Below are 144,179 nucleotides of genomic sequence, written 5' to 3' on the forward strand. Positions count from 1 at the left end.
TTTATTAGTGTGTATTATTTGTTCAAAGTCATACGTTAGACACTGACATTCTGAGTGGCAGTGAGCGAAGGTTCTCAGTGGGGGCTGCAAATCAAGGTTTTCTCACACTGGGCATAGTTGTTGTAATGATTGTACCTCATGGAAAGCTGTGTGGCTTTTGTTAGGCTCCTGTGATAGCTACATTTGCCTTCATGAAGGTCATACAGTTCAGTGCTAGTCACATATCCAATGACTTTCTTGCAGATTTACACCCATTGTTGCAGAAAATGGCGGTGAGTATTCCATTTTTTATTTTAATCAAAGTCCCCTCTACTGGAGCTGCCAATTTGAATGTTATACTTGATTTTATCTCTTTGCCTTTTAGGAAGAAATAATAGAGGGAAGCTATCTGAATGGTAATGTTCCCAGTCTGTCCCATGTGTACCTTCTGAGACCTTCAAAGAGAATGTGGATGTGGTGTCTGTAGAATGATTCCGCTTAAAGCTGTCTCTTCATTTTGTCCCCACTGTAGCATTACTGGATCTCATACAGTTTGAAAGGTAATCTGCCTCCGAGGGGTTGGAAGGGATGGATTTTGTCCTAATAACTCTCATATGGAGCTTCTTACTTGAGAAAAGTAGTATATGCTAATTGCAAAGAGCATCAACCAATGTGTAGTGTTTTACCCACTTGTTCCCCAAACACTATTCCTCCATTGCTGTAGCTTATGACCAAGATGCCTGGAGTGCTTCTAAGGAGACAACATTATTCCCAGTGCTTGCTGAAGAGAAACACATCTGTGTTTACTCTTCAAGCTGGGGTATGTTGCTATCCTTTTGGACAGAATAGTGAAAATGAGGCTTGGGGAAGGTGAGTGGAGGCCACACAGTTGGGGAGTGGCAGAGCTGTGACCCTGGCACCTGGCTCCAGGGCCTGCTGTCATTACTACTCTGCTCTGTGATGCTCTGGCCTGTGTGAGAGACTGGAGAGATGGGGTGATGTGGCTGTGTTGTAGGAAGAATGTTGTTAACATTAAATCTTAATATGCATCCCATAAAGAAGAGGAAATGTGGTCCTTGTGCCCTGCAGGGACAGCCATCACATTAAGATGAAAGGCGCCGGTAGACATCCCTCTCCTTATGAGAACTCCTGTGGGTGGTTTTAGATATATTCTTTCAGGCTGCAATTTTATTTATTTACTTATACGTCCATCCATCCATTATCTATAACAAAAAAGAGAATGTAAAAAAGCTGTTTGTAGTGGCTGGGAAGATGGCACACTCAGTAAAGTACTTGTCTCAAATACACAAGAATCTGAGTTTGATCCCCAGATCATGCTTAAATGTTTTGGGTATGGTGGCACATGCTTAGAATCCCAGTGCAGGGGCACTACAGACCGGACATTCTTAGGATCCCACTCTCCATCCAGTTCACTGAATCAGTCAGTGAACTCCTGGCCAATGAGACCTTGTCCCAGTGATACTTGAGGTTGTCTTCAGATATCTACATGCATGAATACACACACACACACACACACACACACACACACACACACACACACCTGTGCACACATTCATGAACATACCTCCTCCCACTGTGCCAAGGTGAAGGCACCTCTTGCTTCTTAATATAAAGTGCCTAGCATCCCTGGCCCATTTCCACCTTCCTCTCTGAGCCTTAGGGAACGTAACTGGTACAGGAATGTTTGCAGGGGCCCTGATTATTGACTTTCTCCCATGTGTCTTTGCTTGAAGCTCCCACGTGTGGACTGCAGACCTGTCCCACAGAGTCCTTGCCTATCTGAACTCACGGAATGTGGCCTTTACCATCCCCAGCCTGCAGGTGTGTATGTGAGGCCCGTTCCTGCATTATACTTTTGGTCACATGTTAGTGCAAACACAGAGTATATGCTCACACAGACACATATACACACATATGAATAAAATAAATCTTTTAAAAAAAGAGTTTAATTTACTTCATAGTTTTAGAGGCTAACAATCCATCAGTACAGTGCTGGTTCCTGCAAAGACATAGTTGGTTGTATAAACTTGGTAGATGGCATTACAACCGTGGGTACACCTATGAGAGGGAAAGACCGCGTGGGGAGACAGGAATCTGGTGCAGGATTCATGGTCAAGTTCACTTTAATCCTCTCCTAAGAACTAACCAGTGCCTCATGGGAACTATCTCCATTCCTTCCAAGGGCATCATTCCTATCACCTCTTAGAGCTATCATCAGCTCTTAATGTCACATTCCTGGGAACTGGACTTCTGATGTATGAGCCTTGGGAGATAAACCATATTCAACATGTACACAATTGCGGATGACAGTAGTGGGCATTAGGCTAGAGCATCAGTAGGGCACAGTGCAGGTGTTGACTGGGGTATGTTGGCATGGCTGGTAGCTCAGGATGGTACCTTGAGAACCAATGTGAAACTAAGGATGTGTTATTTCAGTGCATACACACTGTTACTCTCTTTAGCAAAGAAGTCACATCATAGGCTTCATAGGCTGACGAATAAAGGAACAGCACAGTTCTTTGTTATTTCCAGTTTTAACTTACGTTTTAATAAAAACAGAAATATCAACAGACTTTCAGAGCAGAACTGCACCCAGAGGGGTGCTTGCTCACTGTTTGCTCCTCCATCTGGAAGGGCCGTTGGGCCCATGTTGCATGTGTCTTCATCACTGCAGGCAATGTATAATTAGCAGTAATGAGTGACCCCTTTCTCTCTGACAGTAAGGTTTCCCATACTGGTAGGTATATTACTGCTACATGCACATCTTCACTCAGCATCTCTACACCCTTGGCAGGTTGGCATAGGTGTAGACACTGAGAATGAGGTGGAGACCCACATGGCTCCCACTATTTTGAGGGAGAGACAGACACCAAGTAAATAAAAACTAAACACGAGTAGAGAGGAATGGTAGATGCTGCTGAGTACTTCTGTGCTAGACACCATCGAGGACACTGTAGACATTTAATTCTCACAGCACCCTGCATGGTGAGCATTATGGTGGCCTCTGTTTTCCAGATGTGGATTCTGAGGCCCAAAAATAGGATTGCCAACTCAGCAAGTACAGATGTAGGACGACGTCCATGGATTAGAGGTGTAGCTCAGTGGACAGAGTGCTTGCATAATATGCATAAAGCCCCAGGCTAGATTCCCCAGCAATGTAGGAGACAGGCATGGTTAACATATACGCACAACCCCAGCACTAGGGAGCTAGAGGCAGAAGAATCACGAGTTCCAAATCATCCTTGGCTGCACAGTGAGTTTGAAACCAGCCTGAGCTACATGAGACCCCTCTCAAACGACAGAGCACAACACACAAATATATAGTATATAATTTTTGTTATGAGTAGTTTTTCCTGCTGGTCTGGTCCCGCCACTGCAGCAGCCCCAAATAACACACAGAGATGCTGTATTTGATATAAAACTGTAGGCCAGTTACTAGTTTCTTATCGGCTATTAATCTAAGTATTTCCACATGGTCTCATCTTACTGGAGAGAGGGCCCAGACTTCTGTTCTCTCGAGTCTCTACATGTTGACTCCTCCCTACTTCTTCTTCTCTCCTCCTAGTCTCCTAGTCCCACCTATCTTGCTTTCCTATTGGCCAACAGTGCTTTATTCATTAACCAATATGAGAAACATATTTACAGAATGACATCTCCTATCATCTAATTAAATTGAAATTTAGGTAAGTGTGAACATGGGGATTTGCATATGTGTTGTCTTTTATGCCCAGTGTTTGCCCACAAGCATTATACCACACTGCCTCTTTAAGAAACTGAGGCTGGGCTTACAACAGCAACCTCAGCATCTGGGAAGCTGAAACAAGAGGAGTGAGGATTTAGGGCCAGCCTGGACTACATAGTGAGATTTCCCATTCCCCAAACTGAACAACAGTAGTAGCAAGTCCAAAACTCCTAAATAAAAGAAAACAAGTTTGTAAATAGCAGAGGAAAGGTTTCCTGGTGGCCTGAGAAGGCACTACCGACACGTTTATGTTCATTCTGCCTAGGGTTGTTTCTTGCTCAGTGCTAGGGTTTGAATGGTAAGAAACCAGGGACACTCAGGTTCTCCTCAGGGGCCCACTGCCTCCAACAAGGACCAAGCAGGTCACTGGACGGGGAAGTCAGGCTGGTTACCTGAAGGGGGAAGCATGTCCAGCATTTCCCATTCTTTGCATTTCCTAAGTGGAGTTGCAAATCTGGATTTTGTATGGAATCCCTCGCTGGACTTTACAGTATTTGCAACTACAAAATCCCCAGCTGGTGGGCTCTGCAGGGAGCCAAGGAGAACCTGCTGGGCGGCTGCCCAGAGTGCTGACCCACTATCCAGTCTTCTGTTCTCACCGTCTGAATCTCCCACACCCAGGCTGTCATGGAAACCCACCTGGAGCAGTATTTGTACCAGCCCCAGAAGCTGCTGGAAGACCTGAGGGACACTGATGCCCAGCAGTTCCAAACTGCCATGAAATGCTTATTAGAGGACAAGTGGGACCCCCTGGTGAGGCATGCTTTGCATCTTATGAGGAGGTGTGGGGTCATTTGGTATTTGCTGGGCCTACTCAGGCCTTGGTCATTCTTCTTTCTCTCTTCACTGCTTGAGACTCTCCGGCCTGGCTTTTCTTCCTTAGTTTCTCTGCTCTTATGGGCACTAAGTGTACTGAGGGTCTTCTAATAGTTTGAATTGGTACGTGTCTGAGGGTGATTGCTCTGTGCAGTGGGTGTAGAAAGGAATGCCCCTGTCCTTAAGGTTACAGTGCAGGATGAAGACAAATAACAGCTAACAGTGACTATAAAACTAGGTGAGGAACACGTGTAGCACAAAGAGTAAGATCCCCAAGCCCCAGAATGCCCTGGAACTCCAGAGCTGAGGGCTAGTGTCCATTTATTGGAGAGAGCTGGGTGTGGATCACTGTTCTAAAATGGAGTCAAACCCTTGCCTAGCCTCAGCTTCCTCATGTGCACTCAGGATGATGGAAAGACTTTTTTTTTTTTTTTTTTTTTTTTTTTTTAGGTTAGCTTATTTTATTGTGTATGAGAGTTTTGTCTGTCTGTGCACCATGTGTATGTCTGGTACCTATGGAGATCAGATGAGGGCACTAGAGGTTCTGGTAGATGTAAGCTGTCCTTCTTGGGTTCTGGGAATTGAACCCAGGTCCTCTGCAAGAGCAGCACACACTCTTCACTTCTGAGCCATCTCTCAGCTCTAACATGTTAAGATTCTTATTAGTTTTAATTCACAAGGTTTTAAAAGATGATTTATACATTTTAATGGTTATATACTTTCTATTTAATTATTTTGGTAGTGTTAGCAATTGAACATAGGGTCTCATGAGTGCTGGGCAAGCTACACCCCTAACTCCCAATCTGTTCTTACTTTAGTATTAGTTATTAAAACATAACAGTCACTAGTTTTGTATAGATAGATTTCATTTTGAAATGAACTTCAGTTTTTAAAAAGGATTCAACTAAAAATCTATTAAAATTATGTTTTTTAAATTATGCTTTTAAATGTTTATTGAGGCTTTTCTATATATGAGTTATTTTCTAAGGGAATGACCAGCAAGGGACCAGAGAGTAAATATGTAATGTTGCCAGGCAGTGGTGGCACACACCTTTAATCCCAGCACTCAGGAGACAGAGGTAGGTGGGTCTCCATGAGTTCAAGTTCTGCCTGGTCTACAGAGTGAGTTTCAGGACAGCCAGAGCTATACAGAGAGATCCTATCTCAAAAGCAAACAAACAAGCAAAATGTAATGTTTATAGGCCACACACCTCCAGTCACAATTACACAATTAATTAACTCTGCTTTTAGATATGGGTATATGCCAATACAACTTTATTCACACACACCCACACCCACACACATACACACACACACACACCAGCGATGGGTTAGTTTTTGCCTGTGGGACAGAGACTGCTGGCTTATGCCTGCATTCTTAAAACTCAGGAGATGGAGGCAGGAATCGATTTTGACATTGTTCTGGGCTACCTAGAAAGTTTCAGTCTACACTGGATTACAGAGTGAAGCTCTGTCTACACTTAACACACATGCATGCATGCACACACATGCATGCATGCACACACATGAGAAAGGGCTGAAGGGTTAGCATAGTGGTGGAGAGCTGGCCTAGGAAGAACAACACCCTGAATTCCATGCATAGCACCTGCAACCAAAGTAAGAAATAACTTTGCATTTTAGTATTCAGATGAGGGAATGGAATCTTGGAGAGTTAACCTCTAGTGACACATCTTAGAAAGATTGAATCTGAGGTTGGAAAGTGGGTTCCTGGCCAAGGAAGCCATGGGCCCATTTCAGAGTGATGTTTAAAAAAAAAAAATCTATGTAATAAATACGGAACATTACAAAGAATGTCAATTATCTTGAAGAACATTCACGAAAGGGCCCAGTACAAACACAGAGGTAAATTGTGTGTTTCTTTAATACATCAAGGAATAGAATTCAGCAGCAGGTCTAGTGACTTCAGGAACTCTCAACAAGTGTTGACTGGAAAGATCTCAAGATGTAGTGCATTGTGAAAATGCAAATGATTCCTGTTGTGACAAAGATCCTGCTCCTACTGTGGAGTCTGGTACCTATGGTCACCCCAGAGGAAGCACCACAGTCAGTTCTATGCCAATGAAAGTGAAGATGAAACATTCATGCTGCTAGACACCCAGAGAATGGGAAGCCTCCTTGCCTTGTGCAGAAAGTGCAGGTGAAAGTCTTGCCTTTGATCCAGTGGTGATGGAAAGGTCTAGAAGTTTCAACATCTCAGCATGGTATGAAATGTTATCTTGAATTTCTTCAGTATGTGAGTCTTTTGCAGTGCTTCTGAGTCAAGAGGCAGCTCTCATGTCTCATGTGATTGTGATGGTTTGAATATGGAATGTGCCCTGTAAACTCATGGTCCCTAGCTGATGGGAATATTCTGAGAGATGTGGTAGAAACTTTAGGAGATGGAACCTAATTGTAGGAAGGAGGTCATGGGAGGCAGGTTTAGAAGATTATGAATCTTATCAACCATGTGGTGGGGTTGCTCAACCCCATCTACAAGATCCCACCCCTGTCATGCTCTGCTTAAGCACATGGGACCAAGCGACCACACATCAATTCCAAATAAACATGTCCTCCTTCAAGCTGTCTTCTCATGTACTTTGGTCACAGAGCTGCAGTTACTCTTATTTCTCTCCTTCCTTCAGGACCTGAAGGACACTGTCATCAACTTGGGAGACATTTGGGAAGAGGCCCTTCAGAGCCCTGGTGTGAACCGCAGCCTGTTTCTCATCACACTGGAGCGTTGTTTCCAGGTGCTGAACCCGTTGCAGTGTGTGGAAGTTCTGAGTAGGGTGCTCAGAGGCTCCCCGGGCAGCTTTCTGCAGCCAGATGTCACAGAGAGGCTACCCCAGGACCTGCGTGAGGATGCCTTTAAGAACCTGTGAGTCTTCTCCTCTGAACTCTTGATTCTGTGTGCTGCTCGGGCTGCTGTGGTGATTCAAGGAGATTAATACCCAGCAAGGGAGACGATGGTGGGCTCAAGTAGGCATACCCAGCAAGGGAGGTGATGGTGGGCTCAGGTAGGCATACATCTTCGGAAGCTGAGTTGAGAGATGCTTTCATTAAAACTGCCTTCTCTCTCAATTATAGTAGTTGGAAACTATTTTCCTAGTTTTTGTCATATCTGTCTACCACCTGCCCTATGATTTGTCACATTTATCTACTACCTGCCCTGTTAGTTCCATGATTTTCTTTATAAGCCTGCATCCTTTTTGCTTAAAAGGGATTTGTTTTAGGACCTGGGGAATGGTTCAGTAGTAGAGCATTTGCTGTGTAATCGTGAACACCAGAGTCTGCATAACCAGAGCCCATGTAAATTGCAGGTGGATGTGGCAGCCTGCCTGTAATTCCAACCCAGGAAGGCAAAGATAGGGAATTTCCAAGAGCAAGCCAGCTAGGGAGACTAGCCATATTGATGAGCTCTGGGCTCAATCGAGAGACTCTGCTTCAGCAAATAACGTACAAAAGAAGGCAATGAAGATCCCAACATCAACCTCAACCTCCATAGGCACAGGCACACATGCAAACAGACATGTGCACCACATATGGATATATGAAAAAGAAAAAGTTAAAGTAAATTTAGCTTCATTTCCATAAATGGGAAACTAATGTTTTTGTTTTAAGTAAAAAAAAAAAAAAAGTCTTAAAACACACTGAAAAATAGTGCCACAATGTCTTGACCATCTTAGTCAGCTGTAGGCTGGGCACCTTGGACAACAGACACTTATCTCTGGGAGCTGAGATGTTCAAGGTCAAGGCATAGCAGATTTGGTATCTTTGTACTTTGCAGTTCATAGCAGTATCTTCTTGCCGTGTTCTCTGCTGGTGGAAGGGTCATGGAGTCCTCTGGAGTCTCTTGGACAAGGGCACTCATCCTGTTCATGAGGGCTCTGCCTCCTGACCTGAGGCAACCACAGGGGATTTGCCCCAGGTCTTCTCTCCCCATCTCATTATATCCTGCCCTCCCATTCCTGTTCTTTATGGACAAGGAACTTGAAGGACAGAGAGACTAAATGACTCACTCTCAGACAGGAGCATTCCACAGGGAACGGTAAACAGCATTCTTGCAGTGGGAAAGTTTTCCCTTAAATGATACCACTTTGTATGCATATGTGTATGTGTATGTATGTATGTGTGTGTCTGTCTCTGTGTGTGTCTTTACATTGTTCTGCTTTTTTAACTTATCCTCACTCTTAAGAAATGAAACAATGTGCTGGAGAAAGGGCCTGGTGCTTAAGAGCACTTGGTGCTCTTGCAGAGGACTTGGCTTTGGTTCCCAGCATCTGCATGCATTCAGCATCTCATAGTTACCTATAACCCCATGTTAGGGGATCAGAGGCCCTCTTCTGGCTTCTGCTGCTACAGCACGCATATACTGTGTATATGCAGATAAGCAGACACATGCACACACGCGCATGTGCACGCGTACACACATGCTAAAATAAAAAAAATAAAACAGGAGCAAGCCAGAGGAAGCAAGCTAGTAGGCAACACCCCTGCATGGCCTCTGCATCAGCTTCTGCTTCCAGGCCCCAGCCCTGTGTGAGCTTCTGTGCTGACTGCCTTCAGTGATGGACAGTGGTGTGGAAGCATACTGCGGTGCACAGTGTGCTCAGCTCATGGCCGTGGCTTCTTCAGTCCCTGCTGCTACAGGAGTGGATGGGCTGCCTCTCCAGGGCACTGACACTCACAGCTGTCACCAGCTGTGAGTAGCCATACAGCCGCAGCATAGATGGCAGAAGAGCTGCAGCCCACTCTGCAGCCAAAATGCAGTATGAACATGGAGCCATCCAGATCCAGTGAGATCAGGCATTGTAGGAGCGCCACATCACTACTGCTCACTGTCTCTGCCCTGTGCCCTGCTCTCCTGCTTCCACAGGGCACCTGAGAGCTCCTCCTCCTGGGGGATGGGCCTTGGACACCCCCTGCTGAGAGGCACCTCAAGATTGAGTCCCACTGCTGGTTTCCAGAAAAGAAGCATAGTGCAGAGTGTGTTGAGTACGTCCAGAAAAGCAAGAACTACAATATTTTGTTTAAACAGCTTTTTAAAATTTGCTATGATGCTTATAACAAAAGAGAAAACAGAAACACATACCACACACACACACACACACACACACACACACACACACACACGTGCACGCACATACACTTAAACACACACACATACTCACCAGAAACACAGCTGTGGAGTAGTACAAGTCTTGGCTGTGTGCTCCTTTGGGGTCCTGATGTAGGTGTTGGAGACAGCTGATGATGCTGGGGCACTGTGGAACACTGTTGGGGGGAGTGCTTACAGTGCTAATTATGCATTTCTAGTGAAATAAGATGTATTTATGGCCACAAAAGTATAACAAAAAGCTAAGGGTAAGAAAAGAAAGAACTAGAAGATACAAAGACAACATTGTGTGGGGATTAAGGGAAATATTGTATGTTCAAACACAGAGTGACTGTAGAAGAGGCTGGTGGGAATACTTATTAGAAAAGGTGGATACCTTGTTGACATAGTGAGTTTTACTCAGTGTTGTTTATGTGGTGAGTTTTACTTAGTGGTGTTGATGTGGTGAGCTGTACTCATGGTGTGGGTATGAGTTGTACTCATGGTGTTGGTGTGGTGAGTTGTGCTCATGGTGTTGGTATAGAGAGGTGAACTCATGGTGTTGATGTGGAGAGTTGTACTCAGTGGTGTTAATGAGGTGACTTGTACTCATGGTGAAATTGTTAGTTTATTCATGGTATGGGTGTGGGTTACACTCAGTGGTGTTGACATGGAGAGTTGTACTCATGCTGTGGGTATGAGTTGTGCTCATGGTGTGGGTGTCGGTGAGTTGTACTCATGGTCTTAGTGTGGAGAATTGTACTCACAATGTGAGTGTCGTAAGTTGTACTCATGATGTTGATGTGGAGAGTTGTACTCATGATGTTGATGTGGAGAGCTTAACTCATGGTGTTGATGTGAGGTGTTTTACTCATGGTGTGGGTGTGGTGACTTACTCACGGTTTGAGAGGAGAAGAAGGCTCCTAGGATACATAGGCTTAGAAGGTTTTCAGGATGAGCAGGAAGGGTGGGCAGTGCCAGAGGCTATGAAATGGAAAGCCCTATTTGTACCAGTCAGGACCTCTGGATTGGACTGAAGATGATGGTGACTGGAGCCATGGGGGTACAGCAGTGGCAAATCAGACTGCAGTGACTTAGAAAGTGACAAGACTATTTCACACCAGCAATAGATCATTTATCAAAACCCCAGAAAATAACGAGTATTGAAGGCAATTAGAGAAATCAGAGATGAACTGTGATGATGGTGAGAACACACAGAGAGGCAGCTGCTGTGGAGACAATCGGTAGTTCCTTAAGAGGCAAACAAGAGGATGGTGTGTGTGTGTGTGTGTGTGTGTGTGTGTGTGTGTGTGTGTGTGTGTAGCTCACCAGGAGAGCATGTATATCACATGTGTGAGGCCTCAGTTTCAATTGCAAGCACCAACAAAGAGAGAAGCAAATCAAAAAGTGAAAACAATTTAAATATCTCCCGGTTGATGACTGGGCAGCCAAAATGAAGACTACCTAGATAATGGAATATTATTTACTCATAAAAAGGAACAAAGGTCTGATGCCTGCTCCAACATGTGTCTGCTGTGAAAACATCATGTAGGTGTAAGAAGCAAGACACAGAAGTGATGAATGGCATGGCTTTATTTATATACAGTATCCAGAATGGACAAATTCATGGAGAGGAAGTAGATTAGCGGTTTCCAGGAGCTGGGGAGCTAGGAGTTGAGGGGTGATATGGTGATATACTAATTATGATTTACTAAAGATTTCCTGAAGGATCAGAATGCAAAGCCAGCCACACTAATTAGCTATAGAAGCTGGGTAGTGGTGGCACACACCTTTAATACCAGCACCCAGGAGACAGAGACAGATGGATATCTGTGGGTTCAAGGCCACCCAAGGCTACATTAGAGTGAATCAGTCTAAAAGAGAAAAAGACCTCATGCCTTTAATCCCAGCACTAGAGAGAATATAAGGAGCTCAGTGCAGGCTCAGAAAGCAGTCTAGTTTACATAATACAAGATTTTCTAGTTCCATCCAGTTTCTTGAAAAAATATCATGATTGCATTTCCTTGAGACACAACCTCAAGTTTGCTGTATATCCAAAGCTGAACTTGAATGGATTCTGCTTTTGGGAGTGCAGGTGAATTATATACTTTAAACAAGTGGATTATAGAGTGTTTAAGTTTGTTGCAGAATATTTGTTTAACTATGCAAAGATGTGTTGCATTTGTTCAGTTGTGTAAAAATGTGTTGTATTTGTTTATGTTGCAGAATATTTTTTTTAACTATGTAAAGATGTGTTGCATTTGTTTAATTATGTAAAAATGTGCTGCTGTTTTACCTTGCCTGCCTAAGGCACCTGAATGGTCTAATAAAAAGCTGAACAGCCAATTGCAAGGTAGGATGTATAGGTGGAACTTCCAGGTAGGGAGAGTAAGTAGGAGGAGAAATTTATGTTCAAGGAAGAAAGAAAAGGAGATAATAGGGAAATGCCAGGGGCCAGCCTGACAGACACAGAGGAAACAAGAAAATAGCACATACAGAATGGAAGAAAGGTAAAAAGCCCTGAGGCTAAACACAGATGAATAGAAACAGGTTAAATCAAATTAAAAGAGCTAGTGGAACATGCCTAAGCTAAGGTCAAACATTCATAATTAATAACAAGACTCCAAATATTTATTTTTGGGAGCTGGTTGGTGGCCCAAAGGAAATTCCAACTACATAAGTTAGGTCTCAACAAAAGCCATTACACATACCAGAGGAATTAAGAGCTAAGGCAGCATGTGTGTGTGTGTGTGTGTGTGTGTGTGTGTGTGTGTGTGTGTGTGTGTGTGCGCGCACACACACACAGGCTGCTCATTGCAAGATGTTTATCTGTGAAGGGGAAGAGGCAAAATGAGGAAAACTGTCAACACAACAAAGATGTGTGGAGGATCCAGTGTGGCAGCCCTGGGCACAGAGCTCTCATGGCTGCTTCAGGGTGGGCACCACCTGTGTGTTAATGGACACTTGTGTCCCTATGTCTTAGATCTGCAGTGTTCAAAGACCTCTATGACCAAACCTCAGCTCACACACAGAGAGCTCTCTACTCCTGGATGACCGGCATCCTAAGGACACCCTTCAACATCACAGGTGAGAGCTGCTTGCCAGGGGGTGAGGGCGGGGTGGAGTGATTTCTAGGGGAACACTACCACCCAGGCAGGTGCTTCACCTTCCAAATTAGGGTTGATTCCATTGCTTTTTTATTAAAATTTTTGAAATTTATTTTTATTTTATGTGCATTGTGTTTGCCTGCATGCATATCTGTGTGAGGGTGTCAGATCTTGGAACGATAGATAGCTGTGAGCTGCCATGTAGGTGCTGGGAACTGAACCTGGATCCTCTGGAAGGGCAGTCTGTGCTCTTAACCACCAAGCCATTTCTTCAGTCCCCTGCTTTTGTGATTGTTTTTCCATCTCTCCTGCCACACTTCCAGAACCCATGGTATGTAGCTGGTAGAGTAGAAACACATTCCAATTCCACTAATTCAGACACTGAAGTTTCTGGAATAAGAATGTGTCTGTCTTACAAGTGACCCTGAGTCCTTATTCTGTGGAGTCATCTTACATTTGGTGACAGCCTTTAGAGTGGAATCACAACTTTAAAACCTGTGTAAAATTAGCCAGGTGTGGTGGCACACTTAATCCCAGTACTCAGGAGGAAGAGGTAGGTGGATCTCTGCGAGTTCAAGGTCAGTCTAGTCTAAGTAGTGAGTTCCAGGACATCCAGGGCTGCACAGAGAAACCCTGTCTTGAAACAGAAAAAGAAAGTGTGCATTAAAGTGACAGAAGATGGTTTCTGTTAGAAAATTTTCTGTGGGTTCCTTGGGGTGCATTTTTTGAGGGATGTGCACTAAAGCCTTACTTATGTCCTAGAGTTGCCAAGTATAGATAGGAGCTAATGTAGAATTTCAAGTTTTTCTTTTTCCTTTGTGTGTGTATGTTTGGGCGCAGAGATCAGAGGTCAGCTTCAGCTGTCATACCTCAGATGGTCACCATCACTTGAGACAGGCTCTCTCATTGAGACCTGGGGCTTGCTGGCTAGATGGGCTAGTTGGCCAGCAACCCCCAGCAATCTGTCTGCCTCCATTTGTACATGCTAGAATTTTAAGCCTGTGCTACATCAGGCTTTTTGTTTGTTTGTTTTGTTTTAAAACAAGGTCTCACCGTGTAGCCTCGACTGGCCTGGAACTCACTATGCAGATCAGGCTAGCCTCAAAGTCATAGAGATCTGTATTTCTCTACCTCCGCAGTGCTGGGATTAAAGGCATGTGCTACCATTCCTGGTCAGATTTTAGTTTTTTTTTTTTTTTTTTTTTTTTTTTTGGGGTTCTGGCTATTAAGCTCAGGTCGGGACTTCTTGTTTGCTTGACAAATACTTTACTAATGTGCAATCAGTTGTGTCTGCATTGAACATGATCAGACTTTACACTTGCCATCGCTCCCCGAACAATACTATAGCATATCATGCTCATTGTGTTCAGTATTACAAATGATCTAGAGCTGATTTAAAGTGTAGGTGGGGATGTGTGTTGATTACATGAAAATGCTGGCACATGTGTACAAGGGACTAGAACGGTTAAGGATTTGGGGATCTACAGCGGACCATGTTTGATGCCACTGAAGAGTGAGAGAAGAGGGGAAGAGAGAAAGAAGTACTTAGAGACTGCTAGCAGTGATGAAGAAAATAAAGTGGATAAATGGCATAGGAGGGACAAACAGGGTTGGTAAAGGCCTTTCTACAGTGCTTTAAAAGATCAGAAAATAGGATGGGGGAGACAGCTCAGGGGGTAAAGTACCCCGATAAACACCAGGTAAGCATGGCAGTCTGTTTGTAATCACAGCCCACAAGAGGTGCAGACTGGGAATCTTGGAGGAAGCTGGTGAGCTAGAGTAGCCAAATTTTCAAGTGAGAGACCCACACTGAACATCTAAGGTGGAGAATGATCAAGGGAGACACCTATGTTCAGCCTTTGGCCTTCTCAAGCACATGCATGTATCCACACTCACATAAACACACATACACACAGGTATATCACACACACACGCTCATACCTAAAACTAACAAATATTTTGCCATTTGAGCATGTGGCAGACATCACACCTTGAAAGCAGACACAGATAGTGGATGAACGAGGAGGCCTGAATCCCAGTGAAACTCTGTATGGACATTGGGAAATGAACTAACATAATGTTCATGTGTTACCAAACATTAGTGTTGTTTAATTTTCCTTTCAATCATATAAAAACTGTTCTTTATTTTCAGACTATATAAAAACAGATGGTAGTCTGAGTTGTCTCATGGTTGGCTAGGTTGGCCAATCTCTGAACTAAGAAATCAGGGAAGACCTTTTCAATGGATGCCATCTGGATTAAATCCAAGATGAGGAGATTGTGTCATGTGAGGCTCAGGGAGGGAAGACATCCAATGGTGGGGGACAGTAGACACATGCAAAGGTTTTGGAGTGAGAATGAACTCATTGTGTTGGAAGATAAGAAGAAGCCAACAGGCTGGGACACTGAATATGCCAACTTGTCTTTTTCTGGAATTAATCTCTGAGACTCCTGTGGGAGTAACTTTAAACACGCAATGTCTTAAATACATGAATGAATTCCCTCTAGTCATGGCCTCCAGGAACCTGAGCCTCACACTACACAACATTGAGGAGGTCATTCAAGTCTTTATTGCCAGTTTAGTTGAGAACTTATTTTCTGTCTAGAATCCCTGTGTGTGGCAAGTTTCATTATTGAATTACAATGAATTTAGATTCATTCTATTTGGGCCCTATATTCTTTTAATTCATGAACTTCCCAGAAGTAACGGGCTGAAGTCTGACTATTAAAATTGTCCATGCTTGGATATCATGGCTCTGCAGAAATGCAGCTCATGCTTTGTATTTGGTTGAGAAAAGGCCAATTCAGCTTGGATCTTGGTGAATATTGTTTCTCTGGCCACATGTTCTCCCAGATACTAACGATGACATCTATAGACTTCAATTTAAAAAAAAAATTTATATATGTGTTGTGTGTGTGTGCACATGTGTGTCTGTATGTGATGTGGACGCATGTAAAGTGAGTGCATGTGTGTGTAATGTGGGTGTATGTGCATGTGTATGTGTGATGTGGGTGCATGTATGTGTGTGTGTGTAATGTGGGTGCTTGTGCATGTGTGTGTGATGTGGGTGCATGTGTGTGTGATGTGGATGCATGTGTGTGTGTATATGTGTGATGGTTAGAAGTAGTAGACTTCAGGTGTCTTCCTCTATCGCTTTCCACTTTATTATTTTGAGAAGGGGTCACTCACTGAATGTGGAATTTACTGGTTGGCTAGACTAGGGGCCAGTGAGTACTTTGGATACACATAAATCCTCACTGCCACTTCTGGAGTGCTAGGGTTACAGGTGCTTCTGTGGATGCCAGGCATGCAGACTCAGGTCTCTGTGTTTCTGAGGCAGGCACTTTACCAACTCGGTTATATCTGCAGTCCCCAATCCCCATACCTCTGATTCCCTAGCTTAAGGAGATAACAGTATTCTGTGAATCAGCCCATGACTTGTCTGTCTCATTTAGACCTTGCCAGTGCGCACATCTCCCAAAACAGATCTTGATGACAGATTTACATGCTCTCACTTCTTTCTTTTCTCTAAATGTCACCATTATAATGCTGTTTGTGACATCTGTACCAAAGGCCTAGAGGTGGGGCAACACCAGCCAGTCCAGCTCATTGAAACTTAACTCTGGGTCCTGGTTTGATTGTTCTTAAAGCTCTATTGATGTTACAGATGGGGGATTTCAAATGCCAGAACACAGTAACACAGAGACTCCTCTGGGAATGTCAAAGAAAAGAGATTATTTCCAGCTAAGGAGATAAAGGAAGGCTTAAGCTAGGTTTGATAGGACAACCTGTACTACTCCCAGGTACTTGGGAGGCTAAGGCAGAAGAACAGCAAGTTCAAGATCAGCCTGGGCAACTGAGTAAGACCTTGTAGCTAAGTGAAAACAGGGTAGAGGCTTTCTTACCTGGCATGTGTGAAGCCTTGGAGTTGACCCCTAGCACCACCTTAAAAAAACAAACAAACAAAAAAAAAAAAACAAAAACAAAAGCAAAATCAAAAGGCTGGGGAGATGTCTCATTTGGTAAAATGCTCACCTTGCAAGCCTGAGGACCTGAGTTCAATCCCTGGAACCCAAGTGGACATGTGTGCTTATAGTGTCAGTGCCAGGGAGGGACAGACAGGTAAATCTTTGGGGCTCTCTGGCCAGCCAGCGTACTCTACTCAGTGAGCTCAGTGAGTTCTAGGCAAGTGAGAGACCCCATTTCAGGCAATCCCCAAGATAAAGAAGAAATTGGTAGTAAATGAGAAATGGCACCTAAAGTTGTCCTTTGGAACACACACACACACACACACACACACCACAGCACACCATCTACCCCACCATATAGGAAGAAGACAATTTGAACCCAGCCTTGAAGGTAGGTAAAAGTTAAGGAAAAACATTCCAGGCAAACAGATCCTGGGAGCATTTGGAGTACATGCAGGTAATCTTGATTTCACTCAGCTATAGTAACATGGTGGTAGAAAGCATGACGACCTGCTAGTTATTTCTAACTAGGTTAAAATGAAGGTAATAATAAAGGAGAGTCAAGTATATGTCAAGTTATCAGATTATTGACTAAAGAGCTGAACTCAAAGTAAATCACTATATTTTCTGGTCTCAAGATTTAAAACACCATCTGCGTACCTAACAAATTCCAGGTAATGTTGATGTTGCTGATCTGTGGACCACACAGTTGAGTGGCAAGTCTCAGGTGGTGGCTATCTGTGGCTGTGGTCTATGTGTACTGTGGGGGTCTCATAGTGGGACTCAATACATGATAGCTGAATAAATTAAGAAATGCCACAAGGAGTCTTGACATCAAAGATGCCTTGGATCACTACATACCATGTGATACATGTATGTATACATGTGCACATATATGGAGGCTAGGGTCAGTGCTGAGAATATCCCTCAATCACTTTCCACCTTTCCACCCTATTTTTTTTATTTAGAAGATTTATTTTGTCAGTGTGATTAGTGTGTGTGTGTGTGTGTGTGTGTGTGTGTGTGTACACTCATGCATACCTATGGAGGCCAGAAGAAAGTGTTAGCTACCCTGAAGCTAGGATTCCAGATGGTTGTGGGCTGCCCAATACAGGTGCTGGGAACTGAATTTGGGTCCTCTACAAGAGCATTTAGGGCTCTTAATTGTTGAGCCATCTCTATAGTCCTTCCATCTTATTTTTTGAGACAAAGTCTTTTATTGAGCTCGGGCCACACTAATCTGGCTAGGCTGGCTGGCTAGCCAGCTTCAGGAAGCCTCTTATCCCCACCTGTCCAGTGCTGGGATTCCAAGTGTGTGCAACTGTGCCTGTATTCTGTTCTTTTCTTCTGGTTTTCTTCACTTCTCCTTCTCCTCCTTCTTTGTGGGTTCTGGGGGTTGCAACTCAGATTCTTATAATTACATGCCAAGCCCAGCGGAACCACCTCCCCATTTAGAAGCTGTTATTTGTTTATTTACTTATTATTTATTTATGTCTCTCTCTTTGTAGATGGCTCAGTTTCATGGGTCAGTGCAGAAAAATTATGGATTTTGGGCAGATACATGGTTCACCTATCATTTGAAGAAATTATGAAGATCAGTCCTATGGAAGTAAGTTGGAAAAGTATATCTTCATGTCCTTATTGTTAATACACCTTGAATGAAATGTGCTCTAAACTTCCAATGTTTAGTAAGTTAGGTGTTCCGGGAACCTTACACCTGCCTCAGCCCAGACTATCTCTACCTTTTAAACAAAACTCTTGGAGCAAAGCCCCAGGGTTCAGTGGTGGGGTTGTATTCTAGCACAGAAGAGCTTAGAAGAAAAGGAACTGTGAACAACTGGGTGCTTTGACATGGTCTACATAATATTAAGGGAACATTGGCTATGAACCAAGACTTATGTGAGGAGATTTTTGTACTCAAGAAAAGCCAAGGACAATAGCTATCGAGTTTCCAGTCCCTGGAAGCCTGAGCTCAAGCCAGAGCAACATGGATTAATGGCTGCTTCTATTAATAGTGACTTCTATTAATAGCTACTTCAACATGAGCAATGATTAGATCTGAACTCTAGAGTTTACAGTGGAGAAATGTTTGTGGCTCATGTTACTTAACTCACCAGTCAATTTGTCTCTTTCCTTCTGATGTTGACTCAATGACATTAAGATCCCTTGGGCATTGTGACTTTGAAATGTAGCCACTGAAGAATGTTTCACCAGAGGTTCCTACAGAGCAGGGGGATGGGCATCATTAAAACAAAGACGAAAGCACATGGGTCTTGTCTCTCACCTTGCATCAGAGGACTGCCTTCTTCAGAAAGCAGTCCATCCAGCTGTGTATGATTGTTATAAAGCCAGGCAAGACTTGGTTCCTCTTGTACCATCATATGCATGGTGTGCATAGATGAGTGTGAGTGTGCGCGCTCCATGGTGCCTGTCTGAGGGTTTTTGGGACTTGGTTCTTTTCTTCCAAGATGGATTCAAGAGATTAAATTGAATCTTGCATGGCCAGAATCTTTGCCTGATTAGCCATTTCGCCAGCCCTGGTTCCCTTTTACCTAGGAGACTAGGAACCTCAGACATTTTTGCTGTTTTACAGCCTTTGGTCTTTGAAGTATAGAACCCTGTCAGCCCTCCTCCCCCTTTACTCTCTCAAAGATGAGTGATTTTCAGGAAGTAGTTGTAGTTAAATTCTCAGAGATTTGAGCTTTGGGGGGATTTCTAAGATCAGGCACCCTTGGACAACTTCTCGTGACCCACAAATATAGGGAAGCAGGTAGGGGATTGTGTATGGTCACAGGGGTTAATCTTCATGGGAGGGATTTTAAGAGACCACCCTCTGTGTGTGTGTGTGTGTGTGTGTGTGTGTGTATGTGTGTGTGTTTGTCATGTGTGCCAGAGTGTGTGGATGCACATGTGTGCTACTGTATTTGCACATGTGTGCAGGAGGGTGTGTATGTCCAAAGTTGACATCAGGTGCCTCTTCCTTGATTGCTCTAGCTTTTTTTTTTAATTACTACTTTGTTATTTATATTTGTATGAGTGTTTTGCCTGTGTTCATGTCTATGTACCACTTGCAATGCCATGTGCTTGTGGAGGCCAGAACATCGGATCCCTTGGAACTGAAGTCCCAGATGGCTGTGAGCCTCTCTGTGGGTGTTGGGAATTGAACCTGGGTCCTCTGGAAGAGCAGCCAGTGCTCTCAACTGCTGAGTCTTCTCTTTGGCCCTTCTCTCCACTTTGTTTATTGAGACAGGGTGTCCAGCATAGCCCAGAGCTCATTATTCTGGCGAGTAGAGCTAACCAGTTTGGTCCTGGGAGCTCCTATTTCTGCCTCTGAAGTGCTGGGTACAGGGGGTTGCTATGTTTGTCTGACTCTTTCTGTGGGTTCTGGGCATCTGAACCCTTCTCTCATGCTTGGACTTTACCCACCGAGCTATTCCCCACTCCATTGAGTACTTTTTAAAATACAGAATTAAAGTGTACCGGCATACAGCGTGCGATGTCTGTTAGAAGTAGGAGGTAAAACCACAATGAGTCCAATTGTAGTGTAAGATAGCAGAGTGATACCCTTGTACATGCAGGCAAAACAAAGCAGAAATACAGAGTCTGAACATACACTTAGTACTATATGTATTATATATGCTAAAGCCTAGTGTCTTGCAAAGAGAACACATTCTCTGTCTATTATAGCAGGGCCATCTATAAACTTTTTTATCCATTTAAAAAGTAATTTTCACTTTTCAAAGCAGAAAATTTGTGGGTTGCATTGTCTGTACTCAGCATAGTAAGTCTAAAACCACAAATTGAACAATTGGCCTTAAAAACCTTCAGCCACTGGACTGTTAAAAAGTAACATTTTCCTGCCCAGCCTGGTAGTGCACAACAGCAATTCCTTTCCCAACACACAAAAAAAACCAAACCAAACCAAACCAAACCAAACCAAACCAAACCAAACCAAACCAAACCACCAACCAACCAACCAACCAAAAAACAGTGAGGGTAGAGACAAGAAGGAAGCCTTAACACAGGCATGCTGGGACATGCCTTTAATCACAGCACTTGGGAGGCAGAGGAAAGTGGATCTCTGTGAGTTCGAGGGCAACCTGGTCAACAGAGTGAGACTATGTCCCTAAACAAACAATCAACTAGATCTCCCATATGACCCAGCTACACTCCTGGATATTTGCCTGAAAGCCTCCAAGTCAGCAGGTCAGAGGGAAATTTGCACATCAGTGTCCCTTGTAGTACTCTACAACAACTAAGAGATGGATGGAGCCAACTGGATGCCCAACAGGAGAGGAGTGGATAAGGGATATATACTCTATGCACACAAAGGAATTATTTTCATCCTGTCATCTTTGTTTATTTGGAATTAGTGTGCATGTTACTTTTTAATTATATTTTTATTAATTCAATAAGAATTTTATACATTATATTAATATATTCACCCCTACCCCCTTTCACCCACATAGCTTTGAGATTTCTTTTTCTTTATTTCTTTCCCCATTGAGTCCAGTTTTACAAAATGGGATTTTTCAGCCATAGAGAATGAAGTTATGTTGTTTGCAGGAAATGAATGCAACTGGAGATAATCATATCAAGCTAATTAAGTCAGTCTCAGAAAGACAAATATGTTTTCTCTCACTTGTTGTTCCAAGATTTTATCCAGATACATAAAACCATTGTGTATATAAAACCCGGAAGTAGCAGTGAAGTGTTCAGGGGGGCGAAAGGGGTGAGAAAGGCAAGGGGTGAGGGGCTATGAGGAGAGAGCTCAACAAATGATATATACTTATATAAATATCTTTGTGTAACATAGTGTCATGTACAATGAGTATATACGCTGAACAGTAAAACTTAATAACAAAAGAAATAAAGTAACTTGAGAACTGGTAGCATAACCATATGCCTGAGATGGGCACAGCACCACCAGGATGGATCCCCCCTGGACCACTTGAACCTCCACACCGATCTCACCCATCTTCCCATCCTTGTCTACCAGATTGGGCTGTTTATCAGCTATGACAACGCCACCAAGCAGCTGGACACCGTGTATGATGTCACCCCTGAACTGGCTCAGGCATTTCTGGAGAGGATCCGCTGCTCCAGCTTTGACATGAGGAATATCTCCACTATCCACAGGCAAGAGTGACCCTGGGCCCTACCAATATTTGGTCCAAGGGCTGGGGAGATGGCTCAGTTAGGAAAGTACTGGGCCAATTAGCATGAGGGTCTGAGTTAAATTCCATGGCACCTAGGTAAAAGCTAGGTGTGCCAGCATGTGTAGTCCCATTATTGAGGGTGGATACCAGGTGGAGAAGGAGTATCCTGGATCTGGCAAGCCAGTCAGGCTAGGTAACTGATGAACTATAGGCTCACTGGGAGACCCTGTCTCCAATAGGTAAGGTGGAAAGAGATTTAGGAAGACACTTGATGTTATCCTCTGGCCTCCATGTGGATACACACATGAGAATGCACACTTACATGCATGTATACATGCATGCACACACAAATGCAGCATTAAGTACCAGATACCTTGGAGTGACTACAAATACAGGGTTCTCTGGTAATAGCCCCACACTTCTCTGTGTATGTGAGGAGAGGGATTTGCTCTCAAGGGCTCATGGCCCTTTGGAATGTTTGGAAAGGGAAAAGGAACAAATCCTTGAGCATCTCCTAGAGACCAGGCATTTTCTATCATCTCTCCTGTGTTTCTTCCAGCCCTGAGCTGGAGCTAGGCCATCTTCACTAGTCAGGGTGCCATTGCAAGGTGAATGTGACGTTTCCATCAGTTTGGGGCAAGTGTTGGAGGCAGCTGGTGGGTTCCATATTTGAGGAAATCCCTTATGTCAGGCTGCCAGCTGGGGAGCCCTTGGATGATGTCAGCTCTAGATCTAGTTATGGCACCAAGATCTTCATCTTTAGTCATTTCCAGGCAGGGGTGCCTCATCCTAGAGGGAGGGAAGGGTCACACAAGGGAGGACGTGGTGAGAACCATCTGTTCTAGCTTGATTTTTGTTGCTTTGATAAAAATACCATGACCAAGAGCAACTTTGGGGTTTATCACATCTTAGAGCTTGTAGTCCATCTTTGAAGGAAGGCATGACAGAGATTCAAGGTGCCTTGAATCAACCTGGAAGCAGGAACTGATGCAGAGACATGGAGGAGTGCTGCTTACTGGCTTTGCTTCCTATGGCTTGCTCACCCTGCTTTCTTATATAACCCAGGATGTCTTCTGCCCAGGGATAGCACCACCCATAATGGACTGGATCCTCCTACATCAATCGTTATTCAGAAAAATGTCCTAAAGACATGTCTCCAGGCCAAACTGATAGAAACATTTCTCAATTGAGGTTTCTTCTTCTGAGATGACCCCAAGCTGTGTCAAGTTGACAAAAAACTGTTCAGCACACAATCTTCTCCCCATCATCTCAGGTTCTTGGCTGTCACTTCCTGAATTACCTTAAAATCTTTCCAATTGATCTTGTAGAGTGGGAGTTCATCTGGGACTATGTTACAATCTTCCCATCCATAATGGAGTTCACCCATTAACATGGATCCTATTTTATTATTTTATACACACAAAAATAACCTGGTAATTAAGGACATGGACCCAGAGCTAGACTTCTTGGGTTTAATCCTGGCTCTGCTACATATTATCACCTCTCTGTATCTTTCTTTATCCATATATAAAATGGGAGACAGGAATCACCCTGCCTCATTAGGGCTTGGTAGAGGTGACAGACACATTGACACATCATGGTGGAAGCAAGTGACAGAGCAAAGCTATTCACCTTATGGCACCCATGATGCAGAGAGGTGTGTGTATGTGTGGGATAAATATATTAGGACAAAATATGCCCTTCCAGTTACCTACTTCTTCTAGCAAGGCCTTGGCTCCCAATGTCCGCACCACCTCCAATAGCCTGTGATACTGTGCATCTATCAATGGACTAATGTGATGAGGAAATTTGAGCCCTTGTGATTTAATCATCTCCCAAAGAGAACCCACCTCTGAACATCACTGGGCTGAGGACTAGATCTGCATTGTATGAGACATTGAAGGACATTCGAGATTGAAACTACAAGGTTGGGGAGATGGCTCCGTAGGTAAAGACACTATTTATGCAAAGGTGAAGATCTGAGTTCAAATCCCAGAACCTACATAAAAGCTGGACATAGAGTGTGAGCATCTGTAATCCTAGCTATTCTATGTAGAGATGGGGGAAAATAGAGACAGGAAAACCTGGCACGTACATCCATGAATTCCATCCTTAACCAGATGGAAGGTGAGGACTAACCCGAGAGGTTGTACTTTCACCATCTCATTCTGTGGCACTCACATCTGAATTCACACACAAGTGTGTGCAACCCACAACGTGCCCCTCCCCATGAATAAAAACCCTGTAACAAGTATAGATTGCAGAATGGATAAACTGTGTGACTAACATGCCCATTACCTTCTATACATGTTTGTGTGGATGATGAAATGCTTAGAATCTAGTCTGAACAGTGTTCCCTGTTGTTAACTAGAGTCACCATGATCTCCAGAACTTACTCCTCTTGTCTAACTGAAATTTTGTGTCTATTGACATCACTCCCCCGGGGTTCCTGGTAACCTGGAAACCTACTCTTTCTAGAGCTTGACGGTCTTTGTGTCCATGGCTAAATATGTCAATATCTCTGACAAGGTTGGGCCAGGCTGCGGGTAGTCAACCAGCTGGTCTGGCCGTGTTGAGCTGGATAGTCTTAGTATTATCTCAAGAACATTTGCTAATGAGTGAGTGCTTAGTACCTGCCAGGAAGACACATTACTGGACCTGCATGTCCTTACTTTACTTTCACAGTCACCTCATTCCTTCATTGCCATATTTCCCATGATGCATTGTGATGAATAGAGAACCAAGTTACTGAGAATTCTGAGAGACAGGCTCGTCCTGTACTGTAGCCCTCAACATGCACTGTTGTACGAAGCAACCTCAAAGAGCACTCAAGTTATTCACCTGGGGCAGATATATTCAGGATGGGCCTTCAAACTCTAGTTGGCCTGAGTCTGTTCCCAGCTAGACTGGAGCTTGCATTCCTCTGCTCCCACATTATTCTGTTTCTTTTCTTCTGAAGTCTTAGCATCACCTGAGTAGATAGGTAGGTGGAAAAGCCACCTACAACCCTCTACTGTCTGCTCCCAGTGAGTCACCTCCTCCAGCCTTGGTTGCCACCAGCCAGGGACCAGGCATTCAAACACAAGAGCCTGGAGGTGCCATTCCACATTCGACCCATACCAGGGGCTAATGAAAACTAATCTTGGGGTTGTTGAGAGACAAAGATGCAGGCAGAGGGCACAGGATTAAGCAAGTGAGTGATGGCCACGTTCATGGTCTGCACTGCTCCTAGCTCTGAGCAACCCCACCAGCCTCCTTTATCTTCTCACACAGGTTGGGGCTGTTGGTTTGTTTCTATGATGGTCTGGAGCTGCTGGACGCCACCCTGGCCCAAGTCCTTCTCCACCAGATGCTCAAGTGCAGCCACCTGCAGGGCTTCCAGGCTGGCATCCAGAAGGTACAGATGAGATGAGGGCCACCGGGGCCTTGGCCTCAGTTTCACCAGTTTGCCTGGCTTTTGAGAACAAAAATGTGTTAAACAGTCTAACCCTGGCACATGGCATCTTCAATCTTGGGGTAGAGCATAGGAAGGAATTACAAACAAAACAAAACACTGTACAGGAAACATGGATGTGTTGAAACACAATCAGAACAGCCACAGCCAACGGAAAAGAAGGGTCATCCGGGAACCTTAACATTGGTACTGAGCTCAGCTTGTGGGTCTTAAGTGCAGATCTGCTCAGAGGTCTGGGGCGAGGCCAGCAGTGCTGACAAGTGGCTGAGGGACAGACAATGCAATCAAAGCACAAGAGGCTCTGCCAGCCTCCACACCCGGGACTAATGCTATTGGTCTAGGGAAGTGGCTGAGCACATCATATTTCTAATCAAGTTCAGAGACCCAGCATGGTGGCACAGACCTGTGATCCCAGCTGCTTGGCAGTTTGAAGCAGGGCTGTCACAAATTCAGAGTCAGCTTGAATAAGACCTTGTCTCAAAAAACAAACAAACAAACAAACAAACAAAACCCAACCCCCCCAAATTAGATATAAAAAAAGGATTTAGGGATGTAGCTCAGTGGTAGAATTCTTGCACAAATTGTGTGGGTCCCTAAGTTTAACCCTGAGAATAGTAGGGGAAAAATTGTTGCCAGGGCAAGGGCCAAGCTAATGACCCAAGTTTGATCCCGGGACCCCACATGGTGACAGGAGAGAACTGACTGTACCTGAATGCTGTGGTACATGAGTGGCTCACTTCTCCATGAATGAATGAATGATGGAAATCTCCAGATGGTCCCAGCATAGGCAGGATGGAGGAACCCTGGGTGAATGTCTGTTATTTACTGAGCTCTAGACTTGTGTCTGGGTCAAATTAGCAAATACAGATGGCTCACTCTCCCGCACGCATCCTTTTCTTTCTGTTTTTTTTTTTTTTCCATGAAGTCTGGTTATGTATCCCAGGCTGGCCTTGAATTTGCAATCCTCCTACCTCAGCCACCTGAGTGCTGGGATTTCAAGCATGTGTCACCATAGCTAGGCTTCTTATTTCTATTTTTTTCCCATTCAAATTTCAGATCGCTCTTTTCATAATTAAAAATTAGAACCATCACATTATAATACTATTAAAAGAAAATCTTGGTAAAGCCACCAGTAATTCCACAGTGGTTTTTTTCCACATATAATTCCAAATACCTGGTTACATTTGGCATCTCCCACCATGGTCTACTTGTCAAAGCCTATTTTTGTGCTCAAGGAAAAATTCTTACGTTTAAGCAAAACTAAGAAAGAAAATAACTGTATTTTGTGGCCATAAGAAAGGCAAATGCAATTAGACATGGAGTGGGGGCCACCTTCAGTTACCGAAACAGGTTAGGGGCATGGAGCTCAGCAGTCCTCAGACTTGAGGGTTCATTGGTTTGACTCCTTGCAGCGCGCACTTCTGGGTTCTGTGCCACCGGCTGATTCTTCAGGCTGTGGCCTGGAATTGTGCATTTCTAGCCACCATATGACATTGCTGGTGCCTGGGACCACTGCAGTGCTCTCTTCCGTGGCCTGGGAATAGCACTAGGGAAGGGAGCCTGCTAAAGTGAGAGCCCTAACCGGTTTCTTCCTCATAGCTCTGCTGCCCCCCAGTGGCAACTTCAAGATTGCATATATAAAGGTTAGGCATGTGTGACTGAAATGAATGTTGTTTATACAAATTCAAGTATTAAAACAGGTCACTATCCTCATATTTTGCATTTATTAATTATTTTTCCTTATTTCTTTATTGTGTTCGTGTGTGCGTGTTTATGTGTCAGAGAACACTTGAGAGTCAGTTATTTTTATCCACTTTGTGGATCCAGGGATCCAACCGAGGTCATGAGGCTTGGTGGCTGAAGCACCTCACTGACCTCTCCTCATCATTGTCGTCATCATCATCGTCATCGTCATCATCATCTATTCTTATAATTAATTTGTACAGAGGCTATGACACAGTTGGTGAATTTATTACCTTCCTTACCAGAATCAGGAATTCTTGACTGTGACTAGGGAAGTGTGGTACAATAAAATTAATCAATAAGATAATCTTAGAACATACAGACTTGTGCAACATATTATTTAAGAGGAAATATAAAGCATGAAGTAGTTCTGTTCATATTATAAATGTGTAGGAACTTCACACTGGTATGTCAAAGCCAGAGGGCCAATTGGGAAGATCCACAAGGCCTTCCTTCCTCCCTCCCCTCCCTCTGTCCTTCACTCCTTCTTATTTCCTCCCTGCTCTTCTTCCTTCCTTTCCTCCCTTCCCCTCCTTTCTTTCCCCTTCCTCTCTCTTTTCTTCCCTACCCTCCTCCTTACTTTCTTCCTATCCTGTTCTTCCCACCTTTGGAAAGTGTCCTGTGACCAAGCCCTATGCTCCTTTGCTTCTTTCTGTAGTTACTTCCATGAGTTTGGATTTTCACTTTATCTTTCTTGAATTGCTGTGACTTATTTTTTATGCAGATTATATATTACCGTGAGAAATCCCCTGGATAGTTCACAAAAGGAAAGCAACCAAATATATGGATATAGAGTTCAAGATCACAACAGGAAAATTGACGCTGCAAATTGTGATGGAGTTACAAGGGAATAAAATTCTTTCTGCCATGCTTGGAGGTTGATTTAACAACACATTAATATTGAAATGAAACCCAAAGTGAATTTTCAGCACGTGAAAGCCAGGCCTGGAGGAGATGTTCTCAGGGGGCCAGTCACTGTCTGGCCATGAGCAAAAATCCCTTGCTTTGCTGTCTCTGAGCCCTTGTCTAGAGAGGGTGGTATGGAGTCCTTATATCTAGGATGTGGTCTGAGGGAGTCACTGCCTTACTTTCTATCAAGGCTCATGCCCACTTGTTATCCTTCCAGCTCAAGGCCAACCTCCTGGACATTGCTACAGAGAACCAGACCCTCAATGAGACCTTGGGCTCTCTGTCAGATGCAGTTGTGGGTTTGAGCATCAGTGAGCTGGACTCCCTCTCCCCCGAGGCAGTGCAGAGCGCCATCTCTACCCTCAACCAGGTTAAAGGCTGGAGCAGAAGCCAGATCCACATCTTGTCTGCCAAATACTTGGTCCAGGAAAAGGTCAGCTGGAGCCCTCAACCTTCGAGTGTGATGTTAATCAGGTTGCTGTGACAAACTAACACAAGTTCAAACAACAGACATTTCCTTCTCCCAGTTCTGGGAAGCCTCATTTTGAGGCTGGTTGTGGACAACAGCTGTCTATGTATTTATGTGATTTCTGTGACAGCAAGCTTGTGTGTCTCTCTGTCTCTGTCTCTTGGCAAATACACACATTCTTATTTATGCAGATTTGCATGGGGACCAGAGGGATGCTGGAATGTCTTCTTCAAGCATTTCTCTACCTTGTTTTATTGAGACAGGTTCTCTCATTGGACCTGGAACTTGCCATTTAGCTAGACTGGCCAGGCAGCCAGCCCAAAGGATTCACCTGTCTCTACCTCACACCCCCAAATGCTGGGGTTGCAGGCTGACTACCATGGTCATTTTCTTATGTGGGTGACCAAACTTCGGGTTCTCATTGCTTGTGCAGAAAGCTCTTTGCCTATTGAGAGCCCTCTTCCCAGCTCTGTTTTCTCTTCTGGTAAGGGCATTAATTTTTATCAGTTCATGACCCTGCCTAACTCTAATTATCTCATGACTTAGATTTTCCACTCCTGTGGTAAAACACATTACCAGGAACAACTTAGGAGGAAATGGTTTTTCTGGCGTACTGGTAACAGCCCATCATCACGGGAAGCCAAGGCAGGAACCTGGAGACAGGAACTGAAGCAGAGGCTATGGAAGTATGCTTCTCACTGGCTGCTCCCCACAGCTTGCTCAGCCTGCTTTCTCATACAACTCAAGACCTCCTTCCTACAGGCAGTACTACCCACATCAATCATCAATCAAGAGAATACCAGACAGACTTACTTAGAGGCCAGTTGAGTGTCTGTCTCAATTGAGTGTCTGTCTTTCCAAATGACTCTAGCTTATGTTAAGTTGGCATAAAACTAATCAAGATATCCCGTGACCTCATTGCAGCCCAATACCATCACACAGGGGTTAGACTTCACCATCTGAATTTTGTGGGAGAATGCAAACATTCTGTTTGTAACAGTCAGCCATGTGCACATACAGAAGAAGCAACTGTACAGAAGAGTGGAGGAGGTAACTGGAATTTGAATCTTTATCCTGTTATCTACCTGTTGTGTGACATTAGGCAATAGCTTAATTTCTCTTTGCCTCATTATATTTTAAAATGGGGTAGGAATAGTTCCTCATAGCACTGCTGCAGATTACTCAAGCAGTGCACAGGACAGTGACTGAGCATCGGGGGAAGTAATAGGCTATGAGTCCTTTGAGAGAGCTGCTAGGAGCCTTGGACATTTGCTGGACACACCCTAGGATTTCTTCTTCGTTTTTAAGGCTGCTGACACACCTTTGAGCTTGCATGTGAGCAGGATTTTAATGGCTGTGACAGCTACCTGAGCGAACCAGGCTAAAGGAGGCACACCCAAAGCTTTGTGGGTTAGAGATTGCAGTCTGCGGGCAGCTGGCTCTCTTGCTTTGAGTATGAGGCCACAGAAAACATCATGACTGAAAGACTATGTGCGTGCAGTATAGGCCATTCATCTCATGGTGGCCAGGAAGCTATATTTCCCTGAAAATGTTCTAAAAGACATGTTTGGATGGTGCTTTATTAGTCTCTTAGGTGTCTCTGATACAGGCTGGCAGGCAGGATTACCCATCACACTGGTGTCAGGAAGTGACGCTGTTTTGTCTCTGCCCTGGGCTACAGAGAGGGAGCTGTGAGGGAAGAAAGTGCTGTTTGGAGGGCAGGGGCCTTGGTCCACACTGGAGTGGTTCTGTTGGACTTTCTTATGGTATGTGTGTGGAGAGTTGTCTCTATGTTGGGTCCAGTTAAAAAGGCTCCACACTCCAGAGACTTGGTTCTTAAGCACTTAGGTGTCCCACTCTTTCTGTTCACACGCTTAGTCACTTCCTAGGATGTCAAATGGCTCTTGACAGATGGATTGGGACCAATTCCAGTATGAAAATAATAACAGACATTTATGAAGTACTTATTGTATTGTTCTAAGTGGGTTAGCAATTTAGTCTTCCTATCATCCCAATGATCTCAATGGGGTGTTAACTATCTTCATTTCTGAGGTTACTTACAAGGGGCACAGAGAATGAAAGGAACTGGGTTGTCAAAGTCACAGTGGAAGGCAAACATTGAGGGCAAAGGCCAAGGCATCTGCTTTGGAGTCTGCTTATGAACGCCATCTCCACCATGGCACAATGACCATTGTACTGGCTAGTTTTAGTTTCATGTCAACTTGACACAAGCTAGAGTCATCAGAGAGGAGGGAGCCTCCATTAAGAAAATGCCTCCATAAGACTGGGCAGAAGGCAGGCCTGTAGAACATTTTCTTAATTAGTAATTGATGGTAGAGAGCCCGGCTCATTGTGGGTGGTACCATCCCTGGGCTGATGGTTTAGGGCTCTATAAAAAAAAAAAAGCAGGCTGAGCAAGCCATGGGGGAAAACCCAGTAGGCAGCATCCCTCCATGACCTCTGCATCAGCTCCTGTCTCCAGGATCCTGCTCTCCTTGAGCTCTTGCCCTGACTTCCTTCAATGATGTACTAAATGTGGAAGTGTAAGCCAAATAAACCCTTTCCTCCCCAACTTGGTTCTGGGTCATGGTGTTTCATCACAGCAATGGTCACCCTAATGACGACAACCATGGTTCACTCATGTCCACTTTTGTACTCAAGGCCAAGGCCAGCATTTGTCTTGTTCCTCTAGGTTCATGGTGACTTCTTTTTGAGGCTGTGAAGACTTTGGCTTTTCTGGATTGTGACTGAGGTTCTGGGGTCCATGATGCAATTTTTCTGTGCAAATAATTCCAGGCAGTAGAGGGAGGTTGTTACATTCCATCCCTGTCCTGGACAGAGGGGCTGGTCTCTTCCCTAGTGTCAAATAGCAAAAGCCCAAAGTCCATAATGGCTTAAGGGCTGCCACTTTTTTTTTTATTATGTTCACTATGGGCTTGGGAAGAATAGCAGTCCCCACCCGAGAGCTTATCACAGCATCCTGTTTTGGTATTTAATTCTCTTTCCTGATAAAAGGAAGGCCCATGTGTGCAGCATCCACCTTGCTTCCCATCGGGCTCCTTGGCTGCCACCCATCCTGGTACCTGCATCAGGCTGGCCTAGTAAATGTCTGAGAGAGCAAGGTTCTCTTGGCTGTTTCTCTGCTAGGTGCTGTCCTTCTACAACGTCAGCCATATGGGTGTGCTGCTGGCAGGAGTCAGCACACAAGCCTTCTACAACATGGACCACAAGGATCTCTGGCAGGTCCTGAGAAGCCCTGTTTCCCAGCATGTGTCCGATCTATCACCTGTCCAGCAGCAAGGTATCCTCAGCAAGGTGAGAGGTAGCTGTCTAGGCCTTAGCCACATGGCTTACAGATGGTGTGGTTTTCAGAGTCTGTGACTATGCTATGACTTTGGGCTGTTTATTTTGGCTGGGGTTATATTGGCAGTTGGTGTGTGGGGTGTTCTGAATCCAGAACATGTGCCCCCTGGCGCTGCATCTTCCCTTGCAGACAGAGTGCCTTTGGCCACACTACACTCTCCTCAGGCCCCTTTGCTTTCCTAGCCAGTCTGACATGGAAGACTTTTCTCAAACCAAGCTTCCTGATTGGATTTTAGATGATGATGATGAGTTTTAAGGTGGGATCTATGTAGCACTCAGGCTGGCCTTGGACTCTACCCTTTTGCCCTACAGGCACACACCATCCATCACAGTTGGCTCTAAAAACATTCCAAAGATTTGTATGAATCCTGGAGTTCATAGAGTGAACTTGAATTGATCATTTGAGCATTTTTTTCTACCTTTGTCTACTGTGTTCAATTACAAAATCTGCAAAGAAACCAAACCCGAGGTGTTGGAAAACAGGAAGGCTTTGTGGAGTGGTTAAAATAGACTATGGATTTATTACTTGCTTTTTGGGTGGGTCATTTTGACCCAAATACCTGATGTAAATAAGTTAAGGGGAGGAAGGATGGATTCAGGGTGTCAGTTCGTGGTGGCTTGGACAGAGAGAGCATCATGGCAGTAGGAGTGTGGCTGGGAAGAGCAGTTCACTTCATGGCTGGTCAGAAAGCAGAAAGCAAGACAGGAAACTGGCAGGGGCAGTATATCCCCAAAAGATCTGTCCCCTGCTGACCCACCTCCTCCAGATAGGTCCCACCTCTTAAAGTTCCCTCAATACCCCCCAGAATAGTGCTACTATCTGGGGAAGCTAGTTTTCAAAATGTGCAGTCAAGAGGGGCTGTTCATATTCCATCTCTAACAGTGGGTTGGGAGTGACAGAGTCACACTGAGCAGCTTTCAACTCACCACTTTTAAGCCTCTGTTTGACCACTTGTAAAATGGGGGTGATAACAGTTCCTACTTCATGTGGTTGTTAAGCAGATCAAGTAAGCTTTATGGCCTGGGAAGCAGTGTCCAGATACACCCAGAATTCAGTCTCCCATTGTCTTTCCTCTCAATTTCCACAGCTGATGGAAGCAGAAGATGCCCCTGCTTCAGGCATTGTGGAGGTGCCAAGAGCTCTCTTTAAGGAAGTCTCTCTCTATGATTTGTGGAAAGAATCCCGGTTCAATACTACGGTCCTGAAGGAGAAGGAGCTCCGAAGGAGCCAGGTAGGACTGAAGTGCTCACAGATCAGTTTCCTTCTATGGTGCGGGAAATGGAAGCCAGGGCCTCCCATGTGACAGGTGAGCTCGTTTTTTTGCTGAGTTACATCGTCAACTTTGGACATGCACATCTCACTATTGTCTTTATGGGAATGATTTGTTTAGAGTCAGATTGATAAAGACACTTTATTTTTGTTATTGAGCCTAGGAAGCACAGTAGTGTGTGGTAAGAAGTTAGACAAAGTGCAGATGAATTCTGATGGCCATTTATTAGCTGCGGGGAAGTGACTTCTTACATGGCCTCAGTTGTCTTTATGTCCAAAATGAGGATGATTATGGGCAACTATTGTGATAGAAGACACCCAGCAGGAGCAGCATGCTGTGAATGTCACCTACCATTACATTTATGGTTAGATAGTGCCAGCATCCAGGCTGCTGGGAAAGGATGGTGTTATTGAGACTGATACCTGGCCATGGAACCTTCCCTGACTTTCTGTTGAATTAGTCACTTTCGTTTTCACTTGCTTCTGAAGTGATTTATTTTGTTTGTGTGCATGCCTGTGTGTGTGTGTGTGTGTGTGTGTGTGTGTGTGTGTGTGTACTTGTGTGTGAAGGCCAGAAATCAACCTCAGGTGCCTTTCTCGGTACCCTTTAGTTGGCTTCAGCTGTAACCTAGAACTTGCTGATTCAGCTAGACTGGCTGTCCAGGGAACCTGCCCCCTGCCCAATGTCTTTAGCACCAGCGTAACCAAACCTTGCTTCTTTCTGTGGGTTTTGGGGATCAAGCCCTTGTCCTCATGCTTGTGTGGAAAAGTGCTTTTTTTTTTTTTTTTTTTTTTTTACTGAGCCCAGCTATCACATCTGAAATGTGTGTGTGTGTGTGTGTGTGTGTGTGTGTGTGTTGGTCAGTCTGAGTATCAGTCTTCATCTTCCATCTTCCTTGAGACAAGGTCTCTTGTTCACTGAGACATACTCCAAGTTAACTGGTTGTCTTAGTTAGGGTTTCTATGGCTGGGACAAAACACTATGACCACAAAACAAGTTGTGGAGGGAAGGGTTTGTTTGGCTTACACTACAGCATTGCTGCTCATCACTAAAAGAAGTCAAGGCAGGAACTCAAACAGGGCAGAATACTTGAGGCAGGAGCTGATGCAGAATCCATGGAGAGAAGCTGCTTACTGGTTTGCTTTGCCCACCTTCTTATAGGACCCAGGGCCACAGTCCAGGGATGGCAACACCCACCATGGGGTGAGTGCTCCCCATTGATCACTAACTGAGAAAACGCCTTACAGCTGGATCTCATGGAGGCATTTCCTCAACTGAGGTTCCTTCCTCTCTGATGCCTCTAGCTTGTGTCAAGTTGACACACAAAATCACCCAGGACACTGGCCTAGGAGTTTGCAGAGATTTCCTTGTTCCTGTCTTCCATCTCCCCGTAGAGGAACTGGGATTACATATGTGTGTCACAGTGCTCAGCTTTTACATGGGGTTGGGAGATACAAGCTCAGGTTCTCATGCTGTGTAGTAAGCATGTTACCCATGGAATCATCTCTCTAGGCTCTGGAAATGTTTATCAAGCACTGACTTGCCATGTTCCCAGACACTCAGGAACCAGGAATGTGGAAGTGAACAAAAACAGAAGGTGTCTTCTGTGGGTTCGTTCACAAGGCTGGACAGTGTTACAGTATTCCATTGCCTTGTGAGAAACCACTGCCAGGTTCAGAAGCTGGGAGGCCTGTTTTAGTTTGGAAAATCATCCTTCTGTGGATGACCTCGAGGTGTTTTCATGCTAGCAGCTGGGCTAATGGAGTTTTCATCTCCTGAGGTTGTTCCTGTGAGAGGGTTCCCGGGCGTACTGTCCTTGGAAACCTCAGGGGCCATACACAGAGCACCTGGAATGTCCCTCTACTCCAAAGCTTTGTTTGTCCAGGCCTTTATGAGACTTTGAGGCCCTCAGCTGTCACATACCAGAATCCTCTGTCTAACTCTAGCTCATAATTTACTGCATTTGGGGAATTATGTGCAAAGTTTTAGAGTCTATAAAATAGACAAATGTCGTACTTGATCGCTTCTGCAAGTTAGGTATTCTGTGAAATTTCATTCCTTAAAACAAATGACTCCCCTGCCTATGCTCTAGCATTGTAGAGTGCTCATCTGGGAGAGCTTGAGGGGAGTGTGTGCTGTGGGCATGAACTCCTTTATTGATGTTACTTTCTGGTCCATGCTGGTTGCATCATTGTTGCTGTTCTGCTTCAGGACTAGCAGGTGAGCACACAAAGAGGAACCACACGGAGTCCTTCACAGGGCAGCAGCCTCATACATCTAGGTAGTAAGACTCCAACCCTAAGACGCCAACCCTGCCACTCTATGCTTCTGCTCCTAACTCAGCCTTCCTAATGCTGTGACCCTTTAACACAGTTCCTTATTCTGTGAGACCTCCAATCATAAAATTATTTTCATTACTACTGAATGACGGGAGATGTTATTCTGTATAGTTTCTTTTATTGGTTGAAGAATAAAGCACTGTTTGGCCAATCAGGCAGGAAGATAGGTGGGACTAGGAGACAAAGAGAATTCTGGGATGTGTAGGCAGAGAGGAGTCGTCATGTGACCCTGGCAAGAGAGGACACTTCAGGCAGTCTCTGGAAAGATAAGACCATGTAGAAATACATAGATTAGTAGTTATGGGTTAATAATTAAGGCAGAGCTAGCCAATAAGAAGTCCTAGTCATCGGCCAACAGATATATAACTAATATAGCCTTTGTGTGTTCATCTGGGGCTGACGTGGCTATGGAATCAGGTTGGCAGAAGAAACATCCATCTTGAACTGAATAACTGTGCTACATTTATGAATTATAATGTAAATATCTGATATACAGGTGGTCTTAGGTAGTTATGGAGTCATAACCCACAGGTTGAGAACCACCGCTATAGAGCATGGAGAATTATCTGGACTGTGGCAGGCTGTGCTCTGAGATTGCTCCTGACATTATTTCAAATTCTGGCTCAGCCACTTGGTAGTTAGAGGGCCATGGGTTAACGGTATTATTTATTCAGCCGCTTCCCCTCCCCTCTGTAGGATGAGATCACAGTGTGTGTTCCCCACAGGGCCCCAATGCACTGGACCCCACTACCTACTTCTGTCTGCTCTCTCTTCCCCCAGGCCTTGTTCCTGTATGAGCTTCTGGAGAAGACCACAGAAAGGCCTGAGGAGATCCTGAGGTAGGGCAGTGTGACAGCCTGGCCTGAATAGCCCTTTGAAGCCTTCTCTAGGGAAGCCTGATTTCCAATCATGCCTGCGGAGCTGTGGGAAAACGCCAAAAACCAAGTGAGGGCCAGTGAGAGGGCTCAGTGGGTTAAGGCACTTACTGCTAAAGCCTGATGACTTGAGTTCAAGCCACACAATCATGTGTTAGAAGAGAGAGCCAAGTCCTGAAAGCTGTCCTCTGTCCTCCACATACACACAGGCATGGATGTGCACGTGGGCACAGACATACACACAGATACACAAACATACACACTAAATGCAATAAAAAGTTAAAAAAAAAACAACTTAAAGGAGGAATATTTTTGGCAGGGGAGGCGGTGGTTCACATCATGGTGGGCCAGGGAACAGAGGGAGACAAGTAGCTATATCCCAAGGACCTTCTCCAGTGACCTACTTCTATTTCTGCCCTATTTCCTGCTTCTAGAATCTTCTCAAATAATACTTTGGGGGCCAAATGCTGAAATTCAGAGCCTGCAAGGACGTTAGAAATCATGATTTAGGGCTATTTAGTGCTCAGCCTGTGTTGGGTGGAGCATGCCTTCTTTGGCTCCTTTCTTCTCCCCCTCCTTACCCTTTCTCAGAGATCCTCATTTTGTTTCCCAGTGCTGGACAGCTGGTGAAAGGTGTGCAGTGCTCACACATCGATGCCATGAGTGCCCACGTCTTCCTGGCCCACTTCCAATATTTTGAGAACAACTTCTCCCTGCTTTCACCAGATCAGGTAGGCACCCCTGGGTGTTTTTCTGCTTCTAGCTCTCTCCTGATGCCAGGGCAGAGCCTTGATTGACTGTGGTGTCTAAAGATATTTATAGTAGGGTCACACAGATACAGATATAATATTGAACTGGCTAGAACAGATATAGAAAACATGTCTTCTCCCAGCTTTCTGGGCAGGTAACAGATCTCATTGAAGGTTCCCTTAGTTCTTATCTATGGGCACAAAGACCTCTGTGTCTCTTACAATACATGTGACATAAAAATACATGAATTCTTAATAGCTTCCTCTCTCTGTGTGTACAAGCATTATGTTACTATATAAATCTATATTATTAAATCAAATAGTTGCACAAGGGCCAAAAGGCTGGCTTAGCAGGTAAAGGTGTTTGCTGTCAAGCCTGGACACCTGAGTTCAAACCTCCCTGGGCCACACATGGTGGAAGGAGAGAACTGACTTATGAAAGTTGTCTTCTGTCCTCTAAACACATGCTGTGGCACAGTTTCTCACACACATAAATGAATAAATATAGTGAAAAATCAAAACAGTAGCATAGTATTCTGTTCTATTCACATGCCGGATGTTTGACTGCCTGTTGAAGGACGTTAAGATGCTAAATGACTCTTTTGTAATCATAAATGAAATTGTTCTCATACTTAAATGTATACATTCATCTTATTATTGACTCAGTTTCCTCAGCTGTTATTGGTCAAAGGAGTGGTACCTATACACCGCGAGGTACTCTGTTACATAAATGGACATTTATGGGGCATTGTCTGTGTTTGATTTCATTATTATTTGTCTAAGTTCCCAGTGTTTACCTTGCAGGTCAATTGTTTGGCATGGAAATACTGGGAAGTTTCAAGATCTTCCTTGCCCCCATTCCTCTTGGCTACCCTCCCGTAAGTGAGCATTGGGCCCCTTTCTGACTCATCCACCAGACGATGATGAGGTTCCCCAGAGTCTGTGATTCTTTCCCCCTGGTTTTGTTAAGGAACCAGATGCAGGGCAGAGAATGCCTTGATATCTCAGGGCCTGAGAGTCTAGGATTATCTGAGCTCTGAGTAGATAGTGTCCACATAGACTCTGTAGATAGGTAGGAGATTTGCTTTCAGACATAAGGCACATCTATGGGAGCATTCTTGCTTACAGGCCATCACTGGGGTGGTGTCTGGTGTTCTTGTTGCCTCTGGTATCAGGGGACAGTGAAGAACAGATGCTGCTTTCCTTCATCCTCTGGTCTTTGTGTAGGTCCCGCTTCCTGGCTTCAGTTCCCACTTCCCGCTGTGTGCGTCTTCTGATCAGCCTGGGGAAGAAGCACTTGGACACCTTGGTTTTAGATCCCCATAAAAGGAGTTTGGTCATCAGGAAGGTGCAACAATGTCTGGTAAGAGAACATCCTGGGAGATACTTTCCCTAGTCCAAAGCCCTGTCCCTTTGATGTGCTTGTGGCTATCTCAGGGAGTGTGTAAGGGACTCAATGGGTCTGCAGTGATGGTTAGAAGTCTGACCTGTGAGACTCAGAACTGGCTATGAAATTATTGTTTGGGGGTGATCTTGGGCATTGATTCTGGAGACTTCCATCTCAGAGAGAGAATGCTGGACAGCTACTGTGGAGGCCTGAGTTCTTTTCAAGCCTTGCCAGCAACTGGTTCTGTGTTTTTAGCAAGCCTTTCCCCTCCTCCATGTCAGCATCCTCATGTGTAAGGTGGGCACTAAAGTACCTCATTCTGCAGCTCGTGTGGGCATAAGTGGGCAATGCATTGCTGAGTGTCAGGCTCTAGGCAGAATACTTGGGAACCAGGAAGTCTCTTTATCTTTACAGACTATGAATGGTTGGCACTTACAGTTCCTATGATGATGGAATGGACTAAGGCCTTTAACACTTAGCGCAGTCCCTGACCCACAGCAAACATACACACATGCTGTGTTTGCCATTTTGAGAAAGAGCTCTGGAGGCTCAGGTGCCCCTTTCTCTGTCATACCAAGATGACTATCTTATGTTGTTGATGAGGGAGCCCAGAACCTTGTGCATCCTAGGCGAGTACTCTACTATTGAGGGGTGTATCCTGCTCTTGATCAAATACACAGTATCCCTGGGCGATCAAATACACAGTATCCCTGGAACAGTAACAATAGCAACAGTCTCCATTTACTAAGTACCAAGCATGTGTTGAGCTGGAAGTTCCCAAGGACCTGAGGCCTGCTTCCCTGTGTGTGTGTGTGTGTGTGTGTGTGTGTGTGTGTGTGTGTGTGTGTGTATGTGGGACCAGACTCAGTGCCATCTTTGGTGGTCTTTGGCAAGGTAGGTGATTTTGATCCAGAAAGCTCTGTGGGGTTTGGGGATGGGAAATGTCCTCAACAGGTCATGAACCTGGGTCTCCCATTAGCTGTCCTTGTTGGTTTCAGAATGGTGTCATTGCGGATGAGTACACTGTGGACATTGTGGGAACCCTGCTGTGCCATCTGCCAGCCAGCTTCATTGAGAGAGGGATCGCACCCAGAGCCTGGGCTACCGCTCTACATGGCCTCAGAGGCTGCATGGCTCTCAGCTCTGAGCAGAAGGCTGCAGTGAGGTTCAGGCTTCTGGAGCAGTGGGGGTAAGGAGGGCCTGCTGATCTGTGGGGGTGTGTCAGGCTGCGTGAGAGTGGCCTGGCCTGGCTGCTTCCACAGAGACTACCAGGCTAGGATGAAAACTGCCACTGACTGAATATGTGACCTTTCTGCTTTGGGCTTCCAATTCCCTGCCAAGACGTTACAGTTACAGCTGGCAGCAGCCTCGTGTGTTCATCGCCAACTCATCTTGGTGGGGAGAGGTGAAAAGACAGTACTTTCGGGCCTAAAGAGATGGCTCTTTGGTAAAGTGCTTGCTGACCAAGCATGAGACCCAAGTCCAGTCTCCAGGAAGCAAGTAAAAAAGCCAGGTTTGAACCTGTCAGTGGTGGTGCACACCATTAATCTCAGCCCTTGGGGGACAGAGGCAGGCGAATCTCTGTGAGTTTGAGGTCAGCCTGGGTTACAGAGAGAGTTCCAGGACAGGCTCCAAAGCTACACAGGGAAATTCTCTCTGGAAAAAACAAAAACAAAAAAGCCAGATGTGATGACATGTACCTGTAATCCCAGCATTGAAGAAACGGGGCTCGCTGGCCACCCTACCTAGCTTACTGGTTGAATTGCAGGCCAACAAGAGACCCTGTCTCAAAAAGACAAGAGGTGACTAGCTTCTGAGGACTAACACCCAAGTTTGTCCCCTGGTCTTCACACACATGTGCACATGTATTCATAGGCACACTCACACACGTACACATAATCACAAGTTATGGTATTTTAAATGTAAGATATTGGTATTACATTATTTTGGAAGTTCCTTTCTGAATGGGGCGGGGATGAAATTCAGTGCTTCATTCCTGTTAGGCAAATGCTTTACCACTGGGCTACATCCCCAGTCCTTGTTATTTTGATACAGGCTTTTACTATGTAGTTCTAGAAGGCCTTGAGTTATGGAGTCCAGGCTAGCCTTGAATTGATCCTCCTGTGGCTACCTCTTGAGTGCCAGGATTGTAGGCATCTGTCACCATAACTGGCAAGAGTAGTTTTTGGTTCATAGACAAACTGAGAGGAAGATAAAGATCCTGTGCTCACCATCTCCTCATATACAGCTTCTGCATTACATCATTTCCTACCAAAACCACATTAGCACCCAACGTCCAGTGTTTACATGAGGGTTCATTCTTGGTATGCATTCATTAGGTTTGGGCAAATGTGTAGTATCATATTCCTCATTAAAGTATCATATTGAGTAGGGTAGTAGTGGCGCATGTCTTTAATCCAGCTCTCGGAAGGCAGAGGCAGGCAGATCTCTGAGTTAGAGGCCTATCTGGAATACAGAATGAGTTCCAGGACAGCAAGGGCTACACAGAAAAATCCTGTAGTCAGATGACATGAATTCGGTCCCTGAAACCCACATGGTGAAGGGACATAATGGATTCCTGTAAGCTGTCTTATGATCTCACATGTGTACCATGGCCTGCACTCTCCCACAATGTAAAAATTACAAAATACCAAAAAAGTGTGTTTAATATTTTTCTGTTGTGTTGACCTCTGCTCTGCTTAGTCAATGCCCCATCCCCGAGTCTCTGGTCACCACTGATAGCTTTGTCTTGTCTGAAGGTCATGTAGTGGGAACCTGCAGTATTTAGCATTCCAAATAGGCTTCTTTCACCTTTCATTGAAGTTTTCTTCCCGTCTTTTCATCTCATTAGCTCCCAATAATACCCCACTGACTGGAGGTATCTGGGATTGTTTTCTCCATTCACCAACTGGAGGGTGCCTCCATGCCTTCTAAGTTTTGGCTATTATAGTTAAAACTGCTATAAACATTTGTATGCAGATATTTTAGGGACATAAGTTTTCAAACCTCTTGTGTAAATGCAGAAGTGTGCAGTTGCTAAGTCACAAGCTAAGGATGTATTTGGCTTTGCAAGAAATCATCAAAATGTCTTTTACAGAGGCTGCCCCATCTTGCACTCAGCATCAGTGAGTGAGAATTTCTATTTATCTACATTATTTCCTGTTGTTGTTAAGATACAGATGATGGGCTGGTGAGATGGCTCATGGAGTAAACATGATTGGTACTAAGGCTGAAGATCTGAATGTGATTTCCTGGATAATTTGGTGGAAGGAAAGAATTGATTCCCTCAAATTGTCCTCTGACCTCCACATGCCTGTTGTGGCATATGTCCTACAATAAATAAATGAGTGTAATAAAAATGAAAAAGATACTGATATTGATCATGAAGAATAATAATAATAATAAGAAGCCTGGATCCAGGTGAATGTGAGATCCTTATAGCAAAGCAGAACTGCCATTTCTCATGTAGAATTTCCTGTTGTGGACCAAACATTTCTTTTTTTTTTTTTAACTTAATTTTTTAATTTAATTTTTTATTTTACATGTTGATCCCAGTTCCCCTTCCTTCCTCCCTCCCTCCCTCCCTTTTACCCTCTCTGTCCCCTCACATGCACCCTGACCACCCTCCCTTCCCATCCCCCCCCCCCAATTCCACATGTAGGGCAATGCCATCCAGGTGGGGTCATGCAAATCTGTCAAGTCATTTGAAGTAGGGACTAGGACTTCTCTCCTGTCTCTAGGTTAAGGCAGAATCCCTCCAGGGGGTTGTGTCCGCAAGGTCCTTTTGTGCACCAGGGATATATCCTGGCTCCACTGTCTGAGGTCCCTTAGACTGCTCAGTCCTTCTGGCTGAGACCCATATTCAGGGGGGCCTGAGTCAGTCCCATGCTGGCTTCCCAGCTATCAGTCTGGGGACCCGTTAGCTCCTCATTGTTCAAGTCGGCTGTCTCTGTGGGTTTCTGTAGTCTGGTCTTGTCCTCTCCGTCTGCATCTGAATTCTAGTTCGACTCAGTGTTTAGATATGGGTGTTTGCTCCTGTTTCCAACAGGCATTAGATGAGGGCTCCATGTATAAGTTAGTTGTTGATCTCACTATCCGGGAAGAGCATTTATGGTAGCCTTTCCATGGTTGCTCAAATTGTTAGTTGGCGGCAGTCTTGTAGGTCTCTAGACCTTTCTTTAGGTTCAGTTTTCTCTTCAAACCAATAATGGCGCCCTTTTTTATGTTCTCTCTCTCTCTGTCTCTATCTCTCTCTCTCTCCTGTCTTCTGTTCCTACCCTGACTTAATCTTCCTAGTCGCATGTGCTTTCCTCTCCTCCCCTTCTCTTTCTCCTACTTCTCTCTCCATTCACTGCCCCCCTCACTTCCCCTGTGCTCTGGGGGACTTGTCCCTTCCCCCTTCTGAGAGAGACTTTATATGAATCTCTTAGAATACACCTTGTATCCTAGTTCCTCTGGTGGTGTGAATTATAGGCTGGTGATACTTTGCTCTAGGTCTAAAATCCATATAGAGTGAGTACATACCATGTTCCTCTTTTTGTGACTGGGTTACCTCATTCAGGATGGTTTCTTCAAGTGCCATCCACTTGCCTGCAAATTTCAAGATTCCATTGTGTAGTATTCCATTGTGTAGATGTGCCACATCTTCTTTATCCATTCTTCAGTTGAGGGGCATCTAGGTTGCTTCCAGGTTCTTGCTATTACAAATAATGCTGCTATAAACATAGTTGAGCACATGTCTTTGTTGCATGGATGTGGATCATTTGGGTATATGCCTAAGTGGGGGATTGCCGGGATGGACCAAACATTTCTATAGTACTGTGCTATCAATCAGTGCTGAGATGGCAGCTTGTAAAAAAGATTTATTTTTATTTTTAGGTGTGTGTGTGTGTGTGTGTGTGTGTGTGTGTGTGTGTGTGTGTGTGAGTGAGTGTGTACATGTGTGCAGGTGCCCATGGATTCCAGAAGAGGGCATTGGATCTCTTGGAGCTGGAGTTACAGGTGATTGTGAATAGCCTGATATGGGTGCTGGAATCCAAACTCCCAGTCTTCTCAAGAGCAGAAAGTGCTCAGTTAATCCATCTCTTTAGCACCTTTTTTTTTCCTTCAGTTTGTAGTTGTTGAGACAGGTCTGGAATTCACTCACTATGTAGCCCAGGCTGACCTTCAGTTCATAGCTTCCTGTCTCAATTAGTTACTGAATTTTGGGAACAAATAGTTTGACAATAGTCATCTGTCACAGGCATTTTGCTATTATCTAACGTGTAAGCGACTCTTCCTGAAATGTTTGTTTCTATTGTTTTCTGACTGTATAGTCTTGGAAAAGCTGCTTAATCTTTGTGCAGTTGTAGTATTTGCACCTGTGGAATGGGGACAGATATGAGTGAAGAACCAGTGACAGTGTACTGAGAATGTAGCAGCTTCCGTCTAAGGGGACTGCAGATGGTAGTGGCTCTTGATAGGCCTGGCTCCCACCTTCATGGAACTTACCATCTTATGGGGTGACACTTGGTAAAAGGGATTGGGAGTCAGGCATGCTGGCACATTCTTTTATTTTCAACATTTGGAGCTAAGAGATCAAGGCTGTAGTGTGAAAACCCATATCAAAACCAACCAGTTAGCCAGCCAGCCAGCCAACCAGCCAACCAGCCAACCAAAACCCAAACACACACACTCCTTTTCCAGCTCAAGGAGGACTCTCTGTGCTAATTTGATTGACTTCTTTTAGAGATGTCACCAAAGATAAATTTCAGTGTAGAAATTTATGATCTGTCTAAGTGGATTCTGGGTCAGTGCCAAGTTCAGGAGATTTTTATTTTTATTGTTTGTGTAAGACAGTACAGTTCCAACAATTTAGTCTTGTTGAGGAAGAGAAGGAGGAGGCACTGCATTATGTGACAGAAACTAGGGAATTCAATTCAGACTAATAAAGTAGGGATTATATGAGTTCAGGAAGAGAATGGGCTGACAGTTCCATGAATGGAACTCCAGGAATGGCTGATCCATGATCTCAAATGGTGTTATTATGGGTATATTCTTTCTGCCACTCCACTCAGCAGGCCTTGGTATGGCCCTCATTTTCTCCATGTGATGACAAGGTTGACCTCTAGGATCTTTCATGGAGAGACACCAGAGAAAAGAAAGAGTCACTTGGTAGTTCTAGCAAAAGCCCCAGGGATGATTCTGATTGGTCAGTTTTACCAAATGCCTATTTTTGTTTATTTGTTTGTTTGTTTGTTGGTCAGAGAAGTGAGAAGACTTGATGGACAGCCTTTCTAGGTTTGAAGTACGGTGGGATGCAAGGGCATCAGATACCCACCATGGCATGCCTTTTCATTTGGTTTCTTGTATCTCTTCCTAGACCACCTCAGAACTGGACAGTGGAGACAACAAAGGACTTGGCACCTTTCTTAGCATTTTTCTCTGGAGATGATTTGCACACAATTGCCACAAAGGTACCACTGTGCAGTATATGAAGAAGGCTGAAGGAATCTAAAAGGGAGAGAAAGTGTGGTTGGTTATAACCTCTCAGGTTTACTGATGGAATCTGTGGTTCTCCAAACTTCTACCAAGTCTCAGGGAGCTCAGACATTTCTGGCTTCATCACAAATTATCCAAGGTTCTAGGAAAGCAACTGAGTTTGGAACTAGATGAAATCTAGACCATCCTCATACAGATGTGGTCAGTACAGTTGCTGTGAGTCATCTAATCATCTAGCACTGTGCTATCTGTGAACACCATATGTACATGTCCATTCTAGGTCATATACCCAGAGGGGTATAGCTACATGCACACACAACATAATAAAACAATGACTCTTTATTGTGTGGACTTCAGATGCAAAGTAAGTAGTTGAAGTCAAGCACCATGGGAAACAAGCATGAGCCGGTCTGCCAGCCATCCTCTGCAGTGTGCCTCTGTAGCTGTGAACAGGCTACACAGAAGACCAACATAGAAGGAGGGTGTTATTTGGACCAATGGTTTTGAAGGGTCGGTTAGTTGGCCCTGTGTGCTTGTGCAGAACATCACAGTGGCAGAGGCTGCTATTCATGTCTGGCACACAGAAAGCAGGATAAAAGAAACACAGGAAGAGACCATGGCAAGATTTAACCTTTAAGGATATGCCCTTAGCGGCTTTACTTCCTCCAACTACACTCCACACTTCCTGCCTTTCATCACCTCCCAATAATGCTATCATGATACAAATCCATCAAGGGAATGACCTACTGATTAGGCCAAGTCCCCATGATCTAATCACCTCTGGAACCTTACAGCCCCACAAAGGTGAGTGTCAATAATCTAGACTATTTTTAACCTAGTCAAGGGGTCAATCATGGTTAATTACCCCAGTGACCTCAGAGCTGTACAGTTTCCCTGGCATCGAACAGTAAGGGGTTGTTTCTCTCTGTCTGTATCCGAAGATGGCTTCTGAGACTGTTCATGGCTCACATTTTAGAAAAAGGAATTTCATTTCCCTGAGGGCTTTGTCTGGACAGGGGCACACCATCAGCAAAGGCAAATCTCCTCCCATGGAGGTGGGGAACAGCAGTCAGCTTCTTGGTCAGACCACACCCAATGCTCTCACAACCATGCTTGCACACAGAAGCTTGCTTGGTGGGGCTGATCATAGGGCCTGCCACTCAATGCCACATACTCACAGCACATATGTCCAGTCATAGCTAAACATCTTTTTGGTGTCCAAACATATAAGCACTAGATACATGTGTTATATGCAGATCTGATCTTTAAAAAAAAATCACTTATGAGGTTGTAAAAAGCTTTCTCTCAACATGATAAAACCTCAGATACATCATGGAGTTATAAAAATCCTTGCACTACAAATGATTATGGTGGTAGGATACTCAGCACATGAATAAATATTAGCTAAATTAATTTTGAGCATGTGCAAAGCAAGAGTGGTTTAGCAGTGTACATAAGAATGGCTTATGCCAAATTCTAGGAAGGAGCAAGGTGGAGCGTGAGGGATGAGGCTGTCAGTTATGTCTGTGATGTTTTATTTCTGAAGCTGCAGGCGGTGTGGGCATGTGGGTGCTTTGTTGGATTATTCTCTATGCTTTTAAAAATAAAACAAGATATATACATACTTCTGGTTAAATAGATCCTGAATGTCCCAGAGACTCTTGGATGAAAAGCAAGCCTCCTGCCCCTGTTAGAGGCAGTCTCCACTCCCAGATTCCTCAGCTTCCTTTCAGAAATCTCTACCCATGTATGCATACACATCCCTCGTAAAACTAGAAAATAAGAAATATGAAGCATTTGGCTATTCACTTTGCATCGAAAAAATTCAAACTACAAGGGACATTGGCGAAAGGCACTTGTTGCCAAGGCTGAAGCCCTGAGCTTATGCCCAGAGGCCCACACAGTGGAAGGAGAGAACTGACTCCCCAAAGTTGTCTTCTGACCTCCGCATATGTGCCATGCTAGTGCATCCCCCCCAAATAAATAAGTAAATAAATAAATGTTTAAAAAGTAAAAACATGGTTAATACAGTTATTAGGGATGGAGAAGCATAGGAGACAGGCATCCTTAGATGATTTCCTCATTGAGCAAACTGTAGATTAGGGCACACCACACAAACTGATAGCAACCAATGGCATCATTCTTGGCCCACTGTTTTTATGTAGCCCATTGACCAAAAATGTTATCAAACAGGACTTGGCTATCCTTTCAAAATCAAACAAACAAACAAACAAACAAACACACACACAAACAAAAATTTAAAAAAAACATTGATCTTTCTTTCCTTCCTTCCTTCCTTTCTTTATTTGTGTGTGTGTGTGTGTGTGTGTGTGTGTGTATGTGGTGTATGTGTGTGTGTATGGTGTGCGTGTGTGTGTGGCATATGTCTGTGTGGTGTGTGTGTGTGTTTATGTGTGTGTGGTATGTGTGGTGTGTATGTGGTGTGTGTGTGTGTGGTGTGTGGTGTATGTGTATGTGTGTGTGTGTGTGTGTGTGGTGTATGTGGATGTCAGAGAATAGGGCAATCAGTTCTTCTACCATGTAGATCCCAGAGATGGGGTTCAGGCCTCAGCCTTGGCATCAAATGCCTTTACTCAATGAGTCATCTTGTTGGCCCTTGGCTGTTCCTGTTGTACAATCACTTAACAATAGCATTAACATACTTGTGGGACCATTATTGTACCTGTAGTTCACTCTTGACTGAAGTATGATTGTTTATGCAGTGTGTGAGTGTTGCAGAACCTCAGTACACATTAGAGTGCACTGGAGAGATCTGGCTTGCTGGCACAGGCTTGTAGTCCCAGTCTCTGGAGGTTGAGGCAGGAGTATCTCAAGTTCCAGGTCAGCTTGAGCTATGTAGGGAGACCCTTTGAGGGAGAACAGGAAGGGAGGTAGATAGCGATAGATAGAGCCCCCAGAGACTCTGCTGTGGTCACCACACTTTTTGTGTGTCTGACTCAGTGTCTGTGGAGTCCAGGCCTGACTGTCTAATTTGTAGGCATTTATTTCTTCCATCTGTCCAGGGTTGAGACCTGCAGGCATGTCCTGTGACTCTAATTATAAAAGTGGAGGTGCCTTTTAATTTGAGGGCTAGGCAACAGTGAGGCAGGGCTTTGTAAGAATGCCTTATGTACTTTCTTATCTTATGGGCAGGGCTCCCAATAATATCTTAAATCTCAACAAAGTGGATTATTTCCATAGGAGAAACAATACCTTCTCGGGGGTCACTGAAGCTTCCTCATTGCTAGCCTATACCCAGCATTTATATGTAACTCTCCTCTGCCTGCATGTCTCCCCTGAGTACATGTCACACTGGCATAACTTGGAGTCTGAGGAGGCCAGAAGAGGGTTTGGATCCCCTGGAATTGGGATTTTTGCAGATAATTGTGAGTCATAATGTGGGTGCTGGAAATAAAGCCTGGGTCTTTGGCAACAGCAGAGAGCTCTCTTAACCTCCATCTTGCCAGCTCCCAGTGTTGCCCCCTTTAAAAATAATAAATAGCTAAAAGTTAAAATATTATCAAACCAAAGGTGTATGTAAACTCACATCTTTTGTAGATATTATCAGATTGCTTGGTGATGGCATACCACAGTCCTGGAAAAACTCACATGTGTGCAGCCTTCCTCATCTAGCCTAGCATTAATTACTATCACTTTACTATCCAATGGGTGGAAACTGATGGATGTCTGTTATGCAGTATTTGTTGTATCGCTGTAGAAGTCAAGTATCATTTTGATAGGATTGCTTATTAGAGATGACATTAGTTGGGCGAGGGATTACATTTATACAGCAAGCTACTATGAAGAAAAAGAACACCTTGAGGCATTAAGTAGTGTTACAGTTTAAACTCTGATTTAAATGCATCTCAAAATTTTCCCCCTTTAACTACAGTTTCCTGATATCCTACAACAAACAGCTTCCAAGATGGTTGGGGTGATGCCCCCCAAAGAATTCCTCTGGGCTGTCTTTGAGTCTGTTTGGAACAGTAGTAATGAGAGCTCCAGCTTTGACCCCACCTTTGGTGAGTGTTTCTAGGGTGCCTGACCCTGCATCTATGGTGGCATTGTTTTCTGTAACTTGACAGAGTGTCCTCAGGCAACTGAATAAAATATTTGTACAGCAGTAGAATGGCAAAACCCACAGGCCAAAGAATGACAGCTCTGTACTTGAAGTCAGGTGCCAGGCTTGAAGGTTTGATGAGTGAACATGTGACAAGCATTTCATTAGGGTTAGCTAATGTTTTATTAAAAAGATTTATTTATTTTTATTTTATGTGTATGGGGAATTTTGCCTGCATGCATGTATGTGCCACGTATGTGTAGTACTTTCAGTGAGCAGAAGAGGATGCTGGTCCCTTGGAACTAGGGTCACAGATGGTTGTAAGTTGCTACATGGGTGCTGGGAATTTGAACCCAGGTTCTCTGAGTTAGTGCTCTTAATTGCTGAGCTGTCTCCACAGCCTCCATTTGGCTTATCTTAAAGGATCAACATAGCTTAGCAGCTAAATGGTACAGGTTGGTAGGGTTTGAGTTCTGAGTTTGTCAGTTACTGACTTTCTTTAAGCCCTTCGGACTCCATGTCTCAGGTTTCCTACCCTTTTCTCTCTCAATAGACAGTGTTTCTCTCTGTAGCCCAATGGCTTGTAGCTCACTGTGTATTCCAGGCAGCCTCAAATTCTTATTCCTGCTTCATCAGCCTCTCTAGTGCTGGGGTTACAGGTGAGAGCCACTGTCCCTAGCTGTGCCTCAGGTTTCACCCTCTCAAGTGGGGTAATGTGAATTTTGAACTGCAGTGGGTCACTGCGAGGGTTCATGAGTTTAAACCTCCCAGGCTCCAAAGGGCTTGGCATGGTGGAAATTATGAGAAAGTATTACTTCCTCTCCTTTCTGCTTTTGAGACCAGGCTGGGTTTGAACTTTCAATCCTCCTGCCTCAGCCTCAGCCTCCTGAGTACCAGGATTAGCAGGTGTCACCGTTCTTATAATCTTTACCAAGTACCTGGTAAATACAGACTTGCACTTGGCACAAGGAGATCAGAGTTAATCAGAACTGGTATCGATAGTGACAGGGACATGGGAAGGAGCCCCTCACTCATACAAGCCCAATAAACTCTTTGCTATTCCAAGTTGGACTTGGCTGGGACCGCACATCTCTTTGTGTTGGAACCCTATAAGGAAGGGTAGACATTTGTTTAGGTCTCATCAGGGAAGGGTATCAGCAACTCAGGCTTTCTCAGGACCCTGGAGCTCACAGATTTAGCAAGATCAGGTAGTCAGGAAGCCCCAGAGATGCTTTTGACTCTGTTCTTGCCCCTAAGATCACAGGCATATACCCCCTTCTCAGCTGCAATACAGTGAGGCCTCTTGGTGGATGGGCACAACCAGGTCATTACCATGAAATGCAGAGGTAGGAGCCCTTGGCTCCCTGCTGCCAGTGCTTACACCACCCTGCCTGTCCTGAATGAATCCAGCTAGTGAAGATTACTGTGTAAGAAAGCATCTAACATTTCCCACAATTCTTTTTCCCATGTTACTTTCTTGCATCGCACACATTCCTCAGGTTGCCATGGAGTTGTAGCTCCCTCTTCAGATGCCATCTTCAAGTTGGCTGAAGCCAATGCCTGCTGGGACCCTGAGGTCCTTCTTTGCATGGAGGAGGACACTTTTATCAGGACTGTGGAGCTGCTAGGGGCTGTGAAGGGTTTCAGATGGCCTCAGCTGATGGCCCTGAAGGAGAAGGCAATCCAGGTAAGCCCACCTCAGGGAAGAAGCATTCACAGAAAAACAAGCAAGCACCGGTATGCAGCCCCATCCTTTTTGCTTATAACCCTTGACCTATAACATTTTGTTGCCTCTTCTTAGGGGTGTGATCATGACTTTCTCATCTGAGAAATGGGCAAACTGTTAATGCCTCTGTCCTAGGACAGAGACAGGACACAGATGATTTGTGTCTCAGCCAATCAAGTTCTGTAAATATTCTGACCTAAACTGCTTGCAAAAACAATGCTTCTGTTTACTCCTCTTGGAGAACCCCAACAGCTGCCTGCAGCTAGCCTCCTAGCTGCTTCAGAGTCATCTGGAAGCAGGAAACCGCGGTGGGGTGGGTGGTGAAAGGGATTGGAAGTAGTTTGTCATTGTTATTAAAAAAATTAATTCCATCACTATGAGGCAGAGGCAAGCAGATCTTTGTAAGTTTGAGGTCAGCCTGTCTAAATAGTGAGTTCCTGGACAGTGGAAACCCTGTCTCAGAGGGAACCCCCCCAAAAAAAAACCCCCCAAAAAACAAAGCCCTTTGAAGGACTGGGAAAATGGTTCAGTGGGTAAAGCGAGGTTCTTGAAAGTCTGAGACTGGAGTTTGGAATCCTAGCACTCAAGTAAAACCAGGTGACATGAGGGACCAGCGTGATCCCAGCCCTTGGGAGGCAGAGACAGCGATGTCTGGAGCAAGCTGGCTGCACTCAAGAAGCCACTCCAGTGAGCTCAGGTTCAAGTGAGACTCTGCTTCTCTCTATCAGTGGAGAGAGATCAAGGAAGACACCTGATGCCAACCCCTGAGCTCCATAGGCACAGGCACACACACTCATATTCACCCTCTACATACAGGCACATACACACATGAACCACACATACACATATAAAGTTCCAAGAACATTATAGCTGTTGGGGATTGTACAAAAAGCCAGTTACCCTGGTAGGATAAAGAAGCTGTTAAAATTGTGAGGCCCAGGGCAACTTGGTGCATACCTGCTGCTTGGCTGCACTATGCCAAGGCTCAGTGGACACCAACTAAAACAGACTGAAGTTTCAGTTTACCCCATGGTGACACCTGACTCCAGGAGAGACCACAAGCTGGGACCCCCTGGGCACCACCCAGGAATGGACCATCTAAGGACCTAACTTTCCAGAGGAAATTCTTAAAGTTCCAACCATTGTAGATAGGATCATCTGATGTTCCTTAGCTTAAGCACACACCCTTTCACCAAGCACCCCTAGACAAATGTCAGCAATCAGGGTCTTGGACCCTAAAAAGTCCCCTCACTAATAACTTTTACTATGGCAAAACCCTTACCCCACCTGGGCTGGGCACTCTCTGTTCACAACTGCTGTGTTGGACAGATGGAGAGTTCAAGCTCCAGCTTGAATAAGGGCTCTTTGCATATGACTGTGGACTCAATGGTGGTTTTTGGGTGACCCTTTGATCTGGGCATAACAAAAATTATATTTATATTTCTGACTTTTGTGCAGATAACCCAAGCTTATAGTAGAAAGGTCAGAAAAATGTCTGAAGAGATGGTCCTATTGGCAATGTGATTTCTATGCAAGCATGAGGGCCTGAGTTTCCTCCCCAGGATCCATGGCACTGTGTGTATGCTTGTAGTCCCAGAGCTAGGGTGGGGAGGCAGGAGGATCCCTGGGCAGCAATGACCAACCAGCTTACATGGTGAGGCTCAGGCAAGGATGGGAGACCCTGTAGAATGGTTTAGCTTGCATACTATTTAATATGGATGGCATCTGAAGAAAGACATCTGAGATTGACCTCTGGCCTCTACTTGCCCTTGCATACACATACATGCACCTGCTCACTCACTATACTTGAACACATGAACACACAACATGAAGATACACAAAAAAAGTCAGAAAACAATAAAGAAGAAAGTTGGTAATAATGTTTTACCAGGCATCATTGATATTTTGGAATCAGATTTGAAGTGTCACAAATTTGTATATATGGCTAGAAAATATATAGATTTCATATGTGAGCTATGTGTGGTCACCCTTAGTTCCTATGGAAAGCTGATTACAGGCCCTCTACTGGTACTAAAATCAATGGATACTCAAGTCCCTTATGTAAAATGGTGTGGTATTTGCAAAGACCAATTAGAATTGCTTCGGTGTCCCCTAAGCCATTGGTTACAGCAGGACAAACATTCAGTCTACTTGCAGTGGTTTTGGTGGTGCTGGGTCTAGCAGCTAAGGGCCTTGCACAAGCAAGGCAAGCCCTCTACCACTGAGCCCCAACTATAGACCCAGGCAGAAGTTTTAAAAGAATATTTTTAATGTATGGGTTGTTGTGTCTGGAGCTCTCAGAACATGCAGATACAAGATAGCTTAGTTCACATATATCTGTTACAAAAATGATAGATATCACACTCATTATTCAGTAACTTGTTTTCCGCAAGCAATGCGTTTTTCTATATCAGAAAGATAAATATACATGAGGGTTTTGTGACTGGTCTTTATTTAGCTAGTCATTAAGCTTTGGGGTTTTTGAATTTTTTATAAATGTCTCATGCCAGCCAGCTTTTCATTGTTGTGATAAAGCACCCAAGTAAAGACAACTTAGAAGGAGGAAAGGCTCACTTGGGCTCCAGGTTTTGGAGGCTTCAGTCCATGGTCAGCTGGTTCTTGGTTTGGGTCAGAAGTAGAACAGAACATCCTGGTAGAGAGAGCATGATGAAACATAGCTGCTCATTTGTGGCAGCCAGGGGAGGGGAGTGATGATGACAGACAGACAGGCAGGCAGGCAGACAGACAGACAAAAAGAGGCTCTCCAGTATCCTTCAAATGCTTGTGTCCACATGACTTTTTTCTTTCAGCTAGTCTGCACATGTTAATAGTCCACTTGGCTATGAACCCATGAATGGATTAATCTCTAAATGGGGTTAATGCCCCCATGGTCCAAACACCTCTTAGGAGCACTACCAGCTGGAAACCAAGCCCTCAACACATGGTATTTTGGGGGAGATGCTTCATATTCAAACCCCATTTAAGTCTTTGTACATGTTTAAACATGTGGCTTTGAGCCCTGGTCTCACAATTTTCTTAGGCTAAATTCCCAGAAGTAGAACACCCCAGCCTCTGCAAGGCTTAGGCTTTTGGCATGAAGTAGTACAAATCTCTCTCTCTCTCTCTCTCCCTCTCCCTCCCTCCCTCCCTCTCTCTCTCTCCCTCTCTCTCTCTCTCTCTCCCCTCTCTGTGTGTGTTTCACTCTATGTCTAGTTCCAATACTGACTTTCTTTGGACTGTTATAAAATACCTTATATTGGTTATAAACAACAGAATTTATTCCTTATAGTTCTGGTTGCTAAAAAGTCTATGACCGAGACACTGACAGATTCAATGTCTAATGAGGATGAATTTCTCTTAGGTGATGATTTCCTTGCCCTAATGCAGTAGAAGTGGGCAGGCAGCTCACAAGATCTCTTTTATAAGGGGCAGGAATCATATTTCTGAGGGTGGAGCCATTTTCTAATACCGTCACATTTGGGAATAGGTCTCAGTGATGGATTTGGGGAGGATAGCAGGTGCTGTCACTAACATTTGGTCTGGCCTGTTTTTCTCCTGCCTGAAGGTGTGGAGCATGCCCTCCCACTGGAAACAACACCACATTGTCTCCCTGGGACACATTGCTTTGGCTCTCAATGAGAGCGAGCTGGAGCAGCTGGACCTCAGCTCCATAGACACTGTAGCATCCCTGGGACAGCGGACAGAATGGACCCCAGGACAGGTGGGCGGATGCTCCTATGTCCTTTAAAGATTCTCATTCCCTTTATTGCTTATGTTTGGCTTTATATTCCTGAGTAGATTTATAGTATTTATAGCAGTTTCTTTCATGTCCTTGCTAACCCTTCTATTACTATTGTCATTTTTCAGTCTCTTTCTTCCTTTTTTAAAAAAAGAGATTTATCTTTATTGTTAAAATTGTGTGTGTGTGTGTGTGTGTGTGTGTGTGTGTGTGTGTGTGTTGGGCATGTGATGTGTGTGAAGGTACTGATAGAGGGCAGAAGAGGTCATCAGTTCCCCTGAAGCTGGAGTTACAGGGGTTTGTGAACTGCCCAATGTGTGTGATGGGAATTGAACTCTGGCTCTCTGGAGGAGTAGCACATGCTCCCAACCACTGAGTTATCTTGCTAGCTCCTCTCAGTCTGAATCTATGATTTTTCTCTTAATTAAGGATTATGTGTATTTGAAAGCCTAGCAATTTTTCACTTGATCCGAGCCAAAGTCAGGGAAACAGTGGCATTTAGTAATTTGGACTGATTGATGGGTATTACGAATTTCACACTGTTAAGAATTTGACTTAGTTGTAGTTCCTTAAAAATACCAGACTTTGCTCTCATCTATATAAGTGTTTGCAAGTAACTTTTATCTTTTTGCTGCATTCTTTTGAACTTTGTGGGGCAAGGCAATCTTTATTCTGTGGTTAACGTACTTCTTTCATTGAGACACAATTCTTCGAAGGAATCTGCCTTCATGGATAGCAAGGTCTCTCTACTCTGCTGACCGGAGAGAAAGTTCTTTTCAACTTTAAGATCTGCTCAGCCCACTGCCTTCTCTGCCTTCTGCTGGCTCTTGTCCTCTGTGAGGTTTCATCCGTGACACCCTGATACATGGAAATCAGGGCTCAGTACTCAAGGAGACATCTTTGCCAAGTTCCAGAACTCTCCATACAGCTTCCTCCTTTCCTTGTCTCTGAAATGAGGGGTATTTTGGCCTTCCTGAACTTGAGATTCTCTCTCATCTTTTTGTATAAGTACTTATAGAAAAACCCAGATTGTCTTTCTTTGAGGCTGCGCTTATGAAAACAAACAAACAAAAAACAAAACAAAACAAAACAACAACAACAAAAAACCCCCAATGTTCTAAGAGTTTGATTTCATTTCTTTGGGGACTATCTGTGATATTTATACTAGCTTAGGCTAGATCTTGGGTAAAGAAATTGTATAAAAGATGCATAAAAGATGACTGGCAGATTTTTTTTTTCTTTAAAAATATATGGTTACACATGCATGTTTCATCACATAATAAATATGTATTGCATAAATGAATGCTAAGATGCTCTCATTTTCTAGATGTCAGCAGACATGGATTGCTACTTGGTAAGTGCTGAGATTTGAACTAGTGGGTAGAGTAGCTTAGCTTGCTAGGTTTTCTTTTTGACCTTGGATCTGTCTTCAGTGATGCTAGACCACTGGGATCCACCGGGTTTTCCTGCCTTCTGATGTGGAAGGTGATTCCAGGGAACAATTTTAGGGCTTCCTTTATTTATTTACCTTGTTTCATGGTCACCCTTACATGCTCCCTGGTTTTTCAATATTTTAATATCAGTACTTCCTATATTTTGTTCAGTTTTTTTAGTTGTGTATGATGGGTTGAAAGTCTGTTTGGTTGTTAATCTCCTGTGAGCTAAAGAAGTCCCTCAGGATTTTAATTTTGATTGGGTGAGGCACTTGGGGCATCTAGCCATAAGTGCCTCCATATTAGCTTCATTCTTGGTCAGCTATCCCTCAGTGGTGTTTTAGCGTTAGGTTGGTGGTAATTTGTAACAGCAGCAAGATAAAGCCAATGCAGAGTAGTTGAAAAAAAGAAAAGTAGTGATGTTATTAAGCTGGGTGTGTGTGTGTGTGTGTGTGTGTGTGTGTGTGTGTGTGTGTGTGTGTGTATGGGTGTGTGTGGGGTGATGGGTGCTGTGCAGGCAAAACCAATGCGTGGGCTCTTCGATCACTAGGTTTTTGTAATGATGTCCCATGACTCCAAGTGGCACCTTTCAAATACAGCATCATGCCTTGCTTGGAGCAGGGTTAATATGGAGATCCTGGCCATGACAGTGAAATGAGTTGAAAAAGAAAACATTGAGCAATGATATGTAAAGGTCAGTAGAACAATTGTATCAGTTATCTTTCTCACTGCTATGACAAAACACCCGACAAGGAGCCATTTAAGGAAGAAAGGGTTTATTCTGGTTCACAGTTTGAGGGGACTGCTTACACTCTGGCGGAGAAGGTGTGGCTTCAGTTAAGGAAAGCATGGCTGCAGTAAGGGAGGCCAGCTGGTCACACTGAATGGTCAGTCAGGAAGCAGAAAGCGAACAGGAAGTCAGGCCAGCCTATAATTACTTCCCAGTGATTCACTTCCTGCAGCAAGGCTCCACTTCCTGTAGGTTCCCACAAAGTGCTGCAGCCAGGGCCCAAGTGTTCAAACTGGTGAACCTATGGGGACATTTCACATCCAAACAGCAATTGCTTTCCTTATTCTTTTTATCATTGTCCTCGGCAGCCTGTGTCACCAGAACCATGGTCACTTGCCTTTTTCTGAGTTGGTTTTCTTGTTTACAGAATGAAACGGATGAAAGCCTATAAACTGAAGTTCTTTCCACTAACATTCTGCAATCCCCTGGTTCTCTGACTCTAAAACTGGTTTTGACTAGTTTAGGAAGTGCCACATTCCATTCCTGATATTAAAATGATTTTATTTGTAGCCTGGAAGAAACCGAAAAATAGATCCAACTTAGAAGCTAGAGCATCCCTTTCCTGGTGCACCAGTTTTAATTCCCGTGGATGGCAGCGAGATATATCAATATGTTTGAAAAGGATATGAAAACGTAACATTTGCATATATCATTTGCAGTCAGTTCTTCAACTTCAGCCTCCAATCAAACCTTTAAATGCATGTTTCTAGATTAATAGCCAGACCTGGAGGAACTACATTAGCAGATAGTTCAGCTTAAAACCTAATATAAGGGGGAAAAACTATTATCGAAGCCAGAGGGATGAACAGAGAGATTGAAATCTTACAGCTACTCATTTTTCAGTGGTTAATATTGCCTACAAGTTTGGTATTAATTGTCTCAGAATCATTACACATACACTAGTCCAGTCATTTAAGGAAATACATTTTGACTTATCACCTTGCAGGCTGAGCTTGCATTTTCTGGGTTCCAGGTGCAAGGACAATTTAATACCACATCTTCAAAGCAATTTTATTTGAATTGTAATTTTACACTTTCATCTTAAAATGGGCATCCATGATATTTGAGGAGCACAAATTGCCATGAGTTAACTAGTAAAATCTGATTGTGAAGATTTAATAAGAAAAATCCAGTCTATGGCCACACCCCTCTGAATGATCTGGTCTTGTCTGATCTTGAAAGCTGGGCAGGATGGGGCTTGCCTTACTTGTACTTGACTGTCTGGGGATACTGGGTGCTGTTGAATCTCTGTGTTTTTTTCTACAGAGGCAAACATCTTTATTGGCTAAGACAACATTGTACCCCACTGCCTGGGTTTTAAGATTTCGTGTGTGTGTATGTGTGTGTACTCTAGATCAACATTAGGAGTCTTTCTTGCTCTCTCTCCAGTTTATTCAGCGTCTCTTAGTTGAACTCAGATCTCATTGATTTGCATAGTCTAGCTAGCCAGCTCTCTCTGGGGATCCCTGTCAATGATGTTGGAGTGCTTTAATTACAGGATTACAGGTGGGTTTCCATGCTGACCTGGCATTAATGTGGGTTCTTGAGATTCAAATTCCCATCTTCACACTTGCACAGCAAGTCCTTTAACCACTGAGCCATGTCCTTAGCCTCTATCACTTTTTTTTGACATAGAACTATTAGTTTCTAACAGAGTAATATTGTTTTAACCTCTTCATGCCTCAGTGGGTGATTTGTGAATGAGGATGTTAATATTTGGTTAATACAGCTGTGGTGAGGTGTAGATGAGGCAGTGTGGTAGAGCTGTCTGAATGGTGCAACAAACACTGAGTATTCAACATGCTAGCTTTATTACTCTTGGTTCATATTATCATTCAGTCAGAGCCATTCAAGCTGAAGCTGAAGCTGAAGCTATAGATATTAGGTGTTCTGAATCTTACTTGCTAAAAGCTATGTAACCATTGAGGGCAACTCATCAGTGGCAAGTCTGTCCATTATTCATTGCTGAAACACAACACCCAACACAAATAACTTAAAGGAGGAAAGACTTATCTCATTCATGGTTTAGGCCATGGTCATGTAGCTTCATGTTTTTGGGCAGAACATCATGGTAGTAGTGAAGGAGGTACTTCACCTCATGGCGGACTGAACATATAAAATAAGGAAGGCACTGGGGAGCAGGTAGAACCTTAAAGGCATGCCCCAGTAGTCTGCTTTCTTCAATGAATCTCTACCTTCCAGAGTTTCCACAATCTTCAAAACTAGTACCACAAACTGGGGATCAAGAGTTTGACATCTGAACATTTCATATTAAAACCATGATGGAATCCATCTTGGGAAAGCATCAAAATGATGTCTTCTCAGAGGAGCATGTATCTTCCTATGATGTGCATGGGACACTCACTTAGATTATCATTTATTCTTTTGGTTGCTCATAAAGTATATAGCAGGCTTTAGGCTAGACACTTGGAACACAATGACAAGCTAGACATGACTCTTTGGGGATCTGCCAGTGTGACAGGCAAAAAAGTAAGTGATTGAGGGGGAACAGAAGATAGATGGACGGAATGCTCATAAGAATAGTGGAAAGGAATGCTCTTTGAGGTGGGGAAATCCGGAGTGGGGGATAGTTGTCTCTGAGAACATAGACATTGAATAGATTTGAGGGATGGGATAGCAGCAGCCACATGGGAAATGGAACCCCAGTGCAGGATTTCAGTGTTTCTCAGCATCTCTCTCAATATAACCTTTGTATTGTATGGTGCAGATGACTGACCTAAAGAAAGAGGGAAGAATGACTATGTCCCATGACCTTTACTCCTACTTAGATGCTGGATGTTCATGGTTGGCTGCTTTTGTCATCTTTGGATGACTCCTCATCTTTATCTTCCTATCTGTTCTTGCTAGCATTGAAGGACCCACACTTAATTATATAGATCAGCCCCAAGGAATGTGGATCCTTTTTAGGCCCAGCATAGGTAAATCAAGTGAATCAGGACCTATTTATTTATAAGCAGCAATAAACTCAACATAAACTAACCTGAGCGAGGGAAGGAATTTGATGTTGGTCTTAGCTGCTGTTCTATTGCCACAACAAACACCATGATCAAGACAACTTATGAAAGAAAGTGTTTAATTTGGTGGCCTGCAGTTATAGAGGCAGAGCCTATGACTATCATGACCGTGAGTGTGGCAGCAGGCAGGCAGGCAGGCACGGCACTGGAACAGTGGCTGAGAGCTTACATCTGGTCCACAATAACAAGGCAGGGGTGGTGTGGTGTGGTACTAACTGGAAATGGTTTGGGCTTTTAAAACCTCAAATCCCCCTCTTAGTAACATACCTGTTTCAAGAAGGCTGCATCCCCTAAGCCTTCCCAAATAGTTTCACCAACTTGGGGCCAAGCATTGAAGCTTATAAGTCTCTGGGGCCAATCTCATCCAGACCATCACATTACTCATAACAGAGAACTCAAATTCAGAGTTCAGGTACAGCTTCATCCAGCAGTTTCAACATAGTCAAGGGACTTGGCTTTCTTTTGAATTTGCTTTATTTTGAGATAGGTAGGCCTCATCAGTAGTAGGTTCTAGAGGATACCTGTGCATATCATCTCAAGGACCCCTGTGTGTTTCTTTCCAAGGTCAAGAAGAAAAATAAAAGTTCTTTGAATTAATCTATCCAAAATCTTGATTATTCCTAGCTGAATCACATGTGGACAGGCAGAAAATGACATGATTAGGACAGGACTAGGCCATGTCATTACCTGTGGATTTCATGATGCAGTTGGCTCCAGCTGGACTACATGGGTGAAGGGGAGGGTAGGGGAGAGTGGGTTTCCATGGGACAAGTCATGAGGTTTGAGTAGCTTCTCTGATGGAATTATGCAAGACTCTGCAATCAGACCCTTAAACTTCATCGGAGATACCCCTGTGTAGTTTTATTTTTAAACACAAAAAAGTCATTTATAGTCTCTGTAACTAAAGACTGAGGGAAAGACATGGCTTTGTAGAAAAGGGACAAAGGAAATAGGTCATTCAAGCTTGAGCTTTTCATGCAGCAATGACATTTGAATGGAACTAAAGCACAGGCAATGGCTGGGTTTCAATAGCTGGAAACACAGGAATATACTTCATATGGAGAAGATGGTTTGAGCACAGACAGGGCAGAGAAGATTTTGCTAGAGAATTATGGAGATGGATGCTGGAAATATCCAGATCTGGATGCCCAAGAACTTAAGCAGTCAAGCCACCTGAAAGTCATAATGGTTTTCAAATGAAAGAAACTGTCTGTCTGTCTATCTATCTATCTATCTATCTATCTATCTATCTATCTATAGGCTAAATCCATTCTGAAGGCATTCCTTGAAGAGTCAGGCTATGGTATCCAGGATCTGAAGAGTTTCCATTTGGTCGGGCTTGGTTCCACTCTATGTGCTATGGACACCACTGAGATCCCACTTATAAAGACCTCAGAATTCAGGTAACCAAAATGCAAATGTGCAAAATGGCAAATGTTCCATTTACTCACACATTCATCTATCTGTCTGTCTGTCTGTCTGTCTATCCTTCATATATCCTATATATCCAGTCATATACCATCTGTACATACCAGCATCCACCCATCTACTTATTCATCCATCCATTTATCCACCTATCCATCTGCCCATCCATCCATCCATCCATCCATCCATCCATCCATCCATCCACTCTCTATTTTCTTATCTTTGCTCATTTTCTGGGCTAAAGTTGTCAATGGGACTCACTGGATTCTGTTAGGTACTGAGACTTCTACCCTCTGTGTACTGCTTGAGTCTCACCAGATCCCTCCTCTCTACCCAGGGCAGTGGTGGCTAGAATTGGGACACTGCTCTGCAGCACTCCTGTCTTGGCTGGGTTTAAGAGGAAAGCAGAAGTTGTATTTGGGAGACCTACCGAATGGACCAGCTCCATCTTGCAGGAACTTGGGACCATTGCAGGTAAGAGGTCCCTGAGCATATCCCCTCTCTTCAAGTTGAACACTGGGACTAAAATAAAATATAACAGAACCAAGTAATAATCCTTGGCCATATTGTAGTAAAATGAAGGAGTTCCAGTAGACTCTGGATGTCAAGACTTAAGTTGCAGGGAACAGTGTCCACAAGTCTGCTTTTCATTTATTTATTTATTTATTTTTATGGGTGATCAATTTTTATTTGTAATTTTTAAATTATATTTAGAAACAATTTTATTTTATATATTAATCCCAGTTCCATCTCCCTCCCATCCTCCCATGCCCCCCCCCCCCAAGTCTTTTAAATGAGCCCTTCTGGGGATCCTTGTGCACGCTATAGTTAAAACAAACAAACAAACCCTGGTGTAGAGTGTGATTTGATTGGCCCCTAAATAGATTTATACTCAATCTTAAAGTGTGTAAATGAACCTCCTTCTTGATATACACTCCACTGTAGGAGGCCAATCAGGGCTAATGTGACCCACATATTCTCCTGAGTTGATTAAGGAGCTGGATTCCCTGGTTGGCTTTCTGGGGAGGTGAGGAATAGTGCTTTCCCGGGACTCATGAGTCTGTATAAGGTGCAGAGCCATTAACAACACCATGGCATTCCCGCAGCTTGAGCTTAACTCTTGTGATTCCCTCTCTCCCTAGCTGGCTTATCTAAGGCAGAGCTCCGAATGCTCGACAAGGAATTGATGCCTCATTTCCAGCCGTCAGCCATAAGATGCCTGCCTGGTGAGATGTTCAAAGTAGGTGCTCATTTCTTCAGGAGGAGATGGGAGCTCAGCCTGGCTTCAGATCATACTGGGAAACAGGTGCCAGGCCTGGCTTCTCAGAACTTCCAGCCAGCCCTTTGCTTTTAGGGCCAGAAAAGGTCTGCATGCCAACTGTGGATACCTACTCGATAACTTGAGGTGGTTTCTCCTTAAAATTTCATTTTATGCTATTTTCTTTTAGCCCCCTTCCCTTCATAATGCATGGTACTGACTTTCTATTTCTGGTGGTTTGTGACAAGGTTAATAAATCCTTGTGCAAAGCCCCCAAGTACATTTTAGAATTCAGAAGGTTTCGGGTTTTGTAAAGGTCACCCCAATGCCCCAATACCTCTAGTGTTGTCTGAGGGAGCATTCACAAGCAAACATTCATTTTTGGGGAAGACACCTGTGACAAGTCACACTAAATGCACTATAAATAGCCTCTTGTCAATTTAGGTCAGCTTCTGCTAATTTGTCTTAAACTTTGGAAAAAACTTAGTTTTTAGATAGAGTTCATGGACTTCAGGTTTGCAGACAGGGATCATGGTGCAGACAGGGATCATGGAACTGATGTAGCTCTGTTTCTATTGATGGAAGGAGTATGGCACACATGAGCTGCTAAGGAAAGGGCCAGAGGGACCTGGGTTGGTTGAAGGAAGGGAAGCAGAGCACTGGCTACAGTAGTGTGTGTGTGTGTGTGTGTGTGTGGTGTGTGTGTGTGTGTGTGGTGTGTGTGTAGTGTGTGTGTGGTGTGTGTGGTATGTGTGGCGTGTGTGGCGTGTGTGTGTGGTGTGTGTGGTGTGTGTGTGTTATGTGTGGTGTGTGTGTGCAGTGTCTGTGTGTGTGGTGTATGTGGTGTGTGTGTGTGGTGTCTGTGTGTGGTGTGTGTGTAGTGTGTGTGGTGTGTGTGTGGTATGGTGTGTGTGTGTATGTGGTAGGTATGTGTGTGGTTGTGGTGTATGTGTGTGTGTATATGTGGTGTGTATGTGTGTGTATGTGGTGTGTATGTGTGTGTATGTGTTTGGTGTATGGTGTATGTATGTGTGTGTGTTGTGGTGTGTGTGTGTGATGTGTGTGTAGTGTTTGTGTGGTGTGTGTGGTGTGTGTGTGTAGTGTGTGTGTGGGTGTGTGGCGTGTGTGGCGTGTGTGTGGTGTGTGTGTAGTGTATGTGTGGTGTGTGTGTGTGGTATGTGTGGCGTGTGTGGTGTGTGTGTGGTGTGTGTGTGGCGTGGGTGTGTGGTGTGTGTGTTATGTGTGGTGTGTGTGTGCAGTGTCTGTGTGTGTGGTGCATGTGGTGTGTGTGATGTGTGTGTGTGGTGTCTGTGTGTGGTGTGTGTGTAGTGTGTGTGGTATGTGTGTGTGTGTATGTGGTAGGTGTGTGGTTGTGGTGTATGTGTGTGTGTGTATGTGGTGTGTATGTGGTGTGTATGTGGTGTGTATGTGTGTGTGGTGTATGGTGTATGTATGTGTGTGTGTTGTGGTGTGTGTGTGTGTTGTGGTGTGTGTGTGTGTGTGTGCTTCTCACCAAGGACACATCAATGCAGTGTGAACATGTAAACCCAGTGTTGCTGGGTCTTCCTTGGTTTTTCAGAGGCAGCAAGAAATCTCCATTTTCATGTGAATTCTCCTGATTTTACATGTTGATAGTCAATTTGAATTTATTTTTGGAAACACCACAGGCCTAGGGATCCAATCTGGCCTGTGGGTCACAAGTCAGTAGCAGCAGAAACAGAGATAATTTCTGTAACACAGACTCTGTTCGTGACAGGCATGAGTTGGCCCAGGGCCTACAGAGGGAGGGGCAGTGTCCCACACAGGAGGAAGGGCACAAAGAGCTGCTTCCTCCTGGGGACATGCAGATCCGTGTTTTGCCTGGAAGGAGAAGAGTCAGGTGAGGGGCTGGAGAGGTGGGCAGGACTCCCAGACTGAAGGTGTCATTGCTGTGTCCAGAGGCCCGAGCTGCATCCTGGGGTCATAAGCAGAAGAATTTGATTCAGGAGGCCTCAACTTGGAAGGAGTGAAGTGAGTGGCCAATAGGAAAGAGGGAACAAAGGAACAGAAGCATATGAATTCCTAGTTGGGGGGGTGCTTTAAAAAGTCAGGAAATGTCAGACGCTCTTCTGCCACGCCAACTTATCCTAGCCTCACTGGAGCTAGCCACCAAGTCCTTTTGAAGCTGTGTGACTTCAGACAAAATCTTGTTCACAGCCCTGAAGTCACAATGCACCGGGCAGAGTCCCCAGAAGTCACAATGCTGTTCATGGCAGTATGAACAGAAAATCAGTGCCCTTGCTTTCTTCTGAGCTACCAGGATTCATCATAGAGCATCCCAACAGTAAACATAGGGGCAGAGATTGGCCTTGGAGGTGAGTTCTGTGAGTCGCCTCAAAGCCAGGAGCCTAGAGAGATGACATAACGTGCTGAAGATCACATAGCTCAGGCTGGTATTCAGGTCAGAGCTTACTTCATCAGTATTTTCTCTGGTGCAAAGTCATTAACACGTGGAAAGCCAAGATCCCTTTTAGTACTTCTAATTACTTCAAAGCAAAAAAAAAAAAAAAAAAAAAAAAAAAAAAAGAGAGAGAAAAAAAAAAAAAATCTCAGTTTGGAGCTAGATTGGCTTAATACCCCTGTAACACTTTAAAAATCGCCCATATTCTCTTTTTTAAGAGGCCAGGAGTTCGGCTGCTGTTGGTGAGCATATGGAACATGGATTCAAATATAGTTTCTTTCACCGTTTATTTAATGCTTGCTTAAGGTCACAGTACAAGGGTATGACAAAATTGTGAAACTATGAGTAGATAAACGAGGTTTGGAAGATTCAGAGAGGGCATATGGAGGGTCTCACCTGACTTTCCTGCCTGCAGGAGCTGTCCCCGGAGCAGATCGCTTCCTTGGGTCCTCAGAATGCTGCCTCAGTGACCAACTCCCAGCGCCTGCAGCTCAGCTCGGCACAGCTGCAGAGCCTCCAGAGGGCACTAGATGGCGCCAAGACTCACTCCTGGCAAGATGATCCTGTGAGTGCCCAACCTGTCTCCACTGGGTCCCCAACAGGTGAGCAGAGCAACCTTGCCTCAGCCACACCCTGATTCCCCTTTTCTGAACCTTAGTCCACCCTGAAAGGTGGGAAGGCTTCCGTGATTCAGGGTGGAGGCTTGGTAGACGTTGGGTATTTGCTCTCAAAGATTAGTCTGTAGTTGCCACCAGGCTTCTTTGGACACTGTCAGCAATCCCATCTTTGAAGCCACCTGGGGGCATCTTTAAGACTTGGAGTTTCCTGGTATGATCCAGAATCTACTGGATGAGAATCTCTCAGGACTAAATTCATTTCATCGGCCTACTTGCTGTCCGGTATTAATCAACCACTGTACAGCTCTTTGATACCTACTGTGTTTTAAGTCTGCAGTAGGAACTGAGAATGTGGATGCAAGTAAGATCTCCAAGTGTTAAGACTGGGGAGGCAATAATCAGGAGCAAATGCTGGCAACTGAGGTCTAAGCAAGGAGGGAAGGAGGGAAGGAGGGAAGGAGGGAAGGAGGGAAGGAGGGAAGGGGAGAAGGAGGGAAGGAGGTAAGGAGGGAAGGAGGGAAGGGGGGAAGGGGGAAGGGGGAAAGGGGGAAGGAGGGAAGGAGGAGGCAGTTCCCTAGAGCAGATGCCGTTTCCCCTGGTGCTACAGCTTTCTCATCTTACTGACTCATCTCCTCTACCCCTCACTCTCTCTTCTTCCCGACTCCTGTCTTGAGTGAGTACCACCTTTGGACTAAGTGTGTGTCTATACTTCTGGGGAGACAGTTTAGAGCCAGGCAGGCTCATCACCCTTGCCCTCACAAGTTCAGTCGTGCAAGGAGGAGGGAAGACAGTGTTGGCATGACTCTGAGGTAGTGCAGTAGAGAGAGAGGATGATGGAGGTGGATTGTATCCTGAGCAGGGGATGGCACCTGAAACACACAGACTAAAAGGATAACTTGGTGCCTAACTAGGACTCCCTTCTCTTTCTTTCTCTCCTCATCTCCCTCCTCTTTCTTAATTAACAACCCCATGTTCTCTCCTCTCCTCCACTGAAGATGTCAAATTGGGGACTTAATTTCTGTGGCCACAAGCAGCAATTCCAAATAAGAGCCATGTTCTTTGATCCACTTATTATCTTTTGTAAATTTTCATTAAAACACAGACTGCATATGGCATTTTGTATGATGATACACGGAATGGATAAAGCATGTATCTTTAAACATATAAGGCCTGAAAGTGATGTGAGGAACCATTCCCTTTGGTCTCCTCTCTTCCAGTTTTTCAGTTCCTCTTTCCAGGGGCATCCAACATGGCTAGTGTCTGGTGTATTTGTCTACATAGCCTGTGCATACACAAACAAGTCAAGCCTACACAAGTCTTGTACTTTTACTAGGGCTTATTGTATCCTTGTTCTGAACCCTGCATTTTGGGCCCAATGATACCCCTCAGAGGCATTGCATGCCCTATGTGAGACTGAGCAATGGCCGGATATAGGCTGAGCCTTAAGTATCTAACCAGAACTGTAGAGACTCTCTATATAGTCAGGTGATCTTGTTTTCTGTTACAATTAATGCAGCTGTGCAATCTGCATTTGTCCAAGTGGCAAGTACACTTTTAAGTTAAGAGACATTGTCAAATCCTCTGCAGAGAGGTAGGTGCCAGTTTTCTCTAGAAACAGCAATGCCAGAAAGGGACCCTGAATGCCCTTCTTCCATTTACCCCACAGCCATTGGGTGAACCTTTTTTTGGGGTGTGGGTGGGTCTGTCTTTTTTTCCACTTTTTGTTTCTTAAACACCTGGGAATGATGCTTAAATGCTGATTCCCGGGCCTCCCAAGAGTTCCTGAATCAGTGTGACCAGCACCGCACTTAGGCATCTGCAACTTGGAAAGCTCCCTGACTCCTTTGAGTAAGGGGGCTCTGGCACATGCTCAATCCCCAAATCCTGTTTTGTTCCAATTCCTCCATCGCTCCCATTTAAGTGACAAAGAAATGGAGGTTTGCAGGTCAGAGAGAGAGAGAGAGAGAGAGAGAGAGAGAGAGAGAGAGAGAGAGAGAGAGAGAGAAATGCAGGGAGCTGGGCATGATGCATCCATACTCAATCCCTATGGCAACTTCATAGGCCTTCCTTGTGTTTGCTTTCAGGAGAGCCCACCTCCCAGGGTCTTTGGCTTGGCTGTCCCCTGCTACTGCTGGTGGCCAAGTTCCTATGCTGAGTGGCCTGTTTAGTGATACAAGAAGCTGGTGAAGGTGTGTGGAGAGAGAAGCCGCCTCAGACTGTGGGAGGCCTTTCCCTGAATGGCCTCAGCGAGGACAGGGAGACTCTAGAGCCTTGGAAAATAATGATTAAAAACCACCTTGCAAATCCTTAAGCCAGCCTGTGTCTCTAGTGGGTGATCTTTTACATCTCATGTTGGCTTGGAGACAGAGAGGCTGTGGTGAGGGGAGGGAGGCGGGGGCTCTTTTAGCCAGGGTGTGATCTGGTTTCCAGTCTGGCTTGATTTTCCTTCCTTGGAGCACCAGGGTGCGTTGGATTTCTCCTTTGACACTTAGCTGGGCTAAAACAAATGAATCTCTCAACAGAAGCCAATATTCCTGCCTGATTGCTGCGACTAATTGATGTTTTGGTGGGCATCACATTGCTTGGAAATTAAAACATTTAACATGGCTCAACATTAAATCAATTTTTAAATACATTTTCCAGATGTTTCTATTTCCTTGGGAATCAGTGGAGTTAAGTTAACCTTTCTAAATGTTTTTTATTTTGGGTAGAGGGTGTGGTTTTAAGCTGCTCTGGGCTTTGGTGAATGGGTTGTAATAAAAAGAAATAAAAAATATATTGGATATGTCAATCATTGAAGTGATTTCTGATCAGTGCAGGAACCCCCCACTTGATCCTTCTGGGATGAACTTATTTCTAGAAATTGCCATGTTCTTTTGGTCTTAGGGACAAGAAGTCAGAGGAATGGAAAGAGTGGGTCAGCATTGACCTTTAGCACCTACTGGAAGCTATATCATTTATAAGGTGACTGTTGAGCCTTGGCTGAACCAGACTTTTTCTTTTGGGCTACCAAGCAGCTTCCAAATCATCACACAGAGACTTGTTAGTTTTGAATGCTCAGCCTAGTGTAGACACACTTCTGGCTAGCTCTTTTAACTTAAATTAACCTGTTTTTCTTTATCAACCTTTCACCTGGTGGTTTACCTTTTCTTACTTTCTTGCTGTCTTTGTGTTTGGCTGGCTAGCAGCTGCCTGGCTTCTTGACCTGGGCATGTCCCTCTTAATTTCCTCCTTCTCTCATTTTTTTCCTTCTCTCTTGAGCCTTGGTTTCACCCTACCAGCCCCGCTTAGCCTTTCTCCTACTTAGCTATTGGCCATTCATCTCTTTATTAGAACAATCAGGTGCCCTGGGCAGGTGAATCAAATGCAACACATCTTTTTATAATTAAACCAATTCAGCACAAACAAATGTAACACACATTTACAAAGTTAAACTAATATTCTACAACAACCTGGCATTCCTTATGTGGTAAGTGGGGGCATCCTAGCTCTCTCTCAAAAGTTATTCTTATTTTGTGTGTATGAATGTTTTGCCTGTATGTATATCTGTGCTCATGTGTGTGCCTAGTACCCATGGTAGACCAGAAGGGGAAGTTGGAGCCCCCAGAACTGGAGTTGCAAATGGCTATGAGCCATTGTAGTGATTTGAATGAAAATGGCCCCCATAGATGCACAGAGATTGGCATTATTAGAGATTGGCAGAAGTGTGTCACAGGAGGTGAGCTTTGAGGTTTCAGAAGCTCAAGCCAGGCCCAGTGTCTCACTCTCTCTTCCTGCTGCCTGCTGATCCAGATGTAGAATTCTCAGCTGCGTCTCCGGCATCATGTCTGCCTGTGCAAGGCCATGCTTCCAGCCATGACGATAATGGACTAAACCTCTGAAACTGTAAGCCAACCCCAATTAAATGTTTTCCTTATTAAGGGTTGCCATAGTCCCTTCACAGCAATAGAAGGGTTGCTGTTCCTTCACAGCAATAGAAACCCTAAGATAGCCACCAAGTGGATCCTCTGCAAGAGCAGCCAGTGCTCTTAACCACTGGGCCATCTCTCTGGCCCCCATCTTGGGTTACTTAGTGAGCCCCTTAATTGGTATTCCCATTTGAAGATGGGAAGGGGTGACAGTGTGGACTTCCAAAACCCATGGTTGTTTCCCATGAGGCTGAGGGGATCCTGCAAAGGGTGCTGTTGAAAAGGCTGGTGACAGTCATCCATGGTTACATGGAAAACTGGAAGACCACTGTGGAGGCAGATGTGCTATTTGCTTTTCATCTATTCTGGCGTGGATGTGGCAGCAGATGCTGCTTTCCAAGCACAGGTTGCTTCCTCCATAAAGAACAGCAGTCCCCTGTTTCAATGGGTCAGACTAGCTGTGGGGACAAGCATGAGCATGCAACTTAGCAGAGCCACTCGAGAAAGGCCCCGGTGCTGCCAGATATCCCTACTGCCTATGGCCTGGAAAATTAGAGACAAACAATAAAAATCCCTCTTTGGTGTGTCTATATGTATGGGGGTACATGTATGTGCAGATGTATACTGCTCATGTGTGTGAACTTTATGTGCATGTGGAGGCCAGAGGCCAACCTTGGCTGTCTCCCTCAATCGCTGTCAACTATGTTTTTGAGACGGGGTCTCCTGTTGGAACTCACACTTTTACCAGGATGGCTGGTCAGTGAGGCTCCAGGGACCTGCTGTTTCCACCTCCACGGGGCTAGGTTTACAAGTGTGAGATACCATGCCTGGATTTTATTTTATTTTTTTAATAATAATTAAAAATTATTTTTTAGTTAAAAGTTTAAAATTACAATATACTCTCACCACTCTCTCTTTCCTCCCTTTTTGTTGGTTCTTTTTTTAACAAATAAAATGTGGGTTCTGGGGATTGAATTCAGGTAAGACATGGCAGGTAGTGTGGTGACTGAGCTACCTGTTTAGCACGTGTGTGTATGTGTGTACTTGCGTGTTTGAGACAGGGTCTCACTATGCAGCTGAGGCTAACCTCAAACCCCCAGTCCTGTGCTCCACCACCCCTGCCTCCAGAACTCTTTAAGTTCTGCTTACCTCGTGGCTTTTGTGAATCATCTTCAGTTTTGGTCACTGATTTCTGACCTTTCTGGTCAACCCTCCCCTCAGGATACTCATAATGGCTCTCCATCATAAAGATGGAGAGCCCACTTCGTTAGGCTGCTGCTGGACTGCTAGCCTGTTTCACTGCCATCGGGACCTAACTAGGTGGGTCCTGAGGTGATGCCCCTTTGCAGGGCAAGGAGACTGAACCTGGGAGAGTCTAAGGGGCTCTGTGGAAGGCCTCCCACTCAGGAAGCCTGACTTCTTCACCTCTGTGTGGTGCTGCCTCTGGGATGGGTGACTCTAACTTCTCTAATAAGTTAGATCAGAGAGAGATTCTGTAAATCCCTCCACCTCCTCTTCTGGCAGAAGGCCAGCTTGCCTCACAGCACGGATAATTGGTGATGGCCTGAGGCAGAAAGACAAATCTAGCTTGTGCCCTGCAGGACCCCTGGGGTGTCAGGCTGAAATGCCTAGTCCCTCACACACAGGGAAGCAGGAGGTCACACTGGCAGGTGCTGTCCCATTCACCTTTCAATGTCAGCCCTCCCAGGGGACTCCCAGTCTCCCCCTTCATAACAGGTTTGTAGTTAGATCAGGGATGGAGGTCATTTGTGCTTAGATATGGTATGCTGCTGGCTATGGCTCTGACTGGGCAGGGCCTGTGCCTTACTGGTTATTAACCATTTTGAATATTACTCCAGTAGATCTTCTTGCAGACATCCCATTTTTAGGCCACTCAGATGCTGGGCCTGGCTTGCTGGGGGCTGGAGGTCATTCTGTAATTTCTGCCTGCTAGCTAATAGAGTCTGAGCTCAGGGTTTGGTACCCAGGGGGTCAGTCACAGTAAATGGTGATGGGCTTTTCTGCCAAAGAGAGGTTGTTCTGTATGTATGGGGGTGTGTAACTTGGCTTTGTTGGAGAAATGCTGCCATGGGTGAGAGTGGAAGTTCATATCAAGTAGTAGTACCTTAGAAGTACTTTGTCCTTGGGACTGGAGAGATGGCCCAGAGGATAAGAGCCACTTATTGCTTTGACAGAGTTCCCAGCACCCACTGGATGCTCACAAGCACCTGTAACTCCATTTTCAGGGGATCTGACACTCTCTCTGACCTCCAAAGACACTAGGCTCACATGTGGTACACAGACATTTGGGGAAAACACTCACAAACATGAAATAAAACTAAAAATTAAAAAAGTATTTTGTCAACCACCTGTATACATCTGCTGAAGTCTGACTTAAGGAAGAGTTCTATGGGCTAGGTGTGGTAGCATGCACTTGTAATCTCAGTACTCCAGAGGCCAAGGAAAAGAACTGTGACTTCAAGGCCAGCCTTGGCTATATAGCAAGATCCTATTAAAAAAATTCACTAAGACTCCCCAGGCCACACAGCACACTTGGTTGGAACAGCTCTGGAGTGTGCAGATCCATTCTGGATGTTTGATGGGTCTGGAGACTCTTCAGTCACCACAGGCAGTTAGTTCATCATGTGCCTACCTCTTGTCTTCACTGTGTCAGGTGCTGGCTAATCCAGAAAAGGAAGTGAGCCTTTTCAACCCATGGGCACACCTGCAATCACTGGTAAATGGATTGCATTTACTTTCACCCACTTTCTGGACTTTTATGAGGCAGGCTAAGATGCCAATGTCATATGGAGCATGGTAGAGCTGTCAAGACAGATTTGATGTGGGGAATTCCTTCTATCCTCTGAGACCTTCTGGCATATCCCTCTATGTAGTGGATGACACAGTGCTCCCAACAATTCTGCCTACTCCCTTTGTTAGGATCACACACACACACACACACACACAAGGCTGTTTGCCCCCAGAATTTGATTCTGTGAGGTACAGTGTGTCATTAGATGAGTCTACAACACCACCCAGATAAATATGAGTTTTGGTTACTGTTATGGGAATAGACAGGCCATAGTCTAATGAAACTTTTAAATGTGCATGCCTCATGTGGCTTACTTCTTCATGGGAAGGGGCACATGGAACAGAAATAAACTCAGTCCATACTGTGGAGACAAGTCTAACCCAGCTAACTTCAGTTAACCTCCAGACTCCATCATGTGGTGAAGATTGGCTTTTTGCACAGGGAAGGCCCTTTCCTAGTTCTAGTTAAACGATACTGTTTATCTCTTGAATTGTTCTTTCATCATCTACTCATTAAGCTCCTCGGCCTCCAAAGATCGATATACTACTTGATAGCTGAGAATGGTCCTTCACTACCCCCCACACCCAGTTAGTTCCCATCTCTAAGACCACAGGCCCTAGAACTCAGGTCCTGGGAGAAGCTAGGTTAGAGCTCATGCTTCTATCATGGAAGCTCCACATACTTTGTGGAGACAGACTTTGCATCTGAAACCCCACTGAGTTGTTCCACCCAGGGCACTCACTGTTCAACAATTGGTCCCTTAGCCTCTGTATATTCGATTTTTATTCAGCTGTTGGAGTAAGAGGGACCCTCCCTTTCCTTTAGGAAATAAACTGGCTAGCCATCTTAAAACAATGAGGAGAGAAACTGTATGAAGGAGTTGAATTCAGAAACGAACTGAGGGGGCTGGCTCGTTGGCTCAGTCAGTAAAACATTAGCGTTGCAAACACAAGACCCAAGTCCCACCTGCAAAATCTATGTAAAAAGAAGTGAATGTATGCTTGCAGTTCCAGACCTGGAATACATGTGGGTCTCAAGGGCTTGCTGGTAAGCTAACCTACTCTAGTGGGCCAGGGAGAGATCTTATTTCATAAAACAAAATTAAGGTAGACAGCAACAGAGGAGGAATTAAACTTGAGGTTGTCTTTTGGCCACAACATGCAAACACACACATTATAAACACACACACACACACACACACACACACACACACACACACGAGACAGAGAAACCCAGAGAGAGAGAGAGATGCAGAGGCAGAGACACAGAGAAAGACAGGGACAGAGAGACAGAGGGAGGGAAGGAATGAGGGAAGGAGAGGTGAGTTGAGAGAATACAGCTAAGAAATGCTATTAATGAGGCTAGAAATGTGTCTCAGCAGGTAAGAGCACTTGCTGTTCTGTTCTTCTAGAGATTTCAAGTTTGGTTCTCAACACCCATGTCAGGTACTAACAAACAACACAGAATCCAGTGTTCTCATCTTACCTCTGCAGGTGTGCACAGACAGACAGACAGACACACACACACACACATACGCACACACAAATAAGTAAATAAATGGTATTAATACTGAATATGGGTCACACCTGCACACCAGCACCCCCCCCCCTTCCCTGCTGCTGATCTGTTGCTGAGCTATAGCTTTTTACTGTGGATGGCTCAGATGAGCTTCACAGGGTACTACCCAAGGAAATCTTGGCCTTGAATTTGGATCTGGTATACCTGAGACTCTGATGGGTTATGGGGCCCAAACTTTATTATCACATGAATGACAAAGAAGCAAAAATAATTCCGAGAGCCCTAGATCTGTTTGAGAGATGCCAGTGAGTCTCTGCTCATTCTCCTGGGCTGTGGTCTGCTAGCTCAGCAGGACAGAGTTTTCTAGTCCCCAGGGCAGGGCAGCCAATGGCATCTTTTTTTTTTTTTTTTTTAACCTTGATCCTAATTTAGCATCATCCTGTTGTCCAGGAAAGGACTGTAGTTCTCGTGTGGTTGGAGTTTGCTCACAGGACAGTCTGCTATCATCAAGTCTGATTTTGTAGCTGGCATCCAGCGAGGTCCTGCCGTGTGGCTTGTCAGGAAGACCCCCTCTTATTGCGGTTAAATAAGAATCAGGATAAACAAATAGGCCAAATAGATGTTTATTCAGGGAGAAATAACTTACAACCTAGACAGATGAACACCAGCAAGTTCCACCGGATTCTCTCCTATCCGAGTCCCACCAGCAAGAGAGCGTTCAGGCTCTTCCTCAGACCTCCATCCACAGGTCACTTCCGCCCATGGCTCCACCCCCAATGGGCGTGGTCAGTGTCACAGAAGGAGACAAAGTGAATATCTCAGTACACCCTCATGTTCTTACATAGGTGCAGTGGTCTTTGTCCTTGATGGTTTACAGCCAGGCATTTAGCACCCATTACTGTCTCCATAACCAAGCATCTACACTCATCGGGTGAAGAGTGTGGATACAGCAGTGAAAACAAACAAAACTAGGAACCAATATTGAGGCCTGTGAAGATCCTGTTGGCGTTCTTCAGTCTCCTCCTTTCCTATACCTCTACTCTCAAATAAGTTTTTTTGTCTTCTTTGTTGTTTGTCTGTTTTTCATTTTTTTTTTTTTTTTTTTTTGTTTCAGGTTTGTTGTTGTTGTTTTGTTTTTCTGAGACAGGGTTTCTCTGTGTAGCCCTGGCTGTCCTGGAACTTGCTCTGTAGACCAGGATGGCCTCAAACTCAGAGATCCACCTGTCTCTGCCTCCAGAGTGCTGGGACCAAAGGCCTGAGTCACCATGCCAGACTTCTTGAATCATTCTTGTGGCATGCTGAAGACTTCCCTTTAGGACCCAGTCCTGTACCTGTGAACAATGCTAGGTTTGGGCAGGAGTGCAGTAATTGCTTACCCATGATGTCACAGTGACATCACAGTGACTGTGTTCAAGGATTCCTTATTTTACTCAGTAAAACAGAAGTGAGAGTAGTAAGGCTGGCAAGCAGAGTTTGTCAGAGAGAAGCTGGGAAGAGACCCTTAATGTCAAAAGCTCAAAGATGAGGCCAGGTGGCTGTGGCACACGCCTTTAATCCCAGCACTAGGGAAGCAGAGGCAGGCAGATCTCTGTGAGTTCCAGGCCAGCCTGGTCTTCAGAGCAAGTTCCAGGACAGGCTCCAAAGCTACACAGAGAAACCAAAACCAAACCAAACAACAACAACAACAAAAAACAAACAAACAAACAAAAAACAAAAACCCCTCAAAGATGTTTTTTGAAGGAAAAAGAAAAAAATGCATAGGCATGACTTTTATTATACTGTGTTTTATAATTGTTCTAGTTTATTAGTTTAACTACTGTTAATCCTGTATTATGTCTAAAGTATAGATTCAATCTGGCCACACAAGTATGTATACATAGGCAACAACAATGCTTGTAGGGTTTGTTCTGCTCCAGCTTTCAAAATCTAAACCATATCAAGTCTCCACTCTCAATATCTACCCTCCCACATCTACCAAGAGAGAACTCCCAGAGCCTAGCAAAGAGAGCTTCCCCAGCAGATGCCTGAAGCTGTGTCATCTTTGCTTCCTAGCTGCCATACAGTGAGCAGCTTTGTTTTCCACGGGCTCCCTATCATGATATACTGGATGTCATAGGCCCAAAGTCAACAGGGCCAAGTGACCATGAACTAAAACCTCTTCATCCATGAAGCCAAACAAACCTTTCTTTCTATGAACTATCTGTTTGATTTATTTTGTCACACTGATGAAGAGCTGACTTACACAGGACTGTGACCCTCCTGAGCCCATTGCCAGGAGCCACTTTATCTCTTCCAGAGAAGATTATCATTCCAAAAGCAGTGTGTGTGGAGGTTGGGGGAGGGTCCAGTCTGTTGAGTGCTTGCTGTGGAAGCACAGGGACCCAAATTTGTATTCCTACTGCCCTCATAAAAAGTCGGGTATGGCATGTATCTATAATATCAGTTCTGGGGAGGCAGAGACAGTCAGATCTCTAGGGCTTGTGGGACAGCTGGCTTAGGTGAATTGGTGAGCTTCAGGATTAGTGTAAGACCTTGTCTCAAAAACAAGGTAGAGAGAGAGACAGGGGAAGACTCTGCACATCACATATGGGCACATACATAGTGCAAACACACACATACACACATATATTTCCCCCTCCCCAGCTTCTACTGAATTTATCCAAGCAAGTTTGAGTACCAGATTTTTGGAAGAGCATAGTGTCTGTTCATGCCTAGAAGAGGTTTTTGTTTGTTTGTTTGTTTGTTTTAATGACCTCTACCAATTTGAAAAGCCCCAACCATTTTGCCTGGCTTTTTATTTAGATTTTGGATAATTTCTGCCTCACATCTCTAAGTTGTTCTGCTCTCTTTTCACCTTTGCCTGTCTAGGGAGCCTGGTTAAGCTACTTAGCCTCTGGTGTCCAGCTGGGATGGGAGAGTAGAACCCAGCAGCAGGTTGAATGTGAGAAGAGACATCAGGGTCTCTATTCTTTTAGCTTCCTCCTGACAGACAGTGGGGGGTGGGGGCTTAGAGCCCCTTGAAGGCTGCTGCTCTTGTTGGGCAGCTCCTTCCTTCCCTTCCTTCCTTCCTTCCTTCCTTCCTTCCTTCCTTCCTTCCTTCCTTCCTTCCTTCCTATCTATCTAATCTATCTATCTATCTATCTATCTATCTATCTATCTATCTATCTATCATCTATCATCTGTCTATCTTCTACCTATCTATTTTCGTTTTAAGACAGGGTTTCTCTGTGTAGCCCTGGCCATTCAGGAACTGACTTTTTTATAGCTAAATTCACTCTCAGGACCCTTTCCGTTCTTTTCCCTTTAAGCCCTGGTGGGCAAGAGCTCCCTGCTGTTGCTTATTCCAGGGCACTTCACACTCCTGTTCTCTCTTAACATTGCCCACAGTCCTGTAAATAGTTTCTCTCTTAAACCATCCTCAATTACCCAATTTGAGGCGAGACACCTATTTCTTTCCAGAAGACTGCTTCATTTCCCACATACAGAGTCAAGGAATTAACCCTTAAAGGCTACAAGGGGAACACTATGGAAATTTCCTCAGTGTCCCACCTCAATAAAAGCAGAATTAGGTCAATTGATGTTGCCTATTTTATCTAATCAAGTTTGTCTTTGATGCCACAGATATGCAAATTTCTTACTACTGTGCAGGGGGCAACTGGATACTGTCCTTATGTAGTTAATGACTCTGAATACAATTGTCAAATTAACCCAAGTGTTTCCTGAACTGATCCATCAGGGAACAATTCTAGTTCCCCAAACAAAACCTCACCAGGATATTTGCAAATCACTGCCTCTGGGCACCTCCTAATTGCAGATTATTTATGTGCCTCATTGTGCTAGGCCTGAGTCCTCTGCAGTCCATTCATATGAAAGCTCTAGAGGGTAATTGTGGCCAACAGCCTTGAAGAGAGCGCCAGATAATTCCCCCTTCCTGGTATTCAGGCTCTTGCAACTCTGGCTGGATCTAGAAACTTGCTTTTAATCAGCAGGATGTAGAAAAGTGATGGAATGTCACTTCTGAGATAAGGTTACTAATGATAGGGACTTCTGCCTTGCTGGTATCAATCTGTCTTGCTTTTTCTCTCAGATAAATCAGTTTCCACATGGCAAAGGCCTGAATGAAGGAGGCTCTGACAGCATTTCCTAAATTGGATACTGCTGTGGATCTTTCCCTGGTCAAGTCTCTTGATGAGGATCTCTCATCAAAAGACCCTTGGGATGCCAGAGACCTTGAAGTAGAGGGCCGGGCCCATATGGTCCAAGTCCTAGCCCATAGAGATTAAGGCAATAAATTGGTGTTGTTTGAGGCTGCTGTTGTCTGGAAAATTTCTTCCACAAAAATAGGCAGCTGATACCACTGTGTAGATTTTACTGATGGGCCTAACAGGGGTGGAGGTGGGAACCAAAGTATATTTACATTGCGTTCCTTACAAGAGACAACTGATCAACCCAGAGGTTTACATGATTTTTCTCCCTTCCTCTTGTTCCTTTCTTCTGAAAATGTAGAGAGAAAATATCTAGTAAAGTCAAACATGGAGAAATTGAAGAATGATTTTTCTTTCTCCCTTTTCAGTCATTGTATGTAGTTGAGTTCTGCCTCTGGCTCTTGAGTGCTAGGCTTACACTATCATGCCTGGCTTTCATCTTGTAGTGGTGAATTCTATTCTATTCTATTTCTTTCAGCACCAGGAAGGAACCAAGGACCTCCTGTATGCTTGGCAAATGCACTACATTGAAAACATCCCCAGCCCAAGAGTGATAGTCTCTAGATTTTTTTTTATTCTTTTTCTATTTGACAGAACATTTTCGTTCTTTTTTATTTTTACTCCCAAACTTGCTGTCCAACTCCTCAAGTTCAGAAGTGATGGGAAATCCTCTTTTTCAATATAACTCACCTGTTCAGACAGAACATGTTATAGAGATGTAAATTAATGATAGATGGAAAGTTTTCAGGACGGAGTCCTCCCAACTTCTTGCGTATCTCACTATTTACACAGAAACAAAATATCCAACCCAAATGATCTTATGGTGCTAAAATTGCATCATCCTTCAGTACTAAAATTGACTTACTCTGTTGTGTGTGGTATGACTACTGGGAAAAGCTCTGGGCATTTCAACATGTTAGGTGAGACTGCTGTTGCAGAAACATAGTTTGCAAAGTGGCTGGAAAATATTGGCCAGAGATTCAAGGATATGTATCTGTTGAAATATTTTAGAGACGGAGGCTGTGAAATGGATGTTCTACAGGAGCAATGGCATTTCTGAGGGGTGTGCCTGCTGTGCAGATTCTCATATGCTTGTTTCGTGCAGGTGGATCCCAGGAGTGCAGAGGCACTGTGACATACCTGAGGCTGCAAGAAGGAAAACAAATGTAAACTTTGACATCACAGTTTTAAGCACGTGAGCCAGTGAGTTGGGTAAAGTGTAGCGGAGTAATTAGAGTAAAAGTTAAACAAAGGAATATGAAGAAAACCTCCAGGAGATGGAAATGTATAAATATATATAAATATATATATATACATATATATATATATGTATATATATATGTTTCTGATCTTGTCACTCAAGAGTGATCCTTGGCTTGTCTTGTCCTTGGGCCGCCTGCCTCAACAACTTCTATATATTTTCCCACCTCAGACTTGCCTCTTGCTGCAGTTTGCATCTGAAATCTCCCCTAGGGTCTTGTGTTGAAAGTTTAGTCCATGCTTGACGATATTAGGGGTGGGTGGGGGGGATGGGAACTCTGAGGTGTGACCCAGGATTTTAGTCACTGGGGGTGCATTCCCCAAGATGACGGTGAGACCCCACCTTTTCTTCTTCCCTTTCTTTCTTACTTAAAAAACTTCATGTATAAACTATTTAAATCATAACTTAAACATACAGCTATTTAAACACATATGCACACACACAGCATTTAGTCAGAGAAAGGTGAACACTGAGTATATTTTGAATGATATTACTGAATTACAAATAATAATTATGTGAAGTTTTTTTTTTAAAAATGTTTTTAATTGTAATAGAATTCCCTCTTTCCTGCCCTTCCCAAACACCCTCCTTCAAATTCTTCTTTTTTCTTCAACTGTTATTGGTATATGTACAAATAAATGTAAATACAGCTGGCTGAGTCTGTCTTTGTGTGCTATGTATGGATTTAGGGCTGACCACTCTGCACTGGACAGCCCATAAGGGGCCTCATTCTGGGAGGGGCTATTCTCCTTCTCAAAGCAGTCATGCTGCCTGGAGCTCTTTGTCTTTAAACTTCCTTGCCATAAGATGGATGGCATCCTCTACCATCTGCTCCCGTTATGGTGTTCTGGTACCTTATTTCAACATGAGCCAAAATGAAACATTTGTTTTTAATAAGCTGATTCTCGCAGGTATTTTGTGACAGTAATGGCAACTAATTAACACACATCCTTAGGGCCTATTCCACTTTAGACTGGAATGATACTTTAAACAAAAATTGACATGGACATACAACAGAATATTATTTAGCAAGTAAAAGGTATGGAGAAGCACAGGTAGACAGACTTGAGAGAAGACAGAGTGTGTGTAGCATTCTTACTACGGGTATAACATTTCAGTTTCTACAGAATGAAAAGAAGTTTGGAAGGTGGTAGGGTGGATGGATGCTTTTATGCCACAGAACTGCACACCAAGAAGAGCAAAAGCTTAAAAAAAAAAAAACAAAAAACAAAAAACAAAAAACTACTGATAGGGGCCATGAAATGGGTAGATCTTGAAAACTTTATGTTAAGTGAAAGAATTCAGGCACAAATCTGTCCCATGTGTCATATAACTCCACTTCTGTGAAATGACCACGGTGGGCTAATCTATACAGACAACAATAAACTACTACCTACCAGAGGCTTCAGGGAGGGGCTGGGACAATGGGGGGGGGGTGACCGCCAATGAGAATGTAATTTCTATTTGCGCTGATAAGAATGTTCTAAAATAAATTATACCGAAAGCTGTACCCCTTCATGAGTATATGAAAACCCTTGGAGTGACAAACCTTACAGGGTGAATTTTATTGTATATGGATTGCATTTCAATTAAGGCTGTTAAAAAGCAGACTGGATGACAAATTTGAATGTGGGGGTGTTGCTCGTTAGCTGTGCCCTAAGCAGTCTCAAGTGAGAACAAATCCAGTTTGGTTACAGAAAGTGGAGAGCAAGCTGTTCTCAAATGAGGCCTTCCTACAAAGCAGGACTCAATGACAAGATCAAAGCACATAAGACATTCTGTGTTGGTGGTCTCATATCTGTGGAGCCAATCAGTCATGGCCTATTTTGGACCCCCCCCCCCCATGAAAGGATAGATATATGCTGTTTCAGGACAGATGGGAGATGACACAGGTCCCTTTGCTAAGAACTTCAAAGTGACTGACTGTTCATGGTTTTCAGAATCAGAACTATTGTTCTTAAAAGTTATGCGCAAGACTCAGTGTGTGCCATCTTTACATTATTCAGTCACACTAGCATCTTTGCTTTTCCTCCCAGGGCTCACCCCTGCTCTCTCCATGGAGCTGGGTCCTTCTTGCCCATTCCCTCTGCCTCCAAGGCACTTCCTCCAGGTTTCTCAGGACCTGCTCACTCATCCCTGTTTTAGGATCAGCATCTCTTAGACCACTGCACGTAAGAGTGTGTTCTTGATATAGTCACTTTTTCTTCTCTGCCTTACTTTTCTCCATGGCATACCTCATCTGTTATTATATGGTTTAGTTAATCTTTTGGTTCCTTGCCTGCCTCATCTACCCTAGCCCTGAACATAGGTTCCAAAATGCAGAGACTTTTGCCTACTTTGTTCATGCTTAGGACCTAGATCAAAGGCTAGGATGGTAACAGATACTTAACAAATCCTTACAACTGGATGAATGAAAGCTCCCATATGTGTTCAAGAAACCATGGTAGCTGTTAAGGGGACATCAATATCTGATAAATAGTACAGGGTGATGTAATACAGGTTTCCAAATTGAATTCCTTTTAAGCTGCCAACTCCTGGCTTATACAAAGAGGGGCAATCATCCCTTTATATAATTGCCCTCACTTTTAGCTCTACTTCTTATGTAACTAACAGATTTCTTAAACATAATGTTATTTTTTTCTAAAACATCATTTAAATTTTTTTTTAATTTTATGTCTATGAATCTTTTGCCAGTGCTCTTACCTACAGAGCCATCTTTCCAGTCTTCCATAAAACATCACTTAAAAAGTGAGTCTTTTCTGAGCTTCTGCTACAGATTGAGTATGTGGAGTTGCCCAGAGCCAGAGTCTGTGTCTTCTACTGGCACTTACTCCAGTGTCCAGGGCTTCTGTCTGAAGTGCTGGTGTTTTCTGCATCTTGGCATATATGGTATGTGTGTCCTAGCTTTGCTTCCTGTTGCTGTAATAAAAATTCCTCGACAAAAGGAAAATAGGGAGAGTTATTTCAGCTCACAATCCCCAGTTCTAGTCCATCATAGCAGGGAAGTCACAGTAGCATCAGGAACTTGAGAGAAGTGTGACTGTTATACTTACAGTTAAGAGCAATGAACTAATTAATGCATGCATGTTTGTAATTAACCTTTTCCCATTATTATACAGATCAGGATCTCCTGCCCAGGGAATAGTGCCAACCACAGTAGTTAAGGCTTCCCAACTCGATTAGCATAATCAGGATAATCTTCCACAGACAGCCTACAGGCCAACCTGATCTACCTACATAGTTCCTCACTATGACTCTTCCCGGGTGAGTTCAGGTTGTGTCAAATTGAAAATTAAAGCTAATCAGTACAACTCTACCTCTCTAAGTCTTGACATACAAACACACAAATACCACTTTAAGCTATAACCTTCTACTTCTTGTCTCCAGAGTCTCATAATGCGAATATAGTCCATCCTTAAAAGTTCCCATCGTCTTAAAAAAAAAATCAGACAAGTACAGTATTTCTTGACTGTGAGTTCCCATAAACTAAAAAGCAAGTTACACTGTTCCAAAATATAATGTCACAGGCTAAAAATTCTCATTGCAAATGGAAGAATACGGTCGTAGCTGAATCAAACCAAAACCCCAAACTCATCAAATTCTACAGCTCCATGTCTAGCATCTTGGGTTTGTAATGTCATTGGCTAGGCTCCAAAGGGCTTGGGTAGCTCCATCCTTCCAGCTCTGTCACCTTTGCACACACAGATTTTCCCTAGGCTGGACTCCATGTCTGTAACCCTTCTTGGTAGACATCCACAGTCCTAACAACTCTAATATCTGTCTGTCTGTCTCACTACCTGTGTCTGTCTATCATCTTTGGTGTTATAGATGGTGTCAGGTTGACAATTAAAAGCAACCAGTGCAACATGTTTCTGGACCATAGTGATTTCTTCTAAAACTTTAAAACATACCAGTTTATATCTCTGAGGTTCTCCTAGAAGCCCCCAAAGTCAATTATCCATGTAACATGTGCCCTATATTTAAAATCAAGTTTATCTAAAATTTACTTTGCAACTTAGGTAAAAAAAATCCAGTCATAACCATACAATACTGTAAGACAGAAATGTGATTTTATGTTTGCCAATATGAAGGTCCTTTGGTATGTATCTGGACCCTAGATTCCTTTGTGTGTTTGCTTGAAATACAATGTTCTCTGTTCTGTATTCTTATCATGCATTTTGCAAAGCAGCCTATATTTGTCAAAGGTTGAACATTCTGAGAATGATCTTTTCTGTAATTCTTTTTGATAAAAGAAAAATCAGAAAGAATGGGTCTTTTGTTCACAATTTTTGGAAGTGGAACTCCAGAGTTCAAGAATATTGGAGGTCTGAGGAGATTACTCAGTGGTACAGGCACTAACCATGCAAGCATGAGAACCTGAGTTCAAATTTCTAGAGCCCATGTAAAACTCATACTTATAGAATGATTATCTGGAATGCCACTGCTTATATGTATAGGAAGTGGAGCAAGGAGAGTCTCTGGGACCTCTTGGGCCACCTAGCCTGGTATATACAGCAGTAAACCACAGAGACCCTATGCCAAACAAGGTGACAGGTGAGAACTAACACAAGATTAGGATCTCTACACATGTCCCATGTACATGTATGTCTGAATTCTTAATAACTAATGTATACACACACACACACACACACACACACACAGAGAGAGAGAGAGAGAGAGAGAGAGAGAGAGAGAGAGAGGGAGAGGGAGAGACCTAAGACCTAATAATAGGGAAAGGCTTTATCTAGGGACCAAGGCCCATTTCCACCTGCAAGAGGAAGGTGGGAGGAAGCTTAGGCAGCAGCCAGTAGGTGGGTGATGCCCACACTCAGAGTCTTTTAGTGAATTGCATAACTGCACTAATAGTGTATAGATAACTGTAAGAATTGACTCTTCTGGCTAGGATAAATGGATATCAAAAGGTACCCTTCCTCCATGCTGAGGACCTTTGAACTAGGTAGGCTAGGTGGCTTAACCTGTGAAAAGAGAATGGGCCATTGGATATTTGTTCCCATTGGTCAGCTTGGCCTGTGCCTTCATACGGTAAACACACAGACCAAACAAGCATGAGGGTATCCACTATTATTCTTTATCATAAAATCCAGCAATTCAGTATTTTAAAATTTGAACAAAGTAGAGATAGGCTGGCATATAAGGAATGCCATCCTTGGTGAAAGATGTTACACGGGATAAGTAAAGTCTACCTTCATCAGATCTAGAAGCTTCACTTCAGGTTAACTCAATCAACAGCTCGGCTCCCTCCCCAGAGAGAGAATTAAATTGTTTGATTGAATAAGGGCTTGTGTGGCACACCAGAAGAATTTGATTGTGTCTGTGTTCCAAAGCTGATTTGAAAACTGACACTTGAATATATAGGTAGAGGAGCCAACTTGGTTTGAAATAGTCTCTTTTATTCTTTTTGGTTTATTGGTAACTACGAGTTGATTTATTCCCTCCAAATAGTTCAAAGCCTTTTCTGTTTTCGCTCAGGGAATAATGTTTTTATTCATTCCAAAGATGTAATATTTCTGCTAACAGCAGAGAAAGATAACGAAGATAAGATCCTCCAGGGCTCTTTGAAGACAAAATGGTATTCTGAATTGGATATTCATTATTGTGAGGGGATAAATCTCTAAATCTGGGTTTTATGACTTTAGGTTTGTTTGTATAACGGATTCCTTTGTTTAAACTTCAGGTGCATGCATGATCATTCTGAAGAGCTGAGAGATGGACAAATGCGTTTGATTTATACATTTTTTCAAAGACATTTGAAGACTTGTTTTGGGCTCAGTTTAAGCTAATTTTCCTACTCTATAGTAGATGCAGAAATGACTGTCCTCCCTCTACACCAGAAATGAGGGACCAGATTTTCAATTATAGTTTCTCTGACCCCAGAAGGGGAAAGTGAGTGGTTTCCTTGAGGGATTATGAATGAAGTTAGGTTGGGTAACAGGTCCTAATTCTATAAGCTCAAGAAGGCTTGCAAGAGTCCCTGGATTAGGATTGCTGGCGATGCTCGGTCATTGGTCATTGTTGTGACCATTAAGTGAACTATGGGCAGAAAGGATTGAGCAGCATCTTCAGTGTTAGTGCCAATCCATTCTTGGCATATATGTATATGTATATGTATATGTATATGTATATGTATATGTATATGTATATGTATACCTTGCATCTGAAACGTCTCCCACAGGCTCATATTTCATATACTTGTTCTACAGTTTGGAAGCTATGAAACACATAGGAAGAGGGGCCAGATGGTGGAAGTAGGTCATTAGGGGTGAGACTTTAGGGATTACAGTGGCTTCTGGGATCTGTCAATTTCTTTCTGCTCCTGCATTCCATGAATACAGCTTTGCCATGCCTTCCCTGTGCCACAGCAAACAAAGCCTTTGATACTGTAGGCAAAAATAAATTATTCCTTCCATAAGTTGTTTCTGTCACATGCTGTGTCATTGTGATGCAAAAGTAACAAGCATAGGAATAGAATTGTGGACATACTTGAGGACACTTGGACCAAGGGCTATAGGGAATCAATGTGCATTGTTCTGGACACAGGCTAAAGAAGGCAGAGAGGACTGAGGGGCTGGATGAGTTGGTGGAAGACCGCCACACTGTCATCTTGAGAGCCCTGCACAGGTGCTCAAAGGAGATGGCATTTATAACAGACCTGGAACCTAGAGCCACCACTCTTGCTTATGGGCTAATGGGCTGTAAAAGAGTTAAGGTTTTACCACTGTGACAAAAGCTGGGCAGAAGCAACTTAAAGGAAGATTTATTTTGCTCATGGCTTCAGAGGATCCAGTCCACCATGTCAGGGAGCCTGTGGAAAAGAAGGGGTGTTCCCATGTTGTCTGGAGCCAGGGTGAGGTATAGAGCTCCAAGAAAGGTCTCCAGCAACCTGTTTGCTCCAGCTCAATTCTACTTTCTATCTTCCATCAGCTGCCAAGTGACCAGTGCCCCCAGCATCTAATCCTTTCAAGAAAAACCTCTCAGACATACCCAGTGTGTACTTCACTAACCTCCTAGGTTATTAGTTCTCAACCAGTGGGTTGAGACCCCTAAAGGTCACATATCAGACATCCTGCATCTCAGATATTTACATTACAATTCATAACAATAGCAAAATTACAGTCATGAAGTAGCATCAAAATAATTTTATGGTTGGGGTCACTACAACATGAGGAACTGTATTAAAGGGTTGCAGCATTAGGAAAGTTGAGAACCACTGTGCTAGGTGCTTCTCAATCTGCAAAAAGCAGACACTCAAGATGAATAATCAAAGGCTGCAAACTTTGATTCTGTAAATGGAGGTACTGTTATAACATTGAGTCTACCCAGCTTTGTATATGAATTGTATACTGTTTTTGAAACTTTGCTGACTCATGAAGTACACAGACTTAATGACAAGAATCCATTCTGAGAAATGCACCATTAGGTTGTGTCTCCAGTGTGGGAACATTACAGCTTATACTTAGACTGATTATGACAGCTTCATATCACTAGGTGATTCAATCTCATGGGACTATTGTCATATTTGTGGTCTGTGATCAACAGAAACATAGTTATTCCTTATGGAGCTGCATATATTTTCCCTCAAAGCCTCTAGAAGCAAAGCTAATGTGCTCAAGTTGGATGGCCATAATTAATTTTTAAAAATATATTTGGTTTTGAAAATTGTAATCTTTTATGTTGAAATAGTTAAAAACTATTCAAAGCAGTGCAGAAATGTCCTTTGCCCATCGGTTGCTTCCCTTGGTGATATTTACATAACCCTATTATGTTGTCGAAACCTGGAAATTGATGTTGGCATAATACTATTCCAATTGATTTTAAGCTTCATTTATTTATTAATTCTTTAATTGATTTAACTGGGGAATTATCCAGAAGCAGCTTACTGCAGACCTTGAATTTCCTGGTCTCAGAAGTTGCAATTTGTCTCCATGATAGCCAACAGCTCATACTTCAGAAATTCCTGATGTCCCCTGCTGTGAAGGAGCTGCTGTGATTTGCTCATTATGGCGACCATTACTTGAGAACCATGTGTAGGCAATGAGGAGTAATTGCATTTTAATCTCTCTCTCTTGTGTGTGTGTGTGTGTGTGCACAACATGTACATGGGTGCCCACAGGAGCCAGAAAAAAGATTAGACACTGTCTTAGTTAGGATTTACTATTGCTATGATGAGACATCATGACCACAGCAACTTTTATAAAGAAAATATTTATTAAGGGTGGCTCACTTACAGTTTCAGAGGTTCAGTCCATTGATCATGATGGGGATCATGGCAGCAGGCAGGTAGACATGGTGCTGGAGCTGAGAGTGCTACATCTTGCAGGCAAAAAGAAGTCAACTTACACACTGGGCAGTATCCTGAGCATATGAAACTTCAAAGCCCACCTCCACAGTGACGCACTTCCTCCAACAAGGTCATAAACCACTCCAACAAAGCCACACCTCCTAATACTGCCACTCCCTAGGAGCTTATGGGGGCCAAGTGCATTTAAACTATCACAGACAACCCTTGGAGATGGAGGAACAGGTGGTCCACCAGACATGGGCATTGGGAGCCAACTTTGGGTCTTCTACAAGAGTAGAAAGTGCTCTTAACCATCAACTATCTCACCAGGCCCAGGTATTTTTGGACTGGCAGCCATGATGGTGACCAGGAAACTCTCCAGAGATGCTACCTTTTCTATTTTTCACTGGTTTCTAGCTGTGGCTCTAGAAACAAAATGGTGAGCAATGTATATGGTCCCTGACCATATGGGGCTTGTGAATTTCCTGGAGAGGTAGAAGTGAAATACATAGACCTCTACATATTATAGACTTTCATGTTGTAGAATTGTTCAAATAAAACCATGCTACTCTAAGTACTTTCACTTAGACAGTTAAAGAAGTTGATGTAATATGTTGCCATAAAAATAATGAGTCTGTCTTAGAGTTTCTATACTGTGATAAAACACAGTATAGAGGAAATTGTTTATTTTGGCTCATTCTTTACAGTTCATCACTGAGTGAAGCCAAGGCAGGATTATCAGGGCAGGAACTCAAGGCAGGGACCTGGAGGATAGAACTGATGAAGAAACCACGGAGGAGTGCTATCTACTGGACTGTTCCTCCTGGCTTGCTCAGCCTGCTTTCTTACAGCACATAGGATCACCAGCCCAGAAGTAGCACTGCCAATAGTGGGCTATGCCTTCTCACATCAATCATCAATCATGAATACTCAAAATATGCACACACAGAAACACACACATACATTAATAATAATAATAATACTATAACAAGAAATTAAGAACTGCTAAATGAATATAGTGTCAAAAAGACTTACAGATGAGAGGGGAGACACAGCTCTCTCCCCAGAGTTGTAGAGGAAATTGTCTTGGACAAAAAGAGTTGACGACCCAGAGGATTTATGTACTGTGACCTTAGTCTCACACTAAAGGGGGGGGGGGACAAGATTTGGGTAGGGGTCAGTAGATGGACAAATACAGAAAAATCAAGCCCACCTTGCAATAGCAGCATTGGTGACTATTGGTGGTCTTCAGACATTGTTTCATCCACCAATTCAACTGCCTTCAAAGGTAGGGAACAGGGTTCTCACTTCAAAGGCAAGGAAACTGAGGTCTGGAGATGCAGATGGCCACTGCTCTAGGACAGTGGTTAGCTGTTCAGTTCACATCTTTGGCACATCTCCTACACCACACCCCTTGGCCCTTGAATAGACACTCTTTCCAACAATTGTGTATCTCACCAGCTTACCTCCAGGTGACTCAGTGGGTAAGGGTGCTTACCTTGTAAGCCTGACTACCTGAGTTTGATCCTGAGACCCACTTAAAGGTGAAAGGAGGGAAATGACTCCACAAAGTTGGACTTTGAGCTCTACACATGTGTTGTGGTGTACACACACACACACATACGCGCACACACACACACACACACACACACACACGCACACACACGCACACAACAACAGGAAGCCTCATTCAGTCCATCCACTTCTTTCCACCTGCCATCACTCTGGGCATCTAGAACATCCCAACAGGAAGGGGTCTCAGCCTCTTAGCTCACATCCACACTTCCTCTTTTGCCCCCTGCCTAGTTTATTTTGTCACTGGAAGCTAGAGAATCCTCAAACAAACACTTATCTGATCAAGCTGCTGTGTTCATTAAACCTTCAAATGCTCCCGTGCAGTTTCTAGAAAATCCCGGACTCTTGTCCTAATCTCAGGGCCCAGTGTATGCTGGCCCCTGCTGGCCTCTCTGGTCCTATCTTCCTTCTGATGCTCAGCTGCTGTGCTCTAGCCATGCCACCCTCCTTTCATCCCTTTAACTACTTCCTTGGTTGCCTTCTCCATGTTTTTCACTCTTGCTGCCCTGACCGCTTGAAATACCTTTCTGCCCTCATCGCTCTAACCCAGTTACTTATTTTTCCGTTTTCACTTTGACTCTCACTTCTTTCACTCTCCAGATTAAAGTGAGCCAGCCCTTGGTCCCATTCAGAGTAGCACAGTTTTCTTTGGAACATTTCACAGCATGGAAGTACACATGTGTGTCGTTATTTACTTAGTGTCTATAGCTCCCTAATAGATCGTAAACTCCACAAGGCCAGAGATTGTGTTTTTATTTTTGATAGTTGTGTTTACAGGGCCCAGAGTGTATCTGGGGTACAAATAGCCACCTAATGAATATTTGTTGAATAAGGGATAAATGAATAGCACACGGGACTGCTGACAATTCTGGGTTTGTAGATTTCTATGTCTCCCTCTCGCTATACCCTCCCTCCACTCCTTTGCTGTAAGGAAGAGGCAAATGTCCCAAAGCTATGGTGAGTCCACCTGGTTAAACCCTGCCCATTGGGGAAGGCTGAATAGATGTTTATTCAGGGAGAAATAACTTACAACCTAGACAGATGAACACCAGGAAATTCAACCCGATCCTCTCCTGTCTGCCAGCAAGAGAGCTTTTCCTCGCTCTCCCTCCGACCTCCTTCCACAGGTTACCCCACCCATGGTTCCACCCCCCAATGGGCGTGGTCAGCGCCACAGAAAGACTATCCCATTATTGGAGTAGAAGGGCATGATTTGAAAAACCTGAAAATGGCCCTAAAAGGAGATAAGGACTTGAATAGTCCACGAATACTATCAGCTGAAGCTGAGAAGGAATTAGAATGGGTAGAAAAGAGGATACTAGGAGCACATGTGGACCGTGTGGATCCAAACCTAGACTGTATTCTGGTTATATTACCATCTAGAGAATATCCTTACTAGCTACATATGTCACAGCCAGTTCTGTTGAGAAATTTGGTTGCTAAAAATTTTCTTCCTACAGGATCCATTGGAGCAATCATCGTCCCATCTCAGCAGGAAGTAACCTTAAGATAACGACGCCCCTTTCCCTACCCTTGGAATTTTGGGATAATAGTCATCGTCTTTGGGTTGGTTTTAGTATTTTAGGATTGGGTGATGCTTACACTTGGGTTTATCTTTTAGACAGGAATAGGGAATGGTTGGGAAAGGTATGGTTTAGATGGGATATAGGTAGATTAGCCTATTTTCTTGAGAATTTGAGTAAGAATGAGATAGTATTTTACAGCTTACATTGTTATGTATTCTTATGTGGTAAGCTATGTAAAATTAAGTTTATATTTTGTTATATTGTGTTAAATCTTTCCACTTACAATGTTTTATGCACATTATTTTTTTTTTACCATATTCTATGTATGTATACTTTTCTTGTATTCAAGATATTTTGTATATTGATACAATTTGGGATATTTATCTTGCTGCCCTTAATAGGTCTACCTCTTGTCTTGACACTTATACTCTACCTCTATTTTAGGGATTTACATGTATGTATATGTAAATAGTTATATTGTTTAAGTATTTGTTCCTGCTTTACTCAGGGAAGTTTTAATCAGTCTTTTTAGCTAAGTTCTTGAGTATTACAGATTATCTTCACTCATATTTCCTGTACCTATGAGATTAGTCAGATATAGATGCTTAATCTTCAATCACTTCATAGACATGCAGAACATGACATTTAAATGTTTTAATATTAGTACTCCATTGACATGAGACACTGTTGCTCCTGACAGCACCGTGCACTTTCCCGAAAATATGTTGGACACTGTTGTTGCTCCTGCTGGAGTTCAATCTCGCCTCAGCTAATGGCCTGTTGGGCAAAGAATTGCCCCCACCTTGACCACTGATTTGGACATGCAGTCCTATGTGCTTGCAGGAGACAAATATAGAAGACTGCTTGACCTTGCCAAGTCAGGGTAAGACAGCCATTCTACCTCCCTGCTGTTGTTGTGGTCTGTCAAGTTCTCTTGGCCTTAGCCAAATCTGGGTGTACCAACATTGCTGTGAGACCTAGGGTGACTGTTCAGGTAGCTTGCTGTTTCTGTCCTTGCTGCACCTTTTGGAAGTTGTCCATTCGCATTTCCTGTCTACTCTAGTATTGTTAATTTCCTTCTCATGTCTTGATGAGGTTGAAGATTAAACTATCACAACTATTATTCTCTCTTCCTAGTTAGATATATTAGGTACTAGACTTACGTTTTCCAGATTAGGACAACTCTATTGTAAACTCTATTATGCCCTCACCCTAGGACTAGATATGTAGGTCATTTTGTTCTTGATTTTCCTTTTCTTAGAGCACACTTGTTATTCACTGTTTTGTATATAGTTTTGTATTAAGCCTAAATCTTTTCTTTAGACTAAAAGGGGAATTGTAGTGGGATAGTCCTTCTGTGGCACTGACCACGCCCATTGGGGGGTGGAACCATGGGCGGGGTGATCTGTGGAAGGAGGTCAGAGGGAGAGCAAGGAAAAAGCTCTCTTTCTGGCCTGACTCAGACAGGAGAGGATCGGGTTGAATTTCCTGGTGTTCATCTGTCTAGGTTGTAAGTTATTTCTCCCTGAATAAACATCTATTCGGCCTATTTGTTTATCCTGATTCTTATTTAACCGCGATACCACTCCTCTCTTTTCCTCTTCCCTTTCTTTCCTTCCCTTCCTTCTCTTTCCTTGACATAATCTTGCTTTGTAGCCCAGCATGGCCTTGAGCTTCCAATCTCCTGCCTCAGTTCATCACGAACTGTTAGCATCATTTTAAATTAGTTCTTTAAGCTGGCATACAAGATATGAATTTCATTACAGCCTTTCAACTATGTATATATTCACCCATCATCCTCTTTTGCCTCCCTCTCCACGCTAGCCCTCTCCTCCTCCTAAGCAGCCCAGCCCTCTGCTTTCATGTGTCACCTAAATCACTCAAGGTGCTTTCTCAAAGATGGCCATAGTCAAAGTTACATCTAGACCTAGAAGATACAAGAATTTAAAGCAAAATTTGAAACTGCCATCACATACAACACAAATGAATGGATGTCCATCCACACGTCTCAGTCTCTGCATTGTTACATGACATTGCCTCTGAGCCTGCAGCAGCAAACTTGACCACAGAGATGCCGAGTGTACTGCCAACCACAACTAGCAATTGAGTAGTGAGCAGCCTTGTCAGTCCTAAAAGCATAAGATATTCTTAGATGCTTATTTTTATAATTGGTTTTATTATGGAATTGCTAAAATGGGCTCAAACCATATGTCTCTCTATCGAGAGAAACCTGAGCACTGACTGCAGAAAAGCAAACACTGGCAAAGACATTGAAAAGCTACTTGTGTGACTTTGGAAGCAAGAACTGGTATTTTTTCCCAGCTCCAAAGAAAAGTCTGGGCTTGGAGCAGTCCAATATGAAATGCAATCAAACACAGTTAAAAAATTGTTTGTCTCTTCATTCAAGGTCAGCTCAGAATCACCGTGAAAGGTGCATGCAATAATAAAAAACCTGGTGGAGCCTGGAGCTGGTGAAAAAGTTGAAATTATTTTTGGGTCAAAAAGAGGCAGCCAAGTTGAAAAAGGTGCCCTTATTGAGTGACACCATCAAATGGGTTCAAAAGCTGTGCTTTGGTGGAGAGACACAGGCGGACAGTCCTTTATATTTTAATGAAAGAGGACTGGGCTGTCTTGTCAGCCTTATGCTAAAGCAGCCTGTGAGGACATGCCAACTCACCTGCTGCTGAGGAATTGTCAACAAGTAAAGTATCGTGTGTGTGTGTGTGTGTGTGTGTGTGTGTGTGTGTGTGTGTGCATGTGCACGTGCATGTGCACACACCCATGCTCACATTTGTGTCTGCACACACATGTATGTTCACATAGGTGCAGAGATCAGAAGTTGGCTGTCTTCCTCTATTACCATTCTTAGCTTTTGAGACAGAGTCTCTCACTCAACATGGGGCTCACATTCACCTCTTTGCTACACTGACTGGCAATGAGCTTCAGTTCACCAGTGCATGTCCTGTAGCACTGGCCTTGCAGACTTGGGCCATACTTCAAGCTTTTCCTTAGCTGCTGATGCTCAGAACTCAGGCACTTACGTTAGCACGGCAAGCACTTTGCCTACAGAGACATCCCCCAGCCTCTGGTAAGGCAGTTTCAAGAAGACATTTTCTTGTTCTTTCTAGCTAGTTTTGATATTGCCATTTGGTCCAGAAATTTACTATGTCTGTGTCCTTGAGGTGCTTAGACCCTGGAAGGATGGATCCGAGTGTAATAGACTGTCAGTGCAGCCGGATGGGGACTGCCTTTCCTGGAAGGATCACTCAGCACTGTAGTGAATTACTAATCACAGTCTTGCAGGGAGTTTTTCATCACTTGTTTTTCCTGGTGGCAAGTAATTTATTCTTCCTTGAGAACAATTAAACAGCATCTTTAGTGATGTTTTGGAAAGAGGGGGTATAATTATATGCTCATGGTAGAAATTTAAGCAGCATTAAGGCTGTTCAGAGGAAATGAAGGCTGTCTTCTGATTGGAGACCTCAGAAACAGAGTTTCGTGGTTGCCTGCACAGGGTCCACACATTTCTCTTTTCTTCAAAGCAGTGGTAAAACTGTGTTTCCTACTTCTTAAAACAAATTGAGGTAAAATTCACATAAAATTAACCGTTCCCTCCTTTCCTTTTTCCTGTGTGTGTGTGTGTGTGTGTGTGTGTGTGGTACCCATGAACATGGGAGTGTATGTGTGCACATGTGTGCATGTATGTGGAGGCCCAATGTTGATGTTGGGAACTGTCCTTGATCACTCTTTCACTTTATTCACTGAGGCACAGGGTCCCAAGTCCAGAGCTTGAGGATATAACTAGTCTCTCTAGCCAGCTTGCTCAGCACATCCTATCTCTACATTCTAGGCTGGGCCTCTCTGCTCACTAAGGATTTGTGTGGGTTTCTGTGGATCTGAACTTTGGTCCTCATGCTTATTCTGCAAGACCACTAAATCATCTTAATGCTGAATTGACCTTTCTTGTAATTATAATTTGTATGTAGTATGCATGTGTGTACGGGGGTGTGTTTGTGCATGTGAGTGAGGAGGGACAATCTTGGGTGTCATGTTTAGAAATACCATCCACTGCTCTTGAGACAGGGTGCCTCAATGGGATGTAGCTCACTAGGCAGGCTAGCTTGGCTGACCAGGGAGCTGCAGAGATACTCCTGTCTCCACTCCCTAGCATTGATATTATAAGTGAAAATTGCTAAAGGAAAGTACACAATTTTCATATGGTTGTGCAATTAACAGCTCATCTTACCCCAAACATTGCATTCCCTTTTGTCCTTTCTCACTGGTTTGGAAAAGTGCTTCCTCAAAGGTCCATGTGTTAGATGTTACCAGGAATGTCTGTGACTTTAGAAGGTGGGGCCTTGTGGTATGTCCTTAGGTGTGTGCCCGTGAAGGGAATCATGGGACCCCATCCCCTCAGCCATACTCAGCTTCTCCATGTGTTCTCCCTAGTACACATCCAATGCAAGGGGTCAGTGGTTTGGCCAGAATTGTGAAACAGAATGACTCTTTTCTCTTTATAAGATGATTGTCTCATGTGTTTCATTATGCCAACAGAAAGCTAACTAAACAGTACTTCATGGAGCTCACATTTATCCCTTTCATTTTTGTTCCATGGGTGACTCTTGGGCCAGACCTACAGATGAGCTTGCTCAGTGTCACACTGCAAGGGGTGGGTGCTGACTGCCTGAAGCCGGCAGATCTTTCAGAACTCTGCTTAGCTGTGGAGCTATAGTATGCTTTTTTGGAATGGCACTTCAGCCAGTAGCTGAGCATGGGGCTGCTGCCAGGGAGATAATTTCCCTAGTAAGCATTTTTGTTTTCTGGATTCCAGAATAGCAGATCTTTTGTTAGCTCTACACACTGTGCTTTAATGGCCTCTTTGCTCAATTTCTTCTCTTTTCTTTTTCCTTCCTAGGTATTACTCCTTGGAAAACCCTTTACATGCTATCTCTGCATGTGTTTTGCAGAGGATCCAGTTAACACATATAGTATTCCCTGGATCCCGTCCCCCGATGATTGCACTGGAGTTGCTTCCAGTCTTCTTCTATTACAGATAGTGCTGAATGCAAATCTTTGCACATGTGTCTGTGCAAAAATTCAGTAAACTAGACTCCCAGAGGTCAAATTGTGGAATGGTGTAAAACTTGCATTTAAATTTTTTGATACAAATTTTGTAACTACCCCCTCCTCTTACAAGGTTCCAAGGACAGAGAGAATGGTTTTCTCCTAACTTTGTCCAGCAGTGTGTTATCACACTAAAATTTGTTCCCAATTTTATAGGTATTATGTCATAGTTGTTTTAAATTGCCTTTCTTTTTAAAAGAGAAAAAAAAATTATGTTTCCATGTAGGTGCCTATGGTGGAGTTCCAGGTAGTCATGAGTTGCCTGACATGGGTGCTGGGAACCAAACTGAGTTCCTCTGCAAGAGCAGCCAGCATCCTTCCCTGCTGAGCCATCTCTCCAGCCCCTCAATTTTCTTTGATTACAAATGAGGTTGAACTTTTTTAAAAAATCATGTAAAATGATGTCCAAGAAATGAAAAAATAGTATTTCCTATTAAAATGAGCAGGTTATAAACAATCTATATTGGAGCTTTGAAGCAATAACTAGTTTAAACCTGAAGAGGACACTTCATGCTAAGTTCAAGACATCTTTGGGTACATATTCTCTTTCCTGTGCTATTAGGGAAAAATATGGTTAACTAGATACACCAGGGCGATTAGACATATGAACTCATAACAGTTGTGACAGCACAAGATCCACATAAGCTCAAGCCACACAAAATCCCAGAATGCAGGGGGAAGGTGAATGTGAAGTCACTCCTATCTGAGGAGCTATTGGTAACTGATAACTACAGAGAGGAGATAGAGAGAGAGAGACAGAGAGAGACAGAGACAGAGAGACAGAGAGAGAAAGAGAGTTTTCTTTAAGGATGTGACCCTAATAGATTGACCATGGCCTAGTGGATGGCTATATTCCTGAGTATATAAATAGCATAAATTTGACTCAATGGGTTAAAACAAAAAGAAGACACAAAGGTGGGTAGGTATGGGGAGATGGATCTTGGAGGAATTAGTGGAGGGAGATGAATATGATAAAAATACAAGGTATGAAAGAAATTCTCTAAGAATTAATAAAATATTCTGAGAAGAGTTGTACATTAATTTGAGGAAGATTTTTTTAAATTTGTGTTTGGTGTGTATCTGTGTATCTGTGTCTATGTGTGTGCATCTGTGTCTATGTTGTATGTGTCTGTGCATGTGTGTTGAGTATGTGTCTGTGTCCCTGTGTACAGTCTGTGTGTCTGTGTCTATGTGTTGTGTTTCTCTCTCTCTCTCTCTCTCTCTCTCTGTGTGTGTGTGTGTGTGTGTGATGAGTGAAGGTGCCTGTAGAGGTCAGAAGAGGGTGCTCTGGAGTTGAAATTACAGGTGGTTGTGAGTAGGAAGATGATAAAAAGCTCTACAACCAGATAAAGAATTTACAGATTATTTTATTAAGTTTCATGAAGGAGGAGAATTTTTATCAGAGACTGTGAGAGGACTTGAAAGAAGTAGTATTTGAACTGGATCTACAAACTAATAGTGGTGTTCTGGATACGGTTGAGAAAGAATGGTCTTAAATACACTGTTTCATTCACTTTTTATGGGCTACTGTAATAAAATAACAGAGACAGGGTGACTTATATAATGTAGAACTATGTTTCCCATAACTGTGGAAGCTGGGAGATCTAATATCAAGGCAATATGGTGTCAACTGTGGCCCAATAGTTGACAAACTGTCTGTCTGTCCATCCATCTGTCTATCTTGGTTCTCCTCCATGTAGTCTCTCATTTTTTACTGGGCTAGCTTGGTCAGGGTTATCCATGTTGAGACAGGGTCCTGAAGGAAAGCACCTGTGTGCAAGCCCCCGAGTTGAGTTTTATGCTGTGGTCCAGCACTCTATCACCTCTACCATGTCCTGTTGGCTTAAACAAGTTGCATAGCCAGCCTAGATATACGGGGAGAGGGACTGCACACCAGCTCTTGATGGAAGGGGCATATTGTAAGGAGTGTAGTGCAAGGGTGAACACTTGAGAACACACACACACACACACACGTGCACATGGGCATACACACACACACACATACACACACACACACACACACACACACACACACACACACACGGAATCAGTTATTGCACTGCACAGATTTTTAAGCTGGAACCAGCAGTAGCAGGGCACATGGCCAAGGTAATTTTTGCCCCACTGTGGTGGAAGCTTTTAGGAGCTCATGCCTTGCTTTGTCATTTGGTTGGCATCTATGCAAGGTCTAGAAGGGCACTGTTTCCTGAGGATGATAGAGCACCCAGAGGGTCAAACTCACTCCTCTTGGTTGAGAAAACACAGGGAAATCCCTGTGCTTCTGGAACCTCCAGGTTTCCCAGTGAGGTGCTGTGGAGCGGCTTTCACAGAGACAGCCTAGCTTGTTTGCAGTTGTGAAGCTAATACCATCACCACAAGCTGAGCTGTGAAGATTCCCAGACTTGTCTAAATTATAATTTGTTTGTTGGGCCTTAAGGGGATCTGGAAAGCCAGCTCCAAATCCTCTCACAGTGCACGCAAGTGTATTTCCTCAAACTGGCATTTCTCGCCTGAGCATCTTCTAGGACAGTGTTTTGTCAAGTAGGTGTGCTGGTTGGGAAGTGATTGCTTCTTCCTGAGCTTGCCTTATACTCTGATTTCTAATGTTGGGGCTGTGTCCCACCTTTCTCCACAGGAGGACTAGAAGGAGGGAGGAGATTTTCACTGGCTGACCTTCCTTTCAGCGTCACCCCAGCAATAGATGGTCCGTTACCCTGGCGGGTAAGGACAGACAGGTTATTGGTTAAGATTAGATACATTAAAGATGAGCTAGCCTGAAGAACACCATTGAGCAAATAGAGGCTAGGGAGATGGCCAGGCAGTACACTGTTGTCTGGAAAGTGTGAGGCCCTGACTTTGAATTCCCAAACCCAAATAAAAAGCCAGGAGAGGTGACACACAGCTGTGATCCCAGCACTGGTGACATGGGAGGCAGAGACAGCTGGGTCTCTGGAGCTCACTGGCTACACAACTAGCCTGCCCTACTCATGAAGTCCCAGGCCAATAAAAGACTCTGTCTCAAACAAAAAGGTAGATGTCACCTGCACCCCATACTTGTATGAATACTCTACCTCCTCCAAGAAGAATGAAGTAATAGGGTAAGAGCGACATCAGCAAGCCAGCAAAGGTGTAATGCTGGAAGCGGTTGTGGGTTTAAAAGCACTCAGGTAAGTTGTGTCTTTCTGTGCCTCACTATTCAGAAAGACACATCTTAGCAGGTTGAACCCCTTGATTCCATGGAAAAAACAAGATTGAGGCAAGGTTGGGGGAGACAAGATGTCTCATCTTCCCTGTCTCATTGCATTCCACATTTACATGTGACATCACAGGGTAGCAGCCACATCTGGCCTCTCCTTAGCATCTGGCCTCCAACTTTACAGGCTCAGACCACTCTTCAGTAAGAGCCTTGAGCACCATCTTTAAAGCATTCTCTCGGTGTTGTAGAAAGATTCACTGCATAGGAGCCAGAAGGAACAGTGAATGTGGGGACCTGTATATCCATTGTGTACTGGCTGGTGTTGTGTGTCAACTTGACACAAGTTAGAGACATCAGAGGGAGGAGCCTCAGTTGAGGAAATGCCTCCATGAGATCCAGCTGTAAGGTATATTCTCAATTAGTGACCAATGGGGGGAAGGCCCAGCTATGGTGAGGGGTACCAACACTGGGTTACTGGTCCTGGGTTTTACAAGAAAGTGGGGGATTGAACAAACCATGGGAAGCAAGCCAGTAAGCAGCTCTCCTCCATGGCCTCTGCATCAGCTCCTGCTTCTGGGATCCTGCCCTGTTTTGAGTTCCTGTCCTGACTTCTTTCAGTGATGAACAGCAATGCTGAAGTGTAAGCCAAATAAACCTGCTCTTTGGTCATGGTGTTTTGCTGAGGCAACAGAAACCCTAACTAAGAAACCTTGGCTGCATCATCTTTAGTAAGTGGCTGTATCCAGACTCCCCTTCGAGGAGGTAGTCTGGAGGTCAAACAGTGGACTTAAGAGGACTGTGTGACAAGGTCAGTAGTGGGGTGGGGCAGGGGCTCAGGGAGGCTTACAGCTTCCCAAATGTTCCATCTGTAGTGAACAAGTAGCAATCTTGGCAAGATCTTGTACTGAGAAATCAAATGGTATTTTCTTTTGCTTTAGTGACAAGGTGTTGATGTAGATAGAAAGTCACCCCCACAGAGTGTGGAGGGGATACTAATCCTTCATATAAGAGACTTGAAAGAAGCCTCAGAGATGGCTCTGCCTAATGAGTTCCCATTGGAAACTGCATCTGTAGTGTCAGCCCTGTTATGTGAAAATGAACATAAGGGGACAGCGGACCATGCAGAGGGGTGGTGTTTGATGGCTCTCTCTGGGATGTCACTGAGTATGACAGACACTTAGTGTCATGGACTTTTATTTTATTTCACTTCGGAGAGAAAAGTTTGCACTTCGGAGAGAAAAGTTGGCTTACCTGAGTCATAGACAGAGAAGGGCTACGAACTAAGAAAGATTTCACTCACACTTGAATGCCACAGCCAAAACTTTTCAATTTAGACATTCAGTCCTTTCACAGAGATTTCTTAATCTTTGGGGAGATTATGGTGTGCTGAAATTTTCTGGTTGAATGTTTTCTTTTAGGAAACAACCCCTTAGGAACAGAGGTCCAGAGTTAGAGGCAAAAGCAATTCAGAACCACAATTTTTCTAAGATAGCTAACGGTTCCACTTGAAATGATCAATATGATGTAGAAAAAATGGTTCCTCGGTCTGTGCACGATTTTAATCTTTTTGGAATTTTTCTTCTACAAAGTGTCTTAAAAAGGACCAATTTTCCTGTTCATTGACAGGTCTGCCTGAAGTCTCACTACCAACACTTTCTAAAACATTATTTTAAAATCACTAAAGTTTGGCAAATGTTGTTAAGAAGCACTTGGAAGCAGCTCTCTTGTTTTTGATTTCTCAATTATCTGTGATGTGTTCCTTCTCCTTAGTGATCAGTTCTCAACTCCCACAGAGTGGGGGACTATTCATGCACTCAAATGCTCACTGAGGACCCAGTATCTGCAACTGTCTTCATTTGCCTGGAAATCCTCTAAGTTTTCATGCAGGGCTGTCTATTGTGGTCCTTCACATCCTGTGGCACAAGGCATCTGCCATTGACACAGGAAGTAATCTGCACCTTTAGCATGGAAGATATCTCTTAGATGAGAACACTGTCTCTCTGTATCCAAGCATAAATAGAAGAACTCTCTTATTTACACATATCCAGTCATTTCAGTACAGAAATAAAATAGCATCAATTTACATTTGTTAGTAAACAGTGTGACAGGTATTACAGTGGCAACTGGCTGATTTCACCTAGCATTACAGTCTCAAGACTCACCACATATAACATAACTGTAGAATTTCTTTGTTTTAAAAGGTGAGTAATACTCCATTGCATATTGTTATACCCTGTTTTGTTTTTCATTTATCTTTTGATAGACATTTGAGTTGTATCCTTATTTTAGCCGCTGTCAATATTACACATATCTCTTCCTGTGTACTCATCAGGATCCTGCTTTCAATTCTTTTGGGATATATGCCCAATACAGAGATTCTGGGTCATATGGTTCAACTATTCTTAAAAATAAAAATCCTAGAGATTTATTTTCTTATTTTCATATGTATGGATATGCAACATGTGAAGAGGCTAGAAGAGGGCATCAGATCCCATATGACTCCATCAGAATTGGAGTCATATGGTTGTGTGGCACCATGTGGTACTGGGAACTGAACCTGGATCCTTGGAAAGAGCAGCTGGTGCATTTGACCACTGAGCCATCTTTCCAGCCTCCATAGCCTATGTTTTCAAATTTGCTGTGTTTCATTTGAGTCTGAACTAGCTTAATGAAGTTTGTGGTTTTCTAGAAGGCATACCCAGAGGATGACAAAGGAGATAAAAATTCCCCTTAGTGACTAATCCAGTGGCCAACTCTGTGTGTGTTGGGGTGTAAGCTGGGAGCTCTGGTCACAGTGCAGATGGATCTAAGAAGCAAGGCTTTGTACATAGCTTTAGTGCAGTCAGAATAAGTGGCATCAGTGTCTATTTTGGATATCTATGAAGCAAGAGATTCATGGTGCTCTTTACCCCAGAGGAAGATTTGGATGAGGGCTAAACATTCCTACCATTGATCAGACTGTGTGACCAGATTTTTGGCAATGCCCTGTCAAGTCTGGGGAAGTGTGCAGATGGGGCCAACTATTGACCAGGGCAATCCATGCTGATTGGGCTTTCTGAAATCTGGCTGGCTGTGATGGCCTTGGGTACACTGTTTCTGAGAAATGGCTTGGTTAGGAGCGGAGAGCAGCAGCTTTCCAGCCAGATTCATTGTGGTGAACATGGTTAAGATTTTTGTCTGCAAAGCCGGTGCAATGGCAGAGCTGTTGCCGTAACTGAAGTAAAGGGTATTGTATACCTGTGATAGTGAAGATAAAGTGTAGCTGGGCATGTGTTAAAATAGGCACAGAGAAGGAGACACCCTTAGCTAAATACAACCACAAAGCATTCACCTGTTGATGAATGGATGAATTTGGTGGGCGTGTGTGGCCATGACCTTGAGCTGTGGTATCCATGTCCAGGCACCATTCCTTCCTTCTACGGGAGAGGTGGGCCAATTGAGTTCCTAAATGGAGGATAGATCTTCTCAATACATTTCAATTTTACATGCCTTGTTCTGACTTATACTGGATCTTATTAAATATTCTAGGCAAGATCAGGGAGGTCCATAGGGGCCTTGTTTTGGTTAAACCAATTTTACACATGAAAGACTTAATTTAACCTTAATTTAGTACATGTTGGAGGCAGGAGACATCCCAGTGGCAGAGCACTCACCTAGCACACAGAGTGATCCTGGGTACGACAAACACAAAGATCATCACAAGTGGGGGCAGATAACTCTTATCATGGTGTAGTTTCTTCTTCTTTCAGGGAGGAGGAAGGCTTACAAGTCCCAGGAAACTGATGAGGTTCAGGCAGGTCAAAGTTCCAAGCCTCATGGGCTCCCTCCTCACAAGACATAAGCAATTGCTGAGGGAGGTGAGACTCTTGTGTGGAGCTGTCTGCAAGTTCCTCAGGGAGCTGCAGGGATGCAGTTTTGTGAGCTGTCACCCACTCTCTGTGAGAAGCTTCTGGAGATGTGGCTGTCTTTGAGTCACTAGTGTGCCTGTGAGTAACCTTCCTCACCCATTCCCCTGTATATAATCTCAGCAAGTGCACTGGTTATCAAGGTAGACTTGGGTGGGATGGTTTCTTCTGTCTGTCATCAGGGCCTTGATTGGGCTGAGTAGACATTTGTTCTTGTCTCCCCAGGAAGAGTCACACAGCCCTTTCCCACTAAGGATATTTCAGGGCAAAGGACATTTTTTTCCTTTGAGAAACTTAGGCAAGGCAATATTTCTGATGATTAAGGAGAGAGATATCTTTTGTTTTAATGTTCATCAAATCTCATATATTTATAGGGGATAACTTGTTTCAATGTGGTGGGGTCCCTAGATAGACAAATTTCATAATTTGAAACTTTATGTTTAGGATTTAGGCTGTGGAGCTCCAAAAGCCAGTCTGTGCTCTTTAAGCTGCTGACTGTATGTATGCTTGCTCGTGTGTGTGTGTGTGTGTGTGTGTGTGTGTGTGTGAATATGTATATGTGAATGTGTGTGTGCATGTGTATGAATGTGTATGTGTGAATGTGTGAATGTGTGTGTGAATGTGTGTGAGTGTGTGTGTGTGTGTGTGTGTGTGTGTGTGTGTGTGTAAGTCAATGCTGAATGTCTTTTTCAGTTGAGCTCCACTTGATGCATTTTTTGAGGCAGGGTCTCTCACTCAGCTTATGGATTGGCTAGAGTAGCTGGTAAGGAGGCTTCAGGGATCTGCTTATGTCTATGTGCTTCTCATATTCCCCATGTTGGGAGTACAGATATATGCCACCACAGCTGGGCATTACATGAGGGCAAGAACTTTACCAACTGAACATCTCCCTAATTGCCATTTTTACATTTTTGTATGAATTTTAAAAGCAAAATGTAGATTTACAATTGAACCAAATTGTGGTTCTCTGTTGCAGCTTTTAGTTTCCTCTGAGTTATTTTATTTTTATCATAGATAATTACTTTGAAAAGGGTGTTGCCTCTATGTTTATAGTTAGAAATCTCTTTTTCCATAGAGTCTCATTAATCTAGTCAGAAGGAGGGTCCTCCCCAGGATGATTGCTTCCCCAGGTTTAAGGAACTGGCCCTTTGGCCACAGTACAAGATGCTGTATGTCCTCTGTAACTCTAGAATGAAGGTCTTTACTGCAACAGAGGCATGGACAGTAGCAGCAGCAAAACCATTCTGTAGGATCCAGGCATTTCGTGTGTCTTCAGCATGTCCCTCTATCCAATGGTCATAAACATGACATAGTCCTTCAAGCTTTCCCTAAGAACAATAGGGACAAAAGAATGCAGAGTGCTTGAGATATCATACTGGAATCATGACATATAATTCAGTCTGAGAACACAGATGGGTCCAAACCAAGACACATGACCAAGGCCATTAAGGAGGGCCCAGTCCACATACTGTCCTTTAATACTGCTAACTGAAACTTCTGGTTGAGCTTGGTGAAGTAGATGAAGGAGTGGAAGTTCAAGGTGCTCAGGTTGAAGAGCAAGATAGACAGCAGGCAGAAGTGTATCTTGAAGAATACAGTGGCTGGTTCACAATGAATACTTACAAGTGCTTGTCAGCCAGTGGGCAGAGTTCACAATGCATGCCAGCCAGTGGGCAGAGGCACAGTGTATTCCAGTTTGCAAGGAGCCATTCTCAAGAGAGAAGAAGAGAAGAATGGCCAGAGTGGGCAAGGCTGCCATTTCCTAGACATACTGCTTACTGCTTGGTGATCATCCTGAACAAGTGGGATGGATCCTATCACCTCAGATTTGGTTCAACACACACACACATACTATATACTCAAAGTATGGCAAGGGTTTTGCTTTTTGGTGTCAAATTACACAGTTAAGGAATTGTTTTACCCTCATCAATCATGCTATGGGAGGGGTCATGTATGCAGAGTTTATGGCTGCCATTCGTTCCTGTCCAGATCAATTTGTCATTGGTTGAAAATGAAGATGGAAATCCATCTTCACTCAGATCAAGCTTGGCTCAGGAGGGAAGTAACAAGAGGAGAGAGTACAACACAACTTAGGTCTTTTTCATGGAATACTGAAGCCACATGGAATGTGAACAACTTGTCAACTGGCGCATAAAAGCATCAGAAGCTGAGGGGCATGCTATAGTGTGGTGCTTCTCCTGAGAAGAATGGATGAAGTTGCTCTTGGACTTGCCTCAGTCCTAGGCCCCAAAGTCGGTAAGTTGGAGCGTGCTACACCTTTGTCCCACCCTCTCTCCTAAGAGTACCCAAACATTAAAGGATAGCACCAAGAAGCCCAGTGCTCAAGTGCTACCTGATTTGGTTTATGACTTTGAACAGAGACACCCACAAAGCAATACCACTTTCAAAAAACCTCATCTACTCTGTATGGACATGGACCTTCCATGTTAAAGCAGGAACTGCAGCCCTCCATTTACTGAGGTGTAAAATCACCCATGTCGTTCAGTGTGGAGCCACAGTTACCCTTTCTGTCATTTTTCTGTCTGTCCCTGTAGAAACAGTTACTGAAAAGTTGGTTTTCTTCAGGCTTTCACCAAGGAAATGTCTGTTGAGAAGGCTGCAGTTGGCCGCAGCTGGTGTGCTCATAATCACATATGGTTCCCTCGAGTCTTCCACAATTGGCATAGAGACTCAGCCAGAATCCTGGAAGGAGCCTCGGCTAGTGCCATGAAAGCTGGCCCTTTGAGAAGACTTTATTTTGTTGCAGAATGGATGTAGACTATTATGGTCTTTTTGTTTACTCATAAGCCAGGGAACAAACCCACAAGTTCTTGATGCCGTATTGCCTGAATTTGCACTGTCTCGAGGAAATGAGCACTCCCTTCCAGAACTATTTCCCAGGGTTCAGTTACTACTGAACATATTGAGGGAAAAAAAAGTCACTTGGATGCAGCAAATATTATCACCCAAGTTTCTTCAGTTACCATAAAGGTTATTAACGAAAAGCCATGAACACTTTTGTCCCAATCATTTTCCTGTAGAGGACTGGCTCCTCAGACTTAGCAAAGCTGAAAGCAAGGGCTACTACAGGTTGGAGCCTGACAGAGCCTACTTGGGTTTCAATGTGAAAAATCGGAAGATACCTAGACACATGGAAGGCCTTCTCTAAGGTGCTTCACCCACAGACCACCTTCAAGTGGATGTTTTCTTAAGGGGACATGCTTGCAATCTAGCACTAAGGAGGCTGAGGTAGGAGGAGAGTGAGCGCTGGGCCAGCCTGGGTTTTGTAGTGAGTCTGGTCTCAAAACAAATGAACCAAGAAAGAAAGAAACAAACAAATCTGAACATGGACTCATTAATTCTTCCCTTGCTGATTCAGCCTCATTAACGGCAAAAGAAAGCAGATGTTGCTGCTGGGATGGCTCAGAGGCTAAGAGGCTGTGAGGGTTCCACCACCATGAGGACTTGAGTTCAGATCCCAGTGCCCACATAAGAGGTGGAGTGTCCTCACACATGCAGAAGGGTTTCCAGGGATTTCTGGTTCCAACGCAGAGGTCCTACCTCAGAGGAACAGGCAGAGAGTGATGGAAGAGGACACAGATATTCCCTCGGGCTTCTGCCTGCACAGGTGTGCACACCCATGCACACATGTGTACATTCACAGGTACATGCACAAATAAATAAAAATTAAAAATCTAAGGGAAACAGAGGATGTGAATTTAACATGTTGGGAAGCATTTGGTGCTGATGTTTAAAACCCCATTTTGACTTTGTAAAGTGAGCAACAGGGGTGATAATTTTACCACTTTTGGGGTCAGGGTTCAGAGTTAGGAGCTTTGGTTCTATTTTGAAGTTGACTTGGTATATTACCAAAGGTGGCTCCACAATTCTGGTCCTTTCTACCAGTCAGGCATTCATAATGTTCTCATCAAGATTCGATAAGGAGAATTAAAATTTTTGTTTTATTTACAATTTTGGATCTGCTCCCTCTCCCATTTAAATAGGCTTTGCATCTCAGAATACGTTATAAAATAATGAGACCAAGACTTTCTCCTTTTTAAAAAAAGATTGCCTTTGACTTCTATTTATGTACAGGATATGTATTTCCAATGAAGAATAATTTAAATGCAAAAGTTTTGGTGTGTCTATTTCGGTTCTTTTTTTTTTCCCTGAGAGGAGGGGCATAGCTCCCTGGGCTGTGATGTTTTTAAGAGAAGAACTTACAGAATCCAGGCAGGTGGCATGCTCCCATTTCTGTCACCAATTCCTTGCCATTATTGGCTTGGGTGACTGAGTTCTCCTCATGCCTTCATATCCCAGCCAATTTCCCTTTAAAAACAAACAAACAAATAAACAAACAAACAAGTAAGCAAGCCCAGAAGAGATAATCAATCCAGTCCTTGGCGCTTAAATCAATCATTACAACATTAAATTTATGCATGAATTTGCAAAAGGTAAACAGATTTCTATTAAAATGTTATTGGTCTTATTAGCATCCACTGTTTTCATTATAGAGACACAGAGCTGTTCTTTTCTAATCTAGTTATAAATTATGCTTATTACTTTCAAATGTCGGAAAGACATTTTGTTGTCATTCTCAAGTCCTTTTCCTTTTGTTTCTTCTTTTTAAAATTTTACTTTCTTTCTCTGTGATGGGCTGGGAATCTATGGAAGCATCTGTGCACATACCTTTAACATCTTCCTTTACACATTCTACATAGTTGACTCCCACATCATGTGAGGACCTGGGTTCTCTCTCTGCTTAGGACAGAACTGAGCTCATTAATTAGCCTGAAGCTTGAGATTCCTTGAAGATGGAGGACCATACATCTGCTCATCTGTCCGCTGTTGTTCAACCTGCTAAGTTGGTTGTTGACGGAGAAACCAATTATGAAGTAATACTGACGAGCAATGACAATGTTCCCCACACTTTCAGATGCTCTTTGAGATGCCTCACACTCTTGTGTACATGTTACAGGTTTTGCACAACATATACATCTTCTTAACAATCCATGGAGGTGGGTGTTACAACATGCTGTATACTGGGGGGGGGGCTAATAAGTAGACACTTGTCCTCCACTCCTATAGCTCACAAATCCAAAAGCAAGATGGCAGTAAGATACTGCTTCCCTCTGAGGATCCTGGGTAAGGGCCTTTCTACCTCTTCTAGCTTCCAGTGGCTGTTACTGTCCCTTGGCCTGAGGCTGTATTATTCCAACCAGAACCACTGCCATCACATGGCTTTTTCTTTTTTGTGTTTAGGTCTCTCTCTCTCTCTCTTTCTCTCTCTCTCTCTCTCTCTCTCCCTCCCTCTCTCTCTCTCTCTCCCTCTCTCTCTCTTCAGCCATCAAATTCAGAGGCTGCCCTAATTCCCAATCACTTTTGTTATATGGTTGAGGTTGAAATGTCCTCTATGGGATCCAGAACAAATGGCCTCTAGCTCCTAGCAGGGTTGTAAGTCTTGGCTGGTAGAATGTCACTGGTGCACTGCAACTGATGCCACATTGATTTATTGATTGATGGTTGATTGATTGGCTAACCGATAGTCCTGCTCTGTATCTTTATCTGGCTTGGATCTTACCATGTTCTGCAGGCTGACTTTGAACTTGAAATATTCATGCCTTCTTCTTCTAAAAAAAAAAAAAAAAAAAAAAAAAAAAAAGAAGAAGAAGAAGAAGAAGAAGAAGAAGAAGAAGAAGAAGAAGAAGAAGAAGAAGAAGAAGAAGAAAAAAGAGCTGATTAGTTGTGGGAACCACCATGCCAAGTCTGTTTCTATTTTTATGAATGGACAACAGGAAGAATTGAGAATTTAAGGATCTGTGCAGAATAACAGCTTTAGCTGCAGCCTCATCAATTGACCTCAAGCGTCCTGGGAGTCTCTGCTCTTAGCTGCTTCATTGACAAGGACTTGGCTGGCCAAGCTGCCTGACCCTCTTGTGGCTGTTTCAGTGGCCACTCCCAGGAGCCTGAAGGGCTCATCTGTGTATAGGTTCTTATGCATCTGAGCAGGGAATCCCATTCTTAGTGTGGCTGGTTGGGCATGGGACCAACTCTTACTGCCATCTGGGTAATTGGTTTTCTGTGTTCATTTCAATAGTGAACAATATTAAACGAAGCTAGAGATGTGATGGAGATAGAAGCATTGTGGAAGGAACAAAGAAATGTTAATGTGTGGAGTCTCAGGTCTAGGGAAGATGAGGGACGTGATAATCGAATATTAAAGCAGAGGAGATTACACTGCTGCTCGTGTGCCATTCATCATTGCTTTCATCCTGGGCTGGTGGCAGAATTCGGAGTCTGAGGAGACTTGGGCATTATCTCTGCAGTTTATTTACATCTCCAATCAGGGTGCACTGACAAGAGAGAAAGGAGTTCCAGGGAAGAAATGAAACTAAGTGATATATTTCTTGCAGAAAGTGCAAACAAAATAAAGACTACTGGTTCGCTCTATCATCTCAGAAATGATCTGAATGCGTAAGTCCGCACTTTATGTTTCTTGCCACTGTTATGTGGCAAGACCATGTCTCTCCTGTCTTTTACCCAACTGACTGCCTCTTCCCAGCCTCTTAACCCTACTGACTACCTCTTCCCAGCCTCTTAACCCTACTTTCATGGCATTGATGTCTTTCCAGGGTATGTCTCCAACAGCACCCCTTTCTTTTCTGCATAACCTCCTGGACCATGGCTTCATCCCTGGTAGACCTTGGCACCTATTACTTGCTCTTCTCCCCTGAGTTATTTAAAAGTCTTTCTGAATAGACAGAGGTTAAGCACCCTTATCCGAAGTGTTTGGGACCAAAAGCGTTTTGGATTTTGGAAAAAATTCCATACATCTTTTGAAATACCTTGGGGATGGGACCCAAGTCTAAACTCAAAGTTACATGTTCATATACATAACCTGAAGGTAACTTTACATAGTATTTTAAGAAACTTTGTGCATGAAAGAAAATTTTACAGCATGGATTTTTCTACTTGTGGTATCATGCTAGCTCTCAAAAAGTTTCCAACTTGGAATATTGTGGGTGTCAGGTTTTCATAGTTAAAGCCCAGATGACATAAAAAGCCATTTACTTCTATATCCTCTTTGTCTTGCATTTGACTCATTTTAAAAAGGTTTATTGATTTTATTTTATATGTATAAGTATTTTGCCTACAGTTGTGTACGTGAACCACATGAATGCCAGGTGTCCAAGGAGGGCAGAAGAGGACACTGGTTTCCCTGGAACTGGATTGTGAGTTACCATGTAGATGTTGAGAACCCAACCAGGCCCCTGGATGAGCAGCCAGTGCTCTGAGCCCCTGCCTCATTCTTTTTTGAAAGAGTTTGTTAGGGCCTACAAGATGTCTCAGTGGGTTAAAGCACCTGACCCCATGCCCAACAACCGTAATGCAATCCCCAGGACCCACATAGGGGTGCATGCGTGTGTGTGTATGTGTGTGTGTGTGTGTGTGTGTGTGTGTGAGAGAGAGAGAGAGAGAGAGAGAGAGAGAGAGAGAGAGAGAGAGAGAGGCCTGGGATCTTACCCACTGAGCCTTGTCAATAATCCTCACTTGCCTTTCTTGCTTTCAAAGGAGAGTGATCACACTTTTAGCCTCTTACAACTTCCTCCAGAACTTCTGTGCATTCACAAGGAACACAACTATGAATGTTAAACACACATTCATCACTTCTTTTGCTTAGATTTTCCCATGACAGGGTTTAGAGACTACTCCACTGTCCTTTCTTTTTCTTTCTTTTTTTTAAAATTTATGATTGCACAGCATTCGATTGTCTGGCTGTCCCATAATTTATTTAAGCTGATTCCTTCAGGTGGACAACTGAGGAGCTTTCTGTCACTTGCTGGGATGATTGATTTCATGTGTCAACTTCACTGGGCAGCGGGCGTCCAGATACGAGGTTTGCCATTCTTCTGGGTGTGTCTGGATGAGATTAACTTTGTGCTTGGTGTAGCTGATTGTCGAGTTCCCCCCCCTCAATGTGGGTGGGTCTCATCCAATCTGTAGGGGGCTGGAATCAAATACAGAAGCAGAAGGAATTCTCTCCCAGCCTGTTTGTCTCTGGGCTAGGCTGTCAGAGAGGAATTTACACCGTTGGCTTTCCTGGATCTTCTGTTCTCAGCTGATGTCATTGTGTCAGCAAAATCCGTATTGTCTGTCTGTCTGTCTGTCTGTCTGCCTTTCTCTCTCTCTTTCTCTCCCTCTCTCTGTCTGCCTCTCTCTCTCTCTCCCTTCCTCCCTCCCTCCACCCCTCCCACCGTTATTCTCAGCACTCTCTACAGATACCATGACTGCTCAGGGTCCTCATATGAGACAATCAAGTGTTTCTGTGTAACCTGCACACAGCATCTTGTGTACTTCGTGTCATCTCTAGGTTAGTCACAGTAAGTCTGTAAATACCATGAAACTAGTCACCAGACCGAATTCTTCAGGGAACAGTGACAATAAAAGAAATCTGGACATGTTTACAGCAGATACATTTAAAATATTTTCTGTATATTATTGTTTTAATCCATAAGTATGAAACCTATGCATGTGTATGTGTGTGTCTACATACATGTGGGTGTGTGCACATGCATGTATTATTGATTGTGCTTCTCCAGGGATCCTAGCCTAACACCTGTGTATTTCCACAGTGTGGGAATGAGAAAGTTTGCACTAACTGACCTCACACATGTGCCTGGATATTCTTAGGATTGGGGGACAGAGGACATGTGCATTTGTAATTTTGTTAGAATGCCAAATTACTCCTGGCAGTGACTATAAAATCAAATTCTTACCAGCAGTGAAGGAGTCTTCTTGTTCCGCACAGCCCTTCTCAACCATAAACGTCATCACCTTTTACAGTTTTCCCATAGATAGATGAGAAATGGTGTTCAGGTAGCCAGCTTGCATTTATCCTGCTGTGAGTGAGTTTGAACATCTGTTTGTATATTTAAGGGATGCTATTTATCTTCTTCTGTGAACTGAATAATCACTTGCTTTGCCCATTTATTTTGATTTGAGTTCTTTTCTAGGGCCAAAATGCAGATGATTATGATGAAAAAAAATTTCTTTAGAGACAGGATCTTGCTAAGTAGCCCAGGCTGCCCTGGCACAATCTTAGCCTCCTAAGACCCAGAATCACAGCACACACCACTCAGCCAAGCTCTACATCTTAATGTTCAATACTTTTCTTGGATGTTTAAGACGTGCCTCAATTTATCATGGCTCTTCAAGAGAACTCATATCCCCCTTTCCTTTGCTCCAAACTGTTCCTTTGTTCTCTTTATTCTGAGAAATAGAGCCCAGTGCAGCTTTTCTAGAACCATTTCTTGTTGAAGCAGCACTGGAGGAAGCCTTGACACACATCCATGACTAGGATAAGTGAACCTGGAAGTCAGCCCATATTCCAGGCAGAGATGGTAAGCAGCTGTGTGGAGGAAGGCAGGTGAGAATCACAGAACAAGATGCCTGTGAGCCTGGCATCATTCACTGCTCCAGCAGTGGCTCAACTCTGGAGTGGAAGGGTACCATTTCTCTGAAGAATATGCTTTAACCACAAATAAGTAAAGCTAGTCCCAGGCAGCCAAATTCAGAGAGACTTTTAAGGAAGATTGTATCACCTCATTTTGGGGGATCACCTTGACATTGATTTCTCAACCTGTGTGTCTTGACCCTTTCACAGGGGTCTCCTAAGACCATCAGAAAAAAAAAAACACAGATACTTACATTATGAGTCATAACAGTAGTGAAATTACAGTTATGAAGTAGCAATGAAATAATTTTATGCTTTGGGGGTCGCTATAACACGAGGAATGGTATTCAAAGGTTGCAGCATTAGGAAGGTTGAGGACCACTGTTCTAGGGTCTCATGAAGACAGAGAGAACAATGTCTCACCCAATTCATATGCTGAAACTCTCATTTCAATGTGACTATGTTTGGAAATAGTGCTTTTAGGAAGGTAGTTAAGGTTAAATTTGGTCAAAATGGTAAGGCCCAAACTTGATAGGACTTCCATTCAAAGGAGAAGGAAGAGGAGAGGGGAGGAGTGGAAACATGGTGGTGTGTGTCATCATTTCCCTTGAACACAGAGGACAGGACATGTGAGGACACAGTGAGAAGCCAGCTGTCCTCAAGGCAAGAAGAAGGTCCCCACTGCAGAAGAGTCCTGGCACAGTCAGAACAGTGAGAAAACAACTGTGTGCTACCTGAGCCTCCCGCTTGCTGGTATCTTATTATAGCAGTCCAAGAAGACACAGGAGCCCACGTTACTGTCTGCACTTTGTTTTAGTTATGTATTAATAAAGGCTCCTATCCTTTTTACAAAAGAGTCTTCCTCGATCCCAGAAGGGTGACCCCATGCCCTCGTGTGCAAGGGCAGCAATTGGATTCAGTGAGTTCAAACAAACAAACAAACAAACAAACAAACAAACAAACAGGGAGGGTATGAGGTTGGTAGATATTGTAGGGGGTTTATTGGGGGATATAAGGGATCTAGGGGGATTGAAGGATATAAAGGATCAAAATAAATTGTATACATGTGTAAAATTTTCAAAGAATAAATAAAATAAAAATTAAAAAAAGAAATATTAAGGAATTTGTAATTTACACCTCCCATCCCAGTTCTCTAATTAGAGTTGGAAACTATGGCTGGGCCAATATGGATCACCATATGCTTTGCATTTGCACATTGTCTGTGGCCACACTTAGATGGATGGAATTGCTGATTAGACAGGACTGAGATTCCTGGCCTGCAGGGCCAAATACTTACTATCTGGCTTTCTACAAAGGACCACAGCCCCAGGTCATCTACAGAGGAATCCTTTTAGCTAGTGTAGTGGTGTGTGTGTGTGTGTGTGTGTGTGTGTGTGTGTGCGTGCGTGCACGCGCACGCGTGCACGCGCATGTGTGCATGCATGAGTGCACACTTTTTACATTAATGGTATTCTTTATTTCTGCTTTTTCCACTTAATTGGGTAAGCAAATTCCATAGGATAAATCTCTCATCTCTCTTTTTCTCTCTCTCATACACACACGCAAACACACAAATACACATTGGATAATTTGCAGTGTAGGACACGATAATTTTGTGAAACTAGTGTACATGTTTATTGTTTTACATATTTATAATTTATTTTGTGAAAACATTTAAGATTTACTCACAACTTATATATCTGTAACCCTGGTGATTCTAACAGTAAGATTGGAAGCAGAGTCATGAACATCCCTGGAGTTTGCCACCCAACTAGCCTATCATGTGCTGTGGGAACAAGAGAACTCGTCTCTAATAAGATAGAAGGCAAGGGCTGACACCCAAGACTGTCCTGTGACTTCAGCATGCATGTGATAGCACAAGTTTGCCTATGTTCACACAAACATTCACATAAATTACACAAACACACTCATCATACACATGCACATAAAGGTAAAAACAAAAAAAGAATCACATTCAAGATATACACTGTGAAGTGTTACTTTTGGCTCTTCCTTAATTACCTTTTTTCTTTGCCCTTACAGGTTATTAGGTTCTTGTATATCCTCCAGGATATTTTTATCAACATAAAGCAAAGAAATATATTCCTATTTACTTCTTTGTTACACATGAGATAACATATCAAACACACACTCAACAGCATATCCAGGAAGCCTTTCTATAGCTATAAACCTTTTCACATGCATATAAGTATGTGTTCTCATTCTCTTTGTAGTAAGTTGTATTCGCTTCCTGTAGTGTTTCCACACCTTCATGTACCATGGTTTAAGTAGCCCCTTCTAAAAGAATCAGTTTTTCTTTTATTATTATTATTATTTATTATTATAGCATGTAGCCCTGGCTGTCCTGGAACTTTTTCTGTAGACTAGACTGGCCCTGAACTCAGAGATCCACATCTGGCCAAGAATCTCTTTTTCTGTTCTTTTTCTACTGCAATAAGGCAGGCACACTTTAAGTGTCAGCGGATGGAATCATGTCACCCTTTAAAGGGACTGCATTTTTACCACCCAGAGAGAGCAAAGCCAGGTTGCCCATGCATCTCCTGCTCCAGCAGCCCCAGCTGCTCCTGGCTCCAGGGATACATTGTTCTCTGCTTATGTCTTTGCTGTTCTCTATGGAGAGCTCTCCTGTGTCTTGCACATGTCAGGCAAACATCTTTCTCCATGTTTCATCTTGAAAACCTGGGGTCCCACTCCCACTCCTGTGGGTAGAGCTGACCATTCTTCTGATGGCCACAGAGGCTTGCTTACCCTCTACTTTCATGCCTGTTTACGTTGTTTGCTTTATTTCTGTTTTCTTCAAAGAGAACAGATCTTTGTTCAACTTTGTGTTTCTAAGACAGAATACAGTGCCTGTGTTGGAATAGCTGCTCAATAAATGTTGGCTGAATGAATAAATTAACAAGCAAATGATCCCTCAAAACTGAGATGGACCGATCAAATTGAATTTGGACAATGGCTCCAAGGGTGTGTTTATCCACTAGTGTGCCAATCATGCAGATGAGCTTATCTTGGTCTGCTGATGGAGTTTCAGTGTGATTTGCATGCCGGAGGGGGAGGCTGTCAATTCACAGAGGATTCTTCTCAGCATTTGTCATTCATCATAGAACATAAGCTTGCTTTGGGGTTTATGCAGCACAGCGTTGGCCAATTAGAGGAGATTGCAGCTTTGAAAACAAACATCTGCTTGGTGCTGGGTAAATAATATTCAGAGTCTGGTGTTTTATGCCTGTCTATGTGATTCATTTGAATTCCATATAATTTTGCATTTGACCATGTAGGACTCATAGAAAACATTTCTATGACCTAAGTTACAGCTACAAAAGTCAGTTTTGTGATTTTCATCTTTGGCCTTGGGTATCAGGAGATGCTTTCCAGTTTGAGTGGTGTCTGGGACTAGAGGTAACAGTCCATTTACTGTAAGTCATATTGCATTTAGAAAAGTAGAGAAAGGCACCTGACTCCAAATTATATTCTAGATAGTGTGTGTGTGTGTGTGTGTGTGTGTGTGTGTGTGTGTATGGATCTATAGCCTATCTATCTATCTATCTATCTATCTATCTATCTATCTATCTATCTATGAATGACAAAGTCTTATTCTGTGGCCCAGGCTGACGTACAACTTGTTATATAGCTCAGGCTTCAACATCATGACCAAAGGGACTTCAGGTGTGCACTATTATCCTTTTGGGATAACTCGTTTATAGAAAAAAACATCATGGAACGCCATCTGCTGTTGGATGTTGCTAATTGGTTCTCTAGGGACAAAAAGGTCCAGAGAAGTAGAATAAAGAAAGAACCATTGTCCAGTTCCAATTCTGTAGTAGGGTCTTCCTCAGATGTTTTCCTATGCTATAGGGTTAATATAATCCAGGCCTATATTATATGATGTATTAAATGAAACTGATTGATAGGCCTTGTCCTGAGCTCTCAGCTAGCAGAGGGCATGGTTTCAAGTTGAAGCTCATCAGTCAAAGCCTGTATCCTTTCCAGGATGCTTCCATGCTCCCCAGAGCATGTATTTGACTGAGGCTCTGGATGTAACACACACAGCTCAGGGTGAATTAGCCATAAACTTCGTTGCTCTTGCTTGCAAGTGAAACCATCAAATGCATTGCTATCTTCACCCACAGGATTCATAAGAACAGCATCCAAATGCTTCCTGGGGAAATACAAAGGTCCAGGTGAAGGGCCTGCTGCTGGTGGGTTTGAATAGACAAAATTAAACAAACAAACAAACCAAGTGTCAAAGAGTGTAGGGTGGTTTCTGAGGCAAGACAAGCTACCTCACCTCTGAGATCTTATCAAAATTAAACAAACAAGGCTCACTGGGTTTCAACACTATTCAACAATATTCATGTCTGATCATATTCTGATTCTGATTTTGATTCTGAGTGTTTTAAACATGCTTTCCATGCTATTGTGATGCAAGGCCAGGGTTTGAAATAAGTCTATGATCTAGTGTATAGGTCATTTGAGTCTTTAGACCTTGAGTAAGAATGGTTTTCTTTTAAAACATTTATCACATCAATTCTTTCTCTGTCTTTGTCTCTCTCTGTCTCCCTCCCCTCTCTCCCATCTTCCCCCTCCCCTCTCTTCCATCTTTCCCCTCCCTTCCTTCCCTCCTGCCTCCTCTATCTCTTTCCCCTCTCCCTTTCTCCCTCCCTTCCCTTCTGCCTTCCCTCTCCCTCTCCTTCTCTCTCTAGTCAGAAATTCTTAAAAGCTTTTTGTCACTAAACCATCTGCTGGAGAAATCTCCCACTAGGTTTCAAATGCCAAACCTATCTCACTAGCATTTTTTCTTTATGATTTTTAAGGAAAAGAATGAATTGTATTTTTTCTCTATAAAAGAAAATACTTAAAAAAAAATAAAACTGCTCATTATGTACCAGTAGCTCTCGTATGAAAAAAAAAAATATCAGCTTTCTTGGACACAGGTCCTAGGAGTTTACTACAGGCCTTTCTTATAGGGTATATGTTGACTTCAAAGATGGGAAAGAAGGCTGATAACAGTGGCAAGATGTTCTGAGGGCAGTAGAAACACACAGAAGATGGGGGATTGCTGATATTTGAATGTTGAAAGTTCATATGTTTAAGACTTGGTTCCCAGGGGGATGTTGTTGGGGGTTCTATGCACTTTTAGAATGTTCCTAAAGGAATTGTGAGAGTGTGGCTAATCTTGTCTCTCAAATCTGTTTCCTGGATCATAACAGGTTGGTCTCATTGCTTACTTCTTCAGGATGCACTGAAGAGGCCACTTGACCTTGCCTTGACCTTTGCTCCTGGTCTTATTTTTTTCATTTATTTCTTGTGGTATGTGTGTGCGTGCATGTATGAATGTATACACGTTACAGCAGAGGCCAACCTCCTGAGTAAGTTCTTTCGTTGTGGACGACTTTACCTTGTGGATTGTGGAGCTCCAACTCAGGTAGTCCAGATGGTGGCAAGTGCCCTTTCTTACTGAGGTATCTCACTGGCTCTCAAACCTTTTCTTTTCATAAGCTAATTGCCTCTGGTGTTTGCTCATAGTGACAGAAATCTGAGTCACACAGAGATCACTCCATTCCAAAGTGCTTCCTGAGGTGGACAGCGTTGGTGGCATCAGGCTGTATGTACTCCGGCCTAGTTTGAAGGTTTAGCTGTGTTGCACACCTGTACAACTTCTAGTTCAAAGTCACCCCACAATGTCATAAAAACTCACATCCCTTCACAGGTAACAGAATTCTTATCAAGAGACTTGGAGAGAATGAATCTGAGAATGTGTTCTTGGCCTCCAAGCAGATGGATTCCCTTTGTTTTATTGGATGGTCTTCTATTTCACTGACTGTGGTAGGTGGCAACCCTTCATAGAGTTGCTACTGTAAGGCAGCTTCGCAGCCAGAAAGCACAAGGCTCAGCTCTCCTTGCATCACAGAATTTGTGATTAGTCCTTATCAATGAGGCAGGATAGGAGTGACAGGCTCCACTCCATAGTGGTGGCTTTTAAAGAAGAGGCACCTTCTCCTTTCTCTTTCCTTCCCTTTGGGTAAATGAAGGTGCTCCCAAAGCTCTAGTGGGAGTGGAGTCACAAGATGGAAAGCCTGGGCCCCTTGGTCACTGCCTGCTGACTAGACACACCCTTGAGAAACTGCTCTCTGTGCTACAGTATGAGAATCTGAGGCTTTCCCTCTTGTCCTACTCGAATCACCATCTAACATTAGTCCCTGGCTCAGCACTGGGGCACTGAAGACCTTCATCTGGTTTCTCAGCATGGTGGTGCCTTCAAGAAGGATAACTCCTTTTCATACTCAAAAAGAGACAAACAGGAAAATCCAAGATGTTTTGTTCCATGACAAACATTCGAAAACAAAAGAGGATATCTATTATCAGATAATGATGTGAGTAGATTGAGATGCTGAGAATGGGAGGGTTGGTGGTGTCGAACTGCCTTCTGAATGTTCATCTCAAATCATAGATAAGTGCTTAAGAGGCTTGTTTTCATGGTGAACGGTAGTGAATGGAGACTCATGTCTGCTCCAGGTGCTGAGAATAAGTAACTGCTCTGTGCTTAGCCCTAACCTGGACATCTGTATCACTCAGACTCTGGGACTGTCATGGAAGGGGGGTATAAAGTATGTAAGAGCTGATGACAGGGGAAGATACTGTGAAAAGCTTTCTTCTGGCATGCCATGCTACTGCAGTCATGAACTTACAGCAGCTGTGCAAGCCTGGACCTATCAAGGGGCCAAGGAGTGGCTCATGGGCCCTTCTCCCACCATGGGGAACTATTCACTACTGATGGGTGCTAGGGGCAGGGTGGAGTCATTGACTTCAGCTGTGTAGCTGCTAAGCCCACCAGGCTCCAATGGATAGTTCTACATCCATGACAATGCAGACAGTCCTGGCAAAATCAGTGAGTCATGATGCAAAACAAAAGACACAAATGTGAAAAGGGGGCTTGAAGGGAGTTAGAGACGGTGGGGTTACGGAAATCTGACGTTTTCTGTACATGTTTAAACTTGTCAAAGAATAAGTTTAATTAAAAGGGAAGAATAGAGAAGCTTGGAAAGACAAGGGTCTTTGGAACAGACAGATAAATGAGTTCTGCTCCTTCGAAGGGAGGAACGTTTCTCTTACTAGTCCTGTCCTAGAAGGAACTTTGTGTCCTCTGTAGTAGTGGCCATGCAGAGACAGTTGTCACAGTTGTGACAGCAACCAATGAGGAGGGTCACTTTGCAAATAACATGTAGCTTAGCAATAAATATCCTGGAAAGTCTACCATAAGCTGGAGAGTGGGCCAGGTACAGTGTTAACAACAGCAGCACATCTGCCAATGTGTACGTCTCCAGAGTGCTGAGCAAGCAGGCAGGGTGGCAGAGCTCAATAATGAGAAATATTAAGGGACAGAGCCAAAGCATGAAGATAGGCAGGGAGAGAGAGAGCTGAGACAGGCCTTCAAGGAGAAGCAACTCCCTTCAGCCTTGGGGCAGCACCAGGCAGACAGCCTTGAGGACAAGCCTAATTCTGCAGTTTGCACCTGCAGGGAATGCAGAGAAGAATGCACCTGAGAATTTGGGTGAGCTTATGAGAGCTGGCCTTTTATGTAAATGTTATTTGACACATGACTTGTGACCACAATGGAAATTGAGACCCAGTATTCTAAAATTCCTCCAGCAGGACAGTCATCACATAATTCTGATTGGAGCCACATCAAAAAAAATTTTTTTTTAAAAGAATGAATGTAATTTTCTTTTTTTGGTGGGGAGAAAAAGCAGATGTTTTAAAAAGTAATAGCTTTCTAGCTTGCCCACTGGCCAGTTAGAATGGACACTGAGTTTTAAGTGAAAGTTGAAAAATCTGAAATTCTGTGCTGTGTTTGGTGTTAACACGTTGCCTGCTGGATTGTGGGCAGATTCTGCCCAGCCACCTGTCCTTCCCTACACTTCCCAAAGAAGCATATTATAAACATTGTGGTATGTGAGGGCATAGGAACCAACTCGTGTTCCCTTCTTTTCTTTTATCTTCTAATTAGAAGTTTGGGACCTAAATCAATACTGTTATTGGAGTGTTTATTCACTACCAAGCTCTGTCCTTATACCCAGACTGCATTTTAAATGCACATTGCTCTGTGGTGCTTTTTAAAGCTATATCAAGATTCCTCTCAGGGCTGGGGTGATGGCTCAGTGGTTAAAATGCTTGCCATGCAAACACAAAGACTAGAGTTTGAATTCCAGTGCACCTGTGGTGAGGTGGGAGGTGGGTACAGAGGCTCATGGGCCAAAGCCCGACTTCCTTGGGGGACACACAGCAAAAAGAAGTGAGACGGTCTCAAACAAGGTTGGAGCTGAAGACTGACACCTGAGGGCGTTCTCCCAGCTCAGCACATGAGTCGTGGTACATGTCTACCTGCACTCAGGCATATGAACACACACACACACACACACACACACACACACACACACTCACTCATGCACACAGGCAGGCACGGAAGTAACTGTGATAATGCAGTGCTCAATGTTTAATCCCCTGCACCTCTTCCTGCTCTCCTTTCCACTACATTCTCCAATTCTGGGAAGGTTCCCACTGATCACCTGCCTTTGACTCTCATCGTCTTCTGGCAAACCACATCAAGAATCAAGTAGTAGCACTCAGGTGGCTGAGGCAGGAGGATCGTACAAAGCCAGCCTGCAGTACATAGAATGACCGTGTTTCAAAAGGAAAAAAAAAATCAGAAGGTGGGAGATTTCTTACTATATTGTGTTATTTGCTTTCCAAACTGTAGATAATAGAGCAAGTGAATGGCATACACAAAATAGGATCTGAGGTCAGTGGAGGAGGCAGTAAGGGGCAAGAGAGGAGGTAAGGTACATAGGTGGATTTCCTGGGGGCAGCTTGGGAGCTGTCCAAGGTTCTTAAATGAGTGTTGACTCATCACTGGGTACCCAGTACATGTATTTGAATTTTGTCTCCAACAGAAGCACATGAACCACTTGAGAGTCACAGGATGGAAGGATTCGCTCACACTATGTCTTTTTTATATGACAGTAAGAATAAATGAATGACTGGTATGGAAGGGCTGGCCAGCTTTCTTTTCTGGGCTCATCTTGAATGTCTCTCAGCATCTCAGTGTGTCTGGACGCCAGCCTCTGAGCATCACCCTTCCTCTTCACACTTGATGCTCCTATATTTTTCATCACCTAAAACTGAAAGAAACATCAGTTCAAGGTAAAACCAGCCTGTATTCTACAGCATCTCTCACCCACCTCATCTAAGCTCTTACTATGTCCCGTAGCATCTACTAAACCCATATCTAGACCTAGCCACTCCATTTACACCATCTCTATGATGGTGTGGCTGCTACCCTCCTCTCCCATCTGTACCACTGCAAGGCACTAGTGTTTATTGTTTTCTTGTTTTTTCCATCCCTCTCAGCATCACAGTTACCTTTACAAAATGCAAACCTAATCAGGTCTCCCTGTAAACTCTTTAGTAAACTCTTTAGCAAATGTCCTCTGCCTTAAGGATAAATAATGAACTTTTTAAAATGGCCCAACAGGACACACAACTAGGTTTTTTCGTTCTGTCTTACTCTGTTCTCTCCCTTGTGCTCTTTGCCTCTAAACTGACAAGCACTATGCAGATCCAGTGCTTTTTATGCTGCTCTTTTTCCTGAACAATTCAGTAGTCTTTGTTACCACCAGCTCCACTTACTTCGTGTCTTTTCTTTCCTTCTTCCAAAAGCAATGTTAGAAAAGTCTTGTTAAGTTGCCTAGGTAGGGCTTGAACTTAGGATCTTCCTGCCTCAACCTCTCAAGCAGCTGGGATTCCAGGCTTGGCTGACATGCTTCATTGCTAGCTCAAATATCATGTGCCCTAGGAGAATCATAGCCTGTTTGTGATTCTGCCTGTTGTGTATTCTTGATGTGCTCTGTATGTCTCCCAGATAGTCAGTGGACTTATTCATGGTTGGTCTTTCCCCCTAGGCTTTGCTTCATGGGGGCAGGGCCTGCATCTCTCTTGCTTACCACTGTATCACCTATGTTCTGTTAACTAAGCATAGAAAGTATGCTTAGTAAATATATATTGAATGAAAGGCAGGAGTTTAAAGACCCAGTTGAGTAAGTACCCAAGGTAACCACCCTAGGACCCAGGACTTTGTTTGTTCAGTAGCCTGGAGTCACCTGCAAGGAGCAAGTTACAAAGTTACTGTGCATACAGAGAAAAGACCAGCAGATGCTCGGATGGCTCCTAGTAGGCTGCTGAGCTGTAGCTCATGGGGTACCAGCCAGGGCTCACCATGTCAGGAGGCCTTGGATGAAGAAGATCCCTTGCTACAGCAGATGGCAAGTGCTGTCTTTAGTTTTAACATTTAAGGAAAAGAACTGGGAATAGACACTCAGCTCAGTGTTAGTTATGATGCATTTAAATAAGTTTTGCAAATCATTTACAGAAATGCATATGCCTCCAACATTTTTCATGGCCTATGGATGTTTCCAGGAGCTTTCCTCTGTCTACCTTTGTATCCTCAATGTGTTGTGCAGTACATTAGCACAGGGTGAATTTTCAGTTGAATGGAATGCCTGATGAAGGCAGGCACACACTGACATTGGCATCTAACTTGCCATTAGTAATTAATTAGTCCTTACCCCAGGGAAAGTCCCCTTCCAAAAGTACAGAGACAGTCATATCCCTCCACTCTCACTTTGCTCAGCTTCTTGTTGTAGCCAAGCCAATCTTAGAGCAGTTGGGTAGATCCCAGATGTCCCATCAGTTCAAGCTTCTGTAACAAAATACCAAGGACCAGGGGTCAAATAACAGAAACACACTTCTTCCTAAATCTGGAAGATTATGATGCCAGGGGCTTTATTTCTGATGAGGGATGACTTGCTGTCTTGCTGAACCTGAGATGAGAGATGAGGGAGGTTGATGGGAGATGTCATTCTGTATATGTTTCTCATACTGGTTAATAAATAAAGCACTGTTGGCCAATAGGAAAGGAAGATAGGAGGGAATAGGAGACAAGGAGGAAATAGGAAGTAGGGAGGAGGAGACAAGATGGAGAGTCTGGAGAGAATAGAACCGCCAGCTGCCTCTCGCTGGTAAGACCACGGTGGAAATACATAGAAATGGGTTAATACTTAACGACAGAGCTAGCCAATAAGAAACAAGTAACTGGGCCAACAGATTATATCAAATACAGAGTCTCGGTGTGCGTTATTTAGGGCTGGCGCGGCGGCGGGTCAAGACCAGGCGGCGAGCGGAAAAAAAAAATACACCTTACAGGAGGTAGTGGGGGGAAGAAAGGAGGAAGAAAGAAGTGTGAGATGTTTTCCTTTTTAAAAAATGTGTGTATTTGTGCATGTGTGTGCACATGCATGTGCAGGTGCAGGTGTGCAGGCATGCATGCGTGCATGCAGGCCAGAAGTCAGTATTCTGTGTTTTCTTTAATCAGTATTCATATTGTTTTTTGAGACAGGGTTGCTCACTGAACTTGGAGTTCATAGATTCAAGAATAAATGAGAAGCGGCATTGTTTATATTTGGCTTCCGGTAATTTAGACTAATCTCAGTTGATAACACAAAATTTAATTAAAACCTTAATAAAGAACCCTGCATAGGTGATATAATCAATTGTAATGTCCACCCAATTAGCACCCTAAATGTCCTGTCTCCAAACAATGCCACGCTGGGGATTAGATATTCAACATTCTACTTCCGAGAAGGCAGAGCACTGACATCATAGCATTCTCCACCTATATTTCTCATGAATAAAGGACTCAGGGACTGAGCATTATGGTTAACTTCAACTTGGAAATGGGAAGAAGAACCCCTGATCCAAGGGATTATTATAAAGCTGAAATGAATCCACATATGAAAGTGTCCTAGCTCACTCTTGACATTTGGCAATCAACTAGGAAATCAAAGACCCAAAGAGGAAGTATACCCTGGTGGTGTGGCTACAAGCTTTGCAGTCACAGAGCCTTAGTCTTAAACCATGACCCTAAATACACATGCTATGTAAACTTGACAATTCCACCTCCCCCCACCCCAGTGCTGTGGAGAGCTAGAACGCAGAGCCCTGACTCTGCTAGGCAAGTGTTCTACCATTAGCTATGTACCCTCAGCCTTCACTTGACTTTTAAATCTGGCTTTTCCTTTTAGATTATAGTGCAAGTAAGAAAATTTCTCTAGCAACTGTGGATAGAGAAATGGCTGTCTCTCAGGCCACTGCAGCATTAACCCTTTCCTCTTTCCTCTCAGGGAAGCTTGGTGGACTCCTCAAGAGCCTGCAATTGCTTTTGACCCACTTCATTAGGTGCTGGGGTGAGTGTTCCTGTTTGTAAGGCAGGAACCCTGTTCCTGGGAGGCAGATCCCCACCTCCATGCACTCTCTATTCATTTTAAATAATTAGATTCTGCAGTGATCGACCATGGAAGATCGGTTCTCAATCACTCCTGAACACATTAAAATATTTGTGAGTACATGAAATAAAAATGTTACTGTGCTGAGAACATTGATCAGAAGGGTGATGTTTATGTAGCTGTGTTAATTGGATTTCTGCAACACGATGTGTGCTTGGGTGGGGTTTATCTGCTGAGGCGGAGGAGACTGTGACGACAGCAACTTCTGGAAAGGACTCAGGGTGGCTTCAAGGTCAGGGATCTGAGCATCCTGTGGCCAGTTGGGGCAAGGAGGAAGGTGATGGAGGCCTAGGGAAACCTTGCAGTCCAAACTCCTTACCAGAGAGCTGTGTGGAGAACACCATCTCTCAGAATACTCACAATTTGATGAATGTCAGGTTTGAGGTAATGACCTAGGCCTGGACTTTCACAAGGTCCAGGAAACACTTGTCCACATTGAGTTTTATCTCCCATGCTGCAGTGTGCAGCAGCCAGCATTACCATTGATATCATCTATGGAAGGCTCTTTCCCAGGTTCTTTATTAAGGTTTAATTAAATTTTATGTGTTATCAATTAGGATTAATCTACATTTAGTCTGAATTAGAGGGAGCCAATTATAAATAACACCACTTCTCATTTATTCCTGAATACAGAATGAAGGGTTTTAAACTTCCCTTGGAAAAAAAGAAAAAGAAAACCCAAACCACCCTTCCACTGATCCAAATATGGACTTTTAGAAGAGTGTTGTGCTCAGGAGCCCCAAAGTTCTACTACAATAAAATGAAAAGATGAGAATCCCTACTCGAGAGCATCAGAGAACAGACTGGGGCAGAGAGGGAAAGGTGAGGTTAGGCGAAGAGATGTTCAAGTTCCAAGGTTTCACCCATTAGAGATGGAAACAGAATTCTCCCCAGTCATTACATCTTTGTTTAGGGAAGAGGCCAGACCAGCCAGACCTCTGTGGTTGTGGGCACTGTTGTTGTTTTATGCCCAGCTCCCTTCTTTTTGGGCACAGGTGGATTAAACTCTCTTCTCTTCCTGCCTTGAACACACACAGGGGCGGGGGTGGGGAGAGCTTGTTTGTCTAATGAGGAAGCAGCAGTCAGAGCAGCAGCAGCAAGAAAGCAGATATTCGCTCTACCCATGACCTTGGACTATCTGCCTACAGAGACCTCTGATAAGGAAGGAAGGGGGTCGTGCTTTCTTGGGTGATGAAGACTGGGTCAGGTGGCAGGAAGCAGTGTGATGTGTCCCCAGCTTTTCAAGGACTCTGCAACTGGATTTACCATATCCTGTATTCGTGAGTGTATTTCCCCTGTCTCATATAATAATAATAAATTCTTGATACCCCTTAAACAGACGTATGTGTGGATTTCTCATTACAACCAACAAACTCGGTGAGGATGAAGGGAGAGGAACCGTGTAGGCGACTTTTGCTTCCCTTTGATAAAAGTACCTTACAGAAGCATCTTAAGGGAGAGAGGCAGATTTAAGTTTGGCTCATGATCTCTGAGGGTTGGAGTCTGTCATAGTGGGGAGGCACAGATGGTCTGCTCAGTCAATGGCAACTGACCTCTGCAGCACTGACTGTTCCTGCCGCAAAGGAAGGACCTGCTAGAGTCTTCAAAGGCTCACCTTTAGTGACCTACCTCTGCCAGTTCAGACATACCTTCTTCCATGGTCCTCCGAACCAGCACCAACCAGTAGGTGGAAAAAGAAGGACTCAAAACATAAGCCTCTGGGGGACAGTCTGCATTTGGGCTACAACATATAGACTGCTGGTGGGAATGCAAACTGGTTCCACTACTATAGAAATCAGTATGGCGTTTTCTCAAAACAAAACAAAAACCCATGTCAAAGTACCATATGATCCAGCTATGTCATGCTGGGTGTTTGTCAGAAGCCAAGTCAGGACCAATAGAGACATCCACACACTCATGTTTATTATGGAACCAAGAGATGGAATCAGTCTAGTCATCTGCCAGTGGATGGATGGGTAACAAAAGTATGATATATATATATATATATATATATATATATGTATATCATATTAACCCGTCATAAAGAACAATGAAATTATGTCATTTGTAGGAAAGTACGTGATTGGACCTATATTAGATGAAATAAGCCAGACTCAGAAAGACAAATATCATACTTACTTTTATATGTAGAATCTGAAAAAAGAAAAAGATATGAAAAGAGAAGAGTGGAGCTTAGGGGACAAGAAGGAAGGAGTGAATATGATGGACATACTTGGGTATCATGCATGAAATGTCATGAAGAAATCTATTGTTCTGTACAAATAATATACCTTGACAATGCATGTGCATGTAGAGGTCAAAGGTCTACATTGAATGTTTTCATATATTGCTTTCTCCTTTCCTTTTGAGGTAGACTTATGGAACCTTGTGATTTGGCTCTGCTTGCTGGCCAGCAAGCCCCCACTATCCTTCTGTAATTGCCTTCCCACCAAGCACCAGGGTGACAGACAAGCCTTTATATGGGTACTGGATAATCTTCTGCTTGTGTAGCTTAACCCACAGACCCATCTCCTTGGCACATATGCTAGCAAGTTTTACCATTTAAAAAACATCATACAGTTCGGTGTGCTTCCTTCAATCAACTTGTCATGTGATCCTGGAACAGAACTCAGGCAGAACTCTATTATTCCAAGATGAGCAGACTGCCCTTCACTTTGCTGGGTTGGCTGTGTAGTGCAGAAGAAGCAAAACTAGTTAAGACATTGATATGCTGAGGGATTGTTTTTGTTACTTCAGCATAACATACCTCATCCTGCCCAGTAAAACCTTGGATATATGAGGCTGGCTGTCTTCTAAGCCCTGGAACCTGATTTATGGAGGTTGTTATATGACAAAGATAATGAAGAAATGTTCAATGAGTTTTCTCCAGTGTATGGCACACAAGGGTCCATGATCAATGTTAGCAAAGATTGTTGTGGTCTTAGAAGTAGCTATCTCACGCAAAAGTAATGGTGCTCTTCCCATGGAACTGGTCTGTGCTAGTGTGCTAGTGTACTCTGGCAGGACACCTCTTCAGATTTCTATGTGTGGTGATATATTATTTATGTTTTATTAAAGCTTTCTGAGGATTCAGAAAACAAAGGCAGCCTCAAGCTATAGAGATCAGGTAGTGGTGGTACATACCTTTAATCCTAGTCTCAGGATTAAGAGGTAGTTGGATCTCTGTGAATCCAAGGCCACCCTGGTCTACACAAAATTGATCCAATCCTAAAAATAAACAGCTCACACAAAGATGTTGTCAGCACCTGGGATCACACGCCTTTAATCCCAGCACTAGCATTCAGTATCAGGCATTCATTCTCCAGCCACATTGAGGATAGGAAGACACTGAAGTCTCAGGATTCTCCAGACATGCTGAGGAGAGGACACAGTCGAAGTTTTGGTGGAGCCAGGATTGTCTTTTAGTCTGAAGCACAGAGTAAGAGCTAGAGCCCAGCTGCTTTGCTTTTCTGATCTTCATCTAGAAGTTTGAACCCCAATATCTGTCTCTGGGTCTTCTATTTTTCCTGCTACATACATGCTTTAGGAAACCCAAGGGTTATAATAAAGAAAGTTAAAATGTTACCTATACCCAGAACTAATACTAGAATGACCCTGTAGTCAGGAGGGCTTGGTTCACAAGCAGCAGAGGAAATATACTGGCTCTTATAACTTGAAAAGTCAATGTCAAAACCATTGGAGTTTCAAAGTATGGCTGTACCTAGGTATTTAAACAATATCATTACTTCTTTGTCTTGCCCTATTCTGGCTTGTTTCTCTATATAAATTTTATAGCTTTTATGCATATAGTGGCAAAGTGGCACCTTCCAGGCTTTCTTTAATACCAGTGATTCCAGAAGAACTCCTAGCCTGTATAAGACCATTCTGAGGAAAGTTCCTGGAGGACTCTAGGGTTAAACTTTTAATCTAGAAGACCTTCTAAAAATGTAAAAAAAAGAAAAAAAATCCAATAAGAGATAGGCAAAGGAAAGGAGTGGGCAATTTCAGACAAGAAATTGCAAATAGCTAATATGCAAATGATGTTATGCTCATTCTTATGGGAGGAAGATGAATGCAAATCAAAACCAGAGTGAGATCACTCTGGAAATTCATTATTGTGGTCCAAATCAAAATGACTCATAATCATGGCTGTGATCACCGAGAGAGAATGAAGACTCTCTTGCTTTGTGGGTATGAATAGGGGTCGTTTTAGCCAGTCAAAAGAAAATAAACTGGAGAGCTACTGAAATGCAAAGTGTGTGCACACTTTGACTCAGATGGAATTGAAGATAAACATTCAATAGAAATCCTTCTATTACAAATATCCAAAACTTGCAAGATTCTGAAAATAAGGGAATTATCCAAAGATGGAGACTATTGAAGAGATCATAGTATTTTTGTATTCTAGAGTTTTGTGCCATGAATGAGAACAGGTCAGATCCATGTAGAGGCCTATTTTTGTTAAGAAAGTTTGTACAATATGATCCTAGTTTTGAAGAAGAGCCTATTATGGTAGGAGACCTTCCTTGTGACTCTTCATGGATGAATGTTTATATAAACTCAGGAAAAACATGAAAAGATAACTACAAAATAGCTGACACTAGCTATTTTGTTTTTTAATTAATTATTTTTAGTTTTTAAATGTATTTTTAATTTTAAATGTGGTGTGTGTGTGTGTGTGTGTGTGTGTGTGTGTGTGTGTGTGTGTGTACTTATGACTGAAAATGCCCATAGAGACCAGAGGTATCAGATCCCCCTGGAGGTGGAGTTAGAGGTGGTTGTGAATTGCCTGACATAGTTGCTGGGAGTCTAAGTATCTTCTGGAAGAGCAGTATATTCACTTAATTGCAGAATTATCTCTCCAACCCTCATATTAGCTGTTTTGAGGTCAAGGGGGCATTTCCAGTAACAACACAAATAAGTGCTAATGTAGTTTGAAAGGAAAAAGTCCATATATTTGCTGTGGAATAATCCTTCTTTATACTTGTGAATATGTATTACTCTTATTGGTTAATAAAGAAGCTGACTGGCCAATAGCTGAAGAGGATAAAGTTAGGTGGGAGAGCCAAAGTGAGAATGCTGGGAGGAAGAAGTGTAGAGTCAGGAGTCACAAGAGACATAGAAAGAAGCAAGATTGGCATGCTGTACTGAGAAAAGCTACCAAGCCAGTGACAAAGTGTAGATAGGAAATATGGGTTAATTAAGAGTTAGCAAGTAACAAGCCTGAGCTATTGGCTGAGGATTTATAATTAATATAAGCTTCAGTGTGTTTATTTGGGAGATGCTAGTGGGAAAGATAAGTCTGCCTAAACACACACACACACACACACACACACACACACACACTGGATTTCCCTTTAAATATAGACATACACACTAACTTTTAACTGTTTTCTCATAAGAAATTAGAAGGGTACAGAGGGACATGTTAAATCTTTTAAGAATATAATTATTTATGTGTCTTGTGTACCTGGGTGTGAATGTGTATACATATACACACACTATGGCACACTTCCACTGTTTGGGTCTTGGAAATTGATCTCAGGTTACCAAGATTAGCAGTGTCTTAACATGATGAGTCATTTTGTAGCCCCAGCACCTTAAAATTTACGGTTGACATATTGGGATCTGCATGTCCTGTCAGTGTGTGTTTCTTGGAAAGTTGATATTCGTGCCTACTGGCCAGTGGAATGACCTTGTTTATGCTGGAACACTGGAGAAGTGTGTTCAGTGTGAGCAATGTACTTGGTAATTCTCTTAATGATGGTGGGAGTTTGGCCCTTATTGCTAAAGGGTCTTTGCTCTTTATTAAACAGAGTCTTGTGGATTTAGTCAGTTGACTGTATTAGTTACTTTTGTTACTTGTATCGCTATACTTCTGTACTATACTGTATTACTACAAATACTTCTGTATTACTGTACTTCTGTACTGTATTACTGTATTTCTGTATTACTAATGCTTCTGTATTAGTTACTTCTATACTCTACTGTATTACTGTAAATACTTCTGAATTAGTTACTTCTGTGTTGTACTGTATCACTGTAAATGCTTCTGGATTAGTTACTTCTGTATTACTGTACTTCGGTATTGTACTGTAGTACTGTAAATGCTTTTGTATTAGTTATTTCCTGTTGCTGTTACAGGGTGTCCGACAAAGAGCAACTTAGAGAAAAGGGCTAAGTTGGGCTTACAGTTCTGCAGGGAACACAGCCCATTACAGTGGGGAACACACAGGCACAGCAGTGTTAGGAGTGTTAGGCTGGCCTGAGGGTCCAGGAAGCCGGATGATCACATTTTTAGCAATCTGGAAGCAGAGGGAGAATAGGAATTAGGGCCACACTGTAAGCCCAGCCTCAAAGTGACATACTTCTCTCCAGCAAGGCTCCACCTCTTAAAGGTCCCATCACTGTTTAAAAAAAAAAAAAAAAAGTAACTGGGGGTCAACTGTTCAAATCCAGGAGCCTTGAATTCTTATTCAAACCACAGACAGTACCTCTTGTTGATCATGGTCTCTAAGAATAATATGTGGAAGGCTCATGCGACTCACGCTGGGGGGGAAAATTGTTTCTTTTCAGTTATTTAGGATATTATATTAACTGAGGAGTCAATACTATTCCTATTGACTAACAAACTGTTTACACCCAACCTAACTGTAGTCACTAGTGAGTGTTAACAGAGTACCAGGCACCATGTTAGACACATCCTTTGGTCTTGGGCTCATAGTCTTTGTCCCTCACATTTATACTGAACAACTATTACTACTCAGAAATGGACTAAGAGGAATAATCTCTTAAGAAATTATGGAGTCTAAGGAGAAATAAAACATACAGTCAAACACAATTTAGAGAATAATGAGAGTGTGAATAAAACATATGAGAACATGCGGGACGCAGCCAGGGCTCTCAAATTGCTGTTTACTGTTGCAAATAAAAAATAAATGGAGCTAGCTTTAAAATCAAGAAGTATGAAAATTAGCAAAAACATTAACGGGAACTCAGAAAAAAAAAATCTTTAAGGAACAAAGCAGAAATCCACAAATCTTAGAGCAGAAAAGTGGGAAATGTATCAGAGAGGTGGTTCTGGGAAGAAAACCCACAGTTTAGCTAAAGCTCTGACCAACCGGCTTGAGAGAGGAAAAAACAAACAAAACTATCAATGACGAGGCACTTTCGGAGGCCTGTGAGAGATTAGAAAGCCAAGATAATACCACATACAACTCTCTGCAGTGACACAGAATTGTTTTGTGAAATACGAATTACAAAAGTAGACTTATAAAAAAGGAATCAGCCTGAGTAGCAAAAAAAATCATATAAATGTAAAATGCGCATTATAAATGTTAAATCTAAAACAGCCTCTTTGCATAGATATTTTCTAACCTTTTTTTCTTTAGATTTTTCAATAAAAGTTATTTTTTAATACTCAGTTAATGGTTCCAGATTATAGAGAAGCATAGAAAGCCCTTTAATTCATTTTATGGGGATAGTATAACCCTGAAATCCAATCTTGAAGAATATAGTGGAAAAGGGGGAGGAGAGACAACCACAGACGACACTAGATGAAAACTATAAATAAAATAACAGCAAACAATTCGATAATGTGTTAATGGAATCGCTCACCATGACCAAGTAGGATTTGTCCTAGGAATGCAAAACCTTTTCTTCTGCAGATCAGTATATTAAAAAAGAAAGCAAAGAAAATATAGACGAATTCATTCACCCTCTCTGAACAGCTCTTGGCTTTCATATCTCCCCTCTCCCCTCATCTCCCTCTCCCTTGCAAAAACCAGAGATCATAACTTCTTTGAAGCTGATATTTACCCCTCCAGTTTATGTTTTCTGCTGTCCCTACAACTTTTACAAATATCCACGACTATCTAGTCACACATGATTTTGTATTCCCTTGCTCTGTTCTCTCAGGGTTATGATTTTGAGATTCACCCAAGAGAGCTAGCCCTTTCATTGTATCCATACTCCATATTTATTTAATTATTGGCTTTTAAAACATGTTTCCCTGGTTTTATTTATGTTGCTGTAATAAAATACCCTGACAAAATGCAACTTAGGGAAGAGAGAAGATAATTTGGTTTGTAATGCCAGGTTACAATGGGTCACTGTGGGGATGTCACAGTGGCAGGAACTTGAAATAGCTGGTCACATCACATCTGTAGTCAAGAGCAGAGAGAGAAAATGGATGCATGCATGCTCGTTTGTGCCCTTGTTTGTATTCCCTCACTTCTCAACTATCACATAGTTCGGAATCTCCTGTCTAGGGAATGGTGTTGCCCACACTGGGTTGGGTGTTCCCATATCAACCAATTTAATTAAGGTAATTCCCTCAAGGCATGCCTACAGGGCAATCCAGTGCAGATTGTTCCTCATTCAGACCCTCTTCTTAGGTGACTCTAGGGTGTGTCATGTTGCCCATTAATGCTATCCATTGCATGTGTGGACATTATTCTATTAAGAACATTTGTGTTCAAATTACTATGTTGAAGCCCCAACAGTGCTTTAGGAGCTTGGGGGGTGGGCTTTGGGGCTTTTATAGTCTGGATCTGGTCATTCCAAAAGTTTGTGTGTTGAAGATTTCATTACTAGATATAGGGAAGTGGTGGGAATTATGGGAAGTGGGCCTAGTTGGAGGAAGTAGGCCATTGGGGGCATGGCACTGAAGGACATATAGGGACCAAGGCATTGAAGGGTTTACTGAGACCTGTATCTGTTTCCTGATCACCGTAATTAACTGCTCTCTTCTGCCCAATGCTCCCTGGCATGATTTTCCCAAAGAAATGGGAATGATGTTCTCCATAACTGCTTTGAAAGCTTGCAATTTTGAGATTCCAAACCCTTTCTGCCTTTTAGGTCTCTTAACTGAGGTATTTTGTTACAACATAAAGCTGACACAGGACATAATTAAGTCATGAAGGCAGACTTATAAAAGAGACACCAGAGCCCTCTCAACCATGTGAGGATATAGTGAGAAGGTGGAAGTCTGCAGCCTGAAAGAAATTTCTCAGCAGAACCTGACTAGGCTGACACCCGAAGTCAGACTCCTGGCTCCCACCTTCCAGCCTCCTTGTGTTGTTCACAAGCCACTGAGTTTGCAGTGTTTTGTTATAGCAGCGTGGACTAAGACAGAAATGTAGGTTGTTTCTTTTCTTAGCTGCTGTTATAACAATGCTAGCACAAATGTGTACACTTCCCCACCCACATGTGTGAATGAGGCTGCAGCAGTAAGCCTCCTGTCAGCAGGAGGGGATATTTCTGCCTCCCACACCTTGCTAACTCTTGTGTGGGATGGGCTTTCATTCCCATTTTAATTTGCATTTCCTTGATTACTAGTGAAGTGGAGATTTTTCTTCTGTCTGTTTCCTTTTGCCTAAGTTGTCTGTTTATATTCTTAGCTTAATTTATACCACATTAAAACAATTCTTTTCTTGTCACTTTGTAGGATTTCTATATATCTTAAATGTTGAGCCAGAATTGTTTTATAACAGGAAATCTATTCATAAAATATTCCATATGGTTATGTCAATAGGCTCTGAAAGGCCTTTAATAGACCTCAGGTCTATTCCTGACATAAAGCCTTTTAGGAATTTGAATGAAGCATGATGAAATGTATCTTTTAACCCTAAGCATACTTCACACTTGAATAGGAAACTGAATTTACATTTATAGTATAGACAAAGATGCCCCCTGCTATGGGCACAATGGTGGTCCCCAAATTCATATGATGAAATCCTAAACCCCAAGTGCCCCAGTATGTGACTCAGGTAGTCTTCTAAAAGAGTTTAGTCTGTTAAAATAGGATCTCTTTTGTCCTTACAAGATGAAAAATTCAGACATAAAATGTGAGGAGGGAAGGTCATATAGAGACACAGGGAAAGGCAGCCATTTGTAAGCTGAGGAGGGAAGCCTCAGTGAAGACAACCTCACTGACCTTCATCTTAGACTTCAGCCTCTGGAACCATGAGAAAAACAAACTTTTGTTGTTTAATATCCCTCTAGCTCATGGTAAGTAGTTATAATATTATAATATATTGTTATCATATTGTTGTTGTACATCATTGTCTTAGTTAGGGTTTTTGTTCTATTTCTCTGAAGAGACATTATGACTATTCACAACTCTTAAAAAGAAAATATTTCGACTCAGTGTTTAGTTATGGGTGTTTGCTTCTGTTTCCAACAGGTATTAGGTGAGGGCTCCATGGATAAGTTAGTTGTTGATCTCACTATCTGGGAAGGGCATTTATGATAGCCTTTCCATGGATTCTCAAATTGTTAGTTGGTGGCAGTCTTGTAGGTCTCTGGACCTTTCTTTAGGTTCAGTTTTCTCTTCAAACCAACATTGGCTCTCTCTTTTATGTTCTCTCTCTCTCTCTCTCTCTCTCTCTCTCTCTCTCTCTCTCTCTCTCTCTCTCTCTCCTGTCTTCTATTCCTACCCTGACTCAATCTTCCTAGTTGTGCGTGTTTTCCTCTCCTCCCCCTCTCTTTCTCCTACTTCTCTCTCCATTCACTTTCCCCCCTCTTTCCCTGTGCGCTGGGGGACTTGTCCCTACAAGACCAGGTTGCAGAAACACATAGACAGCTGACCTGACCAAGGAGGAGCTAATGGCCCCCAGACTGATAACTGGGAAGCCAGCCTGGGACTGTCTCAGGCCACCCTGTATATGGGTCTCAGCCAGAAGGACTGAGCAGTCTAAGGGACCTCAGACAGTAGAACCAGGATGTATTCCTTGTGCACAAAAGGACCTTGTGAACACATCCCCCATGGAGGAATACTGACTTAACCTAGAGAGAGGAGAGAAGTTCTAGTCCCTACTTCAAATGACCTGTCAGAGCTACATGACCCCACCTGGATGGCATTGCCCTACATGTGGAATTTGGGTGGGGGGATGGGAGGGGAGGGTGGTCAGGGTGCATGTGAGGGGGCAGAGAGGATAAGAGGGAGGGATGGAGGGAGGGAGAAGGAACTGGGATAGACATGTAAAATAATAAATTAAATAAAAAATATTTAACTGGGTGACTTACAGTTTTAGAGGTTTAGTCTATTATCATCATGGTGGGACATGGTGGCATGCATGCAGACATGGTGTTGGAGAAGGAGCTGAGAGTTCTACATCTTGCAGACAACAGGAAGTGAACTGAGTCACTGAGCATATATGAGACCTCAAAGCCTACCTACACAATGACACACTTCCTCCAACAAGGCCATACCTACTCCAGCAAAGCAACATCTCCTAATAGTGCTACTCTCTTTAGGGGCCATTTTCTTTCAAACCACCACAATCATATATATTAAATAATATATTATAAATAATTATCATACATGTTGTGAAACTGTTGAACAATGCCCAATGCTAGTACCGTTATGGCATAATAGAGAAACAAGAGATCCAATTAGCAGAAAAAAGAGTGTAGGGGTTAGGGAGATGGCTCAGCAGGTAAATGCATGAGAATACAAATATTGTTGGGAGCCCAAAGATCCTTGTACTCACAGATAAGCAGTAGAAAAACTGGGAATGCTAAACACATAGGATTACCTCTTCTATGGTAGACTTCTATAACCTGTTTTTCCACCCAGAAGGCTTGGAATGGAGGTGGTTAATGATCTGTGCTATCTGTAGGGTCATACCATACACTTCTTCCACAGCAGTACTGGAGATGGCTAATAGTCTACTCAACCTTTGTATTACTGTATGTCCGCGGGCTCCCTCAAGACCCACAGGCAGGACCAGAGGTGGCTAATAGCCCTAGTGACCTCTACACTATCTGTATGATAAATACCACACAAGATACCCCTCTGGGCTGAAGATAGCACATGTAGCCTATCTTTAGAACCGAAGGAGTGAGATGTGCTTTGAGAAGAGTTTCAAAGTAATTATGCCTCCTTGTACAAGGGAATTGTGGGTTTTCCCCCCAGATTTTACTGCACTTAAATAAGCCTACAACAAACTGCCCCGTGTCAGACTTGAGAAGTTTGAACTTACACTGTCTACAGAGTCATGTTGAACCAATTTCCTTGCCTCACCTGGTTTGACACTTTGCTGGCCCTGGTGACTGCAGAGATTTCCACAAAATATGATCCTCAGAATCCATTTAAAAGTGGAAGGAGAGAATAGACTCTAGAAAGTGTCCTGTAGTCTACATACATGCACTGTGCTATGCTCTCCCTCACATATCACACACATACACATGCATGTGCACACACATACATACACACCCACAAATATTAATAAGCAAAAATTTAAAAAATAGTTCAGCATATAATTCACAAGCTCTATGACTCCTTGTTAAGAATTGTCAGAACCTCTGTGGGAATGTGAATATGGTGGTTGGCTAGGAGCTGAACACCTGAAAGTCAATACCTAGACAACTATTTGCAGTAACATCAAAATTTAAAATAACCAGGCTGCTTTCAACTTGACAAGCACATGAAGAAAACTATAAACACTTCCCAAGCAATGGAAATGGTTTAAACCCACAAAGAGATTGCTCAGTCATCTGCATTGGAACATAAAGAATTTAGAGATTCAAATTATTCTAAAAATAGTTGACAGACAACATGTGGTATTTCCATTTTGAGAAGCCTAATAAATTAACTCTATGGTTCAGTTAGAATAATTTGAGAGAAGTGGATTGCAAGATATAATAGTTTATTACAAGTTTCTAGCAATTAAAACAGCATAGCATGGTTCTAGAATTCATGACCAGGTGAGTGGATCAAAGATTGTTTCCTGGAGAGACATGAACAAATATCGATTTGCCCCAGATGAGGCACTACCAACATGCTGAAGGAATCTGGGTGAGGGGTTGCTTTCAGGAGTGACTCCCAAACTGCTGCATCACTAAAGAGTTCTATCCCACATGGATGGTGACTTCCTCATATTGTATAAGTGGGGTCCTTTCTAGTCTCTATATGCTGAGGAACCTAGAGAACATGTACAGTTGTGGAGACAGAGCATTGGAAGGAGTAGTTAGAGAGGGAGAGGGTTTCATGACCTTCACCAGTTTCCTTTTTATGAAGGAGCATCAATAGGTTCAAACTTGCCAAGGGTCTCCTGCTGGAAGTCACAGTGACCCCAATTAAGGTGGTAATGACAATTATGTTCAGGGGACAGCATTCCACACGTTCTCTACTTTGCTTTATTATGTTAACCAGTGAAAGTGCTGATTGGAAAACAAATGTAATGTTTTAAAGAAATCAAAGAGCAAGTGTTTGGATTCAGTGGTTGGCCAGGTAGAGGGATCCAGTGTTTGATTGTGACATTTGTGTCTGTTGCTTTGGGGCAGGACTGTATAATGGTTACAATCACCCTAGCTATCTGCAGTAGTTAGATTCCTGATGTTGTGACTAGATGACTGAGATGATAAATTTAAAGGAGGATCTGTTTATTTTGTCCTAAGGTTTCAGGGGCTTCAGTCCATGGCCACTTGGCCCTATTATTTTGGGTCAGTTTCAGAGCAGAAAAGCCACAGTGGGAATCATGTTGAAAAGCAGAGCTGCTCACATCATGGTATCCAGGAGGCATAGTGAGGAAATGATGGGCTGGGTCCTGATATTCCCTTCATGGGCAAGTTCCCAGTGACCTCACTTTCTTCCATAAGCCTGCTACATCCTAAATACTTTACCATATCCTATAGAGCTGTAGGCTGCAACCAAACATTTATCTCATGGCCTTTGGGGGAACAAAATGGCTCCAAACCATAACATTGTCTCATCCCCATTTCTCTTGGTTGTATAGAGTTTCTATAAGCTCCTTCCTGCCACGGAAAAAAGTGTGTGATAGAAATTATTCTTGAGGGATGTAGTGGGAGACGGCTCAGTCAGCGAAGTGCTTGTCTTGCAAGCATGAGGACAGGAGTCCAATCCTCCAGAACCTGTGTGAAAAAGCTCACTGTGGTGGCATGTACCTGAATCCCAGAGCTGGGAAGGCTGAGACTGGAAGATCCCTGGAAGCCCTCACTGGTCAGCTCTGTGAGCTCCAGGTTTTATGAGAGACCTGTCTTAAAAACTAAGGTGGAGAGAAAGATGCCCAACAGAGACCTTTGGCCTCCATCTCCATACACTGTTTTCATTGAAAAGAAAAGGAAACTCTACTGTGGTATATATCATGTAACTTATATAGGTTAGGATTATGTTTGGCTAGGAAAAAAAGTTGACTCCTCATAGATAACGTTCAGACTTTTCAAGAAACCATGCTTATGGAGAGTGTCCCTACCCAAGTCCTCTGATTCACTTCCCCATGTAATTAAACAGGTCTTGGAGGCAGCAGAAACTCAGAGTCTGGCTTCTAGTTTAGTCTTTGTCCTGCCCTTCCTCTCAACAGCAGATCAGGAGTAGGAGAGGGGCTATCAGGGTCTTCTCGGCAAGCCATGGGAGCCAGAGGTATTTAGGAAATGGAAGGGTCCTGCTGGCTCATCCTGTCACCCAGAATAGGTGTGTGAGTGTGAGAGGGGGAGACAGTGAAAACTGCATAAAGGAATCGAGGAAAAGTTATGAGGAACCACTCCCAGGGTGATGTGGGGGTCAGGGGATTGGCACACACTCCCCTTCCCTGACAAAGGGCAAGGTAGTCATATTTCAGGCCCTGCGGGCCTCATGGATCTTGTAGCTTTTCTGCTTTGCTCTAGGGGTGGGAAACAGCCACAGGCATTAGAATAAAGGGGCAGGTTCCAGTAAAGCTTCATTTACAAGAACAATGGCAACTGAGACTTGGTCAGTGAACAACAATTTTCATTGCTAGTTCAGAATGTAGTTTTGGAGTCAGATCAGTCTCCACTGTTTCCTTATAGGACACTGGAAAACACTTTCTGGGGATGCCATTTCCTCCTGTCTAAAATGGAGGTGGTAATGGTATGTGTCACTGTGTTGTGTGCAGCCAATGCTCACGACATGGCTTTGTTGTCAGCCTCACCATCACAATGATTATTTCTAGTGAGGGACAGTAGCTCTTAGGTAGGTCAGCCCAGGACAAATTTGATTTCCCTTCCCCTGGCTTAAAAATAAAATCAGAACACCGATTGCACTTAACACTTCTGTCATCAGGCAGGAATCTAACACTGCCGACTCTCTGTAACATCTGCTGGCAGGCCTGTGGATATACTTCACATCAAATCTGAATTCCTGAAGGATCCATGCCCATTTTTGTACCTTCAAATTGGATATTGAAGTTGAGAATTTCACAGTACTGAGACAGGTTGGGAGGTTATGGTTGTTTGGGAGGGTAAGTCATTGTCCCCATAAATAACATTTTGTCTTTTCAAGTGTCCCCTTCATGGCCAGACCATACTTCTGCACTTGGGCTAATTTCTTCCTTGATGGGCAGCCATTTGTCCTTGGGTGTTCAGGAAGGAACATACATTTTCCTTTTACCTTTTCTGCTCTCCTAGAACATCCCCAAGTCCCTGCTCTGGGGATTACCTGTGTGGTGACATCATTTGTCACTGTCAAGAGCCAACCTGTGGTATCTAAAGAGCGGGCTTTTATTTGATCAAAGCACCCCTGGCATTAAGATGTCCAAATTATTTTATTTGATTTTTTTCAGAGCCATAAGTCAGTGTCTGAGGAGTATCTTGTGGCCATCTTTTTACCTGATCCCCATCACTTTGATCAGAGCAGCCATGCTTGTTCCAGGAAGCTGCAAGGGCCTTCTGCTTGCCTCTGTGCATCTGCTTAGGGGTTCTTATTAGTGGCCCTCCCCTGAATATTTCTCTACATGGTGGTCAAATTTTGACCTTTTTTTTTTCTTTTTTTTTTTTTAGACAGGTGTTTTATTGTGGTTAAATAAAAGTTTCTTAAAGCCATTTTTAATGATTTTTATATAATCTTTTAAATTTAAATTTGAAACAAGCTTGTTTTACATATCAAACCCAGTTCTTACACCCTTCCATCTGCCCCTATTCCCCCATCAAACCCCATACCATCCCCTTTCTGCTCCCCAGGGAGGGTGAGGCTTTTCATGGGGAGTCTTCAAAGTCTGTCATATCATTTGGAGCATGGCCCAGGCCCTTCCCCCATGTGTCTAGGCTGAGGGAATATCCCTCTATGTGGAATGGGCTCTCAAAGTCCATTAATATACTAGGGATAAATACAGATTGACTACCAGAGGCCCCATAAACTTCCCAGTCCTCCCAACTAATACCACATTCAGAAAATCTGGGTCAATCTAGAGTCCATGAGCTCCCTCTTGTTCAGGTTAGCAGTTTCTATGAGTTTCTCCAGCCTGGTCTTCACCACTTTGCTCATCACTCCTCCCTGTCTGACTGGATTCCAAGAGTTTGGCTCAATGTTTGGCTGTGGGTGTCAGTTTCTGTTTCCATAAGCTACTAGATGAAGGCTCTAGGATGGTATATAAGGTAGTCATCAATCTCATTATTGGAGAAGGGCATTTAAGGTAGCCTTTCCACTATTACTTAGATTGTTAGTTGGGGTCATCCTTGTAGATCTCTGGGCATTTCCCTAGTGCCAAATTTCTCTTAAAACCTATAATGTCTCCTTCTATTATGGCATCTCTTTTCTTGCTCTCTATTCTTTCCCTGATTCACTCTTCCTGTTCTGTCATGCCCACCTCTCCCCACCTCTTCCTCTTTACCCCCTCTGACCTCCTCCCATGCTCCCAATTTGCTTGGGAGATCTTGTCCCTTTCCCCTTCTCCAGGGGACCATGGATGTTTCTCTTAGGGTTCTCCTTGTTTCCTAGTTTTTTTCTGGCGGTGTGGATTGTATGCTGGTAATTTTGCTCTATGTCTAAAAATCATATATGAGTTCATACATTCCGTGTTTGTCTTTTTGTGACTGGGTTACCTCATTCATGATGATTTCTTCTAGTTCCATCCATTTGCCTGCAAATTTCAAGATTCCATTGTTTTTTCTTTCCGTTGAGTAGTACTCCATTGTGTAAATGTACCATATTTCCTCCATCCATTCTTCAGTTTAGGGGCATTTAGGTTGCTTCCAGGTTATGGCTATTACAAATAATGCTGCTATGAACATAGTTGAACAGATGTCCTTGTTGTATGAATGTGCATTTTTGGGTATATGCCTAAGAGTGGAATTACTGGATATTGAGTTAGACTGATTCCCATTTTCTTAAGGAACTGCCATACTGATTTTCAAAGTGGCTGTATGAGTTTGCACTCCCACCAACACTGGAGGAGTGTTCCCCTTTCTCCACATCCTCTCCAGCATAAACTATCATTGGTGTTTTTGATTTTAGCCATTCTGACAGGAGTAAGATGGTATCTCAGGGATGTTTTGATTTACATTTCCCTGATGGCTAAGGATGTTGAGCACTTTTTTAAGTGTCTTTCAGCCATTTTAGATTCCTCTATTGAGACTTCTCTATTCAGTTATGTACCTACTTTTTAATTGGGTTATTTGGTGTTTTGGTAACTAACTTCTTGAGTTCTTTGTATATTTTGGAAATCAGCCCTCTTTCAGATGTGGGGTTGGTGAATATCTTTTCCCATTCTGTGGGCTGCTATTTTGTCTTGTTGACTGTGTCCTTTGCCTTACAGAAGCTTTTCAATTTCATTTATTAATTGTTGATCTCAGTGTCTTATGCTACTGGTGTTATGTTTAGGAAGCAGTCTCCTGTTCAAGGGTACCTCCCACTTTCTATTCTAAGAGCTTCAGTGTGGCTGGATTTATGTTGAGGTCTTTGATCCATTTGGACTTAAGTTTTGTGCATGGTGATAGATATGGATCTATCTGCAGTCTTCTACAGGCCAGCATCCAGTTATGCCAGCATCATTTGTTGAAGATTTTTTAGTTTTTTTGTCAAAAGTCAGATGTCCATAGGTGTGTGGGTCAATATCAGTGTTTTCAATTCAATTCCATTGGTATTTCTGTCTATTTTTGCACTAATACCAAGCTGTTTTCAAGACTATAGCTCTATAATAGAGCTTGAAGTCAGGGATGGTGATTCCTCCTGAAGTTCCTTTATTGGACAGGGTTGTTTTGGCTACCTTGGGTCTTTTGTTTTTCCATATAAAGTTGATTATTATCCTTTCAAGGTCAGTGAAGATTTGTGCTGGGATTTTGATGAGGATTGCATTGAATCTCTAGACTGCATTTGGCAAGATTGCCCTTTTTCCTATGATGATCCTACCTATCCAAGAGCATGGGAGAGCTTTCCATTTTCTGGCATCTTCTTTAATTTCTTTCTTAAAAGACACAAAGTTCTTGCTATATAGATCTTTCACTTCTTTGGTTAGTGTTACCCCAAGATATTTTATATTGTTTATGGCTATTGAAAAAGGTTATGTTTCTCTGATTTCTTTCTCAAACACCTTTATTGTCTGTATATAGTAGGGCTACTAATTTTTTTGAGTTATTTTTTGTATCCTGCCATTTTGCTGAAGGTGTTCACCAATTGTAGGAGTTCCCTGGTAGAGTTTTTCAGGTCACTTATGTAAACTATCATATCATCTGCAAATAGCGAAAATTTGACTTCTTCCATTCCAAATCGTATTCACTTGATCTCCTTTTGTTGTCTTATTACTCTAGCTAAAACTTCAAGTACAATATTGAAGAGATATGGAGAGAGTGGATAGCCTTGTATTGTTCCTGATTTTAGAAGAATCACATTGAGTTTTTCTCTATTTAGTTTGATGTTGGCTGTTGGTTTTCTGTATGTTGCTTTAATTATGTTTAGGTATGTTCCTGTTATCCCTGATCTCTCCAATACCTTAATCATGAAGGGGTATTGGATTTTGTCAAAGGCTTAATCAGCAGCTAGTGAAATGATCATGTGATTTTTCTTTTTCAGTTTGTTTATATGGTGGGTTACATTGGTGGATTTTCGTATGTTTCGTATGTTCATCCCCGGGATGAAGCCTACTTGGTCATGGTGGATGGTTTCTCTGATATGTTCTTGGATTTGCCAGTATTTTATTTAGTCATTTTGCATCAATGTTCATGAGGGATATTGGTCTGTAGCTCTCTTTCTTAGTTGTGTCTTTTTTTTTTTTGTCGTGGATAATAAGGTAATTGTAGTCTTATAAAAAATCTTGTAAAAAAAGAATTTGATAATAACCTTTCTGATTCTATTGTGTGGAACACTTTGAGGCGTATTGGTATTAGTTGTTCTTTGACTTTCTGGTAGAATTCTGCATTGAAACCATCTGGCCCTGGGCTTTTTTTTTTTTTTTTTTTTTTTTTGGTTAGGAGACTTTTGATGGCTGCTTCTTAAAAGTTATAAAGTTATAGGTCTATTTAAATTGCTTATCTGTCTTGATTTAATTTTGGAAAGTGATAGCTATCCAGAAAATCATCCCTTTCTGTTGAATTTTCAAATTTTGTGGAGTACAGGTTTTCAAAGTATGACTTGAAGATTCTCAGGATTTCCTCAGTGTCACACTTCATCTTCCACACCAAGATTTTTAAAAATTTGTTTCTTTGTCCTTGTTTTGTTTTGTTTTTCATTGTTTTCAGTTTTTGGCTTTACTTTTAAATTTTGGGTGATTTTGGGGTTATATGGGCAGAGGGTGGAAACAAAAGGATGGAGAAATGAGTGGGATCAGGATG

The 144,179-nt window shown here is 43.2% G+C and overlaps 1 protein-coding gene across 1 annotated transcript; it reads left to right on the top strand.

The window, feature by feature from the left end:
- The first annotated feature begins 266 nt into the window (after positions 1-266).
- Positions 267-68,083, top strand: Otoa (otoancorin). The gene is made up of 27 exons (XM_051192005.1): positions 267-272; positions 365-395; positions 512-539; positions 1,734-1,821; positions 4,364-4,495; positions 7,201-7,436; positions 12,637-12,740; positions 18,238-18,338; positions 21,729-21,868; positions 25,162-25,285; positions 28,212-28,427; positions 31,611-31,778; positions 32,915-33,058; positions 36,217-36,275; positions 36,925-37,042; positions 37,865-37,938; positions 38,288-38,423; positions 39,446-39,636; positions 44,809-44,902; positions 48,820-48,949; positions 50,487-50,674; positions 54,279-54,434; positions 60,971-61,113; positions 61,473-61,609; positions 62,278-62,375; positions 65,249-65,435; positions 67,535-68,083. The coding sequence occupies exons 1-27, from the start codon at positions 267-269 to the stop codon at positions 67,603-67,605; spliced, it is 3,300 nt and encodes a 1,099-aa protein (XP_051047962.1). The 3' UTR covers positions 67,606-68,083.
- Positions 68,084-144,179: the final 76,096 nt, after the last annotated feature.

This window comes from Phodopus roborovskii, unplaced genomic scaffold (genome assembly GCF_943737965.1).
Source record: "Phodopus roborovskii unplaced genomic scaffold, PHOROB, whole genome shotgun sequence".
NCBI lineage: Eukaryota > Metazoa > Chordata > Mammalia > Rodentia > Cricetidae > Phodopus > Phodopus roborovskii.

Bases quoted from the DNA above. Each gene is read 5' to 3' on its own strand.
- Otoa (XM_051192005.1), top strand. The intron at 7,437-12,636 runs GTGAGTCTTCTC...CCTATGTCTTAG, and splicing joins GAGGATGCCTTTAAGAACCT to ATCTGCAGTGTTCAAAGACC. The intron at 21,869-25,161 runs GCAAGAGTGACC...CTTCTCACACAG, and splicing joins AATATCTCCACTATCCACAG to GTTGGGGCTGTTGGTTTGTT.